Source organism: Lissotriton vulgaris, unplaced genomic scaffold (genome assembly GCF_964263255.1).
Source record: "Lissotriton vulgaris unplaced genomic scaffold, aLisVul1.2 SCAFFOLD_3182, whole genome shotgun sequence".
NCBI lineage: Eukaryota > Metazoa > Chordata > Amphibia > Caudata > Salamandridae > Lissotriton > Lissotriton vulgaris.
The window spans coordinates 1-144,179 of record NW_028241688.1 but is presented as its reverse complement, the minus strand read 5'-3'; the positions used below and the strand labels follow the sequence as shown (position 1 = coordinate 144,179).

At 45.8% G+C, this 144,179-nt stretch overlaps 2 protein-coding genes and 1 pseudogene across 3 annotated transcripts; 1 reads left to right on the top strand and 2 right to left on the bottom strand.

Annotated features, from left to right (window-relative positions):
• Window positions 1-10,501: 10,501 nt before the first annotated feature.
• Window positions 10,502-13,419, bottom strand: LOC147670589 (uncharacterized). Its single transcript, XM_086948147.1, has one exon. The coding sequence runs from the start codon at window positions 11,819-11,821 to the stop codon at window positions 10,502-10,504; it is 1,320 nt and encodes a 439-aa protein (XP_086804273.1). The 5' UTR covers window positions 11,822-13,419.
• Window positions 13,420-52,748: 39,329 nt separating this feature from the next.
• LOC147670587 (verrucotoxin subunit beta-like) lies at window positions 52,749-143,080 on the bottom strand (annotated as a pseudogene). Its single transcript, XR_015303651.1, has 3 exons — window positions 141,080-143,080; window positions 123,822-123,826; window positions 52,749-54,644 (listed from the first exon to the last, which is right to left on the bottom strand). The product of XR_015303651.1 is annotated as a verrucotoxin subunit beta-like (transcript).
• Window positions 84,817-86,373, top strand: LOC147670588 (endogenous retrovirus group PABLB member 1 Env polyprotein-like). The gene has a single exon (XM_086948146.1). The coding sequence runs from the start codon at window positions 84,817-84,819 to the stop codon at window positions 86,371-86,373; it is 1,557 nt and encodes a 518-aa protein (XP_086804272.1).
• Window positions 143,081-144,179: the final 1,099 nt, after the last annotated feature.

Genomic DNA, 144,179 nt, shown 5'->3' with positions numbered 1-144,179 from the left:
CATCAGGGTGTGGAGACCACAGACTGCTCAGCAACAGCGGCAGCCCAAGGCAGACATTACTGTTCTAAGCACGGATCCTGACTGAATGACTTGGTAAGTCAAAGGGCACTCTGAGAATTATTGTCCCCACTTTTGTCTGGTGGCAGTTTTGACTGATCGTAAAGTAGCACAGAGGGTTCATGTACCTGCTGCAGCAAAGAATCTGTATCAGAGAACTGTATTATATGAGGATACCGCCGTGGGTTACTGCCTTTGTCACATACATTCTTTTGTTACTAGTGATTCAGCCCCACATGGAGCTGAGATGGTTTGGGGTGCTTTGATTAAAAATTATTTGTGGGTTTAAAAGCACTTGCATTATATGTGCCCAGAAATGTTTAGGCAAAAATAAACATGTCAAGATAACTCCAATGATTATTTTTCCTGCTGGAGAGAGATCAAAGTTTTGTGTAGTGGCAGTCTGATTCACCATTAAGTAGCTCAGAACACCATCAGCATATCACAGAACTGCATTTTATGTGGCTCAGTTCAGTGGGTTACTGCTTTTTTCATGGGGCACTAGGTTAGTGCCCCGCCACAGCAGGTGCTTTGCAGCAGTTTTAGGATCTTCTTAGAGTTTCTTATTGCTCAAATGTGTATAATTTCTGATATTTATCTGTCTCCATGGACTTCATTGCTTGATTTTGCTCTCAAGAAAGTGTCACTCATAGTCGTTGAAATTAAACTCATGATTAAACTGAAATTATGAAAAAGTCATACATAGCAATCTGAAACCTTGGTTGCAATGAATAATTGGACCTGCACCTTGAACCCAGAACCACTAGAGTGACTCGAAAGACTTGCTGGCTGACCTTTTGATTAAAGCCTCAAGGACAGAACAGACTCCAACGACCTTGAACTCAGCACCTGGACTTTGGTATCTGGGAGTCCTGCCCCCCTCTCCCTCCAAAGTGTTCCACCCCAGTCGTGGACCCTTAAATGGGGGCCTGAAGGAGCTTTGCAGACCATCTTTGTGCCCTGAAGAACTGATGCATTTTCTGTGCTGCGCGCCACAACCCCAGCAGAACCGAACATCTCCTCGCTGTGTGGCACAACTCCAGCAGCACCAACACATCACCTCTGCTGCCTGGTGCTTTCCTGACACAGGACTTTGCATTGCAGCCAGTTGAAACCACCACTGCATGACGCGTCTCCAAGAAAGGACTTTGCATCACCACTGCTGCTCTCTGGAGCCACTGCTGCATGACGCGTCTTCATCACAGCTTCATCAGAATCACCTCTTTGCAACGCATCTCCATGCAAGGATCTCACATCGCCTACTGCTGCTTCCTAGAACAGCCGCTGCATGACACATCTCCTCGCAAGGACCTCGGATCGCCTCAGCTGCATGAAATATCATTGTGTATCTCTTCACAAGCAGGATTGGGGTACATTTTACAGTGGACCTAACTGGGTCCCTGTAGCCAGCTGGGTGCATCGCGGTTGGCCTGAACTTGGGATTTTGTTCCGGTTTACTGCAACCAGATATAGTAGGCGCTCTGCGCTTTTTGAAGCTAGTTTTACTTTAAAACTGCTTATCTCTGGTTCTGGTCTTTGGATTTTCCCATTTTGGTCTTGTTTTATTTATTAAATGATACTTTATTTTGCTATGTTAGTGTGTTGTTTTTTTTTACTTTACTACTGTTTGAAGTGCTCCATAAACACTTTACACATTGCCTCTAAGTGAATCCTGTTTTTGTCAAGCTAGCATAGGTTTGAGCACAGGTTAATTTGGGGTTTGCTTGGGACTTCTCCTAACTGACATTTTTGTTGGGTTTCATTCCGTCAACCAGTAACTCAATTTCTTATACAAGTAGTCCTAGCTCCTTGATAGACCTAGGTAAAAAAATATTGTTTTGTGGAGATTTTTATTTTTTATATGTGTTTCGTATTATTAGAGAAGTAATTTAGCTTGGGTAGACATTGCTAATCCGGCTGAATTTTTCTGGATGACATTTTCAAAAATGGTGGATGTGTTGCAATGCTGATGTAATATTTTAGGAACCATTTTCTAAAATGGCAGCTCTATGATGATGTGTTTAAGCCATCATATTGGTAATTTTTTTACAATTGTTTTTGTTTCAGGTTTTACGTAGATTTAAATTCGTAAACATGAACAACCCAGGTGGTAGCTGAAAATCTGTACCTCCTGAGAGAGTGTTGCTAACTACAAAATCGGAGTACTCCTTCAACAAAGAAAAAGGTGTCATATGCCTACCTAATCTGAAAGAAAAGCTAACATCAACTGCTACTGGACAGAAGAGAGTTCAAGATGCTGCAGAAATACGACAAGACAAAGTTCACATAAGAGGGAAACTGATGAGTGAAGAGGATCAAATATTTTATCATTGTAACAACAAGCGCTACAAGTCCTATACAATGGAAAAAAGACTGGAAAAAACTGTAAACAAAATAGCAGAAACCAGTGAATCATAACAAGAATCTGAGTCTTCTGAGAAAGTGACAACAACCAAACCCAATGCACATCCTCTTAGAAGATCCATGGCTACCTTTCGTCCGCCTCCAACAACCGATCAGAAAGATGAGGATCTTCAATGTTTTATCTGTGGTTTAGCCAGGACAAAGGGATTGAGGAAAGAACAAAATACAGAGTATGTAAGTCTCTAAGGGCAAACATTTATCTGCAGCTACTTTCTTCTGATGGAGCGAGGTTCAGAATAAAATTTTGTCCTGACTCGCAAAGTTAAACTTCCATAATAAATAATCGTATTAACTGATTTGTGGTGAATTATTAACCAACCTAGATTAAAATGCATTTACATGACACGTGGGACTAATATATGTGCTCTTTGTTGCATTTGTAAGTATGTCGAAAATAATAAACTAACCTTGTCTATTGTCTTTGTCAGAATTAAATGCGGCTGTTTTAATTAATGGCATGTGCTTATTAATGTGCTTATGTTAAGTCTTTCTGTCTTATATGTGGCATGAGTTTGTAGAGAATGATGTGGTTTGTGCTTAAGCTAGGTAACATTTATTAATGGGTTAATAATTAGCAATGGGGGTGGGAAACAGAATGGGTCTCAATTCTCTAATTAATTAAATGTTTTGTGTTTGTTTGAATACTAGTTACCGAGAGGGGCCTGAGGCCTAGTGTTTTAAGATGGTGCTTAGAATCCTGTCCAGAGTGGAGCCTGCACGTATTCGGAGATGGAAACATTTGCCACATCGACAGTTGCTAAAGAAATACTGATGAATGACTCTTGTGCAGGATGTGTTCTGAGAATGACAAAATCAAGGACAGGATGAGGCAAATCTGCCAAGTTAAGGAAGCAACGAACTGATATTCAATAAATTGTTGCATTTCCGAGGAAGCTGGAGTCGCATGATTGAGAGGACAATGGTGTTTTAGAAAGCTCGACTTTTGGATTGAAAAAGAGGTGATGATCTCACATGGACTGACATCTGTCAGCCAATTGGAACTTTGGATGGCAGGAAAAAGAATACTTTTAGCGGAGATTAGCTAGTCAGAGAAGGTATAAAACTTGACCCCTTTGACATGAGGGCGCCTCTCGCTTTCCGATTCCAGATGGGCGTGCCGTGCAGATGAACTTTCTTTGCGCACGTAAGGATTAAAGGCCTAAATGATTTTTCCCTTACAGGTGGAGCAAAGAATAGTTAGGGAAATAGCTTGAGGGATTGGAAACTGTTATTTGCCTTAATCATGCTAACTGATTTGCTTTGAATTGTTAGTCAAATTGATCATTCCTCATTATATGCTGCTTATTTGCCAATAAAGTAATGACTTATTAAAGAAGATGCTTTTTCTTCGAATATTAAGGTTTAATAAAATTAGATTTTTGAAACGAAAAGCTGGTCTTGTTTATTCATGGTCTAGTTACTATCAGCTGATCCATTTACCTAGTGACTTAATTAATATATGCATAAAAACCATGGTAAGAAATGATAAACTGCAGTTGTATATAAATGTGTAAATAGGTTCTGATTAATTAGGTCACATGATTCAGTTGCCCAAAATTGTCTCGGTTATTAATGGGCCTTGTGAGTTTGTGGTATATAAATAAATTATTACCGGATCTATTTTTGACTATAATCAATAAACAGGTAGCTCAATAAATAAGAGTCAAGATTCGAGGTAGTTGGAGTTGACAGGCTTTAATCAAGCATAAAGGACAGGAACAGGACAGCCTGTACGGGAATAGGATGGCAGGGCCCGACAGCTGTCGGGGCAGGATCTGGGAATTGGCTAGCAAACTTTAATATCCGTGCACAATATTTATAGTTAAACAAAATACATTGCATTCAATACAGTAGGCGTAGCGGTAGGCGGGGTTTGTAGCAGTCGCGAAAGATAAGGGCAACATGATGTAACAAGAAGGCGTGTACAGGGCGTATACATAGACATGTGATGTAAACGTAACAGAATATGTCATAAAAGGGGCGGAAACATGGAGGGGGCTACCTGAGCAGCTGGGACCTCTAACCTAGTGGTGCGCGCAAACTGACAATGACGTGTTACTAGGGAGAACTGGGGGCTATGACTTCTGCACTAGAAGAGGAGACTAAAGTCTGGAGTGTCAGAACGACATGTACCCAGGCATATCTAGTATCTAGTGTTTAGAGTACATGTTGATAGAATCCAAAAGTTATCAGAGTAAAGGCTAACAGACATTAAGACTGGTGCATGCATAATTCTACATGTAGTGCGTGTGCGAGGAATATTCTATGAATATTAATACAGTATTTCTCTTACATGGAGACATAAAGGCTAGACCATGACGGAAACTATTGATGCGATTCAGTAGCTTAGGAATGCAGAGAAGGAGGGCTGAACTGATAACTAGAAACATAACATACTCTTGGCAGACTGGGAGGCAGAGCCAGGCCGAGCCGGGCACTGCGAGGCATGAAAGTAAGCTAAGGGTCAGGGATACAGGTGGGGGCTGTATCGCTCCTCGGAGAGGGTTCAGGAAACAGGAGCTGAATCTGAGTCCGGGCCCTTTTGAGGCCTAGAAACGGGGATAATTCAATGAATTAACGTGCACACTGTGAAATGTGACAACGTAGCTTTGCATAGGCCTAATATTCGTTGTATTCACGAGGACTGGAAACTGACATACTAGAGATGGACACAACTGTAATTGCGTCTTTAATCGGTCAGAGGGGAATACATGCATATCGATCATGCACATATGACATAAGATGGGGAACACGTAGGCACATACAACATGGCAAAATTTACTTTTCCACATTCCCTCCTTGTGCCCTACGTTTCCATCAGGAAACATCAATATTCATGATACCATCTATCATTTCATATAGCATCATTTGCTCGTCTCGAATTGTCTTGGAACGGGATTTAGGACTAGGAATACAAGAGGGAGCGCACATGCCGCAAATCGCAGGGCCACATTGTATACAGAGGCAGCAACTGAATATGATCATTACTGCAATACCTAGGAATGACAATACTTTCCATCCCCAAGCAGATATAATACTCCAGAGCTAACCGGACCATGTCCAGGTGCCTGGATTCTGGTGTAACTGATGGGCAATTTTATGAAGTCTGGTTATAGCTGAATAAACAGACGGCGCGTTATTAGGAATGAAAATGCAGCAGCTAGATCCGATGACTCTACATGCTCCTCCTCTATCGGCCAGTATGACGTCAAGAACGAGACGATTTTGGAGCACGACAAATCTCATAGCAGATTGCTCTTCAGTTAAGTTACCTAGAGCAGACGTAGTCTCATTCACTACTGCTTCAAGGGTTCTAGTTAGTCTACGTATTAACTTACTATTCTGGATAGGTCCTATAAAGAAGAAGAAACCTTTATTAAAGTCTGTATACTGTTCTAGAGTAGTTTCAGTTTGATCGACTATTGGGGACTCAATCTCCCTTCTATGTCTGACGTGTACTAGATGTGTGTTTCTGTGATAATCAGATGGGGCTAGAAAAACTGGTGGCAGTAGGAAGGCAATGTAACATGTTCCATCCCAATCGAGGGGCAGACGAACATATGCGGTCTGACCACAAACAAAATAAGAATGACGTGAAGCTTTGAAAATAGATTTCCCACTGTCACTATACTCGACAGTAGTAGTACAATCACTATGTCCTACATGTGCGGAACCATTTTTTCTGACACATAATTCGCCTTTGACTGGTAGTACTGAAATAGCAGGTAAGTCTGGAGTAGTATCAGACTGAACATTCAGGACCATAAAATTCGAAGAATAATTACCTAAATTATAAACTTCATTTTCTAGATCTAACCCTGTTCTATGGGGGAGACCTTGCTTGTCTGGAAAACATGTTCTATTCAGAAGGGACATATCATTGGAAGATGACGTTAACGTGGACCATGCTCCACACGAACCATTATGTGAAAACGGATAAGGAAAGAGTGGCAGAACTCCCTTCGGTGTCTGAAAAGGGGGGAGTCGACCACACACCCAACAATTCGTAGCATTGCTGGTCTGGTGTGAATAGTGTAACATTCTTACAAATGTATTATTTCGCATGGCAAGACGATAGGATAACTCGTGAGGAGGCAGATCACTAAATGTGTGCTCTACTGTAGCATTAGAAAACTTATTTACATGAGAAATTGGAAAACATAAATGTAATGCATAACTTGTGCAGGTAACCATTAAACTTAAAAACAATAAGAAACTTAGAAAAACGATACATCTTATAGAGTATTGACTAACTCTCTCACTATGGGGGTCTATCTCATACATGTCAGAAACCTGTCTAACCGTTTCACCCGAGAGGGACTTAGACAATTAAACTGGCTGACTTATTTTACTAGACCGGAGCTTTAACTTATACTCCTGTTGCGGAGTTTTCTCTAACAGAGGAACTTTCAGTTCAGGATTCAGATCCGAATCTGGTTTCAGGCAGTCTTTAGAAATGGAACAGTCCTTAGAAAATGTTTTTTCTCGAACTCCATGGAACTTCTTTATATGGGACAGATGGACCCACCCCTTGCGGCCTTCCAACTTCACGGCCGTGCGGGTGGTCAGGAGGACAAGTCGCGGCTCTTTCCAACGAGGCTCCAGCGGACTTGAACGATCAAAGTTCCTTACAAGGACAAGGTCGCCTGGAATGACCTCATGCGGTTTCACTTCGGTATTGTCTGGAAATGCAGCGGCAACCTGTGAATGACAAGAGTGTAGGGCAGACATCAAGGAAGCTAGGTAATCTGTCAACATATTACTGGAAACATCTGTAATATTGCGGGGTCTAGGTGTACCCCACATGTTTGGGGGGCGGCCGAATACGACCTCATAAGGGGACAGACCTGATCTGGAATGTGCAACCATCCTCATGAAGAATAAAGCAACTGGCAGGGCAACTAGCCAGTCTACACCTTTCTCTTTACATGTCTTGGCAATACGGATTTTCAGGGTCTGATTATGTCTCTCTACGAGACCGGCTGCTTCAGGATGGCGCACACAATGGAACTTCCACTGGTACCCTAACAAAAGGGAAACATGTTTCATTAACTTGGATGAGAATGGCTGGCCGTTATCAGAATACACGACCCTAGGGAGTCCATAACGGGGAAAGAATTCACGAACCAGCTGCTTGGCAGTGGTCGCGGCTGTGTAATCTGGAACTGGATATGCTTCTGTCCACCTGGACAAAGCGCATACGACTACAAGGACATACTTGAAACCTCGACATCGCTCCATCTGAATATAATCCATCTGGAGGACTTCAAAAGGGTGGTCAGGGGGTTGGAATCCACCTTGTTCCACCGGGACACTTTTACCTGGATTGAATTGGCAACATATCATACAAGTACAGACTTTCTGCTTGGCTGCAGCTCGCAAATGCTTGTTGAACCAAAGGTTCTGTATACTGTCTAACATGGCTTTTTCTCCTAGATGTGCTGGACTATGTGCGGTATTGATAATGACTTGAACCATGGAGTCGGGGAGAAACCATGTGGCTTTTCCCTTCGTCACCCATCCCTGATCTGTCTGGACCTCTCCTTGTTCGGACCATTTCTTGATTTCTTCGGGAGTAGCATGTAACTGTATGTCTATGACATCTTGTGTAGGGTCCTTAACTGTCATACATGTAGTCTGTTCTGGAATGAGTGTCTGTGTCTTGTTAACTGGAATGTCTGGTGTCTGAGCTGTAAGCTTGGCTGTTCGATCTGCTAGATCGTTACCTTGGGAAATAATGTCAGTAACTTTCGTATGTGCTTTGCACTTCATGATAGCAATAGCTGTCGGTAAATGTATTGCATCTAACAGAGCTTGAATGAGGAGACCATGCTGAATCTTGGTTCCATGAGAAGTCATGAAACCTCTCTCCTGCCAGAGCACTCCGAAGTCGTGTACAACTCCGAATGCGTAACGTGAATCTGTGTATATGTTTACTTTCAGGTCCTTGGCACGTATGCAGGCTTGGGTCAGAGCAACTAGCTCTGCTGCTTGAGCAGACAGGGTGTCAATACGATGTGTTTCTATAACTTCGGTTTCAGTAGTCACTGCATACGCGGCTACTAGTTCTCCTGTACTAGTTCTCATACATGAACCGTCCACATAAAGTGTCAGGTCGGGATTAGGTAATGCAATGTCTGTCAGGTCTTGTCTTGGCTTAGTCATGGTGTTAACAACTTCCACACAGTCATGTGTGGCAGGATTTGAAGTAACTGACGGTAACAGTGTAGCAGGATTTAGAACGTTGCAGCGTCTGATTTCTATGTGTGGCTGGAACAGTGTCAGTTCATAACCTGTTAAACGTGCAATTGTCAAGTGCTGAGTCTGTGTTCGGTTTAAAAGAACTTCCACGGAGTGTGGAACTTGTACTGTCAGGGAATGTCCTAACACTATGGAATCACTTTGTCTGATAGCTAGAGCTGTGGCTGCAACTGACTTGAGGCACACAGGCAGAGCCTGGGCTACTGGATCTAATGTGCTCGAAAAATAAGCACAGGGCTTGTACTGTCCTGCTTGATCTTGTGTGAGAACAGATAATGCAGTACCATCACGTTCTGTGACAAAAAGTGTAAAAGGCTTACTGTAGTTCGGTGTAGCTAGAACAGGTGCTTGGCATAAGGCTTTCTTTAATTCATTAAAAACAAGTGTATGTTCCTGGGTCCAAGGGAGGACAGTCGATACGGCTGCCTCCTGTGTCGTTAACTGTATCAGTGGCTTGGCTAGAAATGCATACTGAGGAATCCATTGTCTGCAGTAAGAAGTGAGGCCAATAAAAGCACGTACCTCCTTCTGTGTCTTGGGCTGTGGAAGACTCGCTATCAACTGGATACGGTCTGGTGTCAACTGCCTACCCCACTTGGACAGCAAGTGGCCTAAGTAGATCACTTGCTGGACACAGAACTGAAGCTTCGAAGGGGACACCTTGTGCCCCATCTCGGCTAGGAAATACAAAACTGTAAGTGACGCTCGCTCGCAGTCACGTTCAGAACGGGCTGTGATCAGTAGATCATCAACATACTGGAGCAGGGCAGTGTCAGTTGGCATGTGAATATTGTCTAGTTGCCTCTTAAGTGCTTGACTGTAAATAATAGGACTTTCTGTGAAACCTTGAGGAGCTCGTGTGAATTTATAGCTCCTTCCATTTAAACAAAAACCGAAAAGGTACTGGCTGTCTGGATGAATGGGGACACTAAAAAATGCATTCTTGAGGTCTATAACAGTAAAAAATGTAGCTTCAGAATCTATAGCTGTCAATAGGGATGAAATATCTGGGACTACTGGATACTGGGGTATGATACATTTATTAAGTTCTCGAAGGTCAATCACTAATCGATATACTGGAGGTGCATTTGGATCAGTACGTTTCATGACTGGGATGATAGGAGAATTACATACATTGGAGTCAGTTTCTACAACCACTCCTTGAGCAATAAGCTCGTCAATAATCTTGGATAAGGCTGCTACAGCCTCAGGTGGCAATCTGTACTGTCTGATTCGTGGCAAGACTATACCTTGCTTGAGGGTCACACGATGGGTGTGATTTGCATAAAACCTACATCAGTTGGACCTTGCGCCCATAAATGCTGTGGAACATTCAGTAGTCTTGGATCAAAATCACGTAATACATAGTGACCTTTGAAGTCTCTTAAAAACAATCGGATTCCTTCTGGGGAACAGCAAATAACTGCACCTAATTCTTTCAATGTTTTAATGCCTAACAAATTTTCTGGACATGACTTCGTAAGTAACAAATCAGTAGTTCGGGACAATGGACCAACTTCTAGAGTAACTGGTTTTGAAATCTCATTCACAATAGGCTTTCCTGAAAATCCAAGGGAAACATTTCTAGAGCCTGAGAGCGGAGCCCCTGGAACCTCGTCATGACTGATAGTAGTCCTACTTGCCCCTTATCAATCAAAAACTTTCTGTCTTTCCCTAATACTTGACTGTGCACATAGGGACCCTCTTGATCTACAGGTATCTCGATGAGAGGCAAGCCTACCTCCCTCTCTAGGCTGTTTCATGAATATGGTTGATACTCTGGATACTCTGACTGAGCATACTGGTACATCTGCTGTGTAACATGCTGTGTTGCAGCGATAGGCTGCGGTGCTGGAACTGTCTGTTGTGCATTCTGTGGTGACTGAGAAGTCTGTGAAACTTGTTCTTGTCTAGGCGGACGTGGTCTTTCTTTAGTTTTACCAGTTGCTATGTTGTGTTTCAGAACTGCACACTCGTTTATGAAATGACCTGGCTGTTTACAATAATTGCAAGTCCCTTTAACGGGAGCTGCAGGATGACTGACTTGATTCGGACCCCTCTTCTGACTGTCTTGTGGAACAGATTGTGCAACTAGTACTTTCATTTTCGTGTCTTTCATACGTCTCCTTTCGTGTTCTTGCTCTTCCCTGATTCTGTTCTGGTGATACTGGAGCATCTGTAACATTTGTGACGGGGTACTAGCTTGCCAAGTACTTTCGACTTTCAAAACAGGATTTTTAACTTGTGGACTTGAATTCTCGACTAGTTTGGTAACAAAAAGATGAGGGTATGACTCGCTACTTGTCTTCAAACCACTGTTAATAATAAAACATTTTTCAAATCTAGAATAAAAATCACTAGTATCTTCATCCTGTTTCTGTTTACATGCTGAGATTGCATCCCAATCTTCCTTTTTCGTGGCTAGTAACCTTGGCAAAACTTGTATCAATAACTCGGGCAATTCTTTACATTTGTCCCCAAGACCGGTACCTGGTACTCGTATATTATCTTCAGCTTCTAGAGCTGTCCAATCGATCTTTTTCTCTCCCACCTCCCATTCTTTTTCCTTGAGTTTTTCATATACCCCTGCGGGCAACAGGACCTTTAACATTTTAATAATATCTGGATACGTGTATTCTCCCATACGGAGCATGTCTTTTAATTCTCGATGGAACCCTGCTGGGTCTTTGTCGTGACAGGGAATTAATTTCTTCATCTCTAAGAGTTCCATCTTTGTAATAGGGGTGTAAACAAATACTCGTTGCATTTCACCACCCGGTGTCCTAACTGGGTGTACTTCTCGTAACGGATGCTGTCTATACATGTAAAATGGTTTACTTTCTGGAGGTGAGACATGAACAAAATGCGGATTCAGAAACGTTCGATATTTGTGGCGCTGTTCTAGAATGACACTAATTAAATCGGTACCTAAACCTTTCCATCTATACTGGAGTAACTCGTTCAGGACATCATGTAACGGACCTGGATCAGAATGCTGACCCTCATACAGTGTAATGAGGTGCTGGATCATATACATACCCACCAGTCGCTGCTCGGCTGGGGGCAGTTTCAGAAACATTTGTGCCACTATTTCATCTGGAAAAGTGGTAGAATCAGTAGCCCACCGGACTGCTGATTGGGCTAGTTATAGTTCATGCATGGTACTAAGTTCACTATAACCGATACGTGATTTCAGAATGTGATCGGTAGCTTGAAATACTTGTTCAAGATTCTCTTGTTCTAGTGCTGGAAGATGAAAAACTTTCTTGTGTTCCAGGCGTGAATGTCGGTCTAGAAGTCTAGATTTACCTACATACGCTATTCTGGTGGTATTCTCGTCTTCTACCTCTTCAGTAGGAGAGTCGTCTTCTTTCTCGGACACTTGTGCTGCTTTACGTTGCTCGTGTAACCTCATTATTTCCTTACGAATTTTCTTGTACATACTCTCTATACTACTGAGTGTCTTGTGTCTTCCCTCGGCTATATGATCACTCCACTTTGTCAGAACTCTCATTTCGATCGGATCTTTAGTCGGACAATCTTGTTCCCTTATTAAACAATTGATTAAAAACTTTAATAGCATGAGCTGAATCTCAGCTTTCCTTTGAGACATGATTTCGCCAATACTTTCTGGATCGTCTCCTGTACGGATGAAACAATATATTCTGTCTAGATCTTCTTTCATATTCGGTAGGGTGTCCAAATACTCGGTCACCCGTCTTACACGCAATGAATATATAACCATATTATCATCGCCTGGGACTGGATCATAACGCATTCGGTAAGAGCTCGTCTGATATCTGCAACGGACTGATATTTGGGCGTACGCTGTAACGCACGTTCATGTAACTCGACTAACGTTACACGTTTGTGTGGCGGCGGGGTACCAGGAGGACCTCCCCCCGCGGCCCCTAAACTAGAATCGTCGACTGATACTCTTCGTGCTGGCAGAGTGACTGATGTAACGGGTACTTGTACTACGGGCTGGACCGGGGGTACCGTAACAGGTGCTGTAACAGGTGCCCCGGTGGCTGGAGGAACAGGAATTACATTATTTACAGGAGCTGGCGGAACAGGATTTGCATATTCTGGGACTGTGTCGTCCAAATAGGACGAGAAAAAAATATCAGCTGCGGTCGGTTTGTGACGTAGCTTAATCGGAACTAATGGCGGTGGAAAATTACATGGTGCTTCCGGGGTTGCTTTTGGCAAGCCCTCGGCAAGAAGAGAATACATACCCTTAATGAGGGCATTTCTCTGTCTGTCTGACTGTTCGGCTTTTACTCGTTCACCTACTTCGATTAATTCCCTTTCTTGGGCTCTTTCTGAGGATTCTCTACTTAATTCTGACTTTCTGATTTCTTTTTCGGTTTTTTTATGAGATTCTTTCCGCCATAACTCGATGGACTCTTTCTGGGACTGTCTGGCTTTCTTTTTCCATAATGCTTCTTCTACTCGCATGATGCACTCGGCATCCCAGGTACCTGATACGGGCCATCTATACTTTTCTTCTAATTCTTTGGTGTACTCCACCCATAAGTCTAGATATAATATGGCACTTATGCCATGCTTATGATACATAAAATGACCTGGACTGTCCCTAGGCGGGACAGGAACTGCTTCCTCGAGCAGACCTTTTCTGGTTTTTAACTGACGTAATTTCGTGAACAGAGGCATAACTTAGACTGGAATCTGGACACAATACAATACACGATAAACACAATAATAACTGAAAACAAATCACTCATACCACGACATTGAAAACACATGAAATAACATTTATAATAACGGTTCGGACAGAATACTACCTGAAATACTGAAAACAGAACACATGAATTTCTCGAGAACAGAACTTACTGGAACAGAAACTTACTAGAATGACTAGATGCACTGCTAAAACAGTACGAAACTTACCGGTCCCATAAAGAGACACGTCAGGACCCGCGCCCACCTAAGTGAACACTTCGTGTTGGATTTGCGTACCCAAACCCACGGACCAGAGACAAATTAATTGACCCTGTCTAGATACTACCCCAGCAACGGTACTCACCGGGCAGCAAGAACGGAAGGCCTCGGACTGGACTGGACTGCTACGACGACGGACGGACGAACTTCGGACTTCAGTTACAGGTGGGCCTCCGGATACCTCGGACCTTGGACTCTCGGCTTGGGCTCTGGTCGGGTCTCGCCGCGTTCCTCCACCGCCTCGTCTGGACGCTGGACCGCAACCTCCGTCTCCTCCGTGGGCCTGAGGGATACTTGAAGCAGAAATATCTGCACGTGCACGGTATGGTTCCGTCACGGCTGCAGAGGATCAGGGGGCCTGCGTGGCTTCTCCGGCACGTGGGGAAAGGGCAGGTCCCTATTCGGGCGCCATTATGTGGTATATAAATAAATTATTACCGGATCTATTTTTGACTATAATCAATAAACAGGTAGCTCAATAAATAAGAGTCAAGATTCGAGGTAGTTGGAGTTGACAGGCTTTAATCAAGCATAAAGGACAGGAACAGGACAGCCTGTACGGGAATAGGATGGCAGGGCCCGACAGCTGTCGGGGCAGGATCTGGGAATTGGCTAGCAAACTTTAATATCCGTGCACAATATTTATAGTTAAACAAAATACATTGCATTCAATACATTAGGCGTAGCGGTAGGCGGGGTTTGTAGCAGTCGCGAAAGATAAGGGCAACATGATGTAACAAGAAGGCGTGTACAGGGCGTATACATAGACATGTGATGTAAACGTAACAGAATATGTCATAAAAGGGGCGGAAACATGGAGGGGGCTACCTGAGCAGCTGGGACCTCTAACCTAGTGGTGCGCGCAAACTGACAATGACGTGTTACTAGGGAGAACTGGGGGCTATGACTTCTGCACTAGAAGAGGAGACTAAAGTCTGGAGTGTCAGAGCGACATGTACCCAGGCATATCTAGTATCTAGTGTTTAGAGTACATGTTGATAGAATCCAAAAGTTATCAGAGTAAAGGCTAAAAGACATTAAGACTGGTGCATGCATAATTCTACATGTAGTGCGTGTGCGAGGAATATTCTATGAATATTAATACAGTATTTCTCTTACATGGAGACATAAAGGCTAGACCATGACGGAAACTATTGATGCGATTCAGTAGCTTAGGAATGCAGAGAAGGAGGGCTGAACTGATAACTAGAAACATAACATACTCTTGGCAGACTGGGAGGCAGAGCCAGGCCGAGCCGGGCACTGCGAGGCATGAAAGTAAGCTAAGGGTCAGGGATACAGGTGGGGGCTGTATCGCTCCTCGGAGAGGGTTCAGGAAACAGGAGCTGAATCTGAGTCCGGGCCCTTTTGAGGCCTAGAAACGGGGATAATTCAATGAATTAACGTGCACACTGTGAAATGTGACAACGTAGCTTTGCATAGGCCTAATATTCGTTGTATTCACGAGGACTGGAAACTGACATACTAGAGATGGACACAACTGTAATTGCGTCTTTAATCGATCAGAGGGGAATACATGCATATCGATCATGCACATATGACATAAGATGGGGAACACGTAGGCACATACAACATGGCAAAATTTACTTTTCCACAAGTTATTTATGATTAATGGTGAGTATTTTGGTGTTGGGTAGCGTTTGTGAGACAGTTTTTCTATAGGGGCGCTGGATCAATTTCTTGGTAGCAGAGTTACGGTTGCTATGGTAACTGTCATGCTACATGGTAATTACATAGGATCGATGTTTAACATATGTTGAGTATGTTCAGTTGTTATATGTAGTCGAAAGGTTTTTTCCAGCAGTGTGAAAATTCCTGGTTTTGTACCAGTACAAGAGTAGTGTAACAGGTGAAGTTGCACGGAGCATTTGTTTTGTTTCAAAATAGTGGTATTGTCATATATCACTAGTGTTGTGGACGTACAGCACAAGTTTAGGGATCCTAGGTGTGTAAGGTAAAATGTATAGTGAGGATTGTCTATGAAATTCTAGCTTTGAGTATAGGGACTTGGTGCCTGTTTTAAAACTCACTGTGAAAAGAGTAGTAGATTTTATCCAAGCTTGAGTGAAGGGTAAGGAAGCATCGTCTATCTTACTGGCGTATGTGGTTTTCTTTGGTTGGTTAAAGTCCTGCCAAGATTCATATATACATGGTTAGGGATCTTTTCCGTATGAATGTGCGTAAATGATTCAGTAATATTCGATCGAGTCAAACTTTGAATTGTCACTTCATGTGCATTCAGAGGGAAACAAATTTGTTATTACCTGTGAAGGGTAGAGTAAGGCAACTTACTTTATTAACGAATTTAAATATTCTGTGAGAATAGCGTCGTCTATTCCACGCAAAAGAATATCTGAGTGACTGTAAAAGCTATCACTTTATTTTAGCAAAACAGACAAATGGTTTGTTTTTTCTGAGTTACTAATTGATTTTCATTGAAAAAGTTTTGTTAAAATGGCGCTGTGAAAATATTTTGTAAAGGAGGGGTGTGCTCAAGGAGCGAGAGACGAGAAGCTGCAGCGGCAGTGTACGTCACAGGGTCCGCGCTGTGATTGGCTAGCATACGTCACAGCAAGTGCACAGATTGGCTCACGTGACTAAGACGAGCTGACAGCTGAGTGGCTCATCCTGAAAGCAGTAATCCTATTGGTTGAGCAAGGTGGTGACGTAGCTTAACCTGATTGGCTTGTTGGTGTGTTTCGCGCACTGATTGGTTGGTTTTGCAGAACAACCAGGAAACATTTACGATCTATTCTAAAGTAAGCGGAATCGTTTCAAAACATGGATTATTATTATATTAAGCAGAAAAAGAAACTCTCATGGTTTCAGAAATTGAAAAATAAATGGAAACCTGACAAGAAAATTGAAACGCGAGGTGGAAGATTACTTCATAAGTATAAAACACCTGCAGCTTATATGGAGGGTGAATATGGTTATCATACTTGTCTATGGTTTGAAAATTGGATGGATTATACAAAGAATGATGGTGTTTTATCATGGCGGGAACATGGTTCCTTTAACATTAAGGTTATGAAACATTTAAAAGACAAGATGATGACACTTGAACCAAAGCCTAGACCTACACAATTTGAGGCATTAGTTGAATGGGAGGATGAGATGTTTGAATTGGAACGAGAGAAAAAAGGCATAACAAGAGGTACCAGATTAGACATAAATAGGGAAACTCATGAGGATAGAATGCGTCGATGGAGACGTGGCGCATGTGATGGTTTATATCCAGCAAGAACTGGTGAAAAAATTACTCAAAACAATGTTCGAAAGAAAAATAATAATGCTGAAGATAGTGAATTAGAAGATCCAGTCTTAGAAGAAATGTATATTACTAATCAGAGATAGTCTCCTTATCAACCAGTTTGTTCATTTTCTTCTCCGAGAGTTCCTCCAGGAACTACTACTCCAAGTGCACCTCCTAGAGAAATTGTTGATGAGGCATCACCCAGATTAAATACGAGTAATGCAAAAACTCCTGAAAGAGTAGAAATAAGATCTAGCTCCAGTATATCTGGAGAAAACAGAAATTATGCTGAAACTCCAGTTCGTAGAAATGAAATACCGAGAAATGTTATGAGGACAGAAAGATGTGAGGAAATGCCAAATACTTCAGAATATTTTCGAACAAAAGATGAATTAATATAGCAATTAACTAAAAGCATGGAAGCAGTAACGGTACCAGTAACAATTGGACCTGTTCAACCAGTGTTCGTTCAAAGAGAAATTAGACACACAGCTCTGACTATTCCATTAAATGCAGAAATTCAGAAAGCGGCTGAAAAATTTTATTCAGATTTATCAGAAATTCACCAAGAGAAAACAATGATGCCTGACTTAACTTTTAATCAAAGCTTTTCGAATAAAACTCCATCAGGTGCAGAATATGATTCTAGTACTCCGGTAAAGAGTGCAAATAAAATAGGAGGCGCTAGGGGGCGCACAGCGGAATGGCTGTGTAAAACCACAGCTCCGCCGGACGTCCGACATCCATCCACAGAACACACCGCTAACCTGGCCAAACACGTCAAACAAACACTGATTTATGGAGCGGAACACACCGTGCTTCTGATGTGGTGAAGAGCGCTTGATAAACGGGACGGCAGCTGGAGATAGCTGAAGATTTCCTCGCGGGTGAGAGCGATGATCAAGATGGCGGCCGCCCGATGATTTGACTGCTCGGGTCCCTGGCCGCAGTCACAGTCGCATCACAGTCCAGCTGAGCGGAAAGGGTGCGAGTAAGATACATCCCTGACTCGGTGCTCATCGTGACCTGGAGGAGGCAAAATGGCGGCGCCCAGACCGATGAGGATCGACTAGCTCCGACCGAGCGCACATGAACTAGTGACTTGCTGCTGCAGCTGCGGCTCTCAGGAGCGGTGAGTCGCCCTTTGCGCCCTCTCATTCCTGCGCTGATTTTAGTGCTGTGCGCTACCACCAGCGCATTCGTTCTCCACTGCCCGGAAGAGGGAGCCCATTATTGAGGCGCGAGGGAGCGCGAAACTGACTATCCTGGACGCGCGCGCGCCTCACGGAGATAGCGCTGTCCAAGAACACCTGCAGAAGCGTCGGCATCCCACGGAGTGGCGCGAGGGTGCATAAAACAGTAAGCATGAGGCACTGTGGGGAATGATATCGCCAAGTGGGGAGCACTTTGATGGCGGCATACTCGGCGCGTCACTCAGATGAGCTCTGGCCGGTGTAACGATCAAGGACTGAACCTGCTTATCACCATAGTGCCCGGAAAACCAAAGTGCAGCTTTCATTACGTGTGCCCTAATACTGCGCGTTCGCGCATTTCCATCGCGACCGGGTGTCCCAGCGGAGCCGTCCTTCCCGCGCCTCGGGGCTCCGTGGGAGTGGTGCACTGGCCACGATCTTCGGCGAAGGCTGAGGGGGAGTAGGTGGGCCGCCACTCCGCTGTGCATCAGAGTTCGCACCCTTCAGCCCTACCCAGCAAGAACATTCCTAGCCAAGACGGGGACGCCCACTACACTACCGAGATCCACACGGCAAACCACCAAAGCCCAGCTGATATTGCGAGGTGTAATGGGGAGACCTGATAAACAGCAACCGAAGTTAAGCTTTGAATCAAAGAAGCCAACAAAAAACGCGGAGGCTATGGCGGAGGGCGGAGGTCAGCCTGCAGCGTCAGCAAGCAACAACATGGAGAAGATTCTTCTCGCCATACAGTCGAACCTACAGGATATCAATGGCAAGCTCGATCATCTGACTTGTAGAATGGATGGCATGGCAGACAAACTCGAAAAACATGGGGAGAGGCTAGAGGCGGCCGAGGCGCGGATTTCGGAGGTTGAGGACGAATCCAGAACAACCACAGCGAAGTGCAGTGGAATGGACAGAGTCCTCGCAGTGATACGTGCCAAGGAGGAAGAGTTGGAAGCGCGCTCTCGGCGAAATAACGTGCGCATCACGGGAGTTCCGGAATCAACCAATACTGGGCGCATGGAACTCTACGTTGAACAACTGTGCAAGGATTTATTCGGAGCAGAGGCTCTGTCTTCAGTTTTCATTGTCGAGAGAGCTCATAGGTCCCTCGCGCCGCGGCCTCCCCCGGGCGCGACTCCCAGGCCCATTGTCACGCGCATTTTAAACTATCATGACAGGGACACCATTCTCCGTCTTGCGCGTGAGAAGGGGCAAATAACGCACCAAGGGAACAAGCTGGAATTTTACCCAGATCACACGATTGCCGTTCAACAGGCTCGGAAGGAATTTGCTACAGCAAAAGCGAAACTACGTGAATTAAACATCGTCTACGCCATGTTATATCCGGCCAGGCTCAGGGTAACATGGGATGGGAAACCTGTCATTTTGTCGAACCCTAAAGCAGCAATGGAGTTTGTCAAAAACGCCAGGAAACAGGCGAACAAGGTATCCCGAGATGACCAAAATGCGGATTCTGACTGAGATGGTAATGTATCACAACGCTTACTCCCTACTAGGCACTCCCTGCTTGCTACTCAGACAGGGTGTGTCCATCACCGCCGTTGATTGCTTATGGTCTTTCACTCTAGTGCCGCGACAAGGCACTCATGTGCGATAGACATTGTTGCTGAGCTAGTACTTTACAATAACTTTACTCCGAGCTCTGCTTATTCCGTGGCACTCTGGCTGTTGTTTTTCCTGACAATGTACCTGTGGCCCCATCAGTTCTTTCTTGTGCCTTATACTGTGTCGCCAGGACTTCTATTTATGCAAAGTTTCAAATGTACATATGGTAGCCGTTCAGCTGCCCACTCTCCTCCTGTATTGCTTTTCTCCGGTCATATGGGAGAAGTCTAAATGCTTGCCAATGTATTATTTCCTGATCCCGCTGCCTCCCGACTGCCCTTGCTAGGATGGGTTGTGTTGCATGGACCCAGATATGCTGTTATTACTCTGCTGGCTGCTTTCTGTCTATGCTGATCCGCCCATCCTTTTGCCTGGTCTCACAGGGTAGATCCCCCCCGACCTATGCCATGATCCGGTATGTGCCTACCCCCTCTTTTAGGAGGTTGTGATCCACTACACGGCTTTTGGGACTACCAACCCCATATAGGCGTACTTGTCTAACTTCGGATCACTTCCCTACTTCTGTGCTGTTGCAGTTGACTCTGTTACTAGGGTCATTAGTAAACACTTGAACTATAGTGGTAGACACACAGTTAACTTGTGTTTTATTGGCTAGTCATGTCGTAGAGGGCGCGACCTGGCCGCAATCAATAATGAGATCACTGGGGGGGGGGGGGGGGGGAGATGGGATGGATGTTCCTGGTGACTGCCTAGTGAGACTAGCGAATGGGCGACATTTGTATTGCTATATGCAGTGTTATTGGCTAGAATTTCAATGCATTAGAGACGTCCACACCCGTGCATTCGGGTGTTGAGCTGTGCCCCCTGTGGTCCTCCATAAGGGTGTTCCCCGCAAAGTTACTTGGGATGGGGAACTCATTTTGTCCTCGTTGTTTTTGGGGTAATTGTTCCTGGGGAAGATGGCATCGGCAGGTTTGGGGTGCTGAAGTGGGTGGGGGTGGGTGGACGGGATGTTTTGATTATGTTTTGAGACCGATTGCTCTGAAACACAATTATAATGTTATTTTGTCACTTGTGTGCTCCTTGTACATGAACCGACGCGGCCAGTTCCTCTTGCACTACATACTATTACGCTGTTTGTTTTCGGTATCGTCTACCATGCTACTACAAAGTTATGGCTACTGTGAACAATAATAGACACAGAACAAAATTATGCCTCCTCACTTGGAATGTCAGGGGGTTCTCAAAGCCAAAAAAGATTAGACAGATATTCTCTTACTTGACAAGGTGGGATGTCGATATCGCATTGATACAAGAAACCCACATCGCTCCTCACTCAAAATGTACACTGGGTGCTCGTTGGGCCGAAGCTTCTTACACATCACACTACTCGTCCTATTCCAGAGGGGTAATTACCCTAATACGGAAAGGTATGCATTTTGAGCATTTGGGGACGACTAGTGATCCCGAGGGTAGATTCCCCATCGTTAATGGCATACTACGTGGCCAAAAGGTTGCACTACTAAATGTATATGGTCCTAACGTAGACGCTCCAGAATTCATTCGGGATCTGTGGGGTCGACTTCAAAAGTTTCGGGGTGCACACATCCTTTGTGGGGGGGACTGGAATATAGCTTTGGATGACGATCTAGACAGGTCGCCAAACTCGCACGAACCGCACAAACACGCTAGGCTCCAGCTACACCACTTAATGCACGATCTTGCGCTCACGGACATCTGGAGGCATAAGTTCCCGGTCACCGCTGGTGCAACACACATATCACCGGTACACAACAGTTGGTCGCGCCTAGATTACTGGCTCGCCTCGACTGACATCGCACTTTGGACCACAGATATACGGGTGCTGCCCAGAACACTTTCCGATCACAACCCTGTCCTGCTTTCCATAACTATCCCGAACTATACTCCGCCTCCCTTCCAATGGAGATTCAACTCTAGAGCTTTGACAGACTCAAATTATGACCATACTATGCACACGGCCATCGTAGACTACTTCCAGCTGAATGAGCCATCTTCAGATGACCCTTGCTTACTCTGGGAAGCTTTTAAAGCCACGATTCGTGGAGTTTGTATCAGCACCACAGTAGGCATACTGAGAGATATACGACACCAGATCAATGGGCGAGAAAAGCGAATGAGGGAACTAGAAAAGGCTTTTGAAGCCTCGCAGGACGTCTCCTTATTGAGCGAACTGCGCTTGTTGCACACAGAACATAGCTCTTATGTGGAAGATGAAATCAAATACTTAGACAAACGCTACTCTGCTAAAGCTTTTGGGGAGGGTGGAAGACCTGGAGGAATCCTAGCTTCTAAAATCTGCGAGGGCAGAAAGCGCAATTCAATCCTACGAGTACGGTCCACTGACGGGGACTGTAAGACACAGGCCACCGACATATTGTCCTGTTTCGTTGACGCATATAGCGCACTCTATACTTCCCGCTCTATTGCATCCCCGGATGAAATATACAGCTACCTGGAGGACGTGGCCATAGCCTGGCTATCAGACTCTCAGAGGGAGCACCTGGCCGCCCCCATTACAATCGAGGAGGTCACGGACATAATTAAATCTCTACCCAACAACAAATCCCCTGGGCCAGACGGCTACACCAATGAGTTTTACAAACATTACGTGGACATTCCGGCTCCGCATTTAGTGGCGATGTTCGGTGCGGCGTTCGATCAGGGAGAGTTGCCGCCCACTCTCAGGGAAGCTGTGATCATCACATTGTTAAAACCACACAAAGACCCCGAACTCTGCGATTCATACAGGCCCCTATCGCTTATAAACGCCGACTCTAAAATCCTTGCCAAAATCCTAGCTGTTAGACTCACCCCCTTAATGACTAACTTAGTGCTTCCTGACCAATCAGGGTTTATCCCCACTCGCTCCACAGCACACAATACGAGGACACTATTCGCATTATCCCACTACCTGCAGCCTTCCACGAAGGCCGTGGCTATCATGTTGGACGCCGCAAAGACGTTCGATTCAGTTGAATGGAGCTATCTCATCACCATATTGCACAGAATGGGCTTTCCTAAAAGGTTCGTGCAATGGGTGAGATTACTCTACACCAACCCTGGCGCCAGAGTGCGTGTGAATGGCTACGTATCCAACGGTTTCCCTATAGGGCGTGGTACGAGACAGGGCTGCCCCCTGTCCCCCCTATTATTTGCCCTCGCCCTCGAACCACTTGCATGTCGTATCAGACAGGAATACAAGTCCTCGGCACTGCGGTTTACTGATAGACCCCTGCACATATCATTGTACGCAGATGACATGCTCTTGTATGTGCGAGATCCGGCCACAAATCTCAATCCGCTACTTAGGGAGTACGTGAAGTTCGAGGGCCACTCCGGGCTTGCCATTAACTGGTCAAAATCATACATTATCCCATTGACTGATATGGCTGAACCTATCCACACGGACTACCCGCTGGTCTGGCAAACAGACCCAGTTCGCTATTTGGGGATCATGTTTCATAGAGACCCGGAGGTGGTGATTAGGGAAAACTATGGTACTGTCATTTCCACGCTGGAAGATAAAATCCGGCGCTGGGACAACTCCCTCTATCCCTGGCAGATCGCATAGCGATTGTCAAAATGAATGTCTTGCCCAAACTCCTGTACCTGTTCAACAACATCCCAATCCCTCCCCCGGCCGAGGTATTCCGTCGCATAAAAACACTCACGCTGCAGCTCATATGGGCAGGTAAACAGGCGCGTATAGATCTACAGACTTTGACGCTCCCATATATCAAGGGGGGCTTTGGTGTTCCGGATTTTTTATTATATTACCTTTGCGCGCAAGCCCAATTTGCTACTTTCTGGTTTCACGAGGTCCCCTACCTCACGCACACAGCAATAGAAAAAGATGATGCGGCGCCAGTACCCCTCATGTCCATACTCACGCATAAACGCCAGCCTCTCCACTCCCAGGATATCAATCCGGTGGATGCCACCATTAAAGCATGGAACAAATTAGCTCATCTAACGCATACAGCACCTTTGTTTGCCCCTTCCCTGCCGTTGGCACATCACCAAGCTCTGTCGGTCACAGGGGAATCGGTGGGCATGACTATGCTACAACGAGTGGGCATATCCACGCTTGGCGATTTATTCTGTGAGGGGGTCTTTATCGAATTAGATGACATGACATATATACAGAATAAGTCCCCGCTCTTCATATTTACATACTACAGACTGAAGCGGGCATTAAGGGAACACTACCCCACTTTCCCACAGGAACCAGACACTCTTGCTCCCCTACAACTCATGATTGAATCCTCTAACACCTCCCATATGGTATCCAGGCTGTACTCCTCAGCTCAGGCTGACTTACCTTACTCCACGGACAGAGCCAAAGGGCGTTGGGACATGGTCCTTGACGACCCGCTCACTGAACAGGAATGGCAGCGGGCATGCGCACTGACCCAGGTCCTTACCCCTAATGGCAATCTCCGCATTATACACTTTAAATTCTTGCACCAAGCATACTATACCCCGGCTCGCATGCACAAATATGGATTATCAGATGTTGACCAGTGTAAGCGATGCGGGAGGGAGGGGGCAGACTTCTTATATCTGGCCTGGTCATGCATAGCGATCCAGAACTACTGGTGCAAGGTCTTCATTACGTTGTCCGCCATGCTGGGCTCTGAAGTGCTGTGTTCTATAAGAGTGGGGCTTCTGGGAATAACGGCCCAATTCAAGGCCATTAAACGTAAATTCTGTGTTATTGCATTGCTGCTGGCCAAGAGACAAGTAGCTCAATGTTGGAATAGCTCCAAGAAACCAACTATAGCTAGATGGCTGGGGGACATGGCCAGCTGTAGAGATAGGCTCAGGACCTATGAGGAGGATCTGCCAGCGAAGTCCAGACCAAAAGACTTTTGGAGTTTTCTCACTGACTTTCTAGTTACAGGACAGGCTGAGGAGGAAGATCAAGGGGTCCCCGAGCTGTCGCCTGGGTGATGTGACTTTACTGATTGCCGTCATTCATGTGTGCACTGGTCCTGGTGCGCGTCGTTGTTTTGTGAATTGCACTAATCTTTCTTTTCTTTCAGAGGTAATGGTCTCCAGTTTAATGTTGTACCAGGTTCTGCTGGTTGTGGCCTAGGTTGCCTTTCAACAGATTTAAAAAATAACACATAAATACCGTTACAAGACCCAACTGTATGTTTTACACTGCCGCCCCGACTGCGTGTATCTATGTATAAAACGCTTTCGTTGAAGCTTCCACTCTCGCAGCCGGCCCCAGGGTTGTAGGCTACAGGCTGTGTGATGTTTTGACTTTGTAACAATAAAGGTCTTGGAAAAAAAAAATAGAAAAAAAAAAAAAAAAAGAGTGCAAATAAAATAGATTTAACGCAAACCCCAAAAAGCACAGAAATTAAATTACTTGATGTTGTAAAACTGAAAGCGGCTTTAGAAGAACTAATTATTGGCACAATTGGACCAGACAATTTAAAGCAATATCAGGATGATGAATTATTGTTTATTTGCAAAAGCATACAATGGAAAACGAAAACAAAGTATGATCAATTAGAGGAATTAGCTGCTGAATTAAAAATTGATTTGAGAAGACAGAAACATTTGGGAAAAAGGTACAGAGTGGATTTCTCTGAAAAAGACATTGAAAGCATGAATACCAATGGAAGAATAATTCAAATAAAAGAATTAATTGTGTTCCTAAAAAGATTGGGTGAATTAAGTAAATGGAGAGTCAAATGGACAAAGAAAAGAGAAGAAGAAAGGAGAGATAGAGGAGAGGTAGCTAGTCAGTTTCCAATGAGAGAAATTGCTGGTGGTGGATATGTGCCTGTTCCTTGGACAAGGCAGGATATTTTATTGTTCACCAATGATTTCCCTCGGCTGAGAGAAAAGCCTGTGGAATGGTATCGACAGGTAGACAGATTTATTAAGGTGTCAAAAGTTCTGTGGATTGATCTTGATGGATTCTGTGACATTGTTGTCCCATCGGATCTTTGGACAGAATGTAAAATTTCTGTAAGTTGGCCCAAAGAAGAACCTCCTCGAGATAGAATAACTGGTGAACCATCAAAAGATGTTATGGATCTCTATGACAAAGTAATTGTGTGGTTGAAAAACAAGATTGCCCCAAAAGAAGTTCATTGGGTTAAAATAGACAGAACAAATCAAGAGCCAAAAGAATCAGTACATTCATTTTATGAAAGGTTATTGTTGGTTTTTAAACAATACAGTGGCTATGAAAAATTAAGTGAAAAGGACATGAGCCACTTTATATACAGGTTTGTTTATGGCTTAAGACCTGAAATTGATGATATGATTAGGAACGGAATAGTTGGTTGGCAATCATTATCAGTTGATGATATTTTGAGAAAAGCAAAATATTGTAGTGACGAGATAGATGCAAAGCAAAAGAAGCTAAAGGAAAAGGCAATGTGGGCACAGGCGAAGGTAGCTGAACAGCAAATAGCAACCGTAGAAAATAAAAATGTAAATCAGAATCAAGGAAAATGTAAGGGTAATAAGCCTAGATTGATGTGTAATATTGAAGAACTAAAACAAAGACTCCCATGTTTTAATTGCGGCGAAATTGGACACTGGAAGCGCGAATGTAAAAAGCCACCCAGAAATTTTAAAAATGCATCATTAAATCCGCAGATGCAGAATGAGGTAAATCTGAAGCAACCGCTACAGCAACAGCTACAGCGACAGGTAGTGAATCAGCAGAGTCAGATTCCACAACCGCCACTTCAAAATTGTGTGAATGTGCAGAGATACAATTCAGAGCCGGGATTCTGTGGAGGTGAACAGGTAAACAGATCGTAAAGAGTGAATGTGCAAAATGTTTCTCAACAATATTTGTTGAATGAAAATGGAGGGAGTGGTTCTGATGATTACTTATGACGGTGCCCGAGAGTGGGGGAAGAGTGTGTGCTTGGAGCCACACTTGAGGCAGATCAATCGGGTCCATTTGTAAATGGTAAAGTGAATGATGTAGAGATCACTTTTCTTGTGGACACTGGTGCTACCCGTTCTACTGTTAGATCAGTGGAAATAGAAAACCTGCCATTCTCTGGGGATACCATCCAAGTAGTTGGTGTAGCTAATCAGCAAATCAAAACATATTTAACAGAACCTGTTAAAGTTGAAATAGGTAAATTCAAAGACAAACACAGATTTGTAGTTTGTAACAGCAGTCCTGTGAACTTGCTAGGAAGGGACATATTGTGCAAGATGAACTGCAAAATATATTGCTCACCTGTATAGAGGTTCAAACTTTAGAAGAAGATGGGCTTTACAAATTAACAATGTTAATGGTTGAAGCAGAGGAAAGTAAATTATTTCCTGCATTTGATAAAGAAAATCTTCCAGAAGAATTAAAAGAAACAGTTAATGCTAAAATTTGGGATTTGACAGGAAGTGAAATGGGTTTGATGAAAAATGTGGATCCAGTTAAAATTACAGTAAAGCAAGAAATAGATTTTCCAAACATTCCTCAGTATAAAATGAAAGCAGAGACTATTGAAGGTGTTATACCTGTAATTGAAAAATTCATTAAGCAAGGTGTGTTAAAAGAAATTGAGAGTAGCCCATGTAATTCACCGATTATGGGTATCAAAAAGCCAAACGGAACTTACAGGATTGTTCAAGACCTGAGAAAGGTTAATCAGATAGTTGTTCCTTGTTGCCCAGTTGTTCCAAACCCAGCTGTAATTCTTTATCAGATTCCGCATGATGCAGAGTGGAGAGGAACAGACAAAGGGTCGCATTGATTTGCAGGATACGCCCCTTCCAGATGTGGATGGTGAATTGTGGGTTGATGGGTCTTGCCTGAAGCTACCAGATGGTACGAGTTCAGCCGCACATTCTAGAACGGGTCTTACCCCCTATGAGGTGGTATTTGGACGGCCAATGAATATTTGGGGAGTTCCGAAACCAAGCTCTGTATATGATGTACCTTGTGTTTTAATGAATGACTATTTGGCACAATTAACTGATAGCTTGGGTTCTATTCATCAACAGGTTCGAGAAGCGCTCCCTGATAAATCCCAAGGTGAAGGCCATGAACTCCGTCCTGGCGATTTCGTGATGGTGAAAACCTTCGAGAGGTCAAGCAGTCTGGAACCGAGGTGGCGTGGACCAGAACAGGTACTCCTCGCCACGAGAACGGCAGTTCGTGTTACCAACAAGAGGAATTGGATGCATAGCATCCACTGCCGGAAGGTCTTGTGGAACCTGCTGTACTGACCGATCATCGAGACATTCTGAGTACGGAGAAAGGCCCTGCTGTATCACCTGGCGGATCTGAGGAGTTCTTCCCGGACCAAACAACTCCTGGAGCAACGCGATATAATTTGAGATCAAGAAAGTGATTCCTATAGTTTTTGTTGCGAGACTGGTTGAGCAACCGCTCTGGGTAGTGGAAACGGAAAGCCAATATGACAAGGGAGGGGGATCAGCCCTGCATAGTGTAGTGACACCTGTCTTGATCTGTGGTGAAGAAACCAACGTCTGCCCAGGGTAAAGAGCTCATTGACTATTTTGTTTTTTCTATTTTTTAGTTTGAAGATGACTCTTGTGACTATGAATACTACTAAGAAAAAGATTTTAGGAGTATTAAGTGTTTTTGTTGTTTTGACGATTATAGCAGTGATCACTTGGTCCATTGAGATAGTGACTCCTACTTGTGGGTTTCTGGTGGTTCCTACTACTCCTATTCCGGAAGAGCACCAGCATTTCACTCTTCCTTATCACGAGTATAAGCATCGAGAGTCTTACTTGAATAACACATTTGTTCAGATGCTCCACCACACTCACAACGCTACGAACACTACAAATTGCTGGATATGTGGAATGCTTCCGGCTCATCAGAAGAAATGTGGAACACCGTTTATTCCACTTCCTTTTTCGCATAATGGTTCTTCTCGAGCCTGGTACACTCTTCTCTTTTCAAACAGAAAACCTGCAGTAGGTGGACTTCTCTTTCGCTTGAATAAAGAGTGTTATCAAGATGAACATGGATATCCCCAAGCGAATGGAACTATATGCGAATGGGAAGAATACCGACCGGACAATGCTTGTACGCCTTATGTTTTCACCCACACAAGAGACTCTACTACGAGCAATGAATCTGTAATTACTGTAACACGGACTAAAGCGAATTTATGTGTACAAAGTAGTGGACGAATTCCAGTTGGGTCTAGCGACTGTGTTGTTGTATTAAATATGGATGGAATAAATGACACTACTTTTCTAGCGTCACATAACACATATTTAGTATGTGGAAGTTATGGATATCACAGATTACCTGTAGGGTGGTCTGGCACATGTTATGTCTCTTTCTTATTACCCCCTGTTTTTCTGGCACCTGCTTTGTATCATCGAGATTTTAAACTGTTTAGAAATATTTCTATGAATCGCTATAAACGGACAATATGAATTGATGATGTGGACCAAACCGACACTAGCTTGCAACAATATGTTGATTTCAATTTAGGATTATTTTCATTTGTGGGTGCCGCATTAAACAGTAGGAAAATACGATGGTTGACTAGAGTTGTGGAAGCTGTCACTAATGAAACTGCTGTAGCTCTAGGAAATATTACAGAGGAGTTGCAAGTTGCTAGAATTGTATCTCTTCAAAACAGGATGGTTCTAGATGTAATGTTAGCAGATAGAGGAGGAGCATGTAAAATCATCGGAAGTAGTTGTTGTGTATTTATCCCTGACAACTCGCCTTCTGTATATGAAGCAATTCTTAAGCTACATAAAATCGCTTCTGATATTCATGAGAAAAATGGCACCTGGACTTTTGCTGGATGGTTTTGGGCTTTAGTTTCCGCTTGGGGTTGGAAATTACTGACTGTTCTATGCATTGCAATTGCAGTGATTTTCACTTGTTGTATGTGTATCCATTGTGGCCCAATGCTATGTTCTATGTGTATAACCGCCTGTATACCATCTAGAAGAAATGCCGCGAAAGCACAACAGACATTGGATAAAGAAGTGACCAATATAATGTGCATAGATATACGAGATGAATGCACAGATTACCCCAATGAGCATATGTCTTTAGCTAACGCTAAAAGGGTCGTCTGTTGTATATAAAACAGCGATTAGGTTGAGCATTAGCGAAAGACATCTTGGTTTTTCTGTTATCTTGACGTTTGTTATGGCATCCATTTTGAATCCGTGGCAGCCATTTTGTCTGCCACATGCTACCTCGTGTCGACCATGTGCATTGTCCTACCTTTCTGATCATGGCTTTTGAATCTGATTGGCAACAGGTTATTAATAGCATCTCTGTGTTTTCTGCTGACCGTTAGGGTCCACATCTGCAAATGGTTTCATTGTATGATTAAAAACAGTAATACAAATCACACACTATGAGTGTGGGAAATCCAGATTCCACATTATCCGGAGCCAGAATCAAAGCTCTGTGTTCTGCCAGCTGCGCTGTGCAGTCTCGCAGTGACTGCAAGTAGGTTTTCTCATGATGGACTTCTCCATCCCACATGCACCCTTTTATGATGGCGCACGCTACTAAAAATGTATGCTTTGTCCCTACGACAGGCTGGGCAGTGCCATCAGTATAGAAGATATAATCATACTGATCAAGAGGCATTACTTCATTAGGCAGAGGACATTCATGTTCGTATTGTAAGAATGCTTGTGTTTGTATTGTAAAGCCAAAGATGTAGTCTACATCTGTTGCGGTGAAAGAGTTGAGCCACTGTATCAATCACGGATGTAAATCTTTTGCATTTGGAATACTGGTCTTTCCCACAGCCTTAAAGGATGGAACTGGAGTCACAACAATTATTTGTTTCCCCTGAGCCAATATTCTCTCTCTCACCACAGCAGTCCGTACCACCGCAAATATTTTTTCTGTTGGTGAAAAACGCATTTCCGCAATGGTACAGAGATGCACTTCATATGCAATTGGTACTGTGTCACATTCATTAAATGTAATGTAGGTGTACCCTGATGCCCCCACGATTCTTCGTATCACTAGGTTTGTCGTGTTTACATGTGTGTGTAAGTGTTTTAAAGCCAGCATGTCAGCTTGAGCTGAGCGTAAAATTTGTATGTGGTCAGTTGTTCAATGTGCACTTGAGATGTCTGCGTGTATTAAGTCATAGATTGGTTTTACCCACTATACATAATATGAAATGTAAGTTCTGCCAAAATGTAGGACTCCCAATATGGACTGAAGTTTATTGGTTTGGTGGTTGAAAGAGCAAACATTTTTCTAGAAAATTTCCGTCACTTGAAAGCTCATATCTCAGAAATAGGAGGTTGAGATGGGCAATTTTTGATTTCTTAAAATAAAATTTGAAGCCCATGTGAGTGGATCCCAAAATAACGCGATCCACTCTTGCCAAGTGTGTAGAAAGGACATCATCTGTCAAATATATGTCTTCCACGCAGGACAACGCCTTGTCATCAAAGTTTGTAAAAGTTTAGTGACCCGTGCTGAAAACAGCCCGGGGCTATTGTTTCACACCTGGGGCAAATGACAGAACTGCCTTTGAGAGCCCAGGGCACTAAATGCAGTCAAATACTTGCTTTCATGCACTATATTTTGGCAGTAAAATCTATTCGATATATCCAGTGTTGTTTTGTAATTTTTGCGCACTATGTTGTTCATTAGTGCTCGCTATGTGTGTTTATTACAGCAAGTGTAGATTTAGCAGTGTTTAGGTGTCTGTGATCTAATACTAGATGGTTTAAATGGTCTGGTTTCATTACTGGAAACAAGGGATTATTCATAGAAGAGGTGGAACTTTCGATAACACCTTGTTATTTAAGTTGTGTGAGAATTTCTCTAACTTGTGCTTTAGCATCATTTTGATGGGTATTGCTTTGAGGCTGTTGGGTTGACTTCACTGGTATTACATGATAAGTGGAATCATAATCCCGCCCCACACGGTTGTTGTCCTATCCTGGAGCTAACGCTAGCGCCCACTCTGTGCCATAAGGATTTTTCACTGATTCTGGAAGGAGGTTGGAAAAAATAGGTAAACTTACCATTTTTCATTTTGGGCAGTCCATCATAAGCTCTGTCGCCAGTCCTTTTCAGCCAAGAGAATGTTGTAGCTGCATGACAAGTTTTCCCAAAAGAGAACCTTTATTGGGCATTGTATATCCCCTTTGATATGGTGCTCCATCTAGTATAAACAATGTGCAATGCTCACTCTTTTAATCAGTGTTTCCACCTAGATACAGTCAGTCAATGCTGCTGCCACCAGAAAATCCATCCAGTTCTTGTGAACTATAGAGACATCTGTTGTGATGTCCTGCATGGTGAAAGCGAATTCTCCTTTCAGAAGCAGTGTCCTCAATATCTTTTATATGCTTCACTTTAATGCCTACCACTTCTTTTTAAATTGAGGCTTGGACTGTTTGGATTTGTCTTCCTTTTTAGGTCTCGCATTTGGCGGCGCATGCGCTACGTGTGCTGTCTCAGCGAGACCTAAAGTAATCTGTATGTTGGCTGAAACTTAGTCTAATTTGTTTTCCTGCTTGTGATTGGTTTACCTGAGGCATTATATTGTGCATTATATGTGCTTTCTGTTGGCTGTTGATCCTCCAGTAACTTCGTGTAGTTCCAAAGCAGCAGCGCCTAAGTACAGTTTTCCTCCGCAACTCGCACTTGTTTTAATTAACTGCAGTGTGCCATTCTTTCTCTTCTACGAGGCATGCACGCTAGTTTAGGACTTGTACCCTGCTTCCATGTAACCTTGGTACATGAACACACTGAGTCCACGCTGACTTCATGCAGACACTAACAGTGACATTTACCAAAGGACAGAGCGTGACTCCGCCTAATGCTGCGTCTGGTAAACACTGCACTGTTGATGGTCACATTGTGCACACTCACCATCGTTATGCCAACAGATATATCCTGCCCATTCAAAGGACTTGTACTCAGGAGTGTTCTGGTTTTTGCTGCCCAGGTACACAGAATGCTGTTCTCATTGTCTAAAATGTCTCATTGGTTTGAGATGGGATATGCACAGACAGTCAGGCCTGCAGCTTCAAAGAGCATGGCATTTTGGCAGTGTGTATGAAAGCGAAGACAGTGTTAAACAAAACCAATACTTATAAATCTTTAACTGAAAGTAATGTATCGAAGGGCAGTCAGGTGTCAGAGCTGCCGACCTTGGAGCTGGGGAGCCAGGTTCAAGTCTCAGCATCGACTCGGCATCCTGTAATTCTGGGCACATCACTTAATCTACCCGTGCCAGCCAACAATAAATGTGTTCTTGTGTAATGCACCAGGTGCTCATGTAAAGCGGTCTAATACCTTGGTGTCGAGTTCGCCCTATATAAAACTGAAAAAAAAAAAGCTGTAAGTAAACAACCAGGGCTCGATTCAGAAATACTTTTCTGTGACTTGTTCTTGGCTTACTCCACCAATCCCAGAGTGATACAGATTTACTCCTGCAATTGAGGCGTAAATCACTAGTACTACCGGAGTAAGTCAGATGAAGATGCCGATTCATCGATGATGCATTACTTATCAGAGATGTCCTTAATGCTGTCTTCTTCCCTGGTGACTTTAGCTTGTGTTTGTTTCAGTAGCTGTTTTTTTTTCATATGTCAGCCGCTGTCTTATTTTAGGAGCGTCCAACATATGTTAAAAAAGGTCAATCCAAGCTGGGATTTCAGTAGATCGACATATGCTAATATTACATACAATGACAGGAATTTATTTGCATTGTCAGTCGTTACCATGAAAATCTCTTGTGCGTCGGCCCCTGCTGGACCAGGGTTAACCACCCTGAAAAAGCCCCTAATCACTGAATCTGCCCTGGACTCTTAGGCAACAGGGCCTGATGCTGGCAAGCAAGCATCCGGGAAGGTGCCCCCTCACCGCCGAGGTATGTGGGTGCCTGCTTGAACTTTACCTTTAGACCAGTGATAGTGCTGTGTGTATTTTAAAGTGACTTTGGTAATCCTTTAATGTATCTCACCTTTATACCCACGAGAAACCCTCCTTTTTTGGTTGCTGTAAGAAGCAAAGCTCTATCAACCCCTGCAACTCTCCTCGACTCCTCCGAACAAGCATATTTTACCAGAATTAACAGCAAATGGACACCCTAAAAAAGTACTTGTGCAACAAACAGAGAGGATGGAACCCGGAGATAGTGCTTTGAGTGTATATGTGTTAAAGCGCTAGAATGTTATGCTGGGAACTCATGCCCAGAAGCAGCATGTGTAATAATAATAATGATCAGGGCCACTGGAATTATGCGGAATGGAGGACTAAATTTTGTGATACCGCTGGGTATATTACGCAGCGTTAATATGCTAATTATGTTGCGTTACATGGCACATTTTGTTGTTCACCTCATTATTTTTTAATTGGTAGACGTGTTAACACTTTCCGTGTAAAGATTTCACCCCATCAGTACCACTTTGAAACACAAATACAGAAATGAGCAATAGAAGAGTGAGCAGTCAACCTGCAGCTTTTTTAGTAACTTTTGATAGAAACATGCCAGTCCTTGCCCCGGCCAAGTTTGTATGTTGCTTATTCCCCTAATTGCTTGTTTTATTTAGGTTCTGGCATTTGAACACAGGAGGGTCCAGGACGTGCTGCCAGAGCTGTGTTACCTGCTCGTGTGTGTGTCGTGTGTGTGCGGCGACGGTCCGTTGTTTGTGTTTGCTGCTGTGTTTGCTGCTGGGAGCCGTTGGTCAGCTGTGCCGTTGGTCGGCTATGCAGTGAGCCTTGAGCCGGGAGGTCCCGCGGGCACCTGTTGCCGAAGCCTGTGCGGAGTACTGTGGGGTGCTGCGGGGGAGAACCACTCGCTTTCTTCTTGCGCAGTTGGACGGAGACGGGTGGTCCGGGAGCTGGAAAATCAGAGCGGAGAGCGGACTGTGGTCTACGGACGCTCCTTGACCCCGCCCCGACCCCTGCTTCGCATCAGAGCCGCACAACAGAGGCTGAGTGGCTGAGCGGCTTGTGAGAGAGGGGGAGACCTGCTCGCCGCCCACATCCAGCCTCTGCTGAGCTAGCATTGCCGGCCAGTCGGTCGTCCAGACAGCGGTCAGTTAACCAGAGGTGAGCCCTTAGGACTATTGCACAATTGAAATACTGAACTGTCGCGGGAAACATCACTTACAACGAAACTTTTACAACGCACTACCATTACAACGCAACCATTACAACGCAAACTATTACAACGCATTGCTCGGGGGGGCGCTATAGGATAGGGAATAGGTTAATTTACTATCCAATAACCTTCCCTAGTGTCCACGGGGACTGGAGTTGGAATAGTAAATTAAACTATTCACTATCCAGCACCCAGAAGCACTATGAGTTGTAATGGTATGCGATGTAAAAACCGCGTTGTAAAGGCAGGCGTTGTAATAGCCTGCGTTGTAACGTCATACATCCAACTGTCGCAGGTGCAGCTATTATTGACCCCCAGGACTTTCTGGACTCTCTGTTCTCACAGCAGCTACCGCTTTGCAAATTGCTAGCTAACTGACCTCCACTCGGTCTCTTGCCCATTGCCCACTGTCCATTGCCCACCGCCCGCCCGTTTCCCATCTCGCCAGTTTTCCGTTGTTGTCCACCTTACAGATTGCCCTAGACCTAGCGCCGTTCGCTGGTCAAGAAGGGCAGGGCAGGGCGGCGGGCTAGTGGACAGACAGTCTGGGTTGCTTGGGAGCTGGAGCGCAGGGAAAACATTTTTGCAACGAAGGGGGGTGAGAACCGGCACCCGAATCACCAGGCCATTAAGCCACAAGAGGAGATTGGGCTTCACTGGTTACACTTCATCTTCAGCCCCAGTTCATTGGCGGGGTGCCTTTTTGAGGCTTGTTTGTGCTAACAGTCATACGGGGGTCAAAGCTGGAAAAACCTGCAAAACCTGCGCAAACAGCACCAACAGGGCACATAAGGAGATTTGTCCGCTTGGTCTCGCTTGACACCCTTCAACCTATCCTCCAACTCGTAACCAAGGGACCAAGGCCACAAAATGAGATCAGGAAGGGTTCGAGGAGGCCCAACGAGCAAAGGAGGAGCAAAAAAGCTCAAACAAATAACTAAGTCACCTGAGGAAACCAAAGAGTCTCTGCCAGCCAAACTCAAGCCCACGACACAGAGCTCCTTAATTGACATAACATCGGACAAGCCTGCTTCTAACAACTCAAAAAGCGACCACATGGTCAATACAGAAAGGAGCAAAAAAATAAATCAATCCTCGTCTCAGCCCAAAATTTACACAAAATTCTGTTTTCTAAAAAACGCAGGGGATACCCTATTCTCAAAGACCAATGAAGTATCAGGATTACAATCGCCCCTGGAACCATTTCAGCTACCCCTGCCCTATCAGTTTAGCGGCACACAGTCCCTACAGGACAAGGACAAGGACAAGAGCAAAGGAAAGAACAGTACAATGCCTATAACCTCACCTCAAACAACATCAACACCCCAGCCTAATAACTGTGAGGCAGGGCGAAAGACCAGATCTTTGGGAGCCATAACAGGGAGGAAACTGACCATAGACACCAACCTAATCCAAGTACACTGGTCAAACAATGCAAAGGATAGGTCACCAAGAACACCAGACGATAGCAGACTCAGCATCAGCGACAACGCCAAGGGAAACAGTACGAGGAACAGAAAAAGCCCAGAGGCAACAAGCCGCATCGAGGAACTCATAAACAAGGAGGAAACTGGAATTGATCGTGAGGAAGAGAAGGATTTATCCCTGATAGTCCTGGACACTTCTTACAAAAAACAAGAGGCAGGAGATAAGAAGACGGAAAGGACTCATAGTAAAGAAGTAAGGCAAGTGAGCCCAGTGTCAGAGGTGATAGAAATATCCTCTTATTTGGGGAAGGAGGAGTGGGAAGAACTTATAGCTGCATATCCTCAAGACCATAACAGCAGCAGGACGGCTTCAGACATACGGTCCATGAGAACTGAAGGCAGGCAGAAAAATCAAGCGGAATCAGGCACGTCAGAAGGAGCAGTAAACTGTAAGGGGCCACCCGGAAGTCAAGAAAAAATTCTTAAACACTCTGGGCAGGAAAGCGCTTGGCCTAGCCTCCTAAACACAGTACAACTCTTGGTGGATGCACTACACTACCAATCGGAGAAAATGGACACCCAACTAACGTTATTAGACACTTTAGCCGTGTTTGTGGTCGCCATAGATGGGAAGCTGGGGACGTTAAACACGCTTCTCCAGAGCAAATTGGATCACTTACAAAACACAAACAGAAGCACCAGCAGTGGGTGCAGATGCGGCCCAATTATTGATAAGCTATCCATCCTCCCAACACTATTGACAGACCTGTGCACACAGCTCAAAAGTCTTGCCCAGCAAAATACCACGCTGGGCAGTAAGATACAGGGTCATCCAAAAACAAAAGACACCAAAATTGCTCTCTCTACACAAACAGAAGTGGATGAAAAAGGAAAAACTGGAGAAGATCCAGAAGTCGTAAGAAAGATTGAACTGCCGAGCACAGGCGCACAAGTACAAGTTAAAAAGAATGATCTAACCAAAAGCACAGTGGGCAATGACATGGGACTAATGAGCCCTCTACCAACAGACACCATAGATTAAGATGACATCGATTCAAAAATTAACTCGAAACAGAGGCGAGCTAAAAAGCGTAAAGGCAGGAAACATAAGCTCTGCTCAAAACGCGAAGGATTTATGCAACTCTTTGGCCGACCTACCATTACAGAGCAAAGCAAATTACAATCTGGGGATGAACAAATCTCAAGTTATAACCCCAATGAAATGAGCCACACAACTGATAACCTGGAGAAACCAGCTAACACCGGATCAGACGAACAAAAAGCCCACTCTCAACACGGCCAATTAGCGTCTGCCCAATCATCTAGGAACAGCACAATGCCTACTGATTCTGGCCTGCCAAACGTGCTAAAAAATAACATAAAGACCAGCCCCAATCCCACGCAAAACATAACACAAGGACTTACTCTGGACAGAATAGACACAAGAGTAGAAAGTCTATACGCTATTAATCAAGCAACTGCGACATCACATATACGGGGAGACCGCACAATAACAGAACCGGCACCTGTAAATCTGACAGGCAATGTACACTGGCTGTGCGGAGGGGGAGTCATAAAGAACCCGAAACTCTCGCACCTTACCAATGCGCCAATGATCAAGCCTCAGGCGGAGCGACCAAAATCAACACCTATCTGGTAAAAGCAAGACCAACAGAATGTGCAGACCAGAAAACATCTACAAACGTCCACAATGGAGGGCGGTGTACAAACGATCAAAGGAATACCCCAGACGCTACATGGTTTAACCCAGATTACATCTCCAAAGGAAGACATGACACCCTCAACAGAAGCAACATATTACGGCCACTATCCCACATCCCTTCACTGGCAAATGTATCAAGCACAGATTTGTTGTCCATTGAATTTATAGACTTAGAAGGCACAGGAAGGGAAGCGACAAAGGCAACTTGGGTCTCGGGAGCAATATCACAGAAAATTCTATCTGAAGCCGAGGTATTAAAAAACTGAGGCATTACGATAAAACCACATATAAAGCCAAGATACCCGGACATACTATACCCAGAAGTAAGGCTGGAGCCCAGGGATAATGCAGGCAGCTACAGAAACTCGGTTCTTAGAGGCGCGGTAGGGCCATGTGGAACAGGCAGCAAAGAGCATATTGAAATTACCTGCTGGAAAGGAGCAGACAGGGTAGCTTCAACCGAGCTGAAAGATCAAAGATGGATTGTGAGAACCGTAAATAACAACAACTGACAAATCGGCCAAAACCTATGGGAGCATATGCTAAACCAACTGTGCATATGCTCCTGGAACATCAATGGTTTAGCCACCAAAATGCTGGATCCAGAAATGGTAGCTTATATAAGATCTTTCGACATAGTGGCCTTACAGGAAACATGGCTCGCCGAACCTCCACACCTCCAGGGATATCTACGTTTTTTCACAGGTGCCAAAAGGACAGCAAAGTACGGGCACCTTAAAGGCGGCCTAGCGACATATGTAGCAGCCACTAGTTTTGTCAAGATAGAAGAAATTGGACCTTCTTTGGCAGCTACTCTTGCAATTAAGCTGGCCCTAGTACCCCAAGGTTCAGGCAAAGCCAATACGGACTGCATTCTGGCAGTTGTTTTATGAACTTGAAAATCACGTTGAGAATCAATAAAGAAAAAGATGATCTGAAATTTGAACTTTATTCTTCATTGCGTCTTTGACCTCATTTACAGCTACATGTTACTCTGACTGTATATTATAGCAGTTTGTACACAGTTACTCTATAGGATTGTGCTCTCCTGACCTATTTGTTTGCTCACGGACTGCATTCTGATCAACGCTTATATCCACCCTAAAGGGAAAAAAAGCAGCAAAGGAATTATACATCTTCTTGGAGGAATGCATTACGGGAAGATCAACAACTAACATTGTGCTTACATGGGATTTTAACCTCAACCTCATGGGTACGCCACAAGAAGAGGTAATTTTAGCTCAAAATATATCTTGGGACCTTCCACTGCAAGAGAAACTTCAAACAGCCAAACAAACAAAATTGGGAGCGCAGATACTCGAAGAAATGGAACACTTCAATATCAGAGCCCTAAACGGCAGATTTGTGGGAGATACCCCCCAGCCCCAACTTATCATTCTACAAGGGCAAACAGTATACTAGATTACACCTTTATCTCATTACCTCTCTTTCACTATACAACCTCGTTCCGGATAGGAAAAAAAACTGATAGTGACCACTGCCCTCAGGAAATTATCTTGGATATTGCGAGACCTATATTCGAGCGATCAAATGCCCCAAAAGACCCTATCCATACTGGTAATTTAAAAAAAATCAAGTACTCGGTAGCGATGGGCGAAACTTTAATAGGAAGGGCACAACAACATTTTATGGAGCGTACTGGATCAAATGAAATCATAAAATGGGAACAATTTACAACCATCATGTCGAACTATGCAACGAAGCCCAAAGTATTTGCAAAGATCAGCAATATGGACAACCTATCTCGAGAGTACAGAGGAAAAATTAAGGAAGCAAAAATCATGATTTACCGTTTAATGAGGGAAATACAGTTGGATCCCAATGAAAAAGTAAAGCAAAACCATCTTCGGACACTGAAATTCAAACTAAAAAAGCTGAAATGGGAGGCAAGCAAAACAATGGAGGACAACTTGTGGGCAAAACTCCACTTAGATATTAAACAGAATGATGGGGCAAGGTTTTGGAAAACCATTAACTCGCTAAGTCCAGCAAACTTGAGGGTTTCATATAATACCACAGAGGAAACATGGGCACTCTATCTTGGTAAGCACTTCAATCAAGACCCACCCAACAACTGGGACTTATCTAACTCCAATATCAGAATAGACCACAAAGTTGATAACGCACAACAAACACAATTGTGCACAAACACTAAAGACAAATATGAATTAATTAATCCCTCAAAACTGCAACACAACATCAAATGCCAAATCAAAAAAGGCAGAAGGGAAGGAGCTCCGGGACCAAACGGGATCCCGCCAATCCTCTTCAAGCAAGATGTGATTTAGTGGGCAGCAGCTCCTGAACCTCTTTTTTTGGAAATCAGAAGCTCGAACATCTTGCCAGACTCCTGGAAGGGCTCTATCATTACCCCAATATATAAAGCAGGGGATAGGGCTCTCCCTCAAAACTACAGATTAGTGGCCCTAATCGACAATGAGGCGAAGTACTTCGCAGGTCTACTGCTGGAGGAATTACAGGCATGGGCTACAAATAAATCCCTGATACCGGTTTATCAGACAGGCTTTGTTAAATCAGTGGGCACGACCACCAATATACTAACTATGGGCCTACTAATAGACAAGGCAGAGAGGAAAAAACTGCCCCTACATCTCTGCTACATAGACAATAAAGCGGCCTTTGACAACATTAACCGGAATCTTCTATGGTCAAAATTAAATGGCTGGGGGATCTCAAAACCACTGTTGGATCTGTTAATAAACTTGCACACGGAGACCTGGATACAGATAAAGGTGGGGGATGGCTCACTGCTGTCGAGGCGCATACCGACAAACAAAGGCCTCAAGCAGGGCTGTGTCTTGGCCCCAACACTGTTTAATCTGTTTTTGGGCGACCTGGAGCCAATTTTGAACAACTGCAATTCACATGCTCCTAAACTAGGAGGGCTCAATCTACCATGCCTCTTATATGCGGACGACATTGTTTTAATAAGCCACACTAAAGTAGGGCTTCAAAACCTCCTGAACACCATACAGAGCTATTCCAAGGCAAATTACCTAATAGTAAACCTCGAGAAAGCCCAAACTATCACTATTAGTAAAAGAAAAAGAAAAATCTTCTTGTGGTTTTGGAACAACTCTCGCATCAAAGACACGCCAATATATAAATATCTAGGCGTGAAGATTGATAACGGCGGTCGATTCAGTGTGCAAAGGTCTAGCATTAAAGGTAAAGGACTTGCTCTGGCAATTGCTTTAAAAACACTGAATAACAAGCTATCTGGTCCATCTTTAACACCTTTGGTACAAGTTATCCGAGCCAAATTACTGCCTACAATAACTTATGGAAGTGAGGTCCTACGAGGCAGAGATGCAACAATACTCGACAGCACAATTATAGCCGCATATAGAATTATATTTAGCCTTCCTAAGCGGACTTCCCCACCACAGATTAGGCTGGAGTTTGGCATTCAACAACAGCTCCTGGCACGTCAGGGGGCCTATATCTGTGTATGGGACAAAGTGAGGAAATCTGCACAAGGAGCACTGAACGAATATCTGTGGAGGAAGATTGAGCAGTCTCCGACTTTGCCAACAGCTAAATATTTAGCAAAAAGTCTTGTAAACACTGGGTTGGAACAACTCTGGGCTTCCTCCTCAGATCACAAAACGTTTAATAAACTGGCAAAGAAATCCATTAAACAACAGTCGTGGGTACAAGATAAAGCAGATTTCTCAAAAAGAACGCATGCTTGAATGATCTTGAACTCATATTCGGCAAAAGCTCCCCAGAACTATTTTGGTCTGGGCTATGCCAAAAAGACCAAAATATGCTTCTTAAGATACAGGCTAGGTCTGTTGCCCTGCATTCAGCATCTCCCACACTGGCTAAAAAAGAAAGCAGGTATGCTATGCCGGCTATGTGGTAACATGCAAGAAGATATGCTTCATCTGCTATGCTCTTGTGAGAAAATGCAAGAGGAGAGGAAACTTCTTCTGAGACACCATTGTATTCGATACGGGACACGTACACGAAGGAGTGCAGTCCTTACCTGCTTCTCACCTCAGGACCCTCAGTGAGCTGCAGCCTGGTAAAATTTTTAAAGCCTGTGGAGGAAAAAATGCCAGGACTAGAATCTTGAACCGATCTGATCCTAACCTGTTTTATAATACAAATTATGCCTATTGTAAATACTGTGTGATAAATGAAAGGCCAATACGATTTTATAATTAGGATGAACAGAATAGCAATGTTCACACCATGATGGTTTTAAAACATATGTGATTTTATATTGTGTATTGTATTGCATTGGTTTTAATTAACTGTGCAAATAAAAATGTACTTACTTACTTACTTACTTGCTCATGTTTGTCTGTGTCTGCACCCCTCCCCACCTCGCCACACATCAGTTCTTGTTATTTTTCACGCTTCTCTTTACAAAGGTACAAGATATGTATCGATGCACCTTTATAAGAGAGAGTACGGTAGTTGGTACGGTCCTGTTTTTTGTATGCATGTCTACTAAAGATAGTATCAGGGCTGCTTCGCGACACATTTGTGGTGTGCATGTATTAGGTGCTATACGTGTGCCCCCTGCTCATCAGTTTCTGGCCCCTCTCAGGGGACTCACCACATACTACACAAATCTTGCAGTAGACTTGCCGCAGTGGTCGTTAGAGAGCATGCTGGCTCAGGGTTTGCTGCTCCAGAAATGGCTTCCCGCTGCTTCCCAGCTCTCTGAGATGTGTGCCGAAAGCTGCCTGCTGCCTGCTCTGTAGGGCCACCTGTGTAAATGCGGGGGAGTCTTTATATCTCTGGTCACCCTGCACATCATCTGGATCCGGCATCCTTCCAGCGCAACATACCGGGCAAGTGTGATCTGCGACACCACACACAGATAGCCCTGGCTTCTTGCAGGGCATGCAACCTAACATTACATAACATCTTGTTGCTGCAATATTACAAATCTCCAAAGCCCCCTTATTTTTAAAGATTGTAAATATTGAATCTGGTGTACAATTTTGAGCTTGAAATAATACAACCAAGCGAAACCGCTTGCCCTCTGTGCACTGTTGCAAGTCCTGATTGGAATTCATAAACAATGTTCATCAGATGTACATGATTTCATATAAAAACATCAACTAGATAGATTGATTCAGAACTTTTTTTTACTGAGATATTTTAGTCCATCGGAACATTATTGTATGTCATAACATTCCATTAACATATGAAATACAATACTTTTTAGAAATCCATTTTATATTTCAAAAGATGCCCATGCCCAATGCATTTCGGGCCGCACGGCCCTTCTTCAGGGGCTGTACCTGAAAAACATAAAAAATATATTCATTCACGATATTGAAAGACCTCCAACATCATAGGTCGCAGTGTTTAACAACATTAGTACATGAGCAACATTATGTCAATCAATGTCTGTACATTAGCGTGCTCTTCGCATGTATTTAAACTCTTTGAAAAAACAGAAACATAGAAACAACCTAAACTCCAGAATCTGTAACCTCCTAATACGTAAATCCTATTAATACTCACTTGTGTGTGTTTGAAAAAATGCTAGTCGTTGTGGTAAAAGGAATATGTTCGGGGTCCTAGTGGTTCCGAAGTAATCTCACAATGGCGTAGCTATCTTCTATAAACAAGAAAAGAATGACTGACTACACTACACCACACCCAGAAGTTAACAAACTTAAGTGGGACGAAAATGGTCTCAGCACTAACCTGAATAAAGAAATAAAGTTGTGAGATTGATGGAAGTGCAGCATCTACTCCGTCTCGTCTAGTGCCTGTAAAGCACGAAGATTTATGAGCCCCATGATAGTCAAAAAATACACACCAATAGTCGAAAAAATGATCAAAAGTATAACTCACACTAATCTCATTCAATCCTTGAACCTTCCGTGATGTAATCTGCCCTGCAGGTTCTCGCGTTGCCTCTTTCAAAACCGCCTTCTTCCACGCTGCTTTTCAACAATTTTAACGTTGAGAAATGTTTCTACAAAATAACGAATGGCAACAGGTAGGTTTTAAAATGAGACGGCGTGTTTAACGGTGAGCTTGTCAACCGATTCTAAAATAATCGAAAAAATAACTCACACTAATCACATTCAATCCACGGACCTTCCGTGATGTAATCTGCCCTGCAGGTTCTCGCGTTGCCTCTTTCAAAACCGCCTTCTTACACGCTGCATTTCAACGACTTTAACGTTGAGAAATATTTCTACAAAGTAACGGATGGCAACAGGTAGGTTTATAAATGAGACGGCGTGTTTAACGGTGAACTTGTCAACCGATTCTTAGGGCTGAGACTATTTTCGTCCCGCATAAGTTTGTTAACTTCTGGGTGTGGTGTAGTGTAGTCAGTCATTCTTTTCTTGTTTATAGAAGATAGCTACGCCATTGTGAGATTACTTCGGAACCACTAGGACCCCAAACATATTCCTTTTACCACGACGACTAGCATTTTTTCAAACACACACAAGTGAGTATTAATAGGATTTACGTATTAGGAGGTTACAGATTCTGGAGTTTAGGTTGTTTCTATGTTTCTATTTTTTTCAAAGAGTTTAAATGCATGCGAGGAGCACGCTAATGTACAGACATTGATTGACATAATGTTGATCATGTACTAATGTTGTTCAACACTGCGACCATTCAATATCGTGAATGTATATATTTTTTATGTTTTTCAGGTACAGCCCCTGAAGAAGGGCCGTGTGGCCCGAAATGCATTGGGCATGGGCATCTTTTGAAAGATAAAATGGATTTCTAAAAAGTATTGCATTTCAAATGTTAATGGAATGTTATGACATACAATAATGTTCCGATGGACTAAAATATCTCAGTAAAAAAAAGTTCTGAATCAATCTATCTAGTTGATGTTTTTATATGAAATCATGTACATCTGATGAACATCGTTTATGAATTCCAATCAGGACTTGCAACAGTGCACAGAGGGCAAGCGGTTTTGCTTGGTTGTATTATTTCATGTTCACTGGCACAGTTTTGGCATTGTGCCAACCTCAGTAGCACGCATTGAATAATTAGTATCAAATACTGATTTAGAATTGACAGAATTTAGGTGTGCCTCTCCCACTAATAATTTTTGTTTTGTACAATTTTGAGCTACCTTAATACCTTATATAAGCTTTGTGTTTGCTTTTTTACCACTAGGTCTCGCCTTTGGAACCTTATAAGTGTTTAGTTATCCAGCACAGCATCATGTGTTGAATGGCTAAACACTTATAAGGTCCCAAAGGCGAGACCTATTGGCTATGCCAATGCTTGTTTATGATGTGATCTGCACTCTGACCATCCACCTCTCTCCAAGCATTTTTCAGATGAATCCTGAAAGGTACGCAATGAACATTTATCAGTATCCCGATACCTGTCAGGCATTTTAATAGTTTCAAGGTTGTGCATATAATAGCGATTTTTAGTGGCTTCCTGTTGAGGAGACCCAACTCTTGGCTTAGTCTTTTATTTATTTTTGTTCATATCCAGCTTCTTCTTAGTTGAAAAATTGGGTGCTTGCTTTTAGTTATCTTTTGTAGAATTACTCTTAGTTTGCAGTTTTCTAGGTCTGGTGCCTAAATCATCTCTACCAATTGTGACGTAAGTTGTTTTCGTGCAGTCAAATCCCTTCAGCGCTGGCGTATAGCCAGTGCTGCTGCTTCCGCTCTAACGTTACTTAACATTATGGTGAACACTGCAGCAAAATTGCTCATCATGTTCATCCCCAAGTCCAAGGCAGGAGCTGCCCTGTCCTTATTTTGGATCTGTTTTAGCATCTCTGGTAAAACAGCTAATGAGGGTTTACCATGAGTTCTGGTATATATCAAAGTGAAGACTGTACTCCAAGTGGTACAATCCTCCACTGGAGAAGCCATCCCCATTGGCAGGCATATTGTAAGAATCCTGTGTTTCCCTTGGGTCCCATATGGGGAAACGCTGCTTCAAGCGGACTTGTTTTTTGTGCAATCCAAAATGGAATTTTCTCCCGCCTGAAGAGAAGTGACTGCATTAATTGTTTGTGGGCTGTTACCCAGTGTAGCCAATTGTGGTTGTGCAGCTTGAACAGCTCTCATAGGATTTTTTGTCATTGTTCGCATAACAAACTGTGTCAGTCTTCTATATATTCCTACAAGATTATTATCTACGTAATTGTGGTGCCGTCATATTACCTATGTTTGGATGTGGTGTATAGACTGGCCATGTTGCTCCCTCATTGCTAAGGGGACCTAGTCTAACTCGTCTATAGTGTGTGGTAGGGAGCCATTAAACCAAATTTGTTGATCTTGGTAAGACCGTGGTATTTGTAGATTTTCGTAAGTGGTATTGTTGCGTGGAACCTCAGTTGCAGTGTAAGTGTGAACCAATTTTGAATGATCATCTGCTACTTGGAATTTAACCCATGAAAAGAATGCCTCTGTCCTAAATGCTTCGTGAGCCTGAACCATGAAGGTAACGTCTCCACCCGTGAGTGTGAGATCATGTTGTTGCAACATCTGAGTACCTGCATGCCTGCTGTTTTCAGTTATATTTATTGCTGCTGGTTCGGCCATCGAAGTATGTTAAAATCATAGAGGGTACCGCTATGGGACAATCCTTTGACAGGTTCAAGCTGGAACAACCTACAGTCAATACATATGGTTCCCCTACTCATCTGAGGAGTATTTTACCCTAACGCCTGAGATTTCTCCATTTAGTAGGTGAGAAGGGTTCTTTGGGAATACAAAAGAAAACTACTAATGCGATCTATTAAATAACAACCCAAGCTATAACGCTGGTGGCACCAGGTTGCACAGCTTGCACTTCATCTGTAAAACTGTGCAAATAAACTTTGGGATAGTGCAAGTCTGATTCCTCTTAACCGCTCAGGAGATGTTGGCCTATTCTCCTCCTAGCCCGCAGTGCACTATCTACAACAAATGTGTGCAACTTCAGAACCTGAAAACCTTGACTCTCCAACGAAATCATGGTAACAACCTTTTTGTTTGGACTCTCGTGCATACCCAAAGAAAACACACAAGAAATGCACAAACTACAATTTGAATATTTATTAATGCATGAGATTCTTGAGTAAAATATGTGCAACACAATTACTAATAGAATGAAACATATTAGCATAATTAGCAATACAAGACCAGTGGATAGGATGAATAATTTCACCATTGTTGAAATGAATATATGTTGCCATATATGTAGTGTAATATAGTATGCTCCCACCCAGTGCTCCCTAACCTAGTTTTGACTAGGGGGGGTGATCTACCAAAAGAAATCCCCGTAGGCTGATCTAACTCACCATTACCCGCGGACAAATGTTATCAATCTGTTCGTCTTGGTGTAGAGCGGGACATCCCTCATACAGGAATCCGCTCTGCTGGAATTCTGACATGCCGCCACCTTCAAGTGTCAGTAGAGTGCTTCTCTGATATAAACAAGCAAGTAGATTTATATGTATAATAAACAGCCCCGTGCTGCCATGCCGAGGTCTCAGTTGTGCTGCAATTGTTGATGCATTGTCTCCTACCGGGCAATAATAAGACATAACATTTGTGCAGTGAACTTTATACATTATACTGAATGTTCAAGGTGTCATGATAGTGTGCCTACAAAGTTGAAATGTAAGTAGAAGTCACAGTGTTGAAGAAAGAAGGCAACTTAAGGAACTTGAGCGTGAAAATGGCATAGTTTTTAACAAGGCCACGTGACACGTGCATCTGGATTAATGTGGCTTTAAACCTGGGTGCAGTAAACATCTGAATCTTAGAGGATTCTTTCTGGTACTCATTAGGGGCCCTTGAACATATATGTGCTTAGTGGTGGGGTATCTTGATATAGAGAAGGCCTTCAACACCATCATGTACCATTCCTGTTCATGGTGTTCCAAAAGTGGGGTTTGGGCTTAATACTAGTAAATGGGTGCATCTAATGTACATGCATCTGAAAGCAGAGTCTATAAGGGACAGGTATTTTCCCAATCTTGGATGACTTAGAGGGAGACGAGACAGGAGTGTCCATTCTCCTTGTTGTCTTTTACTTTAGCAATAGAGCCTTTTGACTGAATGTTGCAAACAAGGGCACAAAAATAGGGAATTGAGTTACAGAGTAGTACACACATGGTCTCCTTATATGCAGATGATGCCCTGTTATATCTATGGATGCCTAAGCAGAGTGTACAAGTTACCATAAAATACTGGATGACATTGGGTTGCAAGTAAAGTTGGGGTTACTATGGGATGCAAGTAAATTTGGGGTTACTATGGGTTACAAGTAAATTTGGGGTTACTATGGGTTACAAGTAAATTTGGGGTTACTATGGGTTACAAGTAAATTTGGAAGTCCTGTGTGTTTTTGGTGTTTTTGATGGCTTGAGCGGTTGCCCTACTTCCTATGAGCACTCTTGAACAATGGGACCCTGATGCCTTTTGATATCTTGGGGTAGGTTTATAACAGTAATGAGAGTTGCTAGGAACTTTGGAAAGATTTTCTCTGAGGCAGTGTCATGCTCTTCAGCCATGTCTTCCCTGGACCAGAATCAAGCATCCTAGGACCGGTTTCTGGCAATCAGCCAGAATAGCTTGACTCCAGTGGCGTAGTGAGTAAGGGACCCACGTCTGGGCATACCCTTGTAAATGTAAATGTAAATGTAAATGTAGTTGAGCTTATATAGCGCACAGCTACCCGCAGTGGGTTTCCAGGCGCTTGCTTAGGGAACCCGTCCTGGTATTCCCCTGTGAGATAGCAGGGTATCCACAAGGTGAAAGTCAGGCATCCCGCCGCGAGGGGCCGTTGTGGAGATTAAGCAAGCTATTGCCCAGAGTCGCAGAGTGTGAACCCGTGAGTCGAGGAGGCACCGGGGCGAGAATTATCGAGTCCGTGGAATTTTTAGCCCAAGACCCGCCGAGGCGGGGAATTGGACCCTGGTCCAGGACCGATCTCAGCTTCCGGGTCTGCTGCCTCTAACCCCTGAGCCACACTTCTCCACCCGTCCTCATAAGGCAAACAGCAAAACACACAAGATGATGGACGGAATTCCGGTCCAGGGAAGACGTGGCTTGGCAGTTCGGGCTTGGCTGTTCCCATGAGGCACAGGGTCAAGACTGATTTGCATATGGCCATGTCTGAACTGGGGTGGTGTGGTGAGCAAAAAAACAATGGATTTAGGCCCAAATCTCTGTACTGGGGTGAATGTATGACATTGTTCTGCATTCTGTCCATCAACTGTTGTTTTTGCATTTGTCACCCCGAGTGGGACAGGTATGCTCAGACGTGAGTCCCATGCTCTCCACAACACTGGAGTCAAGCTATCTAGGCTGATGATGGCAGATAGCCTGAAACCGGTCCTTGGATGCTTGATTCCGGTCCAGGAAAGACATGGCTTGGCAGTTCGGGCTGGACTGTTCGCATGAGGCACAAGGTCAAGTCTGATTTGCATGTGGCCATGTCTGAACTGGCGTGGTGTGGTGAGCAAACAAAAGGATGGATTTAGGCCCAGATCTCTGTACTGGGGGGAATGTATGACATTGTTCTGCATTCTGTCCATTAACTGTTGTTTTTGCGACCCCACTTTAAGTGGAAACAACCATGTCATTTAACTGGTAAGTTTCCCACACATATTTTACTTATGTCAAACTGACCATTGAATAAAGATTTTTGTATGGTACAGTTTCTGACATTTTTAATTCACATTTCTTTTTGACACCCTTGCCACAAAGAACCAGCTCCGCAGTAATCTGGAGTTGTAGCACACCAGGGAGGCACTCGGCTTCTCCTGGTGGGCCCGATGATGAAGCATGTCACCACCCAGGGTGGTGAGTGAGGGCTTCCTGAAAATCCCCACTGATTTCCATTGTGACTTATTCAGGGTGATTCTTCTTTCTCTGTGTCTAGTGCTTATACACTTTTTTCACGACCCTCTTTTGTTGTTTAACAAGATTGACCAGGGGGACCAAGAGTGCCTTTACCCTCTCTCTCAATTTGTTGTTATTGATTTGCATATGGCCGTGACTGAACTGGGGTGGCTTGCTGAGCAAAATAACGATGGATTAAACCCAGATCTGTGACTGGGGGTGAATGTTTTGCCAATGTGCAACATTCCGTCCATCATCTTGTGTGTTTTGCTGTTCTGGGATTATATAACAAAGCAACAAAGGAAAACAGACTTTATTTTGCCCAATATTAGATAGGTTTACTTTTACATTTGGAATCCCCCAAAACCTTTTTCCCCTACAGAGGGCTGCCTTTAGGAGGTGCATTGAAAGTTTGCCACCTTCTGAAGGCACACTTTCTTTGCGCCTCTTAAAGGCATGTTTGCCTCTGATCCTGCGTTTATAATAGGGCGTGGGCGCAGAGGCAAAGTGGTTCCCTCATTTGCATTGGGTCACGCTCCCATGTAGATGAGGAAATGCCCTCTAATGAATAAGTTGGCGCTACATGTGTTCCAGTGCTATCTGTATTACAGAAGGGGCCGCACTAGTGTTTGCGTGTGCCCTGGTGGTGCAGAAAGCAGGCGCACGTGCCCATTGCGACCCCGAGGCACTCTGCATAATACGTCCCCAGGCGTATACAAATTTCTGCATTTGGAAAGGGGGAGCGCAGGCAGCGAGGGCGGCCCTCGCAGAAGACGGCCACTTACAACAGACGGTGCACTCTCTTCTCAATCTATCTGAGCCCTCATGAGAGTGAACAAGCGTCATCTTCTAAATCTCCTGGACCTTTCTGCAGCCTTTGACACTGTCAATCACAACACCCTCCTCAATATCCTTCAACAGAGAATGGGCATGGAGGGCACTGTGCTTAAATGGTTTGCATCCTTCCTCTCTGACAGATCCCAAATGATCAAAATTGCGAACAGTCTTTCTTCTCCTGTGGCGGTAGGTCAGGGTGTTCCTCAAGGCTCTATACTTGCACCCACATTGTTCAATCTCTACTTAGAACCACTGGGAAACCTCCTAAGCAAATCCGGGATTCACTACCATCTCTATGCAGACGACACCCAACTCTACCTCAAGGTTGCCTCCACCCATGATCTCTCCTTCCTAAGCTCTACTCTGGACTCCATCCAAAACTGGATGTCAACTCATCAACTGATTCTGAATCCTTCCAAAACTGAATTCCTCCTCTTCTCCTCCTCACTCTCTCCCCCCCCCGGTTCAATCCTGGATGGATCAGCTGAATCTACTCAACACTAAACCCATCATTGTCGACAGCGCAAAATCCCTTGGAGTTATTCTAGACCAAAAACTCAATCTAACCCCCCACATCAATTCTATTGCAAAATCTGCTAGTTACCAACTGCGCCTTCTTTGGGGAATCAGACGCTTCTTCCCGGAACAGGACCTTATAACCCTGGTGCAATCGCTGGTCCTCTCCAGATTAGACTACTGCAATTCTCTTCTTACTGGCCTCCCCAAATCTCACCTGTCCCCACTAAAGTCTGTTTTCCATTCAGCAGCTCGCTTCATTTATGGGGCCAAAAGAAGCGATCATATCACACTGATGTTATCCACCCTTCGCTGGCTCCCCTTCGAGGCTAGAGCTATCTACAAGACCGCTTGTATCACCCACAAAGCCTTGCACTCCTCCTCTCCTCGCTACCTGGCGAATAAACTGAAACTCTCTGGAGGCTCGAGACCATCACGCAATGCGGAGAATCTTCTACTTGAACCTCCCACGTTCAAGAAGGAGAGAACAATGGCCCAATCCTTTTCAGGCAACGCAGTGAGAATCTGGAACTCCTTTCCGCCTCAGCTCCGGACCACCACCTCCTCCCAGGCCTTCAAAAGGGACCTCAAAGTTCTCCTCCTCCAGAGACACCTCCAAAAGTGATTCACGTCCTCTTGGTATTTGGAGGACGACTCCCCACTACTGATATTTTCCATGCCCATGGAAGTGCCTTCCCAGGGTATTCCTGGGGTTGGAGTGTCTGCCTCTTTGGAGTATTTTCCATGTACCTGTGTTCGGTGCTCTTGTGTTACTTGCACACACCACTCTGCCCTTGAAACACACGGTTTGCTACCTCGCACATGTTTTTATCTTTGATACTTGCTCAAGTGCCACCTTGCCTACATAACGCTTGATCGTGTGCCTGAGTGTCTAGCACCTTTTGCAGTATTACACCTCATATGTTACTTTGTTCTCTCTTGTAACTGCACACTTGTCACTTTTTTCTTCCTGTGCACTTTTTACTACCTCATGTATTTTTGGCTGCTCACAATTCTCACTACCTCATGTATTCTGTGTGCTCACAATTGTTACTATTACCTTTACTACCTCATGTATTTTTGGTTGCTCACAATTTTTACTACCTCATGTATTCAGTTTGCTCACAATTGTCATTATTACCTTTACTACCTCATGTATTTTTGGTTGCTCACAATTTTTAATACCTCATGTATATTGTTTGATCACAAATGTCACTTTTACTTTATGTAACGTAACGTACGCTTTTGTAATGTTTCTCATTATGTTCCATTTCTGTTCCTTTTGTGAAGCGCTCTGACACCTTCAGGTAAAGTCCGCGCTATATAAAAATGCATAAATAAAATCTGTGAGTGAGGCTGGCTGCTGCTCTGAGAAGGAACCAGCAGCTTATAGCACGTGAGGTGCAGGCACTGAAACTAGCACAGAGGGACTGTTTCACACTTGCAAAGCATTCATTCATTTGTGCTCGCAGGAAAGACTCCATTTCAATCTGAGTTTATTTCATGTACAAAGAAAACAGATTCCTTAAAAACAACTATTTCCACCGGGCAATTAAGTAAATGCAATAATTCAGATAAAATGTGGAGCAGGATAGAATAATTGATCTCAAATAAATGTGTTAAAGACATGAATCGTGAGACGAAACAACAAAATGTGTCATCTCTCTCCATTTAAATGGTTGAAAATGTTTATGAAGCAAGAACAATGCGTCCGCTGCTAGACGTGGCGATTAGAAATAATGAAATTATAATAGTAATTTATGGCGCGGCTGTTCTACAGGAGAGGAAAAGTGAAAGTCATTATCAGCACTTAAGAATCCATTTTACACTTTAGGAGACCGTATTGACTGTGCAAAGGTGGAGCCGGAGACTGGGGTAACACAGAGAGGAGAGAAGTGATGGGCACGGAGCCGGAGGCTGGTGCAATTGAGGGACAGAATGCTAGTCTGGTGGGGACACATGAGCGCTGGTTTCCACATTTGAGAGGCGGTAGGTCCCACCTGCACCCACCCGCTCAAATTAAGCGCTGGTTGAACTTGCAATCTCGGTTTCAATGCGCCGATGCTGCAGCCCATGGCTGGAACGGGAAACTTCATTTAATGTGCAATGAGAGGAAGACACAATTACTAAAAATAAATTTGAAGAAAGGGCGCCCAGAAAGAGTTCATCTCTGACACACAGCGCTATAGACAAACGGGTGATTCAAGAATGCAGTCACATTGGCCCCGCCTCAGCCCCCCAGCACCCCTCCCCTTCTAGCGCCCTCTTCTGTCCACTGCGTGACACCAAATTCCCACTTTCTGGAACACCATGAACAGGAATGGTACATGATGAGGAAATGCCCTCTAATGAATACGTTGGCGCTACATGTGTTCAAGCGCTATCTGTATTACAGAAGGGACCGTAGAAGCGTTTTCGTGTGCCCTGGGGGTGCAGAAAGCAGACGCACGTGCCCATTGCGACCCCACTGGAACCTCCCACTGGAACCTCCCGATTCTAGCGCTCTCTTCTGTCCACTGCATCATGACACCATAACACCAGACTCGGACTTACTTCTTTTGAGCGTTTTCTATTTTAACATTCAACAGTTCTTCATTTTCTACCAATTTCCTCGCAGTTTCTCGTTTTATTTTCTTCTCCTTCTGCTGTGTTAATTCAGCGTTGTTTTCTTTCTTTCGATTCAATCACATTTTCTTCCCACGCAGTGTTTGAGCTTCCTTCCTTTCTGCTTATTTTCGGAATGTTTTCATTAACTCTTTCTCTCTTGTCCGCAGTTCCTTCTCCGCCCTCTGGTACATTTCATTTGTGTAGATCCCCCCTTTATTCCTTCCCACCAGGCCTTTGATGACGTCATACAGCTCCCGCCTCTGCTGCTCCGCCTCTTCTCCTGTCGCTCGGTTGTTGAAAGCGCAGTAAGGCCGCCCAGGCTTGACGATCAGATCTTTATACTTCCCGTCAGGATCATTAACAAGGCTCTCTATGGACTCATCTCCCAGGTCGTCTTTCCGGGTGAACAGGAACATCAGGTGCTTCTCGGCCCCGGGCCCGAAGAGATCCCGCAGCAACGCAACAGCCTCCCTCTCCTCTGGGGTGAACCGCCCCAGCTGCAGCACCAGGAGGATGGCGTGGGGTCCGGGGGCGCTGAGGGCGAGGCTCCGGGGCAGCTCTCTCATGTTCTCCACATTACAGAGTCTTGTGTCAAAGAGCCCCGGAGTGTCGATGACGGTGACCCAGGCGCCCCCGTACTCGCAGCTCGCCGCCTTACACTCCCTGGTCACTGACCGTACTGAGGCTCTGACCTCAAACTCTCTCCTCCCCAGGATGCTGTTCCCGCTGGAGCTCTTCCCGGCTCCGACGTTACCCACCAGGATTATCCTCAGCTCTCGGAGCGGAATCCGCATAATAGGATCTGAAAAGGAAAGAGGAGAGAGTCAGGACACAGGACAGAGACACATTCAAACCGCCCGCGCCCCCCCACCGGCAGCACCTCGTGATGTATTATTTATTATTTATTTATTTATTTATGCATTTTTATATAGCGCGGACTTTACTCGAAGGCGTCAGAGCGCTTCACAATAGGAACACAAGTGAAACATGATGAGAACATTACACAGGAACTGATTACAAAAGTAGACGTTACGTTACATAAGGTAAAAGTGACAGTTGTAAGCAAATAAAACACATGAGGTAGTAAAGAGTGCACAAGCGGAAAAAGTGACAAGTGTGCAGGTTATAAGAGAAAACAAAGTATAGTTTGAGGTATAATACTGCAATAAGTGCTAGACACTCAGGCACAGGAAACAAGCGTTACGTAGGCAAAGGTGGCCCTTGTGCAAGTATCTAAGGCAGGTAGCAAACCGTGTGTTACAAGGGCCAAGTGGTGTGTGCATGTTACAAAAGGGTACCAAACACAAGTACATGGGAAATACCGCATAAAGAAAGGCAGGCATTCCAACCACAAGAACACACTGGGAAAGCACTTCCAAGGTGAGTAGGTTTTTCAGTAGTGGGAGGTCTTCCTTCAAATAACAAAGAGGACGTGAATTACTTTTGAAGGTGTCTCTGGAGGAGGAGAACTTTGAGGTCCCTTTTAAAGGCCTGGGAGGAGGCGGTGGTCCGGAGCTGAGGCGGGAATGAGTTCCAGATTCTCACTGCGTTGCCTAAAAAGGATTGGGCCATCGTTCTTTCCTTCTTGAAAGTGGGAGGTTCAAGCAGTAGATTCTCCGCATTGCGTGAGGGTCTCGAGCCTCCAGAGAGCTTCAGTTTATTCACTAGGTAGCGAGGAGAGGAGGAGTGCAGGGCTTTGTGGGTGATACAGGCAGTCTTATAGATAGCTCTAGCCTCGATGGGAAGCCAGCGGAGGGTGGATAACATCGGTGTGATGTGATCGCTTCTTTTGGCCCCATAAATGAACCGAGCTGCAGAATGGAAAACAGACTTAAGTGGGGACAGGTGAGATTTGGGGAGGCCAGTAAGAAGAGAATTGCAGTAGTCTAGTCTGGAGAGGACCAGCGATTGCACCAAGGTTATATGGTCCTGCTCCGGGAAGAAGCGACGGATTCCCCAAAGAAGGCGCAGTTGGTATCGAGCAGATTTTGCAATGGAATTGATGTGGGGAGTTAGATTGAGTTTTTTGTCTAGAATGACACCAAGGGATTTTGCGCTGTTGACAATGATGGGTTTGTTGTTCAGCAGATTCATCTGATCCATCCATGATTGAACCGGGGGAGGAGAGAGTGTGGAGGAGAAGAGGATGTATTGCCAGCTGTTCTATAATTTTAGGCATCCCCACGGCTCCCCCACTCGCACATTTTTGCTGGGGAGGTGCCTCGTTCCCGGCAGACTACTTCGGGGGGGGGGAGGGCCATACACCTGGGAGCCCCCACCACGACTTGCACATCCACAGTGGCGTGGATGGGGCACGCACATTTGACCCTGTCCAGAGCACTTGGACTGTCCTCTTCTACCCGCGGCTGCGGCAGTGAGTTTCAAGGAGCTGGAGCCCCCTTCTTTTGCTGCTCCCCCCCTTCCCACTCCATCACCCTCAATACCTCTTGGCTACAGCCCAGGCACCACGACTAAGATTACGGCCTCCCCCCTGATCGCCAGGGCCACCCTGATTACACCCATGGCCACAGCGGTGAGTTCCTTTGTGGAAGATGACCCCACTCAGGGGGTCACTTTGGGGCATACCACAGACTGGCCAGTTCCCACTACTCCAGTCCCTCACCCACAGCACGGAACAAATAACTACATTTCCTCCATTTACAAACCCCCCCTACACCAGCTATGGAGTCTTCATGCCCTACAGCGCTGAGCTCACCCCCTTCCTGCTCTGCAAATGTATAATATATATATATATTATCCAAACACAATTGCTTCCACTTTAAAAACAAATTAATCTTTAGAGAATTTGTATCTTGTATTACCTCCTCGTCCCTCCCTAGCTTCCATTCCTTACGCATTGAGGCATCCCTGCCTCACCAGACTCCCATACCATGTGATTTATCACTCAGGGGCTATAAGTAGCCCCCACCTTCCTCAAGCGCCCTGTTTTCTGCTTGTCTCAACTGTTGAGACGCGCGTACCACGAGCTGGCCGTTTGAGGTGCTGCGGTCTTCTTCTTCTGGATTTCTTTGTTGATTCTTCACGGGAGGTCCTCTCCCTCGTTGTGTTCTGCCTGCGGGGACTGGCGGAGCTGGCCTGGGCATCGCTGTGCCTTACCCCTCCGTGTATGCTGTAGCGGTGCGCTCTTGGCAGTGGAGCGGACAGGTCCGGCTGACCGAGTCACCGGCGCTTTGTGGCTGGGGCTGTCTTTCCGGGTTGGAGGCCGGAAAGGGAAGCGGCGGCAGTGGGGTCACCTGGAATCCTTGGCTGGCTGTTTCTGCTCCTCGTTACAGTAAGAGCCTCATGTGAGGCAGTTTTTTAACCTTTCATGTGTGTTTTTTGATTGGTTTATGTCATTTCGTCCACTTTGCCTCATTTCAAATTGGTTTTCTGGGGTTCCCTCCCGGTTTTTCATACTAGTTGGTTGGTCCCTGTTGTTTGGCTGCTCCCTATTTAACATCTCTCAGCTGTGCCTCTGGTTGTTGTGTCATTATGGCGAAGCATGCTTCCAAGCGCAGGCATGTTTTGCCCTCCTCTCCTGATGAAGATGAGCCAATTCCTGCTTGCAGGGCTAGGTTTGCGTGTCCTAGGGATTCTGTGGCCCTGCTGTTAGCTTCTGAGGTCCAAGACATGATTGAGGCTGCTTTGGCTCGCGCTCTGGAACCCAGGGTCCATGCTAAGCGCACGTCTTCTCGTTCTGCGGTCGATCCGGTGGACTCTCCCTCTGCGGACTCTACTTCTTCAAGAGCTGCCAAGCCTTCCACCTCTTTCAGGAAGTTTGTGGGTAGGAAGGAGGCTCCTGCGATTCTCCAGTACATTAGGGAAAACATGGGTTTTCGCCCTTTTCTGCTCCTGTGGGGTCAGATGACATATTTCCGCAGTATGTTAAGCCCCCCGTTCTCGCTATGCCCTTTCATGGACGCATCAAGGACTTGATTTCTGGGGAATGGCGCAATCTGAAGCGCTCGTCGGTTCCTCGTTTCTTGCTGAAGCTATACTCCTTGGAGGAGGGGGAGGTTTCTCTTCCTCACTCTGTCAAAGTGGATGCAATGTTGGCCACCCTGATTGGTCGAACGGCGATTAATCCAGAGGATTGTTCTCCGGCTGATGCTACTGATAAAAAGGTGGATGGGGCCCTCAAGAAGGCCTTCTCTCGTGGAAACATGTAATTGCGTGCTGGCATTTATTCTGCGTATGCGACACAGTCGTTGGTGTCTGACTTTGGGAAGCTGGCCATGGCTATTCAGGACGAGACGGACTGCTCCGGCTTGCTTGTCCACATGGAACAGCAGGCCAAGCTCTTGGCTAACTCCTCTTCGGATGTGCTTCGTTCTTCTGCCATGGCTTCTGGTTCCTTGGTCCTGGCTCGAAGGAACCTGTGGATGCGTGACTGGAATGCGGATTCTTCAGAGAATTCCTCTTTCCTTAAGATCTCCTTTGATGGCAGGATGCTTTTTGGTGAGCATCTGGACAGTATGATCACAAACGCTTTCAAGAAAGGTAAGCATGCTGTGCCTTACAAGGGCAAGCTGTCTGCTTCTCACTCTCGATGCTTCTGGAATCCGGCTCCTTCCTTGGCCTCTTCTTTCCAGCCTCCCCGGCAGTACTCAAGGGCCTTTTCGGCCATCGGCGTAAGTTCCAGCCCAAGAAGACGGCTGCCGTGGCTGGTCCCAAGGGTCCGTCGGATGCGTTCAAGCAGAAGTCCTGACAACGACGGCGTGGCAGCCTCGAGACCTGTGGGCGAGAGGCTGACGTTTTTCCTAGAGTCTTGATGTGGGGGATCTCTGGGCATTGGGTATTATCAGGAGAGGTTATCCTATTGACTTTGCCGCTATTCCGCACGGCTGGGGCACCATCCGTACTCCTATCCCCAGATCCTCACCGAAGTGGAAGGCTCTTCTGGAGGGGGTTCGGGATCTTCTGGCAAAGAGGGCACTCGTCCCGGTCCCCTTGGCGCAACAGGGTGTGGGATGTTATTCCATTTTGTTTCTGGTCCAGAAGGTGTCAGGGGGGTTGCAGCTTGTTCTTGACCTCAAGAGGGTGAATGGTTGGATTTGGACCGTTCACTTCAAAATGGTGACCTTGTAGTCCATCATTCCTTTGGTTGGGGTCCGGGACTTCATGACTTCTATCGATCTGCAGGACGCCTATCTTCATGTTCCAGTAGCTCGGGAGCATCAGATGTTTTTACGTTGTGAAATAGGCGACTCCCTCTTCCAGTTTGCAGTTTTGCCATTCAGGCAGTAGTCCGCTCCTCGGGTCTTCACCAAGCATCTGGCTCTGTTGGTGGCCTTGGTCCACGCCAAGGGGATATTTCTCCACCCTTACCTGGACGATTGGTTGGTTCATGCTCCCTCATTCCAGTTCGCGCTCAGTCACACGGAGGTGGTTCTGGCCGTTTTGAGGGGGCACGGCTTTCTTATCAATGCGGGGAAGTCATTTCTTGTTCCATCCCAAGATCGTCTCTTCATTGGGGCTCGGTTTCAGATGGATTTGGGGGTGGTCACTCTGCCTGAGGCTCGGGTGGACAAAATTCTATCGCCCATCCTGTCCCGTCTATCTGGTCCGGTTCAGGTGACAGCTTGTTGGCTCTAGGTACAGAGGGACATGGCAGCCACGGTCTTTCTGGTTCCGTGGTCCCGGTTTCATTTTCACACCCTGATGGCTCATGTCCTGGCGCATTGGTCTCCCCATTGCCTCCCCCTCTCTTCTCCGATTCCGGTGTCCCCTCGAATCAGGATGGTTCTGGGTTGGTGGTTGGTTCGGGATCATCTGCTGACAGGGGTCTCTCTCTCTCTCTCTCTCTCTCCTCTGGCTCTCGTTGTGGTCACCACGGATGCCAGCCTCTCGGAGTGGGGGGCCTGGCTGGGGGTTCCTCAGACCAAGGGCTTCTGGTCCCCCTTCTCAGGGCAGGAAGTCATCGAATTGGAGGGAGTTGGAGGCGGTCCATTTGACTCTGTTGGCCTTCTCCCAGTTTCTGCGGTATTCCTTTGTTCTCATTCGGACGGACAACGTCACTGCCATGGCTTACGTGAACAGGCAGGGGGACCAGGTCCTCGTCTCTAGCTCTGGTTGCGTCGCAGTTGTTCGGTTGGGCGGAGTCTCATCTGGTGGCACTCTCTGCTATTCATATTCGGGGGTGTCCAATTTTCTAGCGGATGCTCTCAGCAGGGCCATCCCGTCCTCTTTGGATTCCTGCCTCCGTCAGGAGTTGTTTGTGCATCCGACGGTGTGTTGGGGTGTTCCGTTGTGAACCTCTTTGCATGTGTGGGCGATGCCAAGGTGGCCAGGTTTGTCTCCCGCAGTCGGGAGGGTTTGGCCTGGGTGGTGGATGCTCTCTCCTGCCCTTGGCCTCGCGGGCTTCTGTATGCTTTTCCTCCTTTACCCCTTCTTCTCCGCTTCCTTCTGTGGGTCCTATCCTTGGAGGCTCCGGTGATTCTGGTGGCTCCGGCATGGACTTGTGCCTCCTGATTTCCTCTCCTGGTGGAGATGAGGTCGGAGTTTGAGTGGTTGCTGCCTCTGTCTCCATCCCCTTTGGTGTTCCCGGTGTTGCAGCGGGATGTTCAGGCCAGGATGCACTTGGCGGCCTGGAGGTTAAACGCTTAGGTCTGCTACGTAAAGGGGTTCAGGCTGGCTTGACTTCTACTCTGCAGGCGGCTAGGCGCTCGTCGACCAACAAGTCTTACCTGAGGCACTGGCATTCTTTCAGTCGGTGGTGTCATGACAAGGCTTTGGACCCTGCTTCCTCTTCTTTGTTTGAGGTGATGCTGTTTCTCCAGGGGGGTGCTGCCTTGGGCTTGAAGTTTTCTTCCCTTCGTTTGCAGTGGGCTGCGATTAAGGCGTTTCGGAGCTCTTGGCAATCTCGCGAATCCTGATGGGTTGGTTGGTCGCCTTTTTAAGGGTTTGGGTTATGTTCTTCCTATCCCTCAGCGGCATTTTCCCACCTGGGATCTGTCTCTGGTCTTGGACGCTTTGATGTCCCCTCCCTTTGAGCCTTTGCTTTCTGTGGACCTGCGCCTTTTGTCCTTCAATACCTTTTTTTGATTGCCATTTCTTCTGCTCACCACCTGGATGAGCTTGGCCCTCTCTCTTCCAAATACCCTTTTTGTCAGTTTTTTTAGGACAGGATCATTTTGAAACCAGTGCATTCATTTTGTCCTAAAGTGAATTCTCTGTTCCACAGGGATCAGGAGTTGGTCCTTCCTTCCAATTTTGATTCCCCGTTGTGAGAGTCTGAGGCGCGGCTACACTCTTCGGATGTTTGGAGGGCTCACCTCGTCTATTTGGAGTGGGCCGCTCCTTTCCGTCTCTCTGATTTGCTTTTTTTTTATTTTGGGCCTGTAAATTGGGGTTTGCGTCCTTCTACTCCTTCTTTGAGTCGTTGGGTTCCATCTCTGATTTTTTGGGTGTACAAAGCGGTGGGGCACCTTTCTCCTTTGGGGTTCAGGGTCATTCCACTCAGTCCATGGCGGCGTCCTGTGTGGAGGTCTAAGGGGCTTCCATTTTGGAGATTTGCCGGGCTGCCACCTGGGCTTCGCCGTTGACCTCTGCATCTCATTACAGGATTGGCCGGGAGTTGACCGTGCTGATGTTTTTGGGTACAAGGTTCTTTCCACTATGGTTCCTGAATAGAGGTTTTTATTTGTTGTCTGTGTTTTTTAATAAACCTGTTTTTGCATACCTTCTTTGATTGTCCTGTTTGGCTTTGTACTTCTCAATGCGTAAGGAATGGAAGAGAAGGAGGGACGAGGAGGTAATGCTGCAAATACTTAACGGTAATTGCATTACTCTGAGTCCTACTCCCTTGCTTCCATTACTTACATCCCTCCCTCCCTCCCTGGTAGTCCAGGCCAACCTTTTGGTATGGTTTTGGTCTCTGTGGTATTACAGGAGGTTTGAGGGGTGTGGGGGCTACTTATAGCCCTGTGTGATAAATCACATGGTATGGGTGTCTGGTGAAGCAGGATGCCTCAATGCGTAAGTAATGGAAGCGAGGGAGTAGGACTCAAGTAATTGAGGCATATATGTAGGTCTAACCACTGGTATCTGTAGTAGAAGTATATACTTACTACCATTCTTATGTGACTTTAATATCTTTTATGTAATTCATGCACTCTGAAGTCTTTAAGTAATGTAAACGGTTCTATTGTAAAGCGCTCTGACACCTTCGGGTAAAGTTTGCGCTACATAAAAACGCATAGATAAATAAATTGTTTATTTCCCTGATCTTTGTCAGTCTCCAGAGTTCCTGCCTATTAGACATCTCGGACGGACCTCAGCAGCCCTGCCCACCCCAGGAGAGGCGCACCCCGGCTCTAACAGGCAGAAGCAGCTGCGCGCAGGGCCGAGCTGCGGCCAGGAATGCAACCCCCGCTCTTACTGGGACACTCAGAAAGGGTCTCAATAAAAACGAAACTGTTCCTTTTGTATATTCTGCCGTGACCTCTGACTAGTTGAGCGGACGGCCTCAAGATGGCCACTAAATGTAAAACATAGGAGAAAAACAAACGGAGATCTCCAGTGATCAAGTAAACATTTCCTTAACATATATGTTTACGTGTTACTATTTGGTAGGACTACAGTTCACGATCTTTTGTTTATTTTCAGTAGTGTTCATGGACTCCGATTTTTTGCAAATTATTCTACATTTGTTATTTGTAGCCGTGTGATCAAAGGGGATCATGTCAGGGGTACCGGCTTTCTCCTTAGAGTGGACATCTTCTGGAAGGGTGACCTTCGAATTACTTTACTAATCTTTAACTCGAGAGGGGTGAGAAGTTACACTTCAAAGCAAGCTTCGATGAAATGTTCAATCCCTATGCCTTTGCTTCTTGTGCAGGCCATGTTAAGGTTTGGTGTGTGTGGTCTTGTGCTATGGAAGTCAGATGTTAAGAAAAAAGCCTGGCACCCTGTCTTTCACAGTTTTGTGAGCCCTCTGAATTTAGATGAGCTACTCTCAGACAAAGACTTAAAAGTGCAGATTTTTTAACAATGTGTGGAAAGGTTTTGTTTAGGAATGGTGAATCGTGATTAAACAAACATGTTTTACCTGTTTTTTCCATAAAGGGTGTTTTTATTAGTGCATTTTTGGGGGCAAGAATGTGTATTAAGTGTAGTTTTATTGTGTGTGTGTGTTTAGTCTATATGTAATGCTACGTGTTATTAAGTAGTCACATATCTCGGGAGATAAGAATTCTACACCCATGCCCTTATCCACCCAAACTAGCATTTTACAAGCGATCCTGGCATATAATCCCCCAGTCTGGGTAGTAGTAATGATTTTATGTATTGCACTCTGCACCAGGTCTGCTTGACTGTCAGAGATAATCTTGACTTGCTTCTGCAGTGCTGCAGAGTTGGCTTATGTTATGTGTAACACCTTCAGTTAGTCCATGCTTTTGAGCTAGCGGCACAGTGCCTTCTGGGAATTGTAGTTTTGCTTTTCTCCATAATAAGCCTGGGCTTTCATGGATCGCCACGCAAAGTGCTGTTTGCTCATAAGCCAGGAATTGATGCAGGTTTAGCACTTGGCACGAGGGCATTGATCTGATATAAAAATGATTGCACCACAGCTTTACCAACCTTTCAGAAGTAGCTAATAGAAAGGCAGTCAATTATGTGAAAGAATACAAATTCTTTGTAAGATATATATAGTCTCATTTATCACAAATATTGTAATTGCATTTATATAGCGCTTATTACCCCTGATGAGGCATTAAAACGCTTTGCTGTGAGTCATACCCTATTCTGGAACCCAAGCTCAGTGGTTAATCCAGTGGTTAAATGTTTGTTATGGCGATTGGTCATGTGACTTTGCACCACCGTATAATGCTAAGGCCTTTATTTCTGAAATTGTTGGAGCTTTTGCAATTACTGTTTAATTCCCCCTCCCCCCAATTAAAACATAGCATGTCAAATACTTTGCTTTTTAAAAAGTTTCTTAACCATATATTGATCTTTTACCACAATCTAAGTTTTAAGCTGTTATTGACTCATGACTTCAAGAATTTATGGCTTCTCTAAAGATATTGATGTTTTATGTCTTTCACTATAATTGAAATTGTTCTCTGTATCATGTATTCTTTTGTGGACCTCTTTGGAGTTTTAAATCATGAAAAGAAACCTGAACTTGTCATGTGCTTGCAAGAAAAATTAATTGCAAGCATTTACTCCAGTTCCTTTGTGATAGATTCTATTATTACCAGTTAGGTGTAATCATCAGTAGGGGCTCTGCAGTTTCAGGGAATGGTTGGGGAGAGAGGCTGAGGGAGATTAGATAATGTTAGGTTGCAAGGAAAGGGTTTTAAGGCAGGAGGTGAGGTCGAGTTTCGGATTTAAAATAAATTCTACTTGTTGATGGGACAGGTTGCATCATAAATCTACCCGTCCTGTAAAAAATCTACTTGTCACTTTGGTGCCATGTAGAGCGGCCATACTTTACGGCAGAAAGCTCATTATATAGGAGGTCTGATAATAGCCTCTCCTCTTATACCATGACAAATACCATACTAGGGCTTGAACGCTAGCAATTTCCTCATTTTGCAAGCTTTTTGCAGATCTACATACTGGGGCTGGAGGTAGCAGTGACGAATTGCTCCAGGGTTAGAATGCCCTTTTGAGTCTGTGCAAACCTTCTAACTTGCATGTTTTAAGGGTTTTCACAATTTCTTCTCTCTAGTTTTTTCCCAAACAGAGAAAGGTTGAAAAACTATTACTGATGAGTCTGGAGCAAAACTTTGTTCAGGGTTGGGAAAAAAGTGGTTAGAGAGAAAGTGAACTTGTAAACACATGAGCAAACCTACACATGGATATTTGCTTGTGCTAAAATACAGTTCACAAATATATTTTCTAGGAGTACGAGTTCCTGGTCTACTTATCTAAATTCATGTGAATTCATGAAATATGTAAATCTGCACTAATGCAAAGACATGCCATGGGGTAACCTTTGTCACTTTCTTTAAGATTGTGGCCCCTAATTAAGTCTGGCGTTAACCAAGAACTTTTGTTTTAATTAAAACTCTCTCTCTCTCTCTCTCTCGCTCGCTCTCTCGGATAAGGTTACTGCAAATTTCGAACCGGTTCGTGCTGCATCACAGCACCTGCCATATGTTACCATGACGACTTTACCCGCTCGTCTTTTCTAGAATTTATTATTGCATAGGATTGCACATGACAATTTCGGCATATCCTGCTGTTTTGCAACCCCACACCCTGATTAGGACCGGGTTGGAATTATCACCGGTCCCCCGATACTGCTCCATAGAGACGCTTTCAGCCCTGAAGAGTCACGGGTAACTGCCCCTCTGACGAAACACATGTCGGCTGGTTTTTTCTTTGGATCTCCTCTTGAAGAAGGACCACAACCACTTTTAAAACCTTAAGCTTGAACAAATGTTTTGTCGATCCTACTCGTGTTCTTGCATTTTAAGGGACCTTGTTATTTACACAGTTATTATCTTTACATGTGCTCTGGACCTTGTATTCAAAACACCACAAATGAAAACCACACCATTATAGAAAATAAAGTATCTTTATCTAAACCAAACAAGAACAAAACAACAAAAGCATTTTTAATGCAATACGTCTCGCATTTATGAGAGTTTAAGCTCGTGGCATTGCAAATGACAATGTCTTTTATTTATGTGTTGTTTTAAAAACAGATAAATAAAAGGCATTGTCATTTACAATGACAACAGCTTAAACTCTGTTTCTGTTGCTGTTGATACTTCTGTGGATCTTGATATTTTCCCAGTTCATGAAGTTTCAGTGGCTCTTTGTGGACTTCTGTAGATCTTGATGACTTTTTGATGACGTCTGTTGCTCTCAATGCTTCTGTGGCTCAAGGTGACTAATATGGCTATCACTGTGTCTGTGGCCCTTGATGTAATCACGTGTTTTTAATTTCTGCACATTTTACTGACTTTAGGTTACCTCTGTGACTCTTGAAGGGCTTCTGTTGCTCCTGCTGACATTCGTGGCTCGTGGTGTCCTCTGCTCCATCTAGGTTTTTTACTTCCTGATTATTCCCAAGCCTAAATTCTTGATACGTCTGTGCCTCCTGGACGTACTGCATTCTACTTTTATGCACTAATTCTAGATCCCTTATCATAATGTATTATACATTTTTCAATTTAGTAGGATCGGTACTTACATTGCTCTCAGTTTCTACCAGGGTGTCCGTTACTGCGTAAGATTTACTTTTTGCTAATAATTTGACTCAGTGGACTAATACCTTCCCTCTGACTATGTTACGTGAAAGTCATTGGTTGAAATCTGGTTTGGTCCACCCGTCTCCAGATGTTAACGATCAGTAGTTGATAAAAAAGAGTACCATTGACTTGGGTTATACTAAAAACAATACTAAAATGCTTTCAGTCCTAACTGTAAGCAACGTTACAAATAGGGGAAGTTTTTTTAAACAGATTTTTAGAACACACCTTTCCCAAAACAACTTTTCCCTAGAAATGTTTAAACCGGGATTACATTTGTAATTAAATAATTTTAATTTGTGAGCAGAGTGAACATGTTCCAGACCAAAAACTAGCTGCTTAGCGAGTTCAGAAACAAAACTACCCAATCTCCAATTTTTCAGAAAAAGCCCAATTAAACCAACTCCCTTCTGTTTATGAATGTGATTCTGATTACATGATAGTTCGGCATGTAATCTTTTTGGATGACCAGTGATGGTCTGGTGCAGTGGCGGTGCGTCCATTGGGGGCGTTGGGGCGTTGCCCCACTAGCCATGGACGCCCGCCGCTGGTGCCAGCAACATATTTACAGTATGAGTATTTTTATTTAAAGTTCCTTTTGTGTTTACAATAAATCAGAGCGCACAGCGCTACAGGGCCGGGACGAGCCCGACAGAATCGGGCATTGCGTATGGAAGTGGGCCGTGGGGGGCGGGGCTGCGGCAGAGAGTGATTGTGATTGACAGCGCACACAGGCAGGCAGCCATAGCGTAAGCACCTGCAGCGGGGTCAGGGTGACTAGCTACGCATGTAACAGCCAGGAGTGCTCATAATTGAGACTGGCCTGCGCATGCGTAGTACCGAATAAACCTCGCCCCCCCCCCCCCCCCCCTGTAGCACTGAGAGACATGGCAGGGACCCGGGGCCCCGGTTTCAATATGGGCAGTTTTTCTCCTGCTCGTAGTCCAATCCTGGCGCAGTGGCGCTGTTAAGCCTGCGCCAGGATTGGCTGAGTAGAGCAGGGGTCAGGATCATTGGGTGCCGCGCCTGGGTGTTTGCTGCTAGTTCAGTAATGGCCAATCACATATGGCTATATCAAGCCAAGTTGAGGTGATTGGCCATAAGCTACAGTGACGTGACCGCGCGTGAGCAACTGAAAGTCGAAGGAAGGTTCTAGAAGACGACGTTGAACTCCAGACTAGGTGACGACTGAGACAGACCAGTTGATCCAAGTGCGTGACGGTGACTGACTCCTGTCCTGACTCACTCGTCGTATCGTATGGCAAATTAATGTAAGTGCAACATTATTATCTTATTACAGTACTACTTGTATGTACACTGTACAACCACCCCAGAATTCACATTTTACACTCTAGTTGCACTTGTCTCAATGTCTCCCCCCTTTTCGCACTTTTCTCCCACGTTTGTAGTCCTGGGACTAATTTGTGAAAAAAACAATGTTCTATATGTCCTGCACGACGGCGGCAGGCTAAGTGTTCGCTGCTGACATCAGCTGTGACCTGCACATCCTGTCAAGGACCACCCAGCCAGGCCTCTACCCTTCAGACATCCTTACATGGATTCATTCTCTAGGTGTACATTCGGGCACAGAGCACCTTGGCGCAGATGGCAGCCTCCGTCACTGAGGGTGTCTTTGGAATCCAGATTCTCAGAATGAATGTGCTTGTCTTCTGCCGACAGTGTTAAGTAAAGGTTGAAGGCAACGCGCGTGCAAACTACCGGCTGCTTTTTTCTTTCGGAAAGTCATCTGTATAATGCCGCATATTAGCACTAGAATTTTGCCAGCCGCAATTTGATAATTTGATAATTTGATAACTTGAGCATTGTACATGAAATAATTTTGATAGCAATAAAGGCTTGTTTTTTTGAAGCTGTGATCAGTTGGATTTCATTGTAATGTGCATTTGGGGGTTCCAAAAACAAAGTTGCTGCAGCAGAAGACATGTGATCAGTTACTTTTTAACAGAGGGCAAACGCATAACTAGGCATGCATATAAACGTACAAACAGTACATGAGGCTGAGATGGAAGGGAGAGGTGGGCCGCACATCAGTGGGTGAGGGGTATTCATGGATTAAAGACTAATACTAGTATTCTGGGATGGGCCCATCGAGCATTCATGTGTATAGTACGGGTCTGATGCCATTTGCACAGCTACTAGAGGAGTCCTTCTCAACCAGAAGACTGTCTGAATGATCCTGTCTATCTCCAGAACTATTAGATGCCAAAGGTGGATGTACACACCTGTGTATCCTGTAACATGAAAGGTTTGGGGATTTAGCCCCATGTTGGCAAATTGGAACAGTCCAATATTAGTGTGTTGGGGGCTATTAGAACTGGGCTAGCCAGCAATTCATGGGGTCGAGCCTAGCCATTAGTGTGGCCTGACTTCTAAGAGCTAAAACAACGAGTCTCGCCATCAAAGGTTTTAGCATGTAAATGACAGCAAATATCATGTAAAAATATACTATTTCAAATTGTTTTTTTTATTTTTGAATGCTTCTGTTTTACATTCGTTTGTCCTCCCGGCATTAACAAATATTAAAATTAAGCTTTTAAACATGGGCCCCCATGCCCTGACATTATGCTTTGAGTGAGCCTAGATATGTCAGCTCTTCATGTACAGTATACACAAGCCAATGTTGTGCTAAGTGGAGCAACCTTGTTGTTTAGTAATTGATACGCAAGAGTGTTTTTTCTATTTAGAGCACATCCCAAACTGAATTTATCCAAGGTGCACTTTAATCTAACAATCAATCAAAATAATGCTCAGTGTATTAGAATGCTTTGGATAGGATCCCAGAATTTGGTCAAGTGGGGAGATTTCACAGTCGCAGGCAAGTTTTGAAAATGGCCACATTAGGCGACAGTCATACAAGTGGGGTTAGTTGGCTCGTAGCAGCATGTTTCTGCAGAAGGGACTGAACTACAAGTGTGGATTTGCAAAAGGTGCTGTACCAGTGGTATTAAGGTGGCACCATTTTTCACTATTTTTTCAAAATTTTCTCGGTGCAGTATGCTGCCGAGTTTCTGCCCCACCACTTTCAAATGTCACCAGCCGCCACTGGTCTGGTGCCTCAGATACCAGATCTGGGCAAGATTTCAGGTTGGATTTGTACCCCCAAGAAGGTCAGATTTCCAGCAACATCGAGTGGAGAGTGAAGACTGTGATGGCTGTAATGAATGAACGTGCCTGCATATGAGGTAGCCCAAAGTGAATCACTTCTCTGAATTGCTCACAATTTACGACATACAAGTGAATTTAATGCAATTAAAAAGAGAGAAGATTTTTTCTAGATCTCACAAATTAGCCAAGAAGACATTAGTGATTCGAACCCATGACACAGTTCAAATTGTGCATCTTAGCCACACCTCCATGCACCGCGTTTAATATGCTAATCCATTGAAGAAGTTTCACCAGTGCCGGTGGTTGGCAGTCTGCCAGAGCTGGCCACCAACACCCATTTTAGGAGACCTGACTTATTTTTCATTTAAAAAAAAAGGAAAACAGGGTTGAAGGGAGAGTGCAGGGACAAAGCAGAACCCGCAGGAGTGAGAGGAATGAGGAGTAGGTCAGGAAATGTGGGGTGGGTGAAGAAACTCGAGTCTGGGCAGCTTTGCTGTTCGGCATCGGTGATCTTGGCTTTCTCCAGTGTTTTCAAAGGATGTAAGTTGCCCTCACGCCTATACTCTTACAAATTAAGCACTGACTTGATGCAGTCTGTAGCTCAGTCCTGGAGTGTCTCAATGGCCCTCTCTCTGACTCCAGGGGAGAGGCCTTAGCCAGCGCTTCCTCTTGTCAAGTGAATCAGTTTCCTGCGTGACTTCACGCCGAACCCCATGACCCTTCAAGGAATTCCCAGACCGCTTCCCCCTCCTTCGGCTGCTTGCTGTTTTGGAATTCAGAGTGAGGTGTCCTAACACACCGGCCGCAGCAGGCACCTCGAGACCTTGGAAACCGTGAGTTTTAGATTTTGTGCCTTTTGTGTTAGTTAACCTGTTAACATTCTCCCCGGCTCCCAATGCCATATTCGCCCCCAGGTGCTGTGATTGGGTGGGTTATGTAGCACAGCATAGGACATGAAGTGAACTGTCTCTACTTCTGTTTGTAGACTTTGTGCTTGTGAAATAAATTAGCTCTGTGGAAACTGAAGGCATTCACTCACAGGATTAATCAGGAGCTAGGGCTCGGGTTGAAGTGGTTCTAGTGATTGCCTTTGTTATCAAGAGATGCAGAATTTGACGTGATTACACAAGGGTGGGGCTCCCTCCTAACTCTGAGCACTGCTACCTGCAAGACCGGACCAGAGGTTTCCAAGCCTTTATCCCAGTAGTGACCACAATCCGACTTACCCTTTTACATGCACACTCAATCATGCCAATCCATTCACAAACATGCTCAAATTCATCCATCATTCACAAGCGCATACTCACAACCATTCACAGCACGCATGCACAAATACACATGCATTCATTACCTCCTCGTTAGTCTTCCTCGCCACATGACTAACAAAGTGAGCTTGATCTGATCTGGGGAGTTGGCCGGGTCTGGGCTGGTTTGCACCTTGTTGCGTGTCAGCCTGGGTCTTCCTGTTGCTTTGTGCGGCCTCCCCTGTGGGGTCCAGGTCTTGTGTGGCTTCGGACGTTACCTTCTTGGTCCAGTGGTCTTTATGTTCTGGGTGCCCCTTCCCGGGTGCTGGGAGCCTTTGCTGTCCTTGGGGAGTGCACGGCTTGCCAATCTGCTGGGTCGGTTTTATGTCGCCGGTTCCTTGGCTTCTCTGGGATTTGCCCCGGCCCTGAGGGGGCTTCTTGTTGCTCTCCTGGGCGGTTTCTCTCCTGCTTCATGCTCCGGGGTGTTTGCGGGGTTCGCCCCTGTTGTTTTTTTGGCACTTTGGTGCTGTCCTTTCCTGGGCCTCTTTTCTTCTGGCTCTGTCTGTTCTCGTTAAGTGGTGTGAGTCGGGCCTCTTTACTGCCTGGTCGGGTGTTCTCCTGGGAGTGCCTGGTGCTGTTTGCTTAGTTTGGGTCCCCGGATTGGCTATTCGGCCTTCTCGTTCGGGCTGCCGGCTTTGCGCTTTCCAGGAGGGCCTTTTTCTTTGTCCTGGCATGGGCTTTTGTCCTGTTGGTGCTTGCCTGGGTGCGTCTCCATTGGTGTCTACTGCTGTGGTGGTTGCCTTGGGAGGTTTGCTCGTTGATCCGTGTTTTGCCTATGTGGTCGCAGGTTTTTTGTCCTGCCCCTGCATCTGGCTTTCCCTTAATGGTTTTTGTTTCCGGCGGTGCTGTTGGGTGCCCGGGGGGTACTGGAACTCTCGGTTCTCATCTTCCTGGCAGGTCCCTGCGCTTCTGGTGTGAATTGGTGTCCTCGTCTTTTGTTCCTGGTTTTGGGGTTCCGGGGCCTGTTGGCTCAGGTTGAGGGTCCGTAAAAATTATTACGACGTTCTGGGCATTACCGAATATGGACGAGTTTGGTATCTACGAACCGTAAATGGCGAGTTCAGGAAGTGTATGCATTTTTGCTACACTACCTGGTAGGGTTCGCCTAATATTACGTGTTCTTCATCTGAACCCTCGGGTTCCATTTCAGATACGGCATCCATTTTGTTTCTTGCCCTCACGTAGCCAGCGAGCAGGTAACTGTTCGCCCCCTGACCCTCTAGTTCCCAAGCCTTGCGGAAGACGCATATTCCTTTCATGCGTCTTTATGGCCGGAGGAATGGCACAGCGAAGGCAGATGGCTCAGCTTGAGGGTAATCTGGTCGTGCCGGTCTATTGTGACAGCCGTGCAGGCGGTGGGATCCAGCTCTTTGATCCCACGATCATGCTTCCGATATTACCCCCACACTCTTTTCTCTACACGTGTCTGACTTCCTTGCAGCTGTCCTTGTCTCTTTCTCCTGGTCATTTACAACTCTAATGGGTATGCCTAATGGTGGGAAGACATACTTTTACAGTTGGGAACCGGCACTGCTACTGTAATTATGTTCCGAGATTCTGAACACATGAAAGCGACCCTTTTTGAAGTTTTACTGTGGGAACTGGATTGTAATCTTTTGTCCGCATGTTGTGCAATGGCAACATTTTGTATATGTTGGAAATGGGATCCCCGGCTGGCCAGGGCTTTCGCCAAAGTCAGTCGGGGATCCCATTTCCAACATTGGCGGCAAGCGGTGAGGATAAGGATTTGTGTTTGCCTTGTACCTTAGTAGTAGCTGGCTGCACCACAAAACTCTGCATTTTAGATGACCACATTTTAGGGGATTGTTTTTGAAATTCCATTGTTTCTTCTCCTGAAGAGTGTCATTTGATTGTGTTCAGTACATTTGTCCCCCGCCCTGCTTCCAGAGTTTGGTACCTGTGTCGCTTTTGGTCAGGTTGAGAAGTCAGGGGTGGTAGAAACTGCCTTACCGATCCGAGGGGAGGGTGTGTGTGGATGAATGGTGTGTTTTCCTGGACGCATGAGTATGAGTTCTCTTTGATACGGAGATTGTTGAAGTTTTGGAATTGTGTACTCTTACTTCAGATTGTTCAGTCCCCTATGTTGCATGTGTCTGTGATCATCCTGCCAAGATGGAGTCTGCTTTTAATGTCTGGGGTCTGTTTTTGCATGAACTGAGAGAGTTTTGCGAAGAGAGAGACATTGCAGTGAATGAGTCAGACACCCAGTCCCAACTGAGGGGTAACCTGATCCAATGGCAGAAGGAGGACTGGGAGCGTGAGCACAGTGAGGAGAGGGCCCGGGTCTCACACCATGAGGGTGGTGGGTCAGAGGGGAGCCCTGAAGAGTCTGAGGAGGAGGGAGAAGATGATAGCACAGGGACGCCAGCAGATAGTGAGGACCCCATAGATAGGGAGTCCCTTGCTGGGTCCAGTTTAGGAGGCAGCGCCTCATCCCTTTCCCTGTCCCCAGAGGAGCTGGAAGATAGGAGGAGCGAAAGGGAGCACCAGCTGGCTTTAGAGAAGCTCAGGTTGGAGCATGCCCAGGCTATGGCACAGCTGGGCATTAGAAATCAACAGCTGGAGGTTAAGAAGCAACAGCTGGAGACCGAGAGGGTCTTAGCGCAGGACAGGATAGAGGAGGCTGAGAGGGCCGCCACCAGAGGCAAAGTAGCTTTGGAGGGTAGACTATCCCCTGCGCGCAGTGTTGAGTTTCTGGATCCCCCAGGGAGGGTTGGGTCCAGTGGTGTCAGCTATTTAAATCTCAGTCTAGAAAGTCCCAGTTCCCAGAGTATGGTTCCTGTTTCCCCAGAGGAGGAGAATAGGTTGAGGTTTAGGAACCTTAGGAAACCGTCTCATCAGTCTTGGGAAGACTTTGAGGATGACTGTTGTGAAGCCCTGTGTGATTGGGTACGGGAGCCCACGAAATGTGATTGGGACCTATTGTTCGATATGTTTCTCAGAGAGCAGTTGCTCAGTTGTTGTTCACCAGGGTTGCGCCAACACCTGTTAGGGTGTGGATTGTCTGAACCATGTGAGCTGGCAGAGGAAGCAGACCGCTGGGAAGGGACCAGAGGTTCTGTAGAGTCATTGGTGAGTGACTCCAAAAGTAGTGGGTCAGGGATCTTCCAGCCCAGCGTGGTGGAAGAGGCTCAGTGTAGCCCAGCTAGGTCCCTGGTTAGTGAGAAGGGTGTAGGGGCTGACTGCCTGGCTCAGTGGAGCAGGAGTCAGTGGGTGGCTGAGAGCCCCCAGAGGCCCGAAGCCCTGTCTCAGAACCTGGGTGGTTTCTTGAGGGAACACCAGGTTGGGGACCTAGGCTGTCCTGTTAGTCCACTTGAGGAGGATCTCCTAGTGAGTAGAGGACCTGGAGTGTCTGTAACCAGAGCTCCTGTGGTTCTAGAGACTGGCAGTACCGCTCCGGTAGGGAGGGTACAGGAGTCCAGAGTGAGGAGTGATTGGGGGAGTTCCCCAGTGGAAGGACCAGTGGGTCAGGGACTACCCAGTTGGGCTAGGTTCCCGTGTAGTGACCATGGTAACAACACTTCTGGTCTGGGGGATCTTCACGCACTGTCAGGTGGACAGAGGGCGGGAGATCTGCGCCAGACAGACAGTCACACAACAGATGTGACATTTGTTAGCCTCAGGGGGATGGAGTGTAAGTCCCCAGAAGTCCTGGAGTGCCAGGCAATTGTTCCACCGAAGGTTTTAGACCAGAGGTTGGAAGGCCAGGTTCAGGATCAGCCTGACCTGAAGGGTAGGACGACTGTAACCAGTGTCCTGACCAGTTCTTCTTCCAGAGGAACTTCTCCAGGTGGGAGAGGGCAGACCTCTGGAAGGGGGTGCAGAGGGTGGGAGAGCCCACCTCTGACCCCGGTGCAACCTGAGTGGATTAGCCCTGGGTTGGAATGGCGTTCTAGGGGTACCCCTCGCAGAGGGAGGAGGAACCCTAGGAGAAGAGGTAGGGGGAGGAGAGCCTTCCCTGAGACTCCTGGTCCGCCTGAGGTTGTAGGCCTTAGGCTGGAGAACCAGTGGCAGTCTAGTCCTGTCTTGCAGACAGGAAGAGTGGAGAATGGCTCCTATGTGCCAGGGGTTACTAACCCCCGCTCTGCGAATTGGCATGGACCAGTGGCACCTGGGTGGCCCAGGGCCTGGTCCTGGCCGCGGACAACTTGGGAGTACCAGTGGGGTAGCCCAGTTGGTCCAGACAGTGTGTTTAGAAGGAATCCCCTGGGTTCACCATGGCGTAGAACAGGAGGGTGTCCCTGCAGTTGTGGGCCCGCGTCCGTGTTCTATCGGCCCAAGCAGGGAAGTCCATCACGGTGGTGATTGGTCTCCCCTGCGTTTTGGCTGGAAGGGGGTTATGTTGGACTTTGGCCCTTAGGGCAGGTTCATCCCTAGACTTTTTGCGTGAAATGGTGACCTGGAGATGGTGATTTTTGGATTGTGCGCACTTTCACTGTGTCCCAGTGGAAAGTGCGTGCGCACTCTGAGTGCATGTGCTGAGCTAGGCCTGCCCACCCATAGGAATGCATGGGGAATGTATGTGTCCCTGGTAGTTCCTGATGCGTGGGGTGTACAGGCTTGAGTCTGGTATGTGTGAACTCATGAGAGTGAATGCTGCGAGATGGTGTATACAGCATGTATGTGTCTAGTAGCGAAGCACCATTTCTAGACATGGCTGTACGTGTGCTGTGAGGGTGCTGGCGTGTGATTGGCTGGAGCTGGCTGGCATGCCAGGCTCCAGGAAGTCTGGATGGGTCTGCCCGGTGGTGAGTGGGAGATTAGCATGAGTGATGTGTGGGAGGAGTGTACCTGTGTCCTGGATGGGCTGGGTTTTCCCCACACAATGCTGGCTCCGCCCCCCTGTGGTGTGTCTAATGACCCAAGCCCTGCCAGTGAATAGAGAGGGTGGTTGAGGTAAACAGAGAACTCAAGAACCAGCTGCGACTGGTTCCGCCCCCACTCTGCACCCTTGAACAAAGGAATGCACTGTATAAAAATGGGGCTGTGTCCCCACTGAAGTTGTTCTCTTCCAGGATCCTGAGGGGGCTGTTGCTGCTGCTGCTGGGCCAGAGGATCGCCACTTGGGGTGTCTCCCTGCCTGGAGACCCAGTGTGCTGGCTCTGGGACCAGCCTTGCCCCCCCTGCCCCCCTGGAGGACTTTTGCTGGACTTTGGGCTGTCCTCTAGCGCTGGGAGCGCTGGAATTGCCTCTTAGCGCTTGGAAGCGCTTGCAGATTCCTCGGAGCGCCTGGGAGCGCTTTTGTTCGGCTATAGCGCTTTGGAGCGCTTTATTTGAAGAGGCCGGTGCCCACCCGGCATTGGCGCCCCAAGCGAGTGCCACCTCGCTTATTCTCGAGGGTTTTTGTCGCCTGGCAGGTGCCCACCCTGCCAGGGACCTTGCCGCCCGTTTTCTCTTTTTCTTCGAGGGTGCCGACCCCTCGGTAACTTTAGCCCCCGCCTAAAGGTGCCTGGAACGGGTCGCCGCGCTGCCCGCGATGACCCGGAAGTGGTCTGTCAGGCCGGCCAACCAGAGCGCGGCCCGACGGAAGTCCCGCCCCCGCAGCCGCGACCCGGAAGTCAGGCCGGCCGGGGGCAGGACAGAGAAGCCGGAAGCAGCCACAGCGTCCTGCCCGGGGCTCCCAAGTGTCGGGAGAGCCCCGGACCTTCCACCAGTCCAGGAGAAAGGGAAGAAGTCTGCTGCGAGCCCCGAGGAGCGGGAGCTCTCGTGACACAGCTGCCTGCCAGACCGGTGAGTGGGGCTCTGAGTGAGGCGGTTGGGGGGTGTGTCGGGCACGCTTTCGGTGCCGCCCCCGTGACCTGGGCCCCTTCTCCCTTCCTGCGAGGAATTGTTGGTGAGCCCTGAGAGGCTCAGGGGGCATCCTGCTTATGTAGAGCCAGGAGAGGCTCCAGGTGCCCCAATTGTGCTCGAGTCCCCAGGAGGGGGACTCCAACGGCGGCCATTGTTGCTTTAGAGCCCGGAGGGGCTTAGGGGGCACAAGTGATTTCTGTGGAGCCTGCGAGGCTCAGAGGCAAGTTGTATTCACGAGCCCCAGAGGCTCAGAGGGCATTTGGTGTCTGTGGGGGAGTGGCCCCAGAAGGCCCCACCTTGCCCCCACCTGGTTGTGAGCCCGGAGAGAAGGCTTGAGGCGCCAGATTGGTTTGCGAGCCAGAGAGGCTCGGGGGCCATTTATTTCACGAGCCCAGAGAGGCTCAGGAGACAGTCAGTGGGGCAGAGCCTAGAGAGGCTCCCACGTTGGCCCCATCAATTGCCACACAGCTGCCCAGCACTTCGTGGGCAGCTGCCACGTTTAGGACCCTGGACATTGGACACAGGGCGTCCTAGCCCCAACAAGGCCAGAGGGCCTAGGGACAGTCACAAGTGGTGACTTACGTGAGTTTGGCGCAATTGTACTTTCTATGCACCTCTGAATGTATTGTTTATGCGTCATGTGCCTTTACACCTCTGAATGAATGTTATGCATTGCATCATGTATTTTCCTCTTACACCCCTACAGGTATTGTAATACATAGGTGGATGTTTTCTCCCTAGTACAGGTGGTGCTAGTGAGGTCCTGGTTACCAGTGATTACTGTGTTATGTGCTATATTCTATGTACTAAGTGCTATTTCTGAAAGTGCTACTTCTGATTCCTGACAGTGGTCCAGGTGGCCCTGTCTTGTAAATAATCCCTTGTAAATTCTGCCCATGCCGCTGGCACATTGTAAAGTGTGTGTTTTATCTAATGTGTTTTGGTGTAATACAAAGGCTATTTTTATATAACCTTGTGTGGAGTTTCCTTTGTGGTGGGCCCTGGGAGTTGTTGCTGGGGTGCGTGCGCAAATACTTAACTTACATCGCCTCCAAGTTTAGCCTTGCTGCTCGCGCCACGTTACCTAGAGGGTGAGTAGGGGTTATCTTGGCGTGTAACTCCCTTGCCCTGACTTGGGTGTGGTGGTCTCTGACTGACTTTGGCGAAAGCCCTGGCCAGCCGGGGATCCCATTTCCAACAGTATAAAAGAGAGCGACCTACATATGCAATTCGAAGCAGACTCGCAGAACCTACATGCCTATGTACTTCTAATGACTCTTGTTTCCCTGCAGTAATAAACGCTGATCTTTGACGCCGAAGGAAGTGTCCCGTGTCTCTGTAGTTGTGCGCCGAAACGGGTATCCCATGAAGGTTATAGGTGTTGTTCCCTGGCACCGCTGGTTCTGTTAAAAGTCCAGTCCTTCAGTTGGCGCCCAACGTGGGGCGACTTCAGCGGTACCGGTCCAAAGCCTGATGATCGTGAGGAACTTCGTGTGAAATCTCCGAGGGAAGGTGCACCCCGCTTCATCGATCCTGTTGTCGAAATAAGTGGCCCGAAGATTTTCCCTGCGAAGATTCCCGCCTCCTGACGGCTGCGACGGACCGATGCCCTGACTGTCGACCTGTCTTCGACGCCCGGCGCAGACCTTACGTACAAGCGAGACGATAGATGGGCCTTCCTGGTGACGCCATTAAAGTTCTGAGTTAAGTATTTGTGGGTCGCTCCCAGTCCTTAGTGGTTGTTCTAGCTTCTCGAAAGCTTTGTTGTAGCCTTTTAAGGCTTCATTGTAATAGCTCACTGAGCTTTGTTGTAGCCTCCTCAGGCTTTGTTGTTAGCTCTCCGAGCTTTGTGGTAGCCTTACGGCTTTGTTGTATTGCATGGTTCCATTGCACTTGTGGTTCTTAGTATTGGTTCTTAGTATTATTTGACAGTTGCAATTGCCAAAAACCGAGGGTTTTGACTTACACGAGGTTTAATTACTTCGGTAATCCTTGAAGTTTGATACTAGGTTAGTGTGCACGATGCCTAGCCATAGTGGTTTGTTTCGTATCTTCAAATGCGCAAATGGATTCCCGGTTGGAGGACTCGTGTCCGATACCTCCAGTTGGAACTCCGATACATGATCTTTATAGTCGACATGGGGTGGGTCCTATAATATATAATGATTACTGGGTCCGCTATACAAAGAAAGACGGTGACCTTAGATGGCCACCACATGGAACTTTTGAACTTTCGATTTTAGACAATCTTGAGGCTAAATTATTTTTAAAGAAAGCTAGGCCAGCTATGTTTGATTCCTTTCGGATATGGCGTAAAGAGGCCAAGCAGAAAGAAATCAAACAACTTAAAAAGGATCAAAAACAAGGGTTCGTTCCGATAATGCAAACTATACGAGAATGTAAACAGGAAAAAGAAGAAAAGGAAATGGAAATTTCTACTAGATTGCATCACATGAAAATAGATAAATGTTATCCGGTTTTACCGACTAGTCTGGATAAGAAAGGAGAAGATTCGAAAGAGGATTCCTTGTTATCGTATTTAATGAAATCACCACCTCCTTATGTACAGGGTGCTACTGCTCCTGTAGCTCCTCCTGTAGCTCCTCTTGTTGCTCCAGCGGCTGCGGGTCAGCCCGTTGTTAACCCTACGTTTGTTCCACCACCTGTCCTTGTTCCTACTGCCCCTGTACCTGTACCTTCGCAGACTGTTGTTTCTGCTACTCCGACTACCTTGTCCGTTCCTACTATGCCTTCCTTCACCTCCAGTGTTGTTGCCCCTGTTTTTCTTTCTCCTTCTGTTCGTAAGCGTGTTCCTAACTCTGTTGCTACCCTTTATTCACCACTTTCTGGTCCGTTATTCCCGTCTGATTTATCTGAAACTCCTCAGAGACGGAGTCAGATCCCTAGTGGTAGGGAGAAAGAGACGTTAGTAACCATGGCACATAGGTGGATAAGACATCCTGCTAACTACACTACTCGGGTGGTCTTTGACACGTTTTCTCAGTTTAATGAGCCTACGCAGAGATTCGTGTTTGAAGAGATGTGTAACTTTTTGAGGGAAGAATGGTATAACGATGATGTAGATAATGTACCGCCCGATATAATTGAACTCCAGAGTCACTTTTTGAACGGTATGATTGTAGGTGGAGATGTACGACGTGCCTTGGAACGCTTGTTAGCAGTCAGATCCACAGCGCATTCTCGGGTGTCATTAGATGATACCACTGAGAATTGGAAAGCGGCTCCTGGTCAGTATCCCATGAGAGAGGTTCCGCCACTTTGGGTGCCTGGTGATCCTAATGCTAACCCTGTGGTTCTACCGCATTTTCGAAGAGTGTGGATACACCTACCATGGAAACGATCGGAAGTTTTGCAAGTGAAGCAATCCTTGCCTGATCCGCGTAAGAATCCGGCTGGTTATTATAAGGAGCTGTCCCAATTGGTGGAAGCTTCCGTTATGAACATGGCCGATATCGACATGTTGTTCGGAAATGTTGTACCGCAACCAGTTTGGGCGAAAATTCGCCAAGCAAACCACGCAAATGAGTTAGGTGGAGATTGGGCTGCACTACTAGCGGCTGATGCCTTACAAGTTGGTGGGGCTAAACCTGAACAGCTGATCTTGGATTTGCCTCAGAAAATCATTACGCTCATGAAAACTCTCATGCCGGCGATGAAGGTGAACTGGGATAAGTTATCAGCTTGTAAGCAAAAGAAAGACGAGAGTGTCTCGGATTTCTTCACAAGGTTTGAGGAAGCATTTGTCGACCACAGCGGCCAGGACATGGGCGCTGAAGGAGGTCAGCGGTTATTTGTCGACAAGTTTGTGTCGAATTTGTTGCCTGAGCTAAGCAACAAATTGAAGAATTCAGAAAGTGCGTGGGCGGTTTCAACCACTGCACAGATATTAGCAACGGCCCAATATTATGAGAATAGGGAAAAGGAAGAAAGTGATCGTGTAGAAAAGAAAACAAAGGAGCTCAAAACGAAGGTTTTGTTGCAGCAAGCATATCCTCCACGATCAAACCAGAATGATTCACAACAGCAGTATCGACCGCGAGCACAACCCGATAGGATGCAGCCGCGCTCTGACAACTTTGATTATAGATCTTCACTTGGGTATAATCAGTGTGCATATTGTAAGAGAGAGGGACACATAAAATATGATTGTCCGGCCTTACGGGACCGTCTGAATGGTGTGTCGATACGAGGAAACCGTGGTGGTGGTCCTCAACAGGCATCACGAGGTAGAGGTCGTGGTTCACCACAAAATCAGATTGATCGCCATCAAAATCAATCAGATACGAATAATTGTTTTGACCAGCGGAATGCGGGGTCAGTTCGATCTGCACAGTATAATGTGGATGATTATTACGTAGAGCATGAGACTGTTGCAAACGACCATTACTAGGATAGCCAACGACAAAGAGAGGGAGTAGTATCAGTTCCGGTCGATCAGAGTGGGCCTTACGTTGCAGTGGCTACATCGGGCGTAGTTGAGCCTTTTTCTGTTAGACACTGGTGCGACGAAAAGTTCCATCATGCATTCGAAACTCCCTGGCGCACCCTTGTCTGGCTTAACAAACGTTTCCGTTGGATTCTCTGGCGCCCCTGTTAGTAACCCAGTCTCTAGTCCTTTGCCCCTTACGATTGGACCTCGTGAGCTAATGGCTCCACTGATTCTATCTACAGGTTGTGGTGAGAATCTTTTGGGTCTGGATTTATTAAAACGACTATATGCAACTTTATATTGTTCCCCCGAAGGAGTGGAGCTTACATTAGGGGGGAGAGTGATCTCTCCCATGTATTTATCGGTCGATAAATTCCCACCGGAATTGAGTTCCCTCCCTGCGTCACTATGGGCCACAGGTCCCAATGATGTGGGTCTGTTAGACATTCCACCTTATGTGATTCAATTGAAACCGAACGTGCGATTACCACGTTTACCTCAATATCGTATCTCTCTTGATGGCGAACGAGCGCTGTTGGCGATTGTTCATGATCTAATTGGAAAAGGTGTTGTTGAAGAAACTCGTGGAAACGTGTGTAATAGCCCTGTATTGCCTATTCTGAAACGAACTGACCCAACTAAACCTCCTGTGTATCGTTTCGTAATAGATTTGAGAGAGGTAAATAAAATAGTGATTCCACAATTTCCTGTGGTTCCCGATATCATGGCCTTACTAACAATGATTCCGGCATCTGCCTCCTGGTTCACAGTGATCGATCTAAAGAATGTTTCTTTTAGTATCCCGATTGCAGAGGAAAGCAGAGACCTATTCGGATTCTCATTGGGTGGTCGCAGTTTTAGGCTAAAACGCGCTCCACAGGGCTACTGTGAGAGTCCGTCAATCTACAGCCAAGCACTTAAAGGTCAGCTTGATGCCTTTGTTTTACCGACGGGCGCGGCTTTGATTCAATACGTTGACGATCTTTTAGAGGCAGCTGATACAGAAGCTATTTGCAAAACGGCTACAGTATCATTATTGCATTATCTACATGATTTACATCACACGGTATCGCCTTCTAAACTACAATATTGTTGTCAAGAAGTTACCTATTTAGGTCACTTATTGTCAAAAGAAGGGAGACGGTTGACCCCAGAGAGAATCGCAGCGATTTCCCGAATGACTGTGCCAAAAACCCAGAGAGATGTTCGCGCCTTTTTAGGTATTACGTCCTATTGCAGACAATGGATTCCAAATTTTTCATTGTTGGCGAAACCATTGATAGCCCTTACGTGCAAGGATGTTTCATCCCCATTGCCTTGGACTGAAGAGTGTCAGAAAAGTTTTTCTGAATTACGTAATGCGTTGTGTTCGGCTCCTGTGTTGGGCACTCCTGACTACAGTAAGCCGTTTACACTATACGTTCACGAGAGGGATGGTTGTGCGTTGAGTGTGCTGGCGCAACCTTTTGGCGGCAAACAACGCCCATGCGCCTATTTTTCCTCGACTTTAGACCCAGTAGCTAGAGCCTTGCCGAGTTGTTTAAGAGCAACAGCGGCAGCTGCGGCGTCCATTCGACAGTCCGCAGGTCTAGTCATGGATAATATGCTTACGGTGATGGTTCCGCATGCAGTGGACACTCTATTGAATCGAACGAAAAGTCAACACTTGACGAGCGCAAGATTGTCTGGATATGAGTTGACGTTACTGGCCAGTCATATACGGATAAAACGATGTAATGTGTTGAATCCAGCAACATTGCTGCCGATCGACACGGAGTCAAGTGGTGAAGCACTACATGACTGCTATCTCAGAACTGAAGAGGAAACTAAGGGTCGTATTGACCTGAAAGATACTCCATTGGTAGATCCCGATGGTACTTTGTATGTGGATGGTTCCTGTTTTAAGTTGCCGAATGGTGATGTGACGACTGCGTATGCTGTAGTAACATTGAGTACGATTGTGGAAAGCGCAAGATTAAGCCAGAATTCGGCTCAGGCGGCTGAGTTGATCGCATTGACGAGAGGGTGTGTGTTGTCTAAAGATAAACGGGTGAATGTGTTTACAGATAGCCAGTATGCATTTGGTGTGGCACATAGTTTTGGGCGATTGTGGAGAGAGAGAGGATTCCTTACTTCGCATGGCACAAAGATTCAGCATGGACAGCTTGTAAATGACCTTCTAGATGCACTCACATTGCCTAAACAGGTGGCCGTAGTCAAATGTAGTGCACATCAGAAAGTGACGGACGATGTGGGTCGTGGTAATGCGTTTGCGGATGAAACGGCTAAAGAGACAGCTAAAGATTTGACGAACAGAATGTATGTTACGAGCTCAGTGAGATGGCCAACAGAGACTGGTATATGTGAAGATACGATTGAGAGTGTGAAGGGAATACAGAATGAAGCCACTGAGACGGAAAGGACTAAATGGAAAGAGAGCACGGGAAGATTGGATGAGAATGGATGTTGGGTTGATTTGTCAGAAAAGCAGAGATGGATGTTACCGGATGCATATGTACTCGCTGTTGTTACAATGGCTCATGGTACAGCGCACATCAGCACGAAAGGCATATGCAAGTTGTTATCTCATGTATGGAAGAATGATGGGATTACTAAGTGCGCAGAGAGAGTGGTCAAGAATTGTATGGTGTGTTTGATGCACAATCCTGGTAAGGGCACCCCCACTCCACCTGGCCATTTTGCCCCTCCTACGTACCCTTTCGAAGTTATTCAGTTGGACTTTATCCACATGGAGAGATGTCACAATTTGAAGTTTGTTTTGGTTGTGGTGTGTGCATTCTCTAGATGGATTGAGGCCTACCCCCTTAAGGATAATACGGCTTTATCCACGGCAAAAATTTTGCTCAAAGAGTATTTTCCCCGCTACGGAATGCCTCGGGTCGTATGGTCGGACAACGGAAGTGAGTTTGTTGGGAGGGTGATGAAGAGTGTGTGTCGTGGCTTAGGGATAGTACAAAAGTTCCATAGTGCAAACCATCCACAATCAGCAGGCTTGGTGGAAGGATATAATGGCACCCTAAAACTAAAATTGGCTAAAATTCAGGCGACAACTGGTCTATCATGGCCCGACGCTCTGCCTCTAGCTCTCCTGTCGACCAGGGCAACTGTACACTCTCGAGTAGGGCTCAGTCCATACAAGATTGTGTTCGGCCGTCCTGCTAATATATGGGGAGTCCCGAGGCCTAAAGAGTTTGATAGAATCGAATATCCCATGTTGATTGATTATCTTTATGATCTGACTGCTAAATTGAGTTTGATTCATCAACAGGTCTTTGAGGCTCTGCTGTCACAAACAGAGGGTCCTGGTCATCGGCTCCAACCCGGGGATTGGCTTCTCGTCCGCAATTTCAGACGAAAACGGAATCTTGAGCCGAGATTCGTGGGACCGTTCCAGGTACAGCTAGCTACGAGAACAGCAGTTCGATTGGAGGGACGCAAAAACTGGGTACACGCTACCCACACCAAAAAGATCCCGTTTCCCTTGCCCTCGGACACCTGGATGACAAGAGGTCTATCTTCATCTGAGACCGACACTCCACAACGTTTCGTTCCATTCAGCGAAGCTCGGCTTGTATCTGACACCGTTGTTGATTCCCCTCAAACAATTTCCTCCACGTCAGCCTTGGAAAATTTGACTGTTGAACAATCGCCTGAACAATTGAACACTCCTTTGCCGTCCAATCCACTATTCGAAGAACAGACTCGCCCTGGGAGTAGCCGATACTTTCTTCGTCCACGTACAAGCCACGAATAAAAAGATTTTTGTTTTTTTAGGTCCTACATTTGCCCTGAACATAGTGGACATTGTATATTGTGTATTTTTTCCCCTTTTTCGTACAGCCAAGAACATTATTTAGCTAGAACCTACCATCCAGGTGGGCCGTAGGGCCGTGCGGGTACTTCCTTCTGTTTAGCAGCTATCGACACAAGGTCGGTTTCTTTTATCGATTTCTGGGAACTCCTGGGAATTGGTAATCGCTACTCAGAACGAAGTGCGTCAAGAACGTCGCGGACGGTCGTTAGGGGATGGAATCATCATCATCTGAGCTGTCGAAAAGAGAGGAAATGTTGGCGCAAAGATCTGCATTACATAAAATGTTTCATACGAAATGGTTTTTCTTACAGGTGGTCATACTGTTCCTGACTATATCTATGTTGCTGGTGGGGGGAGTATATTATGGGTCCCAATTCTTATTGTCTTCTGCTACACCTACTCTCCCATCTCGTGATCTATATTTCGTTTCGACTGTCTCTCCACATTCCTTTTATCTTCTGCCTCAACACGAACAAGTCAGACGTGCGGAATTCAGAAACAACTCTTTTATTCAACTCTTGCATCAGCATCAGTTAGTGGTAAACACTACCAATTGTTGGGTGTGTGGGTTAATGCCACATACCATGGATAAGGGTATTCCGTACTTAGTTCTGCCTTATAGTGCCCAAGGGTCAGCTAGAGCATTACAAACTATGTTCCGTAGCGCACTAGATTCCTACCCCCATCGAGAACCACGCTCAGCAAACTTTGGTCCTGGCCCGTACCACAAGACTCTGGCGAGAGCTATTGCAGACTTAGATAGAGATATTTTTGACGCATCGCTCATCCCAGAGGAAGAGGTGCGAGCATATAAGGAACTAAGTGAGGCTGAGTACAGCTTATCAGTGGGTGATAGGCAGCTTAAAAGCTCGTCACCAATATGGATTGTACCCCACCTTGGTAATTTCTGCTTGAAAGGGCTTGGTCGAAATCCGAGAGCTCAGTTTGGGGAGAGTGCTTGTACTGAGACGTATGTCTTACCGACGCTCTCATCCCCTGTCTTCCTGACTGCCAAGGGTACCTACTTTGTATGTTATGATCGAGCCTATACGTGGTTACCTCATGACTTCTCAGGTACCTGCTACATTGCAAATCTTTTGCCTCCAACTTTCACTGTGGCCTCAGATTATCACAAAACTAGAATTGTAAGAGGTGTGGTTAACAAAGAAGATACTGCTGGTCAAGAAGCAGAAGACTTCTTTAAGGGTTTTCTACCGTTCTGGGGACCTATGGTCAATAGCAGGAACCTGAGGCATTTAACTCGTGTAGTAGAATCAACTGCCAACAGAACTGCAAGTGCCCTTGGTAATTTGACAGCCGAGCTTCAGGCGGATAGACTAATGACGTTGCAGAACCGTATGGTTCTAGATGTTGTCCTAGCAGATAGAGGTGGGGTGTGTAAAGTCATCCATTCGAGCTGCTGCATATTCATACCTGATAACGCTCCAACGGTTTATCAAGCCATCTCTAAGTTGCACAAAATTTCGGAGTCCATACACGTGGACGAAGGAAATTGGACGCTTCTGGGATGGTTTTGGGGTCTGATATCGACTTGGGGTTGGAAGATTCTGATGATCATAGGGGTTGTTGTGACGTTTCTGTTCACATGTTGTCTTTGTGTGCAATGTGGTCCTGCCTTATGTGGCCTTTGTGCTACAACGTGTATAAGACAGCCCGTTGTCACCAAAGAGGCACTGAAGGATAGAATAATGTATCAGCAACATCTAAATGATCTGATGAGTATCGAAATCGATTATGATTCCGACTAGTGCTTGCCTACATGAGGGCAAAAGGACCGTCTGAGGTTCCGTAAAAATTATTACGACGTTCTGGGCATTACCGAATATGGACGAGTTTGGTATCTACGAACCGTAAATGGCGAGTTCGGTAAGTGTATGCATTTTCGCTACACTACCTGGTAGGGTTCGCCTAATATTACGTGTTCTTCATCTGAACCCTCGGGTACCATTTTAGATACGGCATCCATTTTGTTTCTTGCCCTCACGTAGCCAGCGAGCAGGTAACTGTTCGCCCCCTGACCCTCTAGTTCCCAAGCCTTGCGGAAGACGCATATTCCTTTCATGCGTCTTTATGGCCGGAGGAATGACACAGCGAAGGCAGATGGCTCAGCTTGAGGGTAATCTGGTCGTGCCGGTCTATTGTGACAGCCGTGCAGGCGGTGGGATCCAGCTCTTTGATCCCACGATCATGCTTCCGATATTACCCCCACACTCTTTTCTCTACACGTGTCTGACTTCCTTGCAGCTGTCCTTGTCTCTTTCTCCTGGTCATTTACAACTCTAATGGGTATGCCTAATGGTGGGAAGACATACTTTTACAGTTGGGAACCGGCACTGCTACTGTAATTATGTTCCGAGATTCTGAACACATGAAAGCGACCCTTTTTGAAGTTTTACTGTGGGAACTGGATTGTAATCTTTTGTCCGCATGTTGTGCAATGGCAACATTTTGTATAAAAGAGAGCGACCTACATATGCAATTCGAAGCAGACTCGCAGAACCTACATGCCTATGTACTTCTAATGACTCTTGTTTCCCTGCAGTAATAAACGCTGATCTTTGACGCCGAAGGAAGTGTCCCGTGTCTCTGTAGTTGTGCGCCGAAACAGGTATCCCATGAAGGTTATAGGTGTTGTTCCCTGGCACCGCTGGTTCTGTTAAAAGTCCAGTCCTTCAAGGTGGCTCCCTGGGGGTATTGGCATGGCTCGGGCTTGCTTTGCCCGGCCCTTCTGTCCTTCTTGCCTTTGGTTTTTCCTGCCTGTGGCTTTTTCTCCCTGTACGCTCTTGTTCCTGTCGGTTCTTAATTGTTCGACTGGTCTGGGTCTGGTTGCTGGCTGGCTGTGTGGCCACCTGGGAGCTCGCTTCGGCTGTTCACTTCCTTCTTTAGGGGCGTTCCTGGGTCGGGTTGCACCCTGTATGGGGCGGTCTCGGGCCACCGTGCTGCGTTTCCCTTACTTGCGGACTCTGTGTGTTTTCTTCTGCTTTGGGTCCTCTGGTGTCCACCCGCTTCCTTCTTGGTGGCTTGGCTTTGGGCCTGGTCACTTCCACCCTTCGGTCTACGTGATTGGCCCTCTGGGTTTTCCGCTTTTCGCTGTTGGCCATTTGGGTTCCCTTGGTGGCCGGGTCTGATCAGTGTCTTTCCGGTGCCTTCTTGGGTCTGTTTTTGCCTTGTGCCTGCCTGGGTTCTCTCATTGGTGTCACGTTCCTTTCCGGGGGGTCCTTGCGTGACTGGGGTCCGTGTCCACCTGTTTCTCTTCTTGCAGGTGTGGTTGTGGTGTCCCTCATTTTTTTGGTTTTTCGGTGGGCGTGCTGGATTTCTTTTGCACCCTTTCCGTTCTTGTGGTTCTTGGCGGTCTGTTTGATTGCCCCGTTCCTCTGGTTGTTTCGGCTCCCTTGCGGGTGGTGGTCTACCTTGCGGTGTTGCTTTGTTTGTCGAACTGCGTCTCTCTCTCTCTGCTGTGGCTTTTTTGCTGGGTCGCTGTGCTGCGGATGCCCTCTGTGTCTTCGGTGCCTCTCTCTGGGCTTTTTACTCCCCTCCCCCCTTTTGGCTGTCCGTTGGGCAGTCTTGGTGTGTTTGGACCAGCTTGCTGCATTCTGGTCTAGGGCCTGTTTGCTGTTGCTTTTGGCTCCATGCGGTCTGGTTCCGTGCTTTCTCTGTCCTTCTTCTGTCTTTGGTTATGGCGGTTTTCTGGCAGCACTTCGTGTCTCGGGGGTCCGGATTTTCGGCCTTCCCGGTGCTTTTTTGTCCCGGGCTGGTTCTTCCTGCTCGTGTTTGCCTCTCTCTTGGGTGGTCCTTCCACTCGTCTGGTCTGCTGGGTTTGCCCTCTTTCGGGGGCGTCCCATTTTGGTCCGTTGGTTTCTTGTGAGTTTCCATGAAGCCGCTTGGCTTTGGTATGTGCTCACTTTGTTAGTCATGTGGCGAGGAAGACTAACGAGGAGATAATGCCCCGGTTACTTGCCGGTAATCTTCATTACTCCGAGTATAGTCTTCCTCGCCAGTTGAGTTTCCATCCCTCCCTCCCTGTCTGGCTGTCGGCTTCATGTTTATGCTTGGTAGTTTCAGTCTGCAGGGTTGGGCCGGCCCGCCTCTTATAGAGGTCAAGAGTGTAATGGGTCGGCCATATTGGGAATGGATGGGAGACATGGCAGGCTGACCTTTTTTGCTATGGAGGGCTCTGGTGTGGAGCTGAAGCTCACTTTGTTAGTCATGCGGCGAGGAAGACTATACTCGGAGTAATGAAGATTATCGGTAAGTAACCGGGGCATTCATACACACATAACATGCACCAAACATTTAATAGAAAATCTTACCAGACCGTGGCACCGTCACCAAGTGATGGGAGGATAGCCTTGGTGTGTCCTGGAAGATTGCAGCTGCCGCCTCCTTTCATTGGCTGATATTGTTATGCGCCAGTCAGGGAGAGGAGGCAGCCATAAGTTACTTGTCACAGAGTGAGATGGGGTCTGTGAGACTGCTGACCCATCCCACTCTTTGATGAGGCATCACAGATGAACAGTCAGGCCTGGGCACTTAGGGCTTAAAACTGAAGCAGCCAGACCCTGTCTATCTATATCCCCTCCCCCACCATGAGGAGGAGGACCTCTGAGCGCTTTTCACAGATCGTGAAAACTTAAGCCTTGTAGAGTTTAGTTCGGCAACCAGGCGACTGCGCATTTGTCGCATGTACAGCACCTGGCTGCATGACCCAAACATGAAGTGCCTGTCAGGCTGGATTTTGCTCAGCCTGACGGACATACACTCTTCATGTTTGCAAAAAGGTGGGGCGGGGCCCCTCTACCCTCAGAACAGGCTGCTACTGCTTTATCCTATGACATTAACACCTAATATTGATGAAATATGACCAGGTGGAATAGTGCTCGGAGGCTGTAAATAAAGCCTAACGAGTAACAACACTCGTAATAGGGGGTGTCGCCATGGGACATTACAAAATGAGACAAGGCGGTACTGAGGAGAAACTACTAAGCCTATTGACCAATGAATAGCCACAGTTTACAGTGGAGATTGACACAAGCCAATAAAAAATCTGGACAGAGAGTGGGTGGGGCTTCAAGTCTCTACCCAAACACTGCATGCCTCGCAGAGAGGCGCATGCACTGCCCATGCTCGACCTAAAAAGTATGTACATTTTCTTGTGAGAAAGAAAGGTATCTGTTCAAGATCAAGTATACAAACATATGGGCATTCAGTGAATTTCTCATCTCCCCACAATCCTCTTGGACCCAGTCTTTGCGCTGAGCCCGCCACCTCAATACAGTACCGTCCTTCGCCTCTCCTCCAGGCTGTTTGCATCCTGTCCTCAATATTTATGTTCTGTGCGTTCAGTGTAATTGTTGATTCTTATGTAATGTTCTATATCTTTTGGAAAGCGCTCTAATACCTCTTGGAAAGAAAGAGAGAAAGAAAGAGAGAAAGAAAGAGAAGAGAAGAGAAAGAAAGAAAGAAAGAAAGACAGAAAGGAAAAGAAAGAGAGAAAGAAAGAGAGAGGGAAAGAAAGAGAAGAGAAGAGAAAGAGAGAAAGAAAGAAAGACAGAAAGGAAAAGAAAGAGAGAAAGAAAGAGAGAGGGAAAGAAAGAGAAGAGAAGAGAAAGAGAGAAAGAAAGAAAAAGAGAAGAGAAAGAAAGAAAGAAAGAGAGAAAGAAAGACAGACAGAAAGAGAAAGAAAGAGAGAAAGAGAGAAAGAAAAAGAAAGAAAGAGAGAGAGAGAGAGAGAGCGAGGGAAAGAAAACGTAAGAAAGAGAAAAAGAAAGAAATAAAGAATCACAGCAAAGGCTAAATAAAAAACATTTTCAGGCATCTTCCTTTTGGCGCCACCACGGTTACCAAAAGACGGCCTCAGAATGTAACAAACGGCCTCAAAAATATCCTTGCAGCTGGGGGAAACTGAATGCTTCAAAACAACTAGTAATGCACCAACTTCCATGGGTGGGTATAGGGGGACGCCCATACTCCATGGAATGCCTTTACAAAGCAGAGTAACACAAGGCAAGGCAGGGATCTCACCTAAGCCCTTGCGTTGCTTTGTGTCACCTTGCAAGGGCAACAGAAGGACTTTGTAAATCTGCCCCTTAGGCTTTAGACATTAGTGCTTTGCAAGACAGACTTTTCAAGCACACACATAAAACATGTTCATTAAAAAAACAAAGGCCTCGCTGCAGTTGTCAGGTAGGATATGTGGTCTCTTGATAAAGTGGGTAAGTGTATCTGTACAGAGCATCCACATGTGACAGTGTCAGTATTATGAATCCCTGTATAAGTGATTTCCATGTAAGTTACATACCTGATCACTCATTAGTGATTAGTAATATTCCCAGGGTTACCAGTGAAACAGAGTTAAGTTTCATGATTTTATAGATCCACGTGTCTAATTCAGGCCACGTGACTTTAGCAGTCCATCTCAGTTAGAAGTGTTGTGCTTGGGATCTTTAGCTCTTCATATTGTTTAAATAGCTCTGTAGGCTAGTTGTTTTATTTCCCATGTTCTCATCCTTGTAGTGCTCTCCTGTGCTCTCACAGCCCCAGAGAAGAAAGAGTCAAATGTTCATTCTGAATAATTCACCCTCCTCCGGTTAATTCCACAGCACTCTGATTTAGAGAAGGTGCTAAAGCTAGGAATTCATGGCACTGCTTCACCTTTGCCCCTGCCCTTTTTTGACCCTGCTGTGAGATTGAATGCCTGACCTACTTCTAATGGCATACTTTATGAACTTCTCACCCTGTGGTCTGAATGACTGCAATGGAAGGGAATATACATGTCTGCAATGTATATCACAAACACACACGCCAACACACAACAGGGCCCCTCCTGCCCCGCCCCCTTTCTCTTCGCCTGCTTCTGTGTTTCTTTTTATTTTTTCATACCGGGATCACCAATTCTTTTTGGCTATCGATCATTGTCTTTTTGCTTGTCTCTGTTTACCTTACATGTGTTACTACCTCTTCTAATCTCTGTCCGTTTCTTTCTCTCTTGCAAAAGACGTTGGTGCAGGCTTTCTGGGCTCTTTGGAGCGCTTGCATCCATACATGTGGTTAAGTCAGAATGCGATGATCCCGGTGGTATTCACTGTGAAGTTTAGAAAGTGTGGCCCATTCTGCAGAGATTGGCGATCCTTAGACATGAATGGATGGGATCACAGGTGGTGTGTGCCCGTGCTTTAAAAACACCAAAAAAAATTAACTTTGCTTTGTTTGTTTTTTATACGAAGACAAGCATAATGCAGTGAGAAAACACTACAACAGCAATTATCCTATGAAAGTGCGTTAAAAAAGGGAATGGTTGGTGATTTGTTTAGGAGAGAAGAATGACAAAATAACATTACAGATAATAGAAGAAAACAGTCATGGAGGAATTGCGGTAGTTGTGGGTGGGCTATGTGGGGTTGATGGTGGTGCTTGACTAGAAAATGACGCTGCCAGCTCGTTACATAATTTTAATTTTTTCTTTCTAACTTTAGCAATGATTTGCAGCATCGGGAATGCTGTGCAACGTGGCTAAAATCTATTGGCAAATCTAGGCCACAATGGCGAGACCTAATGGCTTTGCCAGTGCTTGCTGTTGTAAGGTAAATCAACGTCCTGCTCGCCACTCCCAATCAGGCCAGTGGTGGAGCGATTACGGGCTTTGTGACCAGGGGACTAGGAAAGAGCCAATCTTTGGGTTTGTTTGCAGCATAGTGACTCATGGCCTTGTATTTTTTAAGGAGCCATGTTATGTTATGTTACTGGGTACTTATAAAGCGCACGGCTACTCCCTGGAGTTTACCGGCGCTAGGAAAGAAGAAACCAATGACAGAGCAGAGCAGGCAGCCCCAAGGCCGCTGACCTATTGTGCAAAAAGGCAAGTTTTTAATCTGCGTCTAAAGCTGAGGAGGTCCTGCGCCTGACACAGCCACAATCTGAACTGGGATTTCATGGACATATCCGCATCCAATTTTACCCCAAGAGTCTTAAAAGTAGTGGCTGAGGTAGCAGGAGGGGACATGTTCCGAGGCCACCATTCACGCCACTCTTCCCCTGGATTGTGACCAAAGAAGATCATTTCTGATTTCTCAGAATTGCACAATAGTTGATTCTGTTTAAACCACTCAAATACTGCTGACAGGCAGTTGTTTATCTCATTCCCATTCAGGGCCTCGTCCTTACCTCGTCCTTACACAACTGTTGTGTATCATCGGCGTATGATATTATTATTATTTATACATATAATATTTTGGCACCGTATTGTTCTGCCAAAGGCGCCAAGGGGGCCATAAACACATTAAACAGAGTGGGGCTCTGTTAGAACCGGGGTCTCTAGTTGGCAGGGGTATGCACCCTAGTCCAAGTAGGGACCACCGCTTCCGACCTGGTAGCTTGGCGCAGAGCAGCAAAGGCGTAACTTCAGAGGCAATGTGTAAAGTATTTGTGCAACACACAACGGCGATGACACAGTAAAACACTCACAAAAGGAACACCACACCAGTTTTGTATAAGAATAAGAATTTCTTTATCTAAAAAATATGCGAGAACCAAAAGCAGGTAAATCCAGCTCCAGGCAAGATCAATAATGAAAAGGATTCCAGTTTCCCAGCAAGATCAATAATCAATAAGAATGAATCCAGTTCCCAGGCCTGATCAATAATAAAAAGGATTCCAGTTTCCAAGCAAGATCAATAATCAATAAGAATGAATCCAGTTCCCAGGCCTGATCAAATCACCAAAAGCTCATGTGTCCCAAGGGCTCCTGATGGTAATGTCTTTCTCACAGTGTCCTTGAATGGCAAAAGTTCACTTGAGGTAGGTTCTTATGGTCAAAATTCACTGGGGGAAGGTTCGTAGGCTAAAGTTCCCTTGTAGCGTAATAAGTGTGCCTCTCATAGAAATGATGTTACCAGCCAAGCACAAAGCTCACACTCCAGGTACCCGGCCAACCCGCACCCCGCCCCCTCACGGAAGCCTGGTTGCACTGAGGCGTTACCTGGGGTGGTGGTTGCGGGCGCGGGTGCGAGGCTCCTCTCCCCCTGGGGCCTTGGGCTCAGCAGGCGCTGCACGGGTGGGGGTCACAGCCACACAGCGCTCCTTTAGCACAGCGTTTAACAGTGCCTCCAAGTCCTGGGCAACGACGGAGCCTCCTGCCACACAGCGCTTCGCTTCTCAGCGCTACACAGCGCGCTCCGGTCCCAGTGGCGGTGACCTCAGGGCCAGTTTCAGTCGGCTTGCGCCAGAAGCAGAGGCAATCACAGAGCCCTCGGGAGGATCACAGGGCAAGCAGCGCTCAGGGCAGGCACAGCGTTGCAGGGCAAATCTTGAGAGTGTTGTTGCTGTTCCAAAGGGCAGTCTTTAAAACGCTGTGGTCCAAGGACCGGTAGTTTCCTTTAGCTTAAAAAGGGTGCAGTCCCAAAAAGGCAATCTTTAAAAGGTTGAAGATTCTTTAAAATGTGGTTCAAAGAAAAGTAGTTCTTTTGGGATGTTGTGGAGACACTCTGGTGGTGGTGTTGCAGTCTCCCATGCAGGGCAGGATCAGCAGACAGTAGGGCAGCTCAGCAGGTTGTGGGGCAGCAGTTCCTTGGAGCAGTCAGCCTCCTTCCCAGTGGCAATCCTCTTGCGCAGCAGTCCTCACTCCAGCAGGGATTCTTCCAGGTCCAGCAGTGTAACAAGAATGTGAGGCCAGGATCCTCCCTTATATATCTTTTTAGTCTAGGGGCTAGAAAGTGGTGGAAGTCTCTGGAAGGGTCTGGGGGCAGGGGCTTCTGGAAGAGTCCAGGGAGTTCTGGTATGTTCCCTGCCTTCCCTGACCTAGCTGTCACAGTGACGAGAGACAGGCCGTTAAGGCTACAGTGGGCAGCCCATCACAGCTCATCCCAGGGAAGAAGGTGTGAATCACCACTCCCACCTCCCAACCCAGGCAGGCTATCAGTATGCAGAGGGGAGGGGGGAGTCTGCAGAGCCTAATCTAAGTGTAGGCAGCAAAAGGTCCCCTTTATAAAAGTGGGATCTCTAGCGTAGTAATGTCCAAACCCTATATATCATTGGAAAGGGTTCCCCGCCCCGAGTCCAAGAAGACCAAACATGACAGACTTATTAGGTCCCTGTCAGAAGTTATCCCATAAGGAGAGGTTCCCAATATTATCCTATGGAGGATTAGCCTTACTGCAGTAGCAGGGGCTTGTGGCAGATATGCCAGCCTCACAATGTTTTAGGGGAGAACACCTGCACCTCAGCACTGTTTAGCAGTGGTGAGGCGCCCAGAGTCCTAAGTCCAACAAAATGTAAGGTAAAAATGGGAGGCAAAAAGGGCAAAAATGTAGGGGAGACCACCCTAAGGCTGACAGGTCTAACACGTGTCCCCCCAGCTGAAAGTGGGGAGAACTACCCAACCTCTAGGGAGTTCTCATCACTAAGGCGGAAAAACCTAGAGAGACCGTCAGCATTGGCGTAGTCTACTCCGGGTCTGTGTTCCACCCTGAAGTCCATCCCCTATAGAGAAATGGACCACCTCAACAATTTGGGATTCTCGCCCCTCATTTGCATGAGCCACCTGAGGGGCCGGTGGTCAGTCTGAATCAGGAAGTGGGAGCCAAACAAGTATGGCCTCAGCTTCTTCACAGCCCAGACCACCTCGAAGGCTTCTCTCTCTATCGCACTCCACCGCTGTTCTCGGGGGAGCAGCCCCTGGAGATGGAGGCTACTGGTTGGTCCCTTCCCTCCTCATTGAGTTGCGAAAGTACCGCCCCTATGCCATGTTCTGAGGCGTCCGTTTGGACAATGAACTCTTTGGAGAAGTCAGGGGCCCTGAGCACAGGAGCGGTGCACATGGCCTGCTTTAGAGAGTCAAAGGCTTTTTGGCAAGCCTCCGTCCAGATCACTTTCCTAGGGTATTTCTTAGAGGTTAGCTCAGTCAAGGGGGCCACAATGGTGCCATAGCCCTTGACAAATCTGCGGTAGTAACCTGTGAGGCCCAGGAATGCCCTGACCTCAGTCTGTGTTTTGGGAGGCTCCCAGGATAGGATGGTTTCTATCTTGGCCTGTAGGGGCTGCACCTTGCCCCCGCCTACCAAGTGTCCTAGGTAGACTACCGACCCCTGCCCTATCTGGCATTTGCTAGCTTTGATAGTCAGGCCTGCCTGCTGCAGAGCCTGAAGCACTTCCTGGAGGTGACCCAAATGGTCCTCCCAGCTGCTACTGAAGACAGCTATGTCGTCCAGGTAGGCAGCAGAGAAGGCCTCTAAACCGGAGAGGACCCGATTCAACAGCCGCTGGAAGGTGGCAGGAGCGTTCTTCAGTCCAAAGGGCATCACTCTGAACTGGTAGTGGCCCTCTGGGGTGGAAAAGGCGGACCTCTCTTTAGCTCCATCTGCTAGGGCGATCTGCCAGTACCCCGACGTGAGGTCAAAGGTACTCAGGTATCGGGCAGCCCCTAGTCGGTCAATGAGCTCATCCGCCCTAGGGATAGGATGAGCATCAGTCTTGGTCACAGAGTTCAGTCCCCTGAAATCCACACAGAACCTAAGTTCTGGTGTGGTGCCCGGTGGGGCAGCTTTTGGTACCAGAGCCACCGGACTGGACCAAGGGCTGTTGGAAGGCTCTATCACCCCCAACTCCAGCATCTTAGTGACTTCACTCTGGATGCTGGCCTTCACCTTATCTGACAGCCTGTAAGATTTGGACTTGACAGGGGGGCTGTCTCCTGTGTCCACATCATGGGTGCACAGGTGGGTAATCCCAGGGATAAGGGAAAACACTGAGGCGAACTGCCCCAGGACCTGGCGACAGTCCCTCTGTTGCTCAGGAGTCAAGGATGGGGAGAGGACCACTGCCTCCACCGATCCATCCTTCTCTTTGGAAGAAAAGACGTCCGGGAGAGGTTCACTTTCCTCTTCCTTGGCCCCATCTGTCACCATCAGTAAGGTGAGCTCAGACCTCTCATGGTGGGGTTTGAGGCGGTTGGCGTGTAGCACCCTGTGGGGCTGCCTGGGGGTCTTAAGGTCCACTAGGTAAGTGGCCTTACCCTTCTTTTCCAATATCTCATAAGGGCCAGTCCAGCGATCCTGGAGGGCACTAAGCTCCCCAGGCTCCATGACCCACACCTTCTGTCCAGGTTCTAGCTCCACAGGGTGAGAATTCTGGTCGTACCATTCCTTCATCACCGCCTGGCTGGCCTCTAAGTTGTCAGAAGCTTGCTTCCACAACTTAGCCATTTGGCTGCGGAAGGCCAGCATGTAGCTCACTACATCTTGGGGAAGCCTCCTTGGAGTCTTCTCCCACCCATCCTTCACTAAACTGAGAGGTCCCCTAACAGGGTGACCGTACAAGAGCTCGAAGAGGCTGAAACCCACCCCCTTCTGCGGTACCTCCCTGTAGGAAAACAGCAAACAGGGCAAGAGGATGTCCCACTTTTTCCTCAGGCCCTCAGGCAGAATCCTGATCATGCCCTTTAGGGTCTTGTTAAATCTCTCCACAAGACCATTGGTCTGTGGGTGGTAAGGGGTGGAGAACTTATAGGTAACCCCACACTCCTTCCACATGGCTTGCATGTAGGCAGACATAAAATTGGTACCCCTGTCGGACACCACCTCTTTGGGAAAACCCACTCTGGTAAAAGTCCCCATCAGGGCCTGTGCCACTGCAGGTGCAGTGATGGTTCTCAGAGGAATAGCCTCTGGGTACCGGGTGGCGTGGTCCACCAGAACCAGGATAAACCTGTAACCGGAAGAAGTCGGTGGATCCATAGGCCCCACAATGTCGATGCCCACCCTCTCAAAGGGGGTGCTAACGACAGGTAGTGGTTCCAGGGGAGCCTTCAGCTTAGCCCCTGTTTTCCCACTGGCTTGGCAGGTCAGACAGGTCCTGCAGAAGGTATCTGAGGAGACCCTCATCTGTGGCCAATAAAAATGTGGGACAAGCCTAGCAACGGTCTTGTCTTGGCCCAAGTGTCCTGCCAAAGGGATCTCATGGGCCAGTTCCAAAAGAAAGGCCCTGTAGCACTGGGGGACCACTAAGGCCCTTGATGACCCATGCACAGGAGCCTTGGGCTCACTGTAAAGGAGCCCATCCTCCCAGTAAATATGATACTTCGCGGAGGCATTTCCTGCTGCTTGGGCTTCAGCCTGTCGCCTCATGCCCTCAAGGGTAGGACACTCCTTCTGTGCCCGGCAAAACTCCTCCCTGGTGGGCCCCCCTTCCACCTGCCACTCTGCAGGGGTAGGTAGGTCCCCCAAGGGAGCAACAACCCCCTCCGTGGACTCCGGTGCAACCTCCTCAGGTGCCCCATCCATCTCACGGGGTGACTGCCCCGGGGCGGGCTTCCCACGCCCTCGGGCTCCTCCCTTCTTAGCAGCTGGCTGGGCCATTTTTCCAGGCTCCAGCCCTGGCTGACTCCCTTTCCGGTCAGCCATAGACCGTGTGGTAGCACAAATCCACTCCGGTAACCCCAGCATCTCCACATGCGCTTTGAGCTCTACCTCCTTCCAGGCAGTATGCTCTAGGTCATTCCCTAACAGACAGTCCACTGGCATGGCAGGGCTCACAGCAACTCTTAAAAGGCCTGAAACCCATCCCCACTCAAATGGAACCTGTGCTATGGGATAGTGACCCCCCCGGTTGTCCGCTATCACAACTGGATGGACTGCATCGGGAATTATTTGCTCTGGGGACACCAGCTGACTCCTTACCATAGTCATGCTGGCACCTGTGTCCCTCAGGGCCTCTACCACCCGACCATTGAGGGTGACCCACTGCCTATACTTAGTAGTATTGGAGGGCACGTGGACCTTAGGAACCATCTCACTGTCTCCCAGAGACACTAGGACAAGCCCGGCCCCCTCACTCCCATCATCTAGGGACAGCTCCTCCCCAAGCGCTACACTAGCCACCCCGGGGGTTTTACCTCCCGAGGCCTGTGGTGCTCTCTTGCGACACTTGGGATCCCCCTTGTAGTGTCCAAGTTCACCACACTCATAGCACCGGACAATTCTGGGCTGCTGACTTTTGTCAGGATAAGTGGGCTTCTGGTGGCCAGATTGGGGCTGGGACCCAGACCCTTTCCCTTGTGAATTATTTTGGGGGCCTTTGGAGAAATCTTTCTTTTTATCTCCCCCCTCTTTCTTCTGGTGGGAACCCTGACCACCCCTTTGGGAGTCCCCCCCAGAACCCTTGTTGGACACCCTGGTACTGACCCAGGTGTCCGCCTCCTCCGCAAGCTTCCTAGGATTGGTCAACTTGCGGTCAACCAGGTGTTGGCGCAGCTCTGGAAAACATTTCTCTAGAAGGTGCTCTCTTAAAAACAAGTTATACAATCCTTCATAGTCATGCACATTGCTGCCCGCACCCAGCCCTCTAAAGCTTTACTAGCGTAGTCCAGGAAATCTACCCAGTTCTGTGTGGGAAGTTTGTGGCTATTCCTAAACCTCTGCCTATACCTCTCAGGGGTAAGACCGAACCTCTTAAGCAGTGCTTCTTTCATAACAGAATAGTTGGTCTGGTCTTCCTTTTCTAGGCTAAGGAGTGTGTCCCTAACTTCCGGAGGTATGTACTTGTACAGACCACCCCCCCCAGTGACTCTCTGGGACCCCATGGGCTCTTAGTGACACCTCATAGGCAGCTAACCACTTATCAATATTATCCCCCACCTTAAAACTGGCCATCACATCTTTAGGCATAAAGACCCTGGACTCACGTGAAGCTTCCGTAGGTATGCTGCCACCACTCTTGATGCTGTTCGTCCCTGCTTGTAGGGCTCGAATTTCCAGTTCCTTCAGGTTGAGCTCATGGGTAAGTTTCCTCTCCTCCATGGCCAACCTTTCTTTCTCACGCTCCCTTTCCAATTTGGCGAGTTCCAATTTAAACTGTCTCTCCTCTCTCCTGTCCTCCAATTCCTCTGAGGACAGGGTCCTTACTGACACACTACTGCCTGCCCTGGAAGGTACCCTTGTACCTGGTAACAAGTTGCCATTTTCCACCAAGGGCAGTAGGTCAAGTTCTCCTGTGGCCCCTTGCTCCGCTCCCTGCCCGTCCCCTTCTCCATCTCTTTCTGGGTGGGCCGTTACCCATGCCCTCAAGGCTTTCTGAAGCTCTGTCTTCTTAGCGCCTCGCTTAAAGGGCACCCCTTTCTCCTCGCAGAATTCCTTGAGTTGTGCCACTGTGTAAACTTCCAGATTGGCCAGCTCGAATTCCATCTTGCTAGGTAGGGCCTCAGGCGTTTGTAGAGAAAACCAAATAGGACTTAGTCAAAAGGACTTTTAAAAAGAGCAGCCAGTCAGGGAGAATTAAAAAAAAAATTCAAAAATGCCAATTGGAGAGGGTAGACAAAAATTCAGTAGAGTCAGGTGTAGGGTTGCGGTGTACACTGCGTCGCTGCGTGGTGTTACACAAGCACAAGTCCTATCCCACCGCTCGATCACCAATGTTAGAACCGGGGTCTCTAGTTGGCAGGGGTATGCACCCTAGTCCAAGTAGGGACCACCGCTTCCGACCTGGTAGCTTGGCGCAGAGCAGCAAAGGCGTAATTTCAGAGGCAATGTGTAAAGTATTTGTGCAACACACAACGGCGATGACACAGTAAAACACTCACAAAAGGAACACCACACCAGTTTTGTATAAGAATAAGAATTTCTTTATCTAAAAAATATGCGAGAACCAAAAGCAGGTAAATCCAGCTCCAGGCAAGATCAATAATGAAAAGGATTCCAGTTTCCCAGCAAGATCAATAATCAATAAGAATGAATCCAGTTCCCAGGCCTGATCAATAATAAAAAGGATTCCAGTTTCCAAGCAAGATCAATAATCAATAAGAATGAATCCATTTCCCAGGCCTGATCAAATCACCAAAAGCTCATGTGTCCCAAGGGCTCCTGATGGTAATGTCTTTCTCACAGTGTCCTTGAATGGCAAAAGTTCACTTGAGGTAGGTTCTTATGGTCAAAATTCACTGGGGGAAGGTTCGTAGGCTAAAGTTCCCTTGTAGCGTAATAAGTGTGCCTCTCATAGAAATGATGTTACCAGCCAAGCACAAAGCTCACACTCCAGGTACCCGGCCAACCCGCACCCCGCCCCCTCACGGCAGCCTGGTTACACTGAGGCGTTACCTGGGGTGGTGGTTGCGGGCGCGGGTGCGAGGCTCCTCTCCCCCTGGGGCCTTGGGTTCAGCAGGAGCTGCACGGGTGGGGGTCACAGCCACACAGCGCTCCTTTAGCACAGCGCTTTACAGTGCCTCCAAGTCCTGGGCAACGACGGAGCCTCCTGCCACACAGCGCTTCGCTTCTCAGCGCTACACAGCGCGCTCCGGTCCCAGTGGCGGTGACCTCAGGGCCAGTTTCCGTCGGCTGGCGCCAGAAGCAGAGGCAATCACAGAGCCCTCGGGAGGATCACAGGGCAAGCAGTGCTGAGGGCAGGCACAGCGTTGCAGGGCAAATCTTGAGAGTGTTGTTGCTGTTCCAAAGGGCAGTCTTTAAAACGCTGTGGTCCAAGGACCGGTAGTTTCCTTTAGCTTAAAAAGGGTGCAGTCCCAAAAAGGCAATCTTTAAAAGGTTGAAGATTCTTTAAAATGTGGTTCAAAGAAAAGTAGTTCTTTTGGGATGTTGTGGAGACACTCTGGTGGTGATGTTGCAGTCTCCCATGCAGGGCAGGATCAGCAGACAGTAGGGCAGCTCAGCAGGTTGTGGGGCAGCAGTTCCTTGGAGCAGTCAGCCTCCTTCCCAGTGGCAATCCTCTTGCGCAGCAGTCCTCACTCCAGCAGGGATTCTTCCAGGTCCAGCAGTGTAACAAGAATGTGAGGCCAGGATCCTCCCTTATATATCTTTTTAGTCTAGGGGCTAGAAAGTGGTGGAAGTCTCTGGAAGGGTCTGGGGGCAGGGGCTTCTGGAAGAGTCCAGGGAGTTCTGGTATGTTCCCTGCCTTCCCTGACCTAGCTGTCACAGTGACGAGAGACAGGCCGTTAAGGCTACAGTGGGCAGCCCATCACAGCTCATCCCAGGGAAGAAGGTGTGAATCACCACTCCCACCTCCCAACCCAGGCAGGCTATCAGTATGCAGAGGGGAGGGGGGAGTCTGCAGAGCCTAATCTAAGTGTAGGCAGGAAAAGGTCCCCTTTATAAAAGTGGGATCTCTAGCGTAGTAATGTCCAAACCCCATATATCATTGGAAAGGGTTCCCCGCCCCGAGTCCAACAAGACAAAACATGACAGACTTATTAGGTCCCTGTCAGAAGTTATCCCATAAGGAGAGGTTCCCAATATTATCCTATGGAGGATTAGCCTTACTGCAGTAGCAGGGGCTTGTGGCAGATTTGCCAGCCTCACAATGTTTTAGGGGAGAACACCTGCACCTCAGCACTGTTTAGCAGTGGTGAGGCGCCCAGAGTCCTAAGTCCAACAAAATGTAAGGTAAAAATGGGAGGCAAAAAGGGCAAAAATGTAGGGGAGACCACCCTAAGGATGACAGGTCTAACAGGCTCAAAGTAGATCCCTGTGGAACACCTACACTGAGTGGCAGAATAGGGGCCGCAAAGGGGGGAGACCAGACGGTTTGCTGACGATTTTCCAGATAAGATGTAAACCACTGGAGGACCGTGCCCCATTTAATCTTCAGCATTTTTATTCTAAACATTTAAGCAGTCTGCGCACTGGTTCGAGGCACTTGGCTTATTTACCGGCTGCTATACGTTATGTGAGAATTTATAATCCTTGTCAGGAGAAGTTTGTGCATTTATTTTCAGAATAGTCCTAAGAGCATGACCGAAAGGCAGGCTCACCTGCCATTGGAAGTGAATAGTTTTGGGGTTTATTTAGATAGGTAAAAGGATTACTCCTGCACAATTACTATATACCAGAGTTCAGAAATCTGCCAACAATCTTGGATCACTAACACAGGTTCCTAAACATGGTGGAGGTCTGTTGGCTCTCTGAAACAGTTTGCAGGAGTGGCGTGAGCAAACACAAATGAACTTCCACTTTCTTACCAGTCAAGTCACGCGCGCACTCTAATAACCAGCATGACATGAACAAGAAACAAAAGAAACGCTTGTCATATGTAGTAAGTGAGGTAGATGCACGTACAAGGTGTATAACAATAACACATGCCGCACCGACTTTGATGAGATTAGGAAAACTGACTTGGTAAATGATGACACTGTTACACAGACAGGTGCTCGGCAAGCAGCAGGCGAGGACAGGCAGGCCTTAAATGTCTACGGCCGAGCCGTAATAAATTAAGTGTGCGGTGGAAGACGCCATGCGCGTGCAGAGCGCCTGTCTTTGCGCGCACATGGTTTTTCTCCCTTCGCGAACGAAAGCGGCGACAATAGAGTCTCGCCAAGCGAAGATACATTTCTAATCATGAACACATTTTTGCCCTAGAACCTAAAAACTCCTCTCGCCTACCATTTTTTGACCAGTCATCTACACTCAGAATTACTGCTCTCAGGCTACCCTACCTGTCTCTACACTGTGGTGACACTGCCCGTATTTTTATGTTCCATATAGATACCCCAATATTGGCTCAGATACTAAATGCACCTTTCACCTACATTGCCCTTATATTGCACCACATAGGACTTACCTTTTACCAAGTTGAGGTAATGACTAGAGGACCTGGGGTTTTCTCCAAAAGGCTTATGCCTCATTCATTATGCATGAGGATTCTTGGAATCACAGCTGGACAGCAGGCTGACCATCTCCAGCATCTCCTGCATAAAAACTATGTACAAGGGTCATTCCTTCCGTGATCCTAGTTCGACATGACACAGCGAGGTAAATCCCCAGGTGGTATCACTTTGGGTATGTATGCACCATCTCTTGCTAAGGTAGAGAGAGGAGAAAAGGACTTCCATGCTTACACACTGATGCAAATGTTATATTTCATATCGGTACCCTGACACAGGTTTAGAGAACATCGTACTTTTTCCCAATATCATCTCCCCTTCATTTCATATGAACAAGCCTTATAAGGACATACCTCCAAATAAGGACAGAATGCCTTATTGGGTCTGAACGCCTTATAAGGACTGAGGCCTTTTTAAGGACTAAACCTTTCACCTAGTCTCATGACGAGGGTGGGTTGCCCAATCGATATTGCTAAGACATCATCCTTAGCCCTTATGAATAATTTATGAGTACACTCTCCTGGGAGGCATACTTCACCTCTCCTATCTACGCACAAATGTTTAATCCCCAATGGCATCCTCATACTAAATAATAGGTAACACACATACATAGACTATATAAATACAGCACCTCTTCCTATCAGTAGGCAGGAGGGAACTGATACTTCAAGGCCGACACACTGACCAGTGACGCTGCGGCTCCGGCATGCCATCTCTCCAGCTGATAGTGGTCTAACCATCGCTTGCGGGGTGTCCAACTCAAGTCAAGAACGAAGTGCCACACTCTCACTATTCAGGTATGAGGGTTCAACTAAATCCTAGCGGGATTATTGGCTCTTAGATTTTAGGCTCTTAGACTATAAGGCTCTTAGGCTTATTAACTCTTTAGCACCTACTTAGATGCTAGGTACACTCAGGTACATTCAGACAGGCATCTTAGGAGTACGCACTTTATTTTATAAATGCATTTCATTTTCATGTATGTGTTCATGACTATTGTGAAATGGTAGAACAATACTATTTATTTGTATTCACTGAACTGCTGGTTCCATATCTCTGCTACTGTATCACAGTTATAGCAGCACATATAATTTACATGAGAAGAATGACGGTACAATAAATTCTTATTGTAAACAGGCTCAGCTGTTTCTTCCGTGTATCTCTCTGAGAGCAAAACAAGCAAGCACGAGTGACTGGGTGAAAAGTAGTATATTGTTTCCACACGTCTGAGTTTGTTATGTTCTGAGGTTGCAGAAACTAATCTCTCTGATAACAGGAGATTCTAGTAGCACTACGAGCTAGCTAATGCGAAAACAGGCTAACATATTTGGCGGGGGTGTACGGAGTCATTATGCCACCAGACCCACAGTTTATGTTATCCGCAAATGCATAGGTCGTGCATGAAGGGGTACTATTGGAAATACACTGCATGGTGCCCAACATGGTCTGACGGCCCTCAATGTTTACCAGAACTTTACAGTACGAGGAACGCCATGCTCCCCCAGTAGCTGGCATTTCACTGCTAAACTAAGGTACATACAGAAACATAAGTATTGATATCATAGGCAATCTTTGTGACTGTAAACAGGATTGGGTCCTATAGTAAATTATTGTTTGTTCTTATTATAGAACTGAAGGCCAAGTCCAAGCCCTGAGGAGAATCCTACAATCGCAACGGGTTTGAAACGCGTTGACTTCTATGAGTATGGGGCATTTCAATCAGGGGTGTGCCATAAGAGAATTAGTTTAATTCTTTCCTCTGCCAGGCAACACCCAAAAAACTTGTGTAACCCCATCTCTGGCTCACAGGCAGGACGCATAATAGCAAACTCCATAAAAAGAGAATGTCTGCCTAGTGCTTATTTACAGCATTAGGACTGGTTAAACAGTACTGTACTTTAATATTTTTTGTATGAATTTTCGTATTTGTATGTCTTTCTCTCACTATTGCACAAACCTGTTGATTTGTATACATTCTACTTGAGTAATTTTTCAAATGAATATTGTATGTCAGTGTTTTAATCACGTGGTATCCAGCTCACGATGTGCACAATTGAATGTAATTGTTTCTTTATACAAAATATATTTTTAAAAATGGAGCTGAATAAAGCTGAGGCGCCCTCTAATTGATGGTTTAGGGTATCCATCTAACGCATGGTATTAGTCTTCCTGAACATTTTGTTTTGTTTACATATAGTATAGTGGTCCAGTCCAGGTAGTCACGGACCCAGGCCTTGCTTGTTTATACTATTAGTAGAGCGGACCGCCGTCCATAAGGCTACTATTTCAAGAATCTAAGCACATACATTAAGTGTCCCCTAGACAGCCTTCACAAGGCTCACTAGGAAAATTGACATGTCCGAGAAGGAAACACTGTCCTTCAGTGAAGATCACATTCAGAAATTGATCTCTGACCCAACCCTGTTTTCTGCAATCACACTCACCAATTCTGCCAAACAACAAAGTGTTTCGGAAAAATGAATCAGATTTCAAAAGAAACACTTCAGAACAGAACTTCATGGTCACTTCCTGGTTGAACATTTGAAAGCAGGAACAATCCCGTGGAGGCTTCAAGTTAAAAACGTCCCTGTAGTCTTCATTGAGGACCCAGAATACAAAAAGGGTTTTGGCTATATTAGTACCTAGTGTAGCTGAGACCTGTTGGTACACTGCATCGAGACTATTGTCCCTTAAGAGACAGCTTGTCAAGGTTATCCTACATTGGATACTTATGATGGAATATCTACTGGACAACATTGCACCAACTGGTCTAATAGTCACAAATGTGCCATATATTGCTGGGAAGACCCCATCTTTAAAAAAAGACTGGTCCCTGGTAGCATGGAAATGCACCAGGGACAGGCTCATTTTGATAATTAACACTGCAAAACAGCTGGCGAATGCACTCACTATCAAATTCACTATAGCAGTAAGCGCATTAAAGACAAGAATCCAAATCTCTACCTTTAAACCTAAGCTAGCAGAGATGCATAAAGAGATGAAAAAAAATAAGGAGTAAGTGTACGAGAAGACTACTTTGGAGGGGGTGAATCCTCCTATAAAAAAGTAATTCCTTGAGCAGACGCAACTCCTCATTTAGTTGCAACTCAAGCAAAGGAAGAAGGGGGCATTACCGAGACCCACCACACCTTAGAACCTCCACCGCTCATGGGCAATCATGATAAAACCAGCAGACAAGGGAGGGATGATAGTAATCATGAACACCACAGATTATGTGGCAGAATGCCAACGCCAACTGTCCAATTCCGTATATAACACCCCTATCACACAGGATCCTAAGAACAGACTGACAATTTAGAAAACCTCATTAGTCTACTCTGCAGAGGTTCAGGGCTTGATAAATAAGAAGGAATCTGAGTTGTTGGTTAAAGGAAACCTTAGGACTTTTTACTTTTTCACCCTTCCCATAAAACATAAGAGTACCCAGCTCCTACCAGGGAGACCCATAGTGTCCGGCATTGGGTCTCTGCTGGAACCACTGCTGCAATTTTGTGACCACTTTCTACAGTCTTTAGTAACAAAGACCCTATCCTTTTTGAGCGATACCAAGGATGTTTTGAATTTGCCGGAGACAATCAGCTACAATACATATATAGATCTACTGATCACCCTAGATGTCGAGGCCTTATACACAAACATCCCCCAAAACGCCACTCTAGAAGTGATGGAGCAAATCCTCATATCGGAGGATTGGTCTTCCCCAACCCCTGTTAGTTATATAATTGGTTGTGCTACCCTAAATGTTCTGAAGATGGTCAAGAGCAGCACCAACAATATGCAGTTTAGCAGCCCCCACCTCCACCTCCAGCAGCCACTGTCGCAAGTTACAACAGGGACCTGGGCTCGCACTCAGCGCCAGATCACTATGGGTGCCACGCTAAAAAGGAGTTCACACTGCACTCCCCCCACCCCTCCCGGTCTCCTGTCTCCAGGCGTGCTCCTCATCAAATATGACGAATGGTGACAGCGTAACAGGGCGAGTGAGGTCTTCTGAGGCATTGCCCTCTCACATAGGGTGGTGGATGGAAGTGGCAGCGTCTACCAGCATCTACCTACTGCCTGTTAGCCATCTTTGCTACACTGTTTTCGCGTCGTTGAGAACTTCTCCAAACCAAAACCAATCTTCTTTTATTCTTCAGGCACCTAGAAACTTCCATTGCAGGGGGCCAGGAAGAGGGAGTCCACGTTTTAATGCGTTCTCACTCCCCATCCGAACAGTACATAAACAGGACTGCTGAGCATTTTGGCACTACTACAAATACTAGAACGTTCTGAAAAATTATATTTTAATTTTGGGACTAACAAAAGTTTTTACGGTAAATCTCAAACTGCCTAACTATGATGTGAATGTTTACCCAGTCCTTTGCTTCGTCTTAAGTTTCGATCCATAGTTTTTTGATTTCATGCAGGGTCCTTACAAGATTGCAAATGCTGGGCCCCGGAGGAAGGAAAGTCGCAGGCTAGTCTTCCCCCAGGGTCTTTCGCGCAGGCGAGTACCAGACAGGGTCAAGGGGTGGAGTTAGGGAGTGGGTACAAGAGCGCCGGGGAGGAAGGCAACTTCCTCTTTTTGCGCTCAGGAGCATTGGGAGGGTCAGTTCTTGAAAGGGGCAGAAGTTCAGGTAGTTTGAGGCGGGGATCGAGTTGCTAGTGGTCCGGTGTTTTTAGAGATTTCCATGCTTTTTGCAGGAGCCACTGGCCGGTGGTTCAGGGAGCCCGAGGCGAGGTTGTGTCGTACTGGAATGATGGGCGTATTGGCAGATGCGGTGAGGGAGGCCCTGAGGTTGCTCGGGCTCACGGGGTGGGAGGGTCTCCTCCGGCCTGGCTTGCGTGGGTGGGGTTCGCGTGGGCCCCGCGGGCTGCTTCGGCAGGGGTGGCGGCGGCGATTATCGCAGGTCAGGAGGAGCCGCCGCCACCAGGTAAGAATGCACTCAGGAGGGGGAGGGGCGCGGCTAAGAAGGAGCCCGCTCGCGGAGGCCGGCGGATGAGCCTGCGTCCGCGCACCGTATTCCCGCAATTGGAATTTTATGGACAGGGGCCGGGAGGGCCTGTGACGGTGCAGGCGACCACAGGGGAGCTGCTAATTACTCCCGAGGAGTGCGCACGTGTGGAGGCGGGATGGGGGACAAGCTGACTGGGCCAGTGCGAGAGGCAGCGCCTGGTGTTCTGGAGCTCTGCGTGGTAGAAGGGGGCAGGGGGTGGGGGTCCGGTTCTGTTGACATGGTGCCGGGATTGAGCACTACGGATGTGGCGGATGACCTGGGGTAGTGGGAGGAAGCTCCTATTGACCTCTCTAGGAGGTCCAGGATGGGTACCCCAGTTCCTGTGGGGCCCAAGTGGTTCCAGTCCCAGCGGAGGGCAGCAGTGGGGGCTCCTGCCCGGTGGCGGCCCCTCTGCTTTGGATATTGCAGCCGGAGGGGGGTTTCAGGTCTACTGCCTACCCCCTCCCCTCCCGAGTTGGGAAGCACTGGCGTGGGAAGACGGGATTAGGGAGCAGCGCCTCCTGGCGCAGCTGAATAAGGCGCGGTGGACGCAACAGAATGCGTCCAGGGTGGGTGTGTTTTGGGAAGATGATATTGAGGGGCCCCCTACTCCCACTTCAGAGGAGGAGAGGTGGGCAGGGCAGGAAGAGGCAGACAGGGCTATGAAGGGCAAGAAGGGTGGGGTGGTGAGCCTCAAGGGGCTGCAGTTGCAGGTAGGGACGGCCAGGACAGCTTTGAGACCAGATGGTGCCAGAGCCCACTCAGGTTGGAGCGACCTAGGGGGTTAGGGGGATCCAATCCAGCAGAGGTCAGTAGAGTGCGGGTGGCCATCGGGGCGCAAGACGGCCCCAGGACACCGGCTTGAAGTAGCAGGGCGGTCCGCGGCGGCCATCCTTCCGGCACGGGAGCGGGTAACGGCGTTGTGTGTGTCGGGTGGACGGGGAGTGAATGCTCCAAAGAGTAAAGGAGTGAATAGAGTTGTGAGAAAGGTGTTGTGGGTGCCTGTGGATGTGGAGCCTGAGGTGGAGTTGGACTATGATGAGGAGAGTGAGGTGCTTGAGGACGGGGAGGTGAGGGATGACGATGACAGGACGGGGGAGCGAAGGACAACAGTGGACTTGGTGTTTTGCAGGTCCAGAGGCAACCGAAAGGCAAGACAGAGGCGGAGACAACCAAGGCTTCTACCTCCATAGGACAGCTCGGAGAGATGCACTCATAATTGTCAGTTGAGGGGTCTTAGTGGACAGCTTGGGATGGTGGGCCAAAAGGGGGTAGGAAGAAGGTGTGTAGGTCGGTGGGTGTGGGGGAGGGGTCGATGCAGGAGGTCGGAGGGTTGCTGAAAGACAAGCTGACACTGGTTGACAAGCAGGTGGGAGGTAAGTCTGTATCTATGGCGGGGGTTCAGACTGAAAAGGTGGAAGGGAAGGACGAAAAAGAGGACAAATCGGAGGACAAACACCAGAAAAAGTTGCCCTATATGGGGTTAGCCATGCCCCTGGGATCTCATCTGTCTGACAAGATTAAGAGTAGAATCTGGAAACAAGAGTATGTGGACGCATTTAAATTATTGCACAGGGAGGTGCAGGCGAAGGAAGGTTCCAAGGAGGAGGAGTGGGAGTTGACTAGATGGCCCAGGGTCCCGGTAAGCATGGAAAATTGGACTTCAGCGTTTCTCATTTACACTAGTATTTATTGTGAGAAGCACCTGGATAGGGCCATAGCTCTACTGAAGTATATGGACATCATCAGGAAGGCCCAAATGCAATTGGGGGGGTTTGCCTGGCTGAGTTACGACGATGAGATCAGTGCCAGGGTTAGCGCTAATCCGGACAATCATTGGGGGGGAGGTGGATCAGGAATTATGGATGCAGTGGACGGCATCTACCCACATGGCCAGTGGTTTGCCGGTCAATTATCAATCTTTTTTGCTGCATCTTGCCCAAAACGGGGAGGGGGAACACCGCTGGTACCGGGAGTGCAGGTCAGACAAATAACCCAGGCAGTTACAACACCGGGGCCTGTTGGAGCTACAACCGGGTCTATTGCTTGCGGTACCCGAGCAAGTTCAAACATGAATGCTTCAAGTGTGGAGGGAAGCACGCTCTTACCCAATGCCTTACACTGGTCACGCCCTCTGAGCAGTGGCGGAACACGAAGGGAAGGGGACAGGCTGGACAGAAGGGCGCCTACACCGGTTAAGGAGGTGGAGGCGATGGCCCCGTGGCTCTCGTGTTACCCGGACAAGGAGGCGGCTTTGAAGATTCTGTGGGGTTTCACAAAGGACTTTCGGGTGGGCTATCAGGGTTCCAGGGTGAGGAGATGGCCGGACAATCTGAAATCAGCCAAAGAATTGCCAGGAGTGGTAGCGGCCAAATTGCAGAAGGAGGTGGAGGAGCGGAGAATAGCGGACCCATTTAGCGACTGGCCAGCTGATGACTTAATCATCACCCCGCTGGGGCTGGTGCCTCAGAAAGAGGAGGGTGAGTTCACATGATACATCACCTCTCGTTGACGGAAGGACAGTCTGTGAACGATTTCATTGCGGAGGCGAACTTAAGGGTGCTTTATGCGTCGGTGGATGATGCGATCTGCCTCGTGAGGTTGTGTGGGCCGGAGGGGGGAATTGGCGAAATGTGATGTGAAGTCTGCCTTCCGCTTGCTGCCCATACAGCCCGCAGATTTCTCTCTGCTGGGGATGCAATTCGCAGGGGGCATATACGTGGCCAAAGTTTTGCCTATGGGATGCGCGTTTTCCTGTGCGCTTTTCGAGTTGTTTAGCACATTCTTGTAGTGGGCTTTCACACAGATTAGCGGGCATCGGGACGTTACTCACTATCTGGACGATTTCCTCTTTCTGGGAAAGCACACTCTGGGGATTGTGGCAGGGCCCTGTCATGGTTTCAGGAGATGTCGCAGCAATTTGGAGTCCCCTTGGCTCCAGAAAAGACGGCAGGGCCGTGCTGCAGTCTGACATTCTTGGGCATTGAGCTGAATTCCATTCAATGAATAGCTCGGCTCCCTGCTGCTAAAGTGACAGAGATTCAGGTGTGACTCTTGTGAGAGATTGGAGAGAAGAGGATCGCGTTGTGGGCGGTGCAACAACTGCTGGGTTTCTTGAACTCTGCATACAGAGTGGTCAGGGCGGGACAGACGTTCTGCGGGTGGCTCAGCATTGTCATGTTGGGGGCAGTTCTTCCACACCACAGGGTCCAGATCACCATGGGGGACTTTCCTGACGGATTTCAACGGTGTGTCCCTGGACTTTGAGAACAAAAGGATGGTTTGGCAATTAAAAATTTACTCTGATGCAGCCGGGGCACTGGTTTTGGGATATTTTGGAATGGCAGGTGGTGCGCGGAGGAGTGGCCGGCTCACTGGGTGAAGCAGGGAAGGGGCATTGCGTTTCTGGAATTTTTTCCCTTGTAGGTGGCACTGGAAGTATGGGGTCCTGAGTTTCAGAACAGGTCTGTGCTTTTCCACGTGGACAACATGACTGTGGTTGAGCTGGTTAACCGTCAGGGACCTGAGAGTGCTGTGCTTGCTGAGAAGTTTCATGTTGAAATGTTTAAGATTGAAAGTGGTTTTTAGAGCCAAGCATGTCCCTGGAGCGAATAATGACAATGCAAATGCTTTGTCTCCTTCGCAGTGGCAGCGGTTCTGGCGATTGGCACCAGGAGCGGATAAGTGAAAGACCAAGCTGCCGGACGGCATCTGGGCCTTAGGGGAGTGAAGGTGATAGGCCTGGTTGACAAATCTATTGCTGATACCATAAGACACACATACAGACTGGTGTGGGCGGAGTTTGTTTCCTTTATGGGATGGCGTGGGGATTCTGCTTTTGGAGATCTCTCAGCGGTGGAGCAAGGAGTGTTGCAGTTTGTATTGCAGTGCATTGACAGAGTGCTGATGGCTGCGACTATATCAGGAACATCGGCTGGAGTGTCATTCTATTGTTACTTGTTTTTTGGTTTGATCCCACGAAAGATGTGATTATAAGTAGGGTACTCAGAGGTTGGGGTAGGGAGAGAAGGGGGGGTGGGGTATTGCGGGAGGCAATAATGTTTGAATTGTTGGTCAGGTTGGTCAAGGTGTTGCCGCTTTGTTGATATCATTCTTTTGAGGTGCAAGTTTTCCATTTGTGTGTGTTTCGGATGTTCTTTGGGGCTTTTCGGGGGACTGATGGTATGAGGAGATATGGATGGATGAAGGGCGACTGGGGATTTGGTTGGGTCATTCCAAAATGGATCAGTTGGGGCGGGGAAAGTGGGTTCGGCTGTGCGAGAATAGTTGTGGGTGTGTGCCCGGTGGCTGGGGCGAAGGTGACGGCAGAGCAGTTGTTGGCGGTGCTGCGTATGGCTTTGAGGCGCCTGGGCTGTGACCTGGCAGGTTTCGGGACTCACTCTTTCCGTATTGGGGTGGCGACAGCGGCAGCCCGACTGGGGTGATCTTGGGACAGGATTCGGCAGATTGGGAGGTGGAAGTCTCGGTACTGTGAGCGGTATGTTCGTAAGTGAGAAGTTTGGGGGGAGGGCGTTGGGTGAATTGGTGTGCTTGGTTCTAAGCTATGTGTCTAACATGTTTTTCTCCCATAGGTTGCATGGGTGGACGGGGGGCCTATCACCTAGTCCGAATAAAGGAGGGTGATGAATGGAAAACGGCCTTCCGTACAAAAATTGGCTTATTCGAGTATACTGTGATGCCTTTTAGTTTGTGCAATGCTCCGGCAGCATTTCAGTATTTTATCAATGAAGTCCTGCACGACCTATTGGATGTATGTGTCATAGTATACATTGACGATATACTGATATACTCTAAAAATACAGAGGAACATGTTCGTTCTGTGTTGCAAAGATTGCGAGACAACTCTCTTTAAGTGAAATTGGAGAAGTGTGTCTCCAATACATCAAAAGTTGAGTTCCTAGGTTACCCCCCGTAAATCCAATTTTGTGTAGATGCTTGAAACCTTCACTTGGTTTAATAAAACCAGAATCAGAGTTAGTGGATACCTATTTTTGATAGTAGCCTTGTTTACCGCACAATAATCGATGCACGATCTCAAATCACCTGTTTTCTTAGCCACGAAGAAAAGTGGCAAAGAAACTGGTAAGGTTGAATAGCGAATGAAACCTATTTCCAATAGTTCATCCAGATATGTTCTTAGATATTGATTTTCTGGTTCAATGAGAGCGTAAATCCGGCTGCAAGGTAAGGTGGCTCCAGGAATCAAGTCAATTCTACAATCGTAGACTCTATGTGGAGGTAGATTGGTTGCCTTAACTTGGTCAAAAACATCAGAGTATTCCTGATATTCGTCTGGAATACAGGAAGGTGATTGGTTCAGAGTGGTACAAAAAAGAGGCATCACTGGGTCCTTGGTTTCTTGGTAACATTGAACCCGACAATAAGGTGAATCCAATGTCATGGTACGTTTAATCCGGTCAATTTTAGGGTTATGGAGTTCCAACCATGGAACTCCTAAAATGACCCCAAACGTTGGAGTATCTATCAGGACAAATACAATATTCTGAGTATGCCCATTGTCCACTACGATTGTGATAGGGACTGTATGGAACCTGATTATACCCGAAGACAAAGCTGACCCATCGACTGCCCAAACTGTCTCTTGCCAGAAGGCATAACTATGGACCCAAAAAAGGCAGAAGCAATTCTGAATTGGCCAACTCCAGAATCAGTAAAGGATACGAAGAAAGTTCTAGGCTTTGCAAATTTCTATAGACACTTTATTTCAGGATTCTCTGAGGTAGTTACACCAATTACACAATTGCTGAAAAAAGGGAAGAAGTTTCAATGGACTCTAGAAGCTGCTCAAGCTTTTGAAAAACTAAAAGGAGCTTTTACTTCAGCCCCAATTTTAATCCACCCAGATCCTGACAAACCTTTCTTCGTAGAGGCGGACGCCTCTCAAACTGCTTTGGGTGGTGTTCTTATGAAAAAAGGGATAGACTCTGGACGTTTACACCCAATTGCTTTTTATTCCCGAACACTGTTACCAGCAGAACAAAATTACACAATAGCAGAATGTGAGTTACTTGCTATTAAAGCTGTTTTTCAGGGATGGAGACACCATCTATTGGGTGCAAAACATACAATCACTATATATTCAGACCAAAAGAATCTACAGTCCTTTTCTACAGTAAAAGCCCTTACCCCAAGACAAATGCGTTGGTTACAGTTCTTTAGTGAATTTGATTTTTTGAGAACTTATCGCCCAGGACCTAAACATCTTTTGTCCGACACTCTGTCTCGATTGGTTTTTAACAAAAATAACGACCAAGGCATAAACACACAAAGCATAATTCCACTTGACAAAATTCTTGCAGTCACTCAGTCGGATGAATTCCTTGAACAAACAAAAAAGGCATTGGAAGCTTTAGATAGAAATCAATGGTTGTCTCAAAAAGAAAACTCTATACAAGAAAAATGTGTCTTTCATAAAAAGAAACTGTTTGTTCCAAACCATGAGCCACGAATACATGTCTTGAAATGGAATCACGATGCTGGTTTAGCTAGTCATCCGGGGATTAACAAAACCCTTGAATTATGTCAAAGACAGTTTTGGTGGAATGGTATGAAGTCTGACGTATAGAGCTATATAAGAGGCTGTCCGGTATGCGAAAGGCAAAAATCCTTGCATTCACTGCCCGTAGGACTTTTGCAACCAATGGCTAATCCTCCATTACCTTGGCATTCAATTAGTTTAGATTTCATCACTGACCTACCAGATTCACATGGAAACAATACTATTCTTGTAGTGGTAGATCTAAAATGGGACATTTTATTCCATTAAAAAAATACCATCTGCATCTGAATTCAGTTCAATATTCCTGAACAATGTAGTTAAACTCCATGGCCTTCCGAGTAAAATTATTTCGGACAGGGACCCTCAATTCGTTTCTAGGTTCTGGAAAGAGTTAAGTCAACAACTAGGAATCGAGTTAGCATTGTCATCAGCATTCCATCCTCAGACGGATGGTCAGACAGAAAAAATAAAATAAACTCCTTGAACAAAGTCTACGCTGCCTAACATCTACTCTGTCTACACACTGGGATGAGGTACTTCCCTGGGCAGAATTCTCATATAACAACAGCGTACCCACAACTTTGGGTTGTTCCCCGTTCTATTTTCTAACTGGTTTGCATCCTCGGTCTTTACCAATCATACTTCCAGCTTCTGAGCAGACAGTGCCCACAGTTTCTGAAAGATTGAGTGAACTAAAGAAGTATCAAGAACAAGTCAAGAAGATTTTGTCCAAAAACAAATCCAAGATGAAAATTTCTGCTGATAAACACAGACTACCATCTCATCATATAAAGTAGGAGATCAAGTTTGGCTGTCAACAAGAAACAACCAGTTAGATGGCCCCAAAAAATTAAAACCTAGGTTCATAGGACCATTTCCGATAGAAAAATATTGAACCCAGTTTCCATCAGGTTAGATCTGCCAAGTGATTATTCCATTCATCCAGTCTTTCATGTAACACTTCTCAAACCTCATAACTCTTTCACACGAACAGATAATCCCCCTCCTCCAGTCGTAGTAGGAGATCATGTAGAATACGAGGTTAAAAAGATAGTGTACATGGACGATTATTTTACTTAATTGACTGGAAAGGTTATGATGCATCTGAACGATCTTGGGAACCTGAAAACAACATTCATGCTCCAGGATTAGTTAAAGCCTTTCATGCTTTACATCCAGAGAAACCACGCCCAATGAGACGACCTTTGGGGGGAGGAACTGTTAAGGGTTAGTCTGAGTACTTGTCACACATACCTTATCGTTTAGGTTCTCTTCTCTCAAGATCCTCTAGAGAAACTTATTTGAGAGGTAACTTTTAAAACGACCTTGTAGGTAACAATATTTGGCTTAATTATGCAGATGCTTTCCTTGGTTAATGTTGGGAAGTGAACTATACTTTGGTAATGGTTGTAGCTAGCAATGCTTGATGATTGCTGGTAGCAATGCTTTATTGTGCAGTTAATTCCTGATACGATCTTGAAAGATCCAGAAGCTTACATGTGGAGTATCAAAAGCGCTTGCATGTGGTTTTCATGTGCCAAACTGTAAACTGTTGACATGTGTTTTGCGTAGCCCATAGCTATAAAAACCCTACCCGAGTCTGAACTGTGCTTCGCTTCTTCGCGTGCACCGTCAAAAGTCCCAGATCCACACAGTGATTTCACCCCCGTCGGAACTCCCAGTCTGGCTCACCTGAAAAGGGAATCTGTCTGAGGAACCGCTCCTGATTTCCCCGGCTCTTCTCAGCTGCATTCTTGAAGTCTCCCTTCATTCCCAGATGCTCCTCTTCGACGACTTCCTGTTTCCTCGCCCCTCCCACCTGCTTTCCTCGGACATCAGCAGCTGCAAAAGAGAAAGAGAACAACGTTATTTAAACCGGTAAACATATTACAAGCAGATCGATATTAACCCCTTCGCTGTGGCGGCTATTCCGCCGCAGCGCTAAGGGGGAGGCGGGGCCGCACGGCAGTCCCGTGCTCTTGATGGAACCGCTCCATCACGGCCCTCGGGGGAGCTGTGCTTGTGACGGAACGGTTCCGTCACGGACCCGCCCGCCCATTAGAACGTCAGCACAGGCGCGGAATTCGGGCCACGCAGGCGCGGCGAGCGGGCCGTGACGGAACCATTCCGTCACCAGCACAGCCCACCCGAGGCTCGTGACGGAACGGTTCCATCACGAGCATGGGAGGGGTTAAAAAATAATCCGGTAAGACCTTATATTTTACTTTGAACATTCTGGGTGCATTTTTGAACATTTAAAGCAAAGACTGTAAAATCCAAGGACATAAATCTTCCGAACACTTTTCTGCGAACAAAGACATTTAACTCAGAACTCATTAGGCTTTCAGGAGAGCAGTCCTGATTAATGTGACATTTAGGAGATTCTTCTTCTAAATGTGTATTTCGAATATTCAGTTACAACATATGTAACAGAGCAGTATTGGAAATCTAAATGTTTAATGCAAGAAAATAGAACACATTATTTTCTGCATTGTATTTTCTTTTCTTTTGTGTTTATTTCAGAACCCCTTTTACAGAGTTGTCCCAGATAAATAAGGTATGGTTGACTTCCAGTAAACGTTATATTAACGCTACTAACCATTTAACCCAAACAATAGAACAAAATGCATAATGATTAATGTTGCATCATTTTTGAAGTATCGCCTTTTCTTTCTCTTAACTTAGCTCAGCTATTGTAACGGACATAAAGATATTTTCCTTAGGAGTGTGTGCATGAGTTCTCTCGCGACTAGGTAGGTCAGCTTCAGAATTTGGAAACTATTAGAGATGTTGTATTTGTGAATATGTATTTTTATATTGTTTAACCTCTTATATAGGTTACAAGGATAGAGAGAGTTCACAGTCACTCGCGTTGAGAAATCACTGCTGGACTATTTCAAGAAGACGCAGTCTAGTGTTTGTCTTGTTTTTTCTCACTCCACTTTCCCTTTCCCCCAGGGATTATTTAGACTGACAGGAATTGTCAAGATTCTGTTGGTTTAATTGGTTCAGGGGGGATTTTGGAACATTCAGCGCCAAAAAGAACACAATTGGATGCTTGGGAACTTCTGGTGAGTGACATTGTGACATTCATGGAAGTTGGCCGTGTGGCCATCCGCCCCCGGTGCACTGCTCAACTTCATGCCCGCCAGGGCTTCCAGTATTTCGTCTCTTTCTTTTGGGAGCATTAAGAATTCTATGTGCACATCCAAAAGGAAGGGTAATTCTATGTGTTCTAGATAGTCCTGCATTTTTTCTTCCATTTCCTCTGACCACGATGTGTATAGAATTGTCGAATCTCTCTACAATATCAACTTCTTCCGTGAGTAGTTCTCCCTCCTCAGATCTCACCTGCGTTATCAATGTTTTATCTTGTTTTGCTTTCAGGATCTGGGCCACTGGCGTCTCCTCCATTTGGGCGTGGGGGCGTCGCCCCACTGCTTTCTCGCAGTGCGAGAAGGCAGAAACATAAATGGTAATAACTACCATTTATGTTTCTGCTTCTCACACTGCGAGAAAGCAGAATTGCGTGGCTGGGGGTGGGCGGTCCAGCTCGAGGGCAGGGGGGAGTGGCTTGCCCACTGTTGTGCATACGGGCTGTTTGGGCAGCCTGAGGCTGCCCAAACAGTCATTATGCACAACTGTGGACAAGCCACTTCCCCCTGCCCTCGAGCAAGACCGCCCACTCTCCCTTTTCTCTTTGCATGCTGCTGCATGAAGCAGCATACACAGAGAAAATGACCCGGGTGGGGCGCGGCCTCACCAATAACAATGCTGTCATTGCAGTGTTGTGATTGGCAGATGGGAGGGAGGGGGCTGCCTTTCATGATGACGAAGAGAGCTGCAGCTGAAATTCAAAAACGCAGAACCGGACGGCGGAAAGCTGAGGTGGCGCAGGAAGTTAAGTTTAATTTTCTTTTTTTTTAAATCATCAGTAAGGATCAGGGAAGCCCTAGTGGTGTGCTCCTAACGCACAGCACACACCCTGCACACAGGACCTGTGCACATCTGAAATCTTACTGCATCAGGCCCAGCCCAGCTGAGTCCCCTGTGGGCCCCACTGCACGCACCCAGCACAGTGCTACATAATGTAACATAGTCATATCACACTGTAACACAGGGTTGCACCAACATCTGACCGCACACACCCTGCACCCCGGATCTGTGAGAGCACCAGCAAACCGTTCGCACAAGGATCAATGGAGCCCCAGTTCTGCCCTCCTAACACTCTGCACACAGGACATGGGAGCAACATACATCTGACAGCATCAAGGTATGTCCCTTCTGGGGCAAAGAATACAACAGCATCATGACAAAAGTCAAACGAGGCCTATGAAGCAAACTCACAGCACACACCTTGCACGCAGGACGCGTGGGAATCGGGCATCTGACTACACCAGGACCAGTCCTGTGGGCCCCACTGCACACACCCGGCACTGAATATAACACTATCAGGAAACAACTGTGACACAGGTCTACGCCACCACCTAACTGCATGCATTCTGCACACAGGATCTGTCAGTAACAGAAATCTGACTGCATCAGGGCTGATGGAGACACAGTGGTGTCCTGCTACCTTACAACACTCACCATGCAAAGAGGATTTGTGTGCACAAATTCAATTCAATTCAAAGATAGCTTTATTCGATTACATTTAAAAAATCATAAAAGCACATAAAATACATATATATATATATATATATATATATATATATATATATATACAGTAAAATTCAGTGATGAAATGGGAAAATGGAAGGCAAGCCTCTATGCAGTTCATTAAAGTTCTGTTTCAACACATTGAGGATCTGCATCTAATAATACTTTTTAACAACATAGAGACCATAGTTATAGACTTTTCATCTTGTAATAACTGGATCCTAAAACAGGCAGGCCTACATTGTCTCAGACCCCATATTTTTAACAAAGGTAACAAGTATCTCTTCCTACTATATGCATAAAATTTACAAAATAGGATACAATATATGGCAGAATCATGACAAGGACATGGTATTAAGTCTTTTGACCAGTCATTTGTGTCTGGAAAAGTGGCCAGTCTAAAGAAAGTGCCAGTTCTCAATCGTGATAGCAACATTCTGCTGTAACTGGACCAATTCGATGATAAGTACAGCTGAATGCCCGGACCCTGCAATAAGTATTGATGCTGGATAACAGACACCTTCTTTCCCTCTGCCTGCCAACGTTTGTCTTCCAAATACTCAAAACAAGCCTCCTTCAATTATTTTCTAGAAATAATGGTTAAAGTAGACGGGTCGTTATAAAACTCCGGGTGACCAATGTCTGTTAGAAAGGTTTTTACATATCTTAACCACTGGATATGTTTTGCACCATGGTGTTTAAGACAGTCCTGAATAATGGCCCTATTAAACTCAGTTTCAGTGGATGACCATACTTTATGCCACAACAAAACTGGGGAAATCTTTACCAAATCTGAAATATGGAGCAGGGCAAGCTCCTTGTGGCATACATAAGTGGAGGTAGATTTTGGGGCGGCTAACAAATATCTCGTAAAACCATTTTCACATTTTTGAATTTCTGTACAGTCAGCAACCCCTGAAATGCCCGCCCCATATATGGCAGTTGATAAGCATTTTGCCTTATATATATCCAGCTAGATGCGTACCGGCCTTCCCCCCAATTTGTTTGCGAACTGTTTTACATCACCAATGGCCCGTCCAAAAGCCATTTTCCTTGAAGCTGCAGCTGTAGACCATGTACCTTTTTTGTTAAAAACAATCCCTAAATATGAAAAAGTATTTGTAACAGCTATCTTTGACTGTTTTAAGAAAATGTTACAAGGTACATTCTTTTTAGATGAGCAGCACATGGCAAAGGTTTTCCCGATATTATTCTTTAGGCCTCTCGCGCCCATATATTCTGAAAAACTAGTTAGGGCCTTCTAGAGGCTCAATTGGGTCCTTGCCATTATAACCGCATCATCTGCGTACAAAAGTATAGGTACCGCAACACCTTCAATACAAGGGTAGTCCAGAACTTGATCAATTAAAAAAGTTGCCAAACTGTTTATATATAAATTAAATAAAAAGGGTGCCAAAATACAACCTTGCCCTACGCCTTTCTTTATTGGAAATTTGGCTGTGCATTCACCATTTTTGCCAAAGCGTACCTTCGCTCCTGCCCCTCTATACAGTTCTTTTATGAAGTTAAGGATGTTAGGCTCAATACCGATGTCTTTTAACGTGTCCCACATCACTTCATGGCTCAGACAGTCGAAAGCTGAGCTCAAGTCAACGAAGGTCATAAAAAAATTTCCCTTTTTAGCCACCACATACTTTCCCATAATCATGGCTAAGTTAAGACCTTGTTCAACAGTGCCTAAGCCAGACACAAAACCATACTGGAATTTAGAAAGGGAATTTACTTCCTTGGCCCATGTATTTAATTTATTGAGTATAATTCTGCCGGCCACTTTCATTATGTTATGTTATGTTATGTTAAAATCAATTTATAAAGCGCTCGTACGCCCGTAGGCTTCATGGCGCTATAGGAAGTGTGAAGAATCCGTCCAACATAACACTAAGCTAACAATGGCTAATGGTAGGCTTGAGAGAACAACCAGGTTTTTAGTCCCTTACGAAAGGTGAGTAAATCCTTACTTTGCCTAATCGGTAAGGGGATGGAGTTCCAAAGTGAGGCTGCTAGATGGCGAAAGCAGCAGCCACCCTGACGCTTCCTTTTAAAGCGAGGCACCTCCAATAGGGATTTTTGAGCATAGCGCAGGCTTCTAGTGGGGGTATATTTAGAGACCAGACTGCGAATAAAGGCAGGGCCTTTATCTTGTGTGGCCCTGAAGATGATACAGCCAGCCTTAAAGGCTATGCGCTGGGAAATCGGAAGCCAATGTAGCTTTTCTAGTCCTGGTTTAATAGAAGACCATTTTGGCTGTTGTAAAATGAGTCTAGCCGCTTGATTCTGGACTAGTTGAAGTCTCTTCGACAGGCCCACTGGAAGTCCCAGGTAGACGCTGTTGGAATAGTCCAGACGGGACATGACCAAGGCAATAGTAACCTGGATTAAGGCAGACTGGGTGAGTAAGTGAGCAATTTTTTTTATTTTCCTCATTTGGAAAAAGCTTGCGGAGACCACGGCACCCACCTGGGTCTTTAAGGACAGGTCCGTATGGAGCGTGATACCTAGGCTCTTTACAGCAGTGGACCTTACAGGGGGGGTGCCCAGGTCTGCTGGCCAGTAATTGACACTCCAGCTGGATAAACTATTCCCGGGCAAAAGTAGTTCCGTTTTTCCCGGGTTAAGTTTTAGATGGTTTTCGTTCATCCAGCATTGGATGTGTCTCATGGTGTTCTGAAATTCGGACACAGCATCGGGAATGTTCAGTTGGAATAATAGCTGTAAATCGTCCGCATAATTGAACACCGTGACTTTAAATTTCTTAAGGGAATGAAGAAGAGGGCGGAGGTAAAGATTAAATAATAAGGGGGACAATGACGACCCCTGCGGGACTCCACAGGTGGATGTATGCCTAGTGCCAATAAAGCTGCCTAACTGAATTGCCTGAGTCCGGCCCTCGATAAAGGAAGTGATCCAGCTCAACGCTGGTCCTCTCAGGCCAGCCTGTTCGACACGTTTGAGCAAGATGTCATAGTCAACCGTGTCGAACGCAGCCGAGAGGTCAAGCAGCACCAGGGCTTGGTGTGTATCAGCATCCGCATTGGCTCTAAGGTTGTCTTGAAGCGCCAGGATCACCGCCTCTGTTGAATGACCTGGGCGGAACCCCGCTTGATTAGGCTCCAAGTAGTTGGTGGTCTCGATGAAATTAGAGACACTCTTAGAGACGTGAGCCTCCAGCACCTTTGAGAGGTAGGGCAGCAGGGAGATGGGTCGATAATTTGTAAGATCCGAAGGATCCTTCCCTTGTTTTTTTACCAAAGGTATAAGGAGGGCTTTTTTAAAATCTGTGGGGACTCTGCCTTGTCTAAGGGATTCATTGAGAATAGGCAGGAGTGCATGTGGGAGAGATAAGCCTAATTCTCTAAAGATGGAAGGGGGGCAAATATCATTGGGTGACCCTGATTTGATCCGTTGAAGGAGTTCCGACAATTGTTTGGGGTCAATCGGGGGTATGTAGTCTAAGGTCTCTGGATTCATGTATGCGTCCTCAGTGGTGTTGCTGGCAGAGTGTAGTGGTATACTTTGTTTGATTGTAATGATTTTATTAATGAAATAGTTATTCAAATCATCACATAAAGTTTGAGAATGTGCGATAGGTAGTGACGTACGCTCATCGTTACAGAGGTCGTTCACTATTCTAAAGATGTCTTTAGTTTGATTCTGGGATTTCAGAATTATGCCTGAAAAATAGTCGGTCTTCCTTTTAAGAATGGTTTTTTGGTAGGGACGTCGGCTCAGGCAGTAAGCCTCTTTATCTTGTGGAAGATAATTTCTGCGCCAAATTCTCTCTTTTTGCCTGACCTCTAGTTTAAGTTGTTTGAGGTCCGCAGAGAACCATTTATGAGCCTCTTTATCGCGTGAGCGGGAGAATTTTACACTAGGGGCATGAATATTGGCAGCACTTTGGATCCACAGGAAGAGCACTTCATAGATATCATCTACATCTCCCATGTTGTCGAATGGTGGCAGAGTAGAGGCCAAAGTGTCCAGAAAAGCAGGAAGATCTATCGCCCCCCATTTGCGAGTTTCCCCTCCAGGCTGTGGAGGAGTCTGATGATGTCTCGTTACTTGAAGGGAGAAATAAACAAAGTGGTGATCAGACCAGATACAGGGCTGAATCAAGATAGACGATAGTGGGAGATTGTGCGACCATAGTTGGTCAAGATGATGGCCTTTCTCATGAGTGGAAGATTGTGTGAATTGGGTCATATTAATGTCAGTGAGTAAATCAAACAATTCTCTAGCTTGGGTGTCAGTGTCCAAGTTGTCAAACCACAGATTAAAATCTCCAATAAGGATGGTGTGAGGGTATTTCATGGTGATAGATGCTAATTGTTCGGCGAGTCCTGAGGGAAAGGCGGGCATAGATTGTGGGGGACGATAAAGTAAAACCAGGACTATGGCGCCTTTCTCAGTATCAGTTTTTATGACTAGATTTTCAGTACCAGGTAGAAGCAGGGACGGGCGACTGATAAAGGTATGTTTTTTATTAATAATGGCCGCCACTCCCCCTCCAGCTTTACCTGGAGCACGATTTACTGCTAGTATATAGTAGTCTGATGGGAGTGAGGCCAGTATGTCAGGCTGCAAATTCTCAGTGAGCCAGGTCTCCGTGAGTAGTAATAGGTCGGGTTTCTGTGAAGTAAGTAGCAGAAATATGTCCAATTGATGCTTCACCAAAGATCTAGTGTTAAGGTAAATGCAGTCCAACTGAAGCGGAGGTAGATTGGAGCTAATGGGAAGTTTACTAGGTGCCATACTGCGTTTGTAAATCGGTCCAGGAGGTAGAGTGACCTGAGAAATGCCTAAATCGCTCAGGCGTTTAAGCGTGTAGCAGGGGAGTGAGGGGCTAAGGGGCGCAGGAGGTCTCAGGTGTAAGAGTTCCTGGGCGGTGTATGTGTGGATGGGTACACGGGCAGGGTGACATGGCCCTGGTCCCGTGCGGTCACGGACGGGCACAGACGGGCTTACCTTAGGCGCACCTTCGGCGTGCCACCGTCGCGCCCGCTGCGCCCGTCCGCTGCGCTCCCGGAGGCACATTGCCTCTTATGCTCTCCCTCGGGAAGCACTAGAACGCTAACTGCGTCCAGGCGCCCGGGAGATACCCACCCAAGATGGCGCCTCGGACTCCCCTCTCCAGACCCTGATGGCCGGGGAGAGTGTGCCACGAGAGGCAGCAAGAAGCGACCTGCACGACTAAAAAACGTTAGTCACACAGAATAACGCATTTTAAAATGCGCACATGCAATTTTTTACACTTTTTACAAAACGTAATAAAAACGAATTAAATTAATGTTTGGTCAGTGCAAGGTAACAGTGAGCTCTCCGCTCGTTTTAGGCTTTCAAAATGCTCGTTTTAGGCTTTCAGAATGCTACGCAGACGGACTCAGCAAGCAAAGCAGGGCGCTGCCACCAACCCTTAGCTTCGCCGCGAGCCACGTCGTCTTGGCCCTCTTATGCTCTCCCTCGGGAAGCACTAGAACGCTAACTGCGTCCAGGCGCCCTGGAGACACCCACCCAAGATGGCGCCTCGCACTCCCCTCTCCAGACCCTGATGGCCGGGGAGAGTGTGCCACAAGAGGCAGCAAGAAGCGACCTGCACAACTAAAAAACGTTAGTCACACAGAATAACGCATTTTAAAATGCGCACATGCAATTTTTTACACTTTTTACAAAACGTAATAAAAACGAATTAAATTAATGTTTGGTCAGTGCAAGGTAACAGTGAGCTCTCCGCTCGTTTTAGGCTTTCAAAATGCTCGTTTTAGGCTTTCAGAATGCTTTCAGAATGCTACGCAGACGGACTCAGCAAGCAAAGCAGGGTGCTGCCACCAACCCTTAGCTTCGCCGCGAGCCACGTCGTCTTGGCCCTCTTATGCTCTCCCTCGGGAAGCACTAGAACGCTAACTGCGTCCAGGCGCCCGGGAGACACCCACCCAAGATGGCGCCTCGCACTCCCCTCTCCAGACCCTGATGGCCGGGGAGAGTGTGCCACGAGAGGCAGCAAGAAGCGACCTGCACAACTAAAAAACGTTAGTCACACAGAATAACGCATTTTAAAATGCGCACATGCAATTTTTTACACTTTTTACAAAACGTAATAAAAACGAATTAAATTAATGTTTGGTCAGTGCAAGGTAACAGTGAGCTCTCCGCTCGTTTTAGGCTTTCATAATTCTCGTTTTAGGCTTTCAGAATGCTACGCAGACGGACTCAGCAAGCAAAGCAGGGCGCTGCCACCAACCCTTAGCTTCGCCGCGAGCCACGTCGTCTTGGCCCTCTTATGCTCTCCCTCGGGAAGCACTAGAACGCTAACTGCGTCCAGGCGCCCGGGAGACACCCACCCAAGATGGCGCCTCGCACTCCCCTCTCCAGACCCTGATGGCCGGGGAGAGTGTGCCACAAGAGGCAGCAAGAAGCGACCTGCACAACTAAAAAACGTTAGTCACACAGAATAACGCATTTTAAAATGCGCACATGCAATTTTTTACACTTTTTACAAAACGTAATAAAAACGAATTAAATTAATGTTTGGTCAGTGCAAGGTAACAGTGAGCTCTCCGCTCGTTTTAGGCTTTCAAAATGCTCGTTTTAGGCTTTCAGAATGCTTTCAGAATGCTACGCAGACGGACTCAGCAAGCAAAGCAGGGTGCTGCCACCAACCCTTAGCTTCGCCGCGAGCCACGTCGTCTTGGCCCTCTTATGCTCTCCCTCGGGAAGCACTAGAACGCTAACTGCGTCCAGGCGCCCGGGAGACACCCACCCAAGATGGCGCCTCGCACTCCCCTCTCCAGACCCTGATGGCCGGGGAGAGTGTGCCACGAGAGGCAGCAAGAAGCGACCTGCACAACTAAAAAACGTTAGTCACACAGAATAACGCATTTTAAAATGCGCACATGCAATTTTTTACACTTTTTACAAAACGTAATAAAAACGAATTAAATTAATGTTTGGTCAGTGCAAGGTAACAGTGAGCTCTCCGCTCGTTTTAGGCTTTCAAAATGCTCGTTTTAGGCTTTCAGAATGCTTTCAGAATGCTACGCAGACGGACTCGGCAAGCAAAGCAGGGTGCTGCCACCAACCCTTAGCTTACTCATTAAAGAGTCCAGTAATGATATTGGTCTGTAACACTTAGGATCGCTTTGATCTCCCTTTTTAAAAATTGGCACCACAATCGCCTCCTGCCAAGTTGATGGAAAACCATTTTTGTTACAACTGTTAAGTACAGTCGACAGGAGGGGTGCCCAAAGGGAGATATTGGCCTTGTAGATGTCTTACGGTACTCCGTCTGGTCCCGGGGCTTTATTTGAGGAGCTATCTGTGATAGCTGATTCTACTTCTTCAAGTGAGAATGCTATTTCCATAGGGAATAATCCCTGAGTATCGAGCTCTTCACTAATCTGGTGACCAAGACATTCTGAGCTAATTAAATCATTTTTCTTGTATAGTTCAGAAAAGTGGTTTACCCATACGGCCTCCTCTATTGCTATCTCGATTGTGTCCGTTTTCCTTTCAACAAAAAAAGGGGCATTTACGGCCTTCCAGAAGGCAGTATTGTCTCGCAGTGCGCATGCCTTATGGAGATTTTCCCAGGCAACCTCCTTTAATTCTGATTTTCTCTTCTTTACTGCAGCTTTATAACCTAATCTGGCTGCCCTTATATCTACAATGTTTTTGGGTGTTTTTTTAAGAGTTGACATTAAAAGAGCGTGTGTTTTGCTACAATATGAATTAAACCAGCCTTCAGTGTTAAGTCTCTCTCCTTCCCTTGTCCTACGAGTTAGTTGGTTACAGATTTGGCCTGTTATTTTATGAAAGGCGGGTACGACCAGTGCTGGACTAACCTCTTCTGTAAGACAGGTCATAAAACTATTCAAGTTGCCTGATATTAAAGTATGCAGAAAGGTGTCTGGGTCCACTTTATTCCATTTTATGGAATAACCATTAACTCTAGACAAGGCGATCCCATGCCGATAAATATTTTCAGCCACTTCTATGTTCTGGGGGTTGTCTACCCTAAAGTTAAAAGATGATGAAATTGGGAAATGTTCACTCATCGCGATGTCATCCGTTTTAAAACTCAGAACACGGTGATGATAACTTGTTGTTACTAATGTAAAATCAATCACTGACCTGACACCAAGGTTGGTTGAAAGGCCACCTGATGGGTACAAAACTCGTTTGCAAATCCTAAATCCCATTCATAAATCAAATTATTAAAAATATTCCCTATCTTTGAATGCTCAAAGTGGGTACAAGAATCTCCCTTAAGATTAGTCAGTCCGCATATGCCAGTCTCACTATGAGGGCATAAGTGGCAGTTAAAGTCACCAGTCAGAATGACACACATCTATTGATGCCCCTGATCCTGATGAGGATATTATTTAGGTCCTTAAGGACTTTATCTACGTCATCCTTTTGGATATTATTATATAGATTAATCAGGAGGACCTGCTGTTTCCCCCCCACCTTGAGTAGGAGTAGCTGGTAGTAATCTCCCCCAGTACTTAGAGTTTTTACTACCACATTCAACATATTTGATATGAAAGTGCAGAGACCACCTGAACTCCTGCCCCTACTAATCTGTTTCGCTGCGGTAAAAAATGTACGGTAGCCGTTTATATGAATCTCCTTTTTTTCCCAACATTCCTGTAAACAAATGACGTTAAAATTTTCTACAAATAAAAGGAATGCGGGGTTTTTAACTTTACTAGATAATCCCGCTATATTCCAAGACAGGAGGGTTAAGTTTTCCCCTGCCACCATCTGCAAAGGGCTGCCATTATCCTGAGATATAACTTCTGGAAGTTGTCCATAATCACCCAGCCCATCGCTTAAGACCGTTGGTTGGTGAGCCCTATTGCCTGAGTCTTCATATATAGGGGTGGTTCCAGTACAATCAATTAGTGCCTTCCCCTTTTCTGAAGGACAGTCAATAGTAAGGTTGTCTGCCCCATTTTCCATGTTTCGCTCGAGTGATGGATTGGTTATGAAATGGGCGTCCCTGGTTTCAGGTATGTTTGTGTTAATTGCCCCCTCCTGTAATCATCTATGCTCCCTGATCTCCTATTCAGTCAGTCCACCATCTCAAGACAACTAAACATGTTATTGGTGGGAATCCCCCTCCAATTTTCCATATTTAAAGGGTTCCTATTTAGGTATCCTCCCCACTCTCGATAGCCTGTGTTTCCTTCCTAGATTACCCCATTGATTTCCATGATTGGGACCTGAAAAGTTCCTATGTGGGTAGAAGTATGAAAGGCGTCTGGTTTCTATCCCTGCTTCACTGGTTTGTGTGCTCCACGTGCAGATATAATCAACCGTACAACGGTCCTCAAAATTAACCAGCACACAGTCTCCATTCATTGATTTTCTCTCATGACCTACCCATGGCGCCCTACGCACCATTAAAATCTTACTTGACATATTTGGTGGTAGGGGACGATTTGCGTTCAGCCAATGGGATACTTTGTTTTTCAAGGACCAAGTTGGTTCCTCAACTAACTCTTCCAGTTCTGGTATCCCTGTCAGGACAACTACATAAGGACTCGCCTCTGGGGGCAAGTTCACAGGAAGTCTACCTTCAGAAACCCCCCTTCCCCCGTGTTTTTTGTGGTAAACACCGGGGGTAGTAGATGGATTCTCCTCTGTCCTAAGTTGCTGAGTGGGGCCAGGGGGTTTATCAGCTACTTTCTTTTCGATTGCAGTTACAGGTTTAGAAGTAACTTTTTTCGCTGATGTTGGAAGTTTAGTAGTCAATAATCCTGTTTTGCCAACATTAGGGGGTGTAGTATTAGGTAATTTTTTTGTTGTCCCAGGATTCACCGAATTCTTAGTTAGATTATGCAATTCATTTAGCTGTTTTTCAATATTTACTAATCTGATTTCTAGTGGTGCGAGGAGGGTTTTAAATAATTTCCCCATATTAGCTAAAAATTGGCCCTCAGGATTCACATTAGTTTCCACATCTATGCTTCTTAAAGCCTCAGCTCCGCTATGGTCTAAAGTCAAATTTGCTACTTCTGTTGTCAAATGTTCCTGCCCTTTCTTAGTAGGCTGTTCTTGGCCCTTCCCCTGTTTATTGGGTGTGTTATGAGTACCCTTGGGTTTAGCTACTTTAGATTTTCTTGCCCTTGGGGTAGTGATGTGGGAATTAGTGTTTTTCTTTTTAGGGATTGTGCCCTCCCTCCTTTCCCTAGATAGGCTAATATTTATTTCTTGTTGTGTGCTGGGACTTTAGGATTCTCATTTATCAGGAATCTGTATTCCTCCTCACAGTCCCAGCACTATACGGGTTGCCTACGGTGCACAAAAATTTGGAAGATCCTCCAATGCGCCCGATAGTGTCTGGAATTGAATCTTTGACTGAGCCTCTCAGTAAATACGTTGACCACTTCATTCAGCCTTTGGTCACAAAATTACCTTCGTATATAAAAGATACTACCCATATGATCTCAAAAATAGAAGGGAGAGAGTTCAATAAGGACACACAATGGTTGGTGTGTCTTGATATTGAAGCGCTATATACAAACATCCCGCAAGAAGATACTGTAAAAATGATGAAGGATATTTTAGGTAATGAAAATGGCGACTTAACTTTGCAGAATACATTTATAATAGAATGTATAGAGATAATCTTAAAAAACAATATTTTTTTATTCAAACAGGACTATTATTGTCAGATCAAGGGCACCAGCATGGGAGCCACATGTGCTCCCAGCCTGGCATGCCTATATGTAGGCAACTTCGAGACTCAGCATATTTACAACAAAATGTGTCCTTTTTTCGAGAATGTGAAGTGCTGGTCTCGTTTCATAGATGACATTTTTTTTTTATTTGGGATGGCGAGGAAAAGGAATTAGATACCTTTTTAGAATGGATAAATTGTGGGGACCCAAACCTTAAGTTTACTTCCAATAAAAGTCAAGTAGCAGTAGACTTCCTAGATATTAAGATCCACGAAAAAGAAGGAGTCCTTAATGTAGACTTATTTATAAAGCCCACCGACCGAAATACGCTCCTTCACCATAAGAGCTATCACCCCAGATGTCAAAAAGATGGGATACCTTTTAGTCAATTCCTAAGAATAAGGCGGAATTGTAGTGATAGAACGAGCTACGAAAAACATGCAGCCATTTTAAAAACCAAGCTCGCCCTGAGAGGTTACCCCAAACGCTTAATAAAACAAGCATATAAGCGTGCCAAGTACTATAATCGCGACAGTTTATTTGAGGCATCATCGAAACCAAATAACTGCAATGAAGAAAAAATTATTATGGTAACTGACTATAATGGTTTCAGTAACAAAGTAAAGAATCTGATAAACAAAAACTGGACCATACTAAATAAAGCAGGGACAACACCCATGACTAAACCAATCTATGCGTACAGGAGAAACAAGACCATAAGAAATCACCTAGTACATACTTTTAAAGAATCAAAAAGGGGAGGACAAAGAGATGTTGTGACCAATAATCCAATTAGGGGAAATTTGCCTTGTGGTTCTTGCACACATTGCAAGAATATTATTAAGACTGACAAATTGGAAGTGCAGGGCATAACCCACTGGATGAATGAACACGTCAATTGTCGCACTACAAATGTAGTGTACCTGTTGTTGTGTCCATGTAACAAATGTTACATTGGAGAGACGGGGCGCGAAATGCGCCTACGTCTGACCGAACATCGCTCTGCAATAAGAAATCAAAAAAAGAATGCCCCTTTGGTTGAGCATTGGATAGCTGAAAATCACAACATTGATGAAATCAAGTGGTTTATTCTGGAAAAGATTAAGATTTCAGTAAGAGGGGGTGACCTGAACAAAAAACGAAAGCAAAGGGAACAATTTTATATGTTCAAATTCAAGTCATACTATCAAGGACTCAATGGCCGGGAGGAGTGGGATAGAATGATTCGATAATATTGCATATGTTGACATATCCCTCCCTTATGTAATTTTTTTGAAGCCAGTACAAAATGAGACACATGCTGTAATATTCCTCGTAATGACTATCAGTTTGAATAGGATTGATTAATGTATTTGATTCAGTGAATAGGGAAATGGGAGTAGTACTGTTTTTCGGGAAGAAAATAAAAACTGCATTACATAGCTGCATTACATGGTTGCATTTAAGTTCGTGCTAAACAGTAAAATTGACTCTGAGATAAAGTTACCATTACCAGAGGTTGTAAAGAAGTAGCCTGCATCTATATATGGTTATTGTTTACAAGTAAAATGAGATATTGTTTCAAGAAACACCGAAAAGAATGGAATTAAAACCGGTTTTTCTGAAGTGATAAATGTCTGAATTGATAAATGAGTGTTAATTATGTATTGTCTATATCCAACAGGGGAAAATGGTGAAATACATAAGACGAAATAATTAGAGTACAACTCGGAGATGTAGCGAGCCTAGGTCTCGAACTCGTAACCATGTAGTCCCCATAGGACGATGTATATTTTAAAAAAAAACTCTATTATTATGGCATCGACACACGGGCAAGGGTTTGCGGCATATCTAGATAAATAAATAAATATACCGAGCGCCAAGTCAGTGCGCAAAGCTAATAATAAGAAGAATGGGAACCTAAGTAATAAACTCGTAACGAATAGGGGGTTCGAACACGCAGTCCTGTAGTTCGCATAGAATCATCATCAGAAACTACCAAAATGGCGCTGACACACGGGTGCCGCAAAGTAAATACATAGTAAGTGTAAAGCGATAGCCACGGTCTTAGAGTATCACCAATTCCCACATTTGAATAAATCTAGGAAACTAACGTTTATTTACGGGTCCCGGGAATTAACTACAAAGTGAGGGCGAAGGTACAACCTAGAGCTCGGTAGTTTTTAACAACATCGATAGCAATAAAACTACAACTATGGCGCCGGATACGTCCCACAATAAATCTAATTGTACCAATTAAGGAGTCAATTGACACCCAATTAGACATATGTAAAGGTATTTAAGGCCCGCGCATTTGACTGATGTAATCAGAAGTGGTCAAAGCAGGAAGCCGTCGGAAGCAGGTTCGCTGAACGTCCGTAACTAGAAGGTAAGCACTCTGTCCCTGGGAGTTAGTTAGTAGAGGGTTTTAAATAAGTAGTGAGAATATTTGCCCCCGGGAGTAAGATCTTTAACCTTATGTCTCTTCATGACCGCTAAATAGTAAGCGTATTGGGGCGGACTATATCTACATAGTACTAACAATCAACTAATATGGGTCTCATGTAAAAAGAGCTTGAGATTCCGTAAAAGTAAGCACAGGACGATAATGCCTTAGCAGCAGCAACCAGTACCGGTTGAAGTGATACTATGTAAACATGTGGATGATATAAGTAATGTAATGTCAACCTCTTGGCTCACGACGTCCCTACTGAAAATGATTTATTCATTGTTCAGGTCGGGAGAAGATTGAATTGAAAACATCTCTCCACCGGATAGTGAAACCTATAGCGGCCAAAGAAAACTAATAGCTGCACTTCGGGCAATTATAGAACACTTCACCCTAACTAGGTACGTACATCATACCCTTGGTTTGGACCAACTTTGATAGGGTAAAACGAGAATCTATAATTAACGGACATAAACGTACTAAAGTACAACGCCATGTTATTTTAGTACAGGTATAAAGACATCACGTGAGAGGGTGTAAGCAAGAACAGCCTGAGTGTCGGCATTAGGTGTAAAAGTTATCGGTATATATTGGTGTGACCGATTCCATATATAATCAGTGATTTCAAATTATGATTCACACCCCCTCAGTAATCTTTGTATTCTTTATAGGCGCAGTAAGATTACCGAATGTACAAGGGGCACATTGAATAAAGGCATCTGCTTTGATAGACTTCTTTATTTAAAGGGTCAACTAAAACTCCATGAGTAAGTGATACATGAGATATGGACGAACCGGCCAATATCTTCTTAGTATGGTATATAATTCCATGCTTTTCCTTTATAGAAAGTCAATGACTGAATAAGACCACGGTGTGAGCGATTTAAAGCGTAACGCCAAACGGAAATTGAAGAGTCCTGAAAATTAACATACGGACCACAATCCCTATATTTCAAGTAAGGGCACTCAATATATCAATAGTGAACACTACTAGACTAGTCCACAACTAGAACAAAAAAAACTCTCTACAGGAACAATGTACTGATTACATTTATTTCTCTTTTTTTAGAAAGAAGTAAAAATCATTGGTTTTAATATTTCGTCTGTCCTGAGGAAGGTGCCACAAATGTAACCTACGCACCGAAACGCGTCGACAATGGGACTTTTTACTGTATATGAATTGTTTGTATTGTGTACCTAATTTGATTATACAAAAACTTTTTTAATCCGGTGTGACTCTGCATTAGATACCGTAACTCAGAATTGTTAGAAAGTGGTTAAGAGTGTAACAGAGCACCCTTTTATAATTTTAAGTGTCTATAATTCTAAACAAGGTTTACAAATGTAATATGTTTCCTTAAAAAAATAAAACTTTGAGAGTGACAAAGAATGATATTCTAGTGTGGAGTACTAATGTTAACTAAAACCATAATCATAAAGCAATAAGAATTGATTTAAATGTGTAGGCCTCATGGTCACTAACTGAAAGATCAACACACAGAAAGGAATCTCTTTTTGACAAAGTTCTTGATACCCAGTCCTTTCTGGTCCCTGGGATACTCTCTTTTTTTTGGAGATTGCTGTTTATTCTTTGCCATAATAAGGTACTCATAGGCTTCAATTGTTTAAAAAGTGATTTTCCGAAGCTGACTAAGCAGAGTGTACTTTCCCAAGAACAGAGTTACTGTCCCAGACTGAAAAACATACTATCTAACATTTCATGTGCTGAGAACAGAACACCACAACTCCATATAAAAGAACAGTGAAAAAATCTTGGAATGTATTCTGTTGTCATTGTTTTTCCTTTGCTTGATTCCTATTGGTTATGCTCATCTGAACCATTTACTAAAGTAGTAAATGGATTAAGCTTTTGTCTAGCTCTATAAAAGAGTGCAATTTCCCCATGTTAGGAGGAAACCCTTTCCCCACCCCACCAGCACTCCACTCCAGGATTGCAAAACTCGACCACCGGCCGTCTGCCAGATTACAAGTAATCTCGTGGTCTGGAGGACGATCCTTTGGCATTCCCATGGCAGTGCCTATTAAAAAGGCACCGCCATGGGAATGACAAAGCCCATTCCTGAACGGCATGGACCATGCAATAAAGGGGGTGACTGCACACAGGCGCGCACAATTGTTGTAAATGAATCTAGGACCCTAGCGTACTTTTTCCCGATTCATGCCCTTATATAGGTATAGATTATCCGATCCTTATATAGGCATAGAAATCATTACCATATTTAGACTGAGCCTATGCAGCCCAAATACGGCATGGCTACTTCCACTAAGTCCCAAGAATCAACAACGATTTCTTAGAGAAACCCACCTTCAGCAGCTAGGGACTTCCCCTTGCCTGAATACTAATTTATCTAGGAAATCATGGAGTTTTCGAGGAAATTGAGTCTTTGATGACGTTATTAAGTCCAATCACACCTTCAAAGTATAAATATGCCCAGATTTGTCCGGACAAACACACAGTGGTTTGGAGCACATCGACTTACTACTTGCCCATCGCCCTGCAGCAGCAAGTGCCGGAGTAAGCCGACCCTCCGGCTGACGCACTGAGAGATGCTGTCTTTTCTCCTGCCGAGAAATCCAGCTCCAGTGTTTCCAGGCTACCCTTGCGGGTTGCTGGGAAATCGAATCCTGAGAAAGAGATACAAGACCTCCTTCATTCTAAACCAAGGTACGGAGCTGATTGGACCCTTAGAGAATTCTTGGATAGACTCTTGGCAGAGAAATACTAAACTTGAGCTACTCCTTACTTACTCCTTCCCTCGTACTAGACTCAGGTTAGGTACACCGGGGTAGGCGTATTTTAGAAGCACCAGTTGAGTACTTTTAGTCAATATATTATCACTGTATGTATTTTATATATTTTAGGCAATTTATGGCTTAGAAACCATATCATGCTTTTACAGTACTACTTTATAATACTTTTCGTATTATATGCCCTGTACTTTGTAACCAGTATTACGATTGTAGCAGTACATTTCTTATGCTTGAGAGATAAGACTGTTCAATAAATACTTTTATTGAAAACGCACGTCTTTTCATTTCTCAGCAACTCTGGTGAAACAAAGCATGCACGAATGACTGAGTAAAATAGCTATCTATTGTTTCCGCGACTCTAGAGATTGGTTTCTTATTCTTGGGAAACAAAGTTGTCATGTTTATGCGGTTGTCAGAAACTAATCCCTTCTTGTTTATTTGAGAAAGTTTCTAGTGACCTCTGAGCTAGCTGGCATTCACAATTAAGTCTAATAGATTTGGTGGAGACCTAGTCGACCTCAGTCCTACGTCTAAACTACAGGATTTATTATTCCAATGCGCAGAGCCTATTGGGAATATAGGAACTACACTACACAATATGTGCCCCCCTGATGCATCCCATTGCCCTGAGGCAACAGGGGTCCCGGTAGGACCCCATTTGTTTCTTTGCCGGCAAAATTTTCATGGCGGGCTCTCGCAGCGAGGAAACTCGTAAAAAGCTTGGCAGTGCTGCAGTGGCAATGCCAAGCATATTTCGGCCACAATACCGCCACAATACCACAAGGGCTCTCTGATGGCTGTTGCGGAGGTCCCATGGTGGTCCAACTGCCCAACTTTTATTAGGGCAATCATACCGCTGGTGTGGCCAATATTCGCACGACCACCATTGCTAGAGGGGTCCATTGGACCACTGTAGTCATACTTAGGCCTTATGTCATTTGATGAATATGTTTAGCATTTCAGCACTCAAATGTATGCAGTATATCTTCAAACTGAGATCCTTGTCTGTCTTTCTTTAATAGAAATACTTTCGTCTTGTCATCTGTCCCTTCACATTTTACCGTAATTAGTGCCAGACAACTCAGGAGAGCAATATAAAGTGTGGGTCTGCATGCTGACCCTCCAGCAGTCGAATCTTTGCCCAAAACTATTCTTAGTTGCACGAGCAGGGATCAATTGTGTAATTTTCGGTAATTGCACACCACAAGAGCAATGCTAAATTGTTCCGGCATAAATACGATTTCACCCAGACCGACCTATATTTTAGTGCTTGCATTTAGGGAGTTGTGCAGTAAGGTTCACATGTTGTAAAATCACAGGGTCTCTGGCCATAAAAGTTCTTATCATTGTGTACAATATCTCTTTTACAGGTCGGAAAATTATTTTCTCTCAATAGGGACTTTTATTATTGTTTCTTAATTGTAAATTGGAGAGGTCATGAAAGGAGTTACCCTCCCCAGTCCTCTTTCCAAGTCGGAAAATAATTTATTGACAGTTTATAACTCCAACTGATGTCATAAACCATTGATGAGCTAACTTCAAGCTTGGGTTGGTAACTAGGGGAAGTGGTCCCCCAAGGAGCCATTTCCCTTTCGGAATTATGTTGGAAACCTCACGAGAAAGAAGATTTCCAAAGCCAATTGCTTTTAATTTTAAGAACAACACAAGTTCCTTTAAGGAACACAGACTGCTTATTTTTTTAATTTCTATTTTCTAAAGAGTTTTCCATTTTGACGTGCAATGAGAAAAATAGTGATGTTCTGTTCCTTGCAGGCAACTATCCCTGTGTTTACATGCAAATTGGTGCCTGCCTAATGAATTATAATTGGCTAGATTGTTCTGCAACTCCCTGTGATTCAGTATTTTGTGAACCGACTGAACAGTACATAAGTCGTATTGAAAATTACTGTTTAATTCTCAACAAGTTTCATCTGAATTCGTGACCACTTTTTGTAAATTAAATTAAAATATATCAGAACTTTAACTTCATAACGAGATGGTTTCCAATGATATTTACTCCTTGTTTGCAGTTATTCCTGGTGGTAAGCACCTATTTAAATCTGCATAAGGCATAGTAACACAAAATCTAAGCTCTTTAGATGCCTGCTGGGTAAATAATGTTGTTCTTCTGCTATTTGCACGGCTTCTGGATAAGTTGTGCATATTGTCTGCTATTTAGCTAACCTCCCAGTGAATAATTTATTTTCTATTTGCAAGGCCACCAGCCAAACAGTACATTATTTTAAGCCAGCAGCTAAGTAAGTATTACATTGGATTTCGATTTGCCATTCTACCGATTAAATAGTATATAATATCTTCTATTAAGTTAGCATTCAGAAAAATAATTAGGTGTATTTGCTATTTGCATGTCTGCTGGCCAAATTGCAAATAAAATCTGCTGTTCTGCCAACAGATAGATAATGAGTGAAGTTTCTTTTTTGTTTGCTTGACTGCTGCCTAATAGTAAATCAACTCAGCTGATTAGTCCCTGGGCAGGTGAATAGTAAATGTTCCTTTTTATGTGCATGGCTGCTTGCCAAACGGTGCTGAATCTCTAGTATTTAGCCAGCAGTTGGTTAAACTGTGCCATTTTTCTGCTGTTTGCACGGTCGCCAGCTGATCATACCAGATCTCTAATCATTAGGTGGCGGCTGGGTAAAAGGCAAAGTTTCTCCGCTATGTTCAAGGCCACCAGCCAAAGAGTAAATCATTTTTGCTATGTAGCTAGCGGCCAAGTAAATAGCAATGACAATGTGTTATTTTACCAGTGGCCAGCTAAATATTTGCTAGCTAATGTTTGGTTTACATAACCGTTGCTACCACCAAGATTAATTGAACTGTTTGGGGACAATGAAAGGCTGAATCAGCTATTGATCATCAATTGACCTAGAGTGTTAGTCACATTCTGCATCACCCGCCCACTCTGGGCACAAAGACTGGGAGTCCAAGCACGAGGCAGGAGAACAGGTTCCTTCTGGAACAATCCAGAAACCAAAGGGAGTTAGGGGTGCTTTGTACTTGTGAATAAAGACATTATATACAAAGAGTGCCCTGGACAGTCTGAGATGGAAGAAGCCAGAAGGAGTCTAAAACTATAGACGCATCACGGTTAACACAGACAGAGGAAATCATAGGGCACAGGCTGTATTGGAGTGTAGGTGAAACCAAAGGAAAGAATGTAATAGAGAGACTGAGACATTGCAAAGATCTGATGGGTGCAGAGGCAGACAGAGGCCTCCAGAGAAGGAGCAGAGACTCAAACAGGAACAAAGAACTCAAGGCTGCCAGTTTTGTGCATCAGACCCCAGCATGTTAAGGACCGGGTAATTGCGCACAGTGAGGCATGTTTGCACTGTTTTGAACATTGCTCGCACTTTGCATACTTGATTTTAAACTTTTAAACTTGGTTTTAAAAGTTGCTACTTACTTGTGGTGCATGACTCTGCTCATCTCGCGCTCCCCTGTCCATCACGGCAAACAGTGCCGATTGCACAGAGGGACACATGTGACTCCACCCACATTGATCCTCACTTCTTGCCCCCGGGTATATGAGGCTGATGGCTTGCTAGGTAATTGCGCGCCGTGAGGCGAGCTGCTGTTCTTAATTAATTCATTTTTGCACTGTTTTGCACATTGCTCGCACTCTGCATACTTGATTTTAAACTTGGTTTTAATATTTGCTGCTTGCTTGTGGTGCATGACTCTGCTCATCTCGCGCTCCCCGGTCCGCCACAGCAAACAGTGCCGATTGTACAGAGGGACAGACGCAACTCCGCCCAGATCCCCACTTCCTGCCTCCAGGTATATGGAGCTGATGGCTTGCCGGCCGCGCAGCGGACCCACACAGCGGGCGCGCCACCAGCGCGCTGTCGGAGCACCAAAGGCAAGCCCATCTGCTGCCGGTAGTAGGAGTGTTGAGCCCATATGTTGGACGCAAGACGATTTGATGTGCCTCCAAGGTTCAATCTGCTCAGGGTCACACCAGATCGATTTAGCTACACACACACCACACATAGCTGCTGCGTATGCGGTCAGATTTTGAATCAGGTCAAGGCTCCCAGTATGAGAAAGGTACCTCCCTGGGGCTTGGCCAACGAGTCCAATGATACAATCAAGGCATGCCTCATTAATTGTAGATCATTGCCCAAGCTTTCAGAGGATGTATGGTCAATTTTAATTGAGGGTGTCTGGGATGTTATGTTTTTAACTGAAACGTGACATGACACGGATGCGGTGACAACAATTACACTAGCTATCCCACCAGGTTTCACAATGTGCTGCACCAATTAAGAAGGTGGGAAAAGGGGGGGTGGGGTGGCTTTTATTTGTAGAGATTTGTGGGAGCTGGTTTCCTCTGCACCTCTTCATGTACAGGGCATTGAAGGACTTAATTTTTGTATACAAGTTAACCCCTCATTCGCCCTCATGGGCATTCTTATCTACAGGCCACCCGACTGTGCAGCGACTGCTTTACAGACTCTGTGCAATTTTATTGCCCAGAAATCGGTAGTGTATACCAATTTTATGGCCCTGGGAGATTTTCATTTGCAAGGGAACGACTCGAACTGCACACAAGTAAGGGCAACTGGACTCGTCCTCAGCAGGTGCCAACCTCATACAACGGGTGTCCTCCCCGACGCATATAGCGGGGCACACTTTGGACTTAGTTTTCTCCAACTTCACTGCCATTGAAATGGAGAATCCGTCCTCTTTGATCCCTTTTTCAATTGCCCAAACTGAGGCAAGTTAAGGGCACTCGATTTATTCACAAGAGAAATTGGAATAACCTAAACGAAGTAGCATTAAGCCCTATTCTGCAGGACAATTATCCTCATCTATCCTCTGACCCCAATGTAGATGCAGCTTCCATTCACCAATGGATCGCCACTGCTGTGGAGTCAGTCGCGTCGGTCAGAGTAGTGAAATCTACTAGACTGTCCACCTCTACTCCCTGGTTTTTTAACGCCCTCAAAGAAACAAAAAGCAGGTGCAAAAACTGGAACGCCAGTGGAGGCTGTGCTACTGTGATATAGATACGGTAACTTACAAAAAAGCATTAAAAGATTTTCATAAGGCTATAAAAGCAGCCAGGCGGGACTATATTCTTTCACGCATCCAGAATGCAGACCATTCCAGTAGTCAGGTTTTTAAAGTAGTCCAGACCTTTTTTAAACCCAAGGCGATAGAGGTTGAAGTGACACCATCCCTAGCCTTGTGCAAAAAAATTGCTAGTCATTTTGCTGATAAAATTCTAAAGGTCTAAGACTCCTTTTTGACCTCTGAGGCAAGTGAGAAAGCGGATCTCTGCTATCTTGTTGACTGATGGGTAAATAGTGAAGTTTCTCTCCTGTTTACATGGCCACTGCTCCAATAGTGCATAATGTCTGTTATGGAACAGCTGGTCAAATATTGTATAATCTCTGCTATTTAGCACGCAGCCGAGTAAATAGCAGCAGAATAGCCGCTACCTTCTTTTTATTCTCATTTGGGAATTTGTATGATTAAAGGAAATAAATTAATCAAATTGGAAAAGCAGGGAATTGGGTTTGTGCAGCCATTTCATTATTTGTCTGTGACGATTATTGGTTCTATCTCTTTGACGCTTTATTAGAGAAAACTGTGCTAGTGCAATGTGTTTGCTTTGTGTTTAAATTGCTGGTACACTGTGCTAAGAAAAGCTGGACAGGGAAACGTCTCATTGTGTGAACAGTGTGCATTGTGCATCTGAGGTATGTGAAGTGAGTCCGGTGTAGAACAGTTACTTACCCTCATCTCTTTTCAAGACGTACTCCTCACTCGTGGCGCTGCTCCCAGCGCCACCACAGATTGCGGACACTCGGAATCTGTAGGATGATTTGGGGTTCACTCCTTCAATAGTGCAGGTCTCGACCTTCTGTGCAGTCAGTTGCTCCTTCCATGTCTTTGTATCTGTAGATTCCTCTGTGAATTCCACCTTGTAGGCACTTATTCTGATGCCAGCACCAATTGTGCCAGGCTCCCTCCAGGTGAGTGTGATGTCTCCGGTTCCATTCTGCCGGCCTGTCACTTTCTCAGGTGGGCTGCATGGAAGGGTCTTGATCATGTGGGTGGGTTGACTTGGTAAGGTGACCCACCTAGCACACACAGATAATTGTCTGAACTGGTACCAGCAGTTAGGACGCAGACCCGTCACTGTGACCCTGTCACTGGTGTCCTCTCCTTCAACGCTGTTCCAGCATTCTTCGTTCTTGGTCCTGTACTCAACACAATAGTTCAATACCGGATCCGTCTCAGCAGGCAGCGGTGCGCAGGTAATCATCACACTGTCATGAGATATTTGACTTATCTTAGGGGTGGAAAGCTTTGTCGTTTAGAACCCCTTGTTTATACAAGTAAATCGAAACACCTGGATTACTGGGATCGCGAACCGAGGACACAACAAACTGGATCTTCTTGTTTGAGACATTGAGCCTTGTAAATTCCATGAACTCTTTCACGAGGGTTCTAGATCTTTGATTCACATCAGCATCATTAAACCAATCTCCAGAGGTTGGGCACGTGGGTTCCTCAAACTGATTCTTTGTAATCCATGAATTTAATTCTGATAAAAAAGGTTCCTCTACTCCTAGTGAAGTGAACATGAGTGAAATCACAAGCTCCACTTTGAGGTCTTGTAACACTTGGTTCATTCTCAACTGAGAAGGTACAATTTTCACCGCCTTTGACTCTGTCAACAAGTCCATGTACCCACTGACAAAGTTTACCTCATTCTGTTTCAATGTCAGAAATTCTGAAAGTTGTGTGGTACTAAATGGGGATTTTTCTTTGGCAGTTAAAATGTCCACCAGTACACTTTCCTCTTCTCCACCTCCACGAACAGCGGGTAGGATTCTAGCAAGGTCTGCTTGGAAGGCCATTCTATACTGTCTGCATAGCTTCTTGAATTTTTTTATTTTACTCCTGATGTCAGAGAAGTGTACAGTGGCCGGCTGGGCGAGCATGTCATTGCACTCCATGTCCAACTCATGTAGCTCCTCCATGGCAGCTTGTACATCTTCAGTTAGCTGAGAACTGATGCTGCGCACCAGCTGAGATGCCTTGGAGTCCAGCTTGCTCAGTGGATACAGCCAGACCATTGAAGGTATTGCATGCTCGCCATTTGCACCTAGGAGTGATGGAAGGCTTTTATAGATATTAATGGCCTCCTCATAAGTCGAAGGGTTGTTTGGTAAAGCAAAATCCCCATAAAACGTGCAGCTTAACTTTTCAAATTTATGTTTGTCATCCTGTGATATGGCAAGGGCTCCTTTCCCCCCAATTTCAACCTTTGGTATTTTGCTAACAGCAATCTTTAATTCTCCATGAATGTTCTTCATTTCCTCAGATGAGGACACTTCTCGATCAAACACAAAAAACGCCTGTGCCCCGTACAGCACAGCAGTGACCACATGGGTTGCCATATTGTGGTCAAATATTTCTGGATAAGATATATTGTCTCGTCCTAAATGTCTCATGGTCAGTTGTTCAAACTTGGTTGTGGTTGAATATTGTAGGGTCACTCTGGCCTGTTTTTTGGAAGCCTTTGTCTCCGTTAAATATTTTGCTGCTCCTCCCACCTCAACTATCCCCCCCAGGAAGCTTGCTTTAAGGGAGGCAGAGATATTGAGGGCAGAGGCTTTGTCTTCAATGCTGTCTTTGGCAATTATTTGAAAATGTGTTTTTGGTTGCTGCATGATGCACACATCTTTTTCTATGGTCTTCTTATCCCATAAAGTAACACCTGAAATAACAAGAAAATGTCATTTAAACAAGGCTGCAATAGTACTATGATTTTGCAACAGATTGCACACTTTTAGCCTGAAAACCCACTGATTAGAGAGCTCAAATCATCCTTGAAGATTTGATCAATATTGGCAAAAGTTTGACTCTGTAGTGTAACATTGGACTTTCTAGGTATAGGTTCATAAAAATTGATAAAACCTGACTAGTAAGATGGGATACCTTTGATCATACTGCAAAAGTGGTTTGCACTAAGTAAGACCGTAACCATAGGAGCAACTTCAGCTAGGAGCCTGTGTCTGGAAGTAAAGTTGCATCTTCAACATAATCCAGCAGACAAATCTCAGGAAGTGACCTCATACGTGCCCAAAGACGCAAAGTACTCCTGCTTTAACACCATACCATCTCTAAAAGGTGCAAGAGGTCACAAAGACACAAAGTACCTCTGTCTTTTGACCCACCCGCCATGCAATGCACAAAGGTGCAGTAGAAGTAAGTCACTCATAAAATGTTATAAAAGAATGCTACAGCATACCTTGATAGGGTATTTTTTTTTCTTCAAACCACCAATAATTCAGTAAAGGAACATTTCATCAGAAGCAAACATGAGCCATCAAATGAAAGCGAGACAATGCTAACTGTGAAAAAGTAAAAATGTTTTGTTATGTAAACTTGGGCTTTGGCTTAGTTCTACAAGGTTTGACTTTCCAAGTGCATTGATGCTTGAATGTGAAAGTTCAGTTTGTTGTAGCCCCACACAACCTCGCTGAAGATACTGGTTGATGTGGGGTCTGTACTTTATGGGTTACTGACTGTCCCTTACAAAGAGGTCAGGGATGCAGTGGTAATTCAAACCCAATGTTTACCCGTTACAATATAATAGAAGAGCACTGTTCTAAGAAAAGGCACTTTATGCTTTTGTTTAGAAGGGTTTATTTCAACAGTCTCATCTGAGTCTTGCTCTTTTTCTTGAGTGGGGTAGGGTACCATTAAACCAGAAAATTTGTTCCTGGAATTTCAGTCTCCTCAAATGGAGTGTAGACCGCTGGGACTTCTTCATGTGTATATTAACGAAAGGTTTATGTTATAGCATTTGATGCTGGG

Bases quoted from the DNA above. Each gene is read 5' to 3' on its own strand.
- LOC147670589 (XM_086948147.1), bottom strand. From the start codon at position 11,821: ATGTTTCTGAAACTGCCCCCAGCCGAGCAGCGACTGGTGGGTATGTAT.
- LOC147670588 (XM_086948146.1), top strand. From the start codon at position 84,817: ATGGAATCATCATCATCTGAGCTGTCGAAAAGAGAGGAAATGTTGGCG.